We start from the raw sequence: 144179 nt of genomic DNA, 5'->3' as shown, positions 1-144179 counted from the left end.
CAGATATAGAAACTGCACCTAGCATAGGGATGGTGCATCCAATGATGGCGTCTAAGTGGTGTTTCAAGGTCTAAAGATGCTCAAAGTGGGGTCTCTTCCAATGCATGGATGTACACCAGGGAAGGACTTCATTAGCAGCAATAGCATAAAGTCGCAGATAACATTGGGGCAAAAGACGCAGACACAAACACGCAATCAGCCCCCTATCGGTCCTACACTGCTACTAATAGGGTACCATTCACCTGAGATATTGCATTATTTATTGGGATAAGCCAGGAGTCTCACTAAAAGTGGGAAATACATGACTAAAAAAGGCACACCAGGGTAGGATCCCAGGCTAAGGGTGCATGCACACCATGACGTTATCGGCACGATCTGGCGTTTTGGCATGACAAATCGTGTATATTGCCTAGTGTCTACGCACTATTGCGTGCTCCCGCTAGTCGTATGTGACGTCTTCCGGTTGCGTATGCTGCGCGGACAATCAGAAGAAATTGCAAGCGATAAGGCGCCAATCGCACAGTGTGTACAGCCAAATGGACAACCAGGCGATTTGTCTGTCCGATTTGGCCAATGCTGATGTCTTCCTTTAGCCTCTCCCATTTCCTCCCACGGTCATATGATTTAATATATCGTTAGATCGTATGCGATATTGGACAGTGTGTACGCTCAATATCATAAGTTCTGCCCTCAAGGGAAATTGGATATAAAATCGGTCCGATTACAAGTCGTTTAGGTGTGTACCCACCCTAAGTCATCATGAAGTGATATATTAAAATCCTATGCAATCAGGTACATCCCACTACTGCCTAGTAACCTAACCAACAACAAAACAAATTGCAATGTTGCCAGGAGTCCAAAACCTAAATATTCAAAGCCATTAAAAAAAGTTGTTCAAACATTTTCTTTTATAAACCATTTCCACTGTAAATCACTGTCTAAACACATTTCTTTTTTCTCCCTGTGCTCCCACATAATCTAAAATAGAAACAACATGTATGTCCACCCACATAACTCACAACTAAGCTACTGTACTGCGTCCAGGTCATTTTCACTACTTTAACTACACAAAATTGATCAAAGGAATTTTCTCTTTTAATCTTTTACATTAATCAATATAAATAAATTATATACTCTCTAGATAATAGTGTCCTAATTTTGCTTTCATACTGCAGGCTAATAATTCATTTCAGATAGTCTAATGTGACATTTGCTTTTAGATCTTCTTGGTGACAAATGTTCAGTTGTTTTTACATCAAAAGGATATTTTGAAAATAGTTGACCTTCAGAGATTTTTCTATAGTGTTGAAGTTGACAAATGCTTTAATGTTACCCTTCAATATGGTGATAGTGCTCAACCTTTATATAAATGTCTCTATATAACTCTCTCGTACTCAGGGCCTGATTCAGCAAGGATCACAGTTGCTAATACGCACGCAATCGGGAGATTGTTGCGTACTGCGCATGTATATTCATTGCAGTCCGCGTGCACAAACTAGTCATTGCGATCGGGACTGCAATCACATCGCAGAGTGATTGACAGGAAGTTCTGTTTGTGGGTGGTAATGGGGGGTGGTCATAGAAACACAGGCATGACAGTGGATTTCAACGCCGTTGCAGGGGTGTGCACAAATTATCCACTGCGATACCATACACAGCCTAAGGCCTCATGGCGTGCACTGAAGTTAGCAGTTCCTGATTGAGGTCTGACCTGCCTTAACTGTGCGTATGTGTCCGATGTTACTCGTTGTTACTGATTATTTCACTATGTTGCCAAAGTATACGGATGTGAGTAAGGGGAAGTGGGCATCCTTATGTTAGGCTGCGATCGCAATGCGAATGCAATTATTTGCATATCACCACTGATATTAGCAACTACGTTACATGTGTGTTAGCAGAATAGCGATCCATGCTGAATCAGGCTCTCTGTTCATTCCAATTCATCCCAAACAGAAAAAAAATTAAAATGTGAAATGCCTGAGAAAATCACATTGTCAATATAGAGAACCATTTTAGTCTAAATTTCTACATGATGATTTTTTGCTATGATGCTATGATGCTAATCAGTATCCATTTGGTATTTCAGGATTGTACACCTAGTACTTCCTGAAATACCAAATTATTTATGCCCAGAAATGTGACCATTTTAGCATAATCATTGTTTTGAATATGTTTTCCATATGAGGTGAGGCAGAGCAAAGTGTTTCTACTTATTACAATAATGTACCCCAGTGTGCTTTTCTTCATGGTCAGTGTATCATGTTTGAGCTTTAAGTTATAACTATGATCTGAAAGCCAAAACAAGGCATCACTGAACATTCAACTGGACCTGTTCATGTTTGGAGGAGATGGGGACTTTGATGTGAATAGACAAGGTTTGCCAAGCTCCCTCTCACTGCCTCTGAAGGAGAGAGAGCAAAAGACAGTTGAATATATGGTTTATAGGAAGCTATATTATTAAAAGGAAAAGTGAGATTACAGACCCTCCAACATGACCCATTCCATTAGGTACAATATGCTCTGCTCCTGGACTTCCCTCTTAATTTATGATTGCAGCCACCTGTGCTGAAACACCTGTCTCATCAATTACCTAGTTCAACACAGGTGTCTGCAATCATTAATTAGGTGGGAAGTCCAGGAGCAGAGCATTTTGTACCTAATGGAACGGGTCATGTTGGAGGGTAGGAGATTATATTTGTAGTGTCTGTGTATGTGATCATTCATACAAACATACTGTACATGGAGATCAGGAGCTGTGGTCAGCATGCTTTCAACACCTTTACTGAACTGAGAACAAACATACATTTTGCAGCAGCTGTAAAGCAATACGGTGAGATAACACAGTGGTGAGACATGGTACTGCAGGCACCAAACAACAATGTGAATCGATTCCAATATATAACAATTCCCTCCCCATGTAGATAATTTCCTCTCATCCCTGCTTACAAGTCCAGTCTTTGTGGTGCATGTCTTAACCAAGGAGGGTAACAGCGGTCCTCGTGTAGGACCTGTGAACTTGGAGCATTAGTACTTATAGTGTCTGTGGACTCCTCCAGATTGGTGTTCACTCTGACAGTATCATGAGGTTGCGCTACCCCGAACAAGTTATCCGAACAATCCTCTTTATATACAGGTGCAGACATTGACATCAAAGTTTCTGTAACAGATATTTCTCCATCAAACACAGGTAATCCGTTATGCTTATCGTAGTTGATCCAGGTGTCTGTGCCACAGTACAGTCTTACAGCTGATCAAATTGGCAGTTATGGGTAGAGATTAGTGATGAGCGGGTTCGGATTTCTGAAATCCGAACCCCCCCGATCCGAGCCAGGAACCAAGTCCGGCTTCGGTTTTCCCGCCTGACTCGGATCTGAAATTGAGGCAAAACGTCATCACCCCGCTGTCGGATCTCACGGGTTTTGGATTCTATAAAAGGTCACTCCGGCTGTGGACAATGAAGAGGGAGGGTGGGAGTCAGGGCTGGCAGGGCTGTGTTGCACTGCTGTTGTCCATAGGGGCTGTGTCCACTCAGTTCATAGGGGCTGGCTGGGCTGTGTTGTGCTGCTGTTGTCCATCGGGGCTGGCTGGGCTGTGTTGTGCAGTCACTTGTCCATAGGGGCTATGTCCACTCCAAAGTCTATAGGGGCTGGCTGGGCTGTGTTATGCAGTGTCCCATAAAGGCTGTAGTCCTAAAGGGGTGCTGTAGTGTTGTCCAGGGGGTGATCTGTCCATCAGGGGTGCTCCCCCGAAGTGCAAAAAAAACAATAATTTTTTTCTGTTTGTGAATTGTGTGAGCTGTAGCCGCACGTGCATCAACAAAGTAGCGCCAAGCGTGCGCCTGTGTCATAAATCAAGGGCCGGCTGGCTCGTCCGCTAAAGGGTGCTGTAACCCCCAAAGTGCACTCTGTGTTTGTGAATTGTGTGTGCAGTAGCCGCACGTGCATCAGCAAAGTAGCAGCGCCAAGCATGCGCCTGTGTCATAAGTTTGTTAACGGGTAGTGTAACCCCCAAAGTGCACTCCAAAAAAATTAAAAATTCTTCTGTGTTGTGAATTTAGTGCGCTGTAGCCGCACGTGTATCAACAAAGGAGCAGCGCCAAGCGTGCGCCTGTGTCATAAGTCTGTTAAAGGGTGGTGTAACCCCCAAAGTGCACTCCAAAAAAATTAATAATTCTTCTTTTCTATGTTTGTGAATTGTGTGGGCTGTAGCCGCACGTGCATCAACAAAGTAGCAGCTCCAAGCGTACGCCTGTGTAATAAGTAAACGGCTGGCTGATCTCTTAAAGGGTGGTGTAACCCCCAAAGTGCACTCTAAAATAAATAAAAAATTCTTCTTTTTTTGTGTTGTGAATTGTGTGCGCTGTAGCCGCACGTGCAACAACAAAAGAGCAGCACCAAGCATGCGCCTGTGTCATAAGTCTGTTAAAGGGTGGTGTAAACCCCCAAAGTGCACTCCAAACAAATGAAACATTCTTCTTTTCTGTGTTGTGAATTGTGTGGGCTGCAGCTGCATATGCATCAACAAAGTAGCAGCACCAAGCATGCGCCTGTGTCATAAGTAAAGGGCCGGCTGGCTCGTCTCTTAAAGGGTGGTGTAACCCCCAAAGTGCACTCCAAAAAAAATTAAAAATTCTTCTTTTCTGTGTTTGTGTGCGCCTTAGCCGCACGTATATATATCAATAAAACATAAATGGAGGACCAAACTTTGTCCGATAAAATAGGAAAAGATCAAGAACCACTTCCTCCCAGTACTGAAGCTGCTGCCACTAGTCATGACATAGACGATATAATGCCATCAACGTCGTCTGCCAAGGCCAATGCCCAATGTCACAGTAGAGGGCATATAAAATCCCAAATGACAAAGGGCCCAATTCAGACCCGCTCGCAAGCGGGTCGATGGTGGCCCAGTGCACATGCGCAAGCCCTGGAGCGAGCGCAAAAAGCGCTCACTCCAGGACTCACTACGAAAGGGCCGGCTGTCGATGTTGATCGACAGCTCGCCCCGTTTTGTAGGCATGGCCGGGGGGTGGCTTCACAAACGGAGGCGTTCCCAAGCGAATGCCTGCCATTTGTGGGCGGCCCCACTGACATCACCAATGATGTCAGTGAGAGAGCTTCCAGCTCTATTGGAGCCAGAAGGTCTCTGGGGCTTGCGGCCACGAGACCCTACCACAAGGGTCTCGTCGCAAGCCCGATGACCAAGACCATCGCGACCATCATCATGGCTGCAACTAAAAAAACATGCGCCCGCCCTAATTCAGAGCGAGTGCTCTCTGTTTGCGAGCGCCTCTGAATCAGGCCCAAAATTCAGGAAAATTACCTTAAAAAAAAACATTTAAATCATCTGAGGAGAAACGTAAACTTGCCAATATGCCATTTACGACATGGAGTGGCAAAGAATGGCTAAGGTCTTTCCCTATGTTCATGACTAGTGGTTCAGCTTCACATGACAATGGAAGCCCTCCTCCCACTACAAAAATCAAATGAGTTAAGCTGGCAAAAGCACAACACAGAACTGTGCGTTCTAAGAAGATATCACAAATCCCCAAGGAGAGTCCAAGTGTGGTGGCGGTTGCGATGCCTGACCTTCCCAACACTGGACGGGAAGAGGTGGCTCTTTCCACCATTTGCATGCCCTCTGCAAGTGCTGGAAGGAGCACCCACAGTCCACTTGCTGATATTCAAATTGAATATGTCACTGTTGAAGTACAACAGGATGAGGATACTGGTGTAGCTGGCGCTGAGGAGGAAGTTGATGAGGAGGATTCTGATGGTGATGTGGTTTGTTTAAATCAGGCTCCGGGGGAGACAGTTGTTGTCCGTGGGATGAAAAAGCCTATCACGGTCATGCCTGGGCAGAAGACCAAACATTCCACCTCTTTGGTCTGGCAATATTTCTATCCAAATCCGGACAACAACTGTCTTGCCATATGTACCATATGTAAAGGTGAAATAAGTAGGGGTAGGGACGTTAACCACCTAGGAGCATCCTCCCTTATACGTCACCTACAGCGCTTTCATAAAAAGTTACTGTCAAGTTCAGAAACTTTGGCTAAGACCGTAAGCAGTCCAGGGACACCTAAATCCCTTTGTCCTGTTGTATCCAAGTGCCTGCAAACCACACCGTCAACTCCCTCCGCATCAATTTCCTCCTTAGTCAGGATCAGAAGTAGTCCTGCAGGCCATGTCACTGGCATGACTGACTCTCCTATCCGGGATTCCTCCGGAGGATCCTGCATTGCTACTCCGACTGCTGCCACTGCTGCTGTTGCTGCTGGGAGTCGTACATCATCCCAGAGAGGAAGTAGGAACACCACTACTTTTACTACACAATTGACCCTCCAACAGTCCTTAGCGAGGAGGATGAAGTATGACAGCAGTCATCCTGAAGCAAAACGGATAACTGAGGCCTTGACTTCTATGTTGGTGTTAGACGTGCGTCCAGTATTCACCATTAGTGCAGTGGGATTTAGACAATTGATGGAGGTAGTGTGTCCCTGGTAACAAATCCCTAGATTCCACTTCACTAGGCAGACGATACCAAGACAGTACAGAGACGTCAGAAAAAGTGTCCTCAGTGTCCTAAAAAATGCAGCTGTACCCAATGTCGACTTAACCACGGACTTGTGGACAAGTGGAACAGGGCAGACTAACGACTATATGACTGTGACAGCCCACTGGGTAGATGTATCGCCTTACGCAGCAACAACAGCAGCATCACCAGTAGCAGCATCTCAGAAACACCAGCTCGTTCCAAGGCAGGCTCTGCTGTGTATCACCGGTTTCAGTAAGAGGCACACCGCTGACAACCTCTTAGAGAAACTGAGGGAAATCATCGCCCAGTGGCTTACCCCACTTAGACTATCCTGGGGATTTGTGATATCTGAATAAGCCACCAATATTGTGCAGGCATTACATCTGGGCAAATTCCAGCACGTCCCATGTTTTGCTCACACCATAAATTTGGTGGTGCAGAATTTTCTGAAAAACGACAGTAGCGTGCAGGAAACGCTTTGGGTGGGCCGAAAAATTTCTGGCCACTTTTGCCATTCAGCGATTGCATGCCAAAGACTGGAGCATGAGCAAACACTCTTGAACCTGCCCCGCCATCACCTGAAGCAAGAGGTTGTGACAGGGTGGAATTCAACCCTCTATATGCTTCAGAGGATGGAGGAGCAGCAAAAGGCCATTCAAGTCTATACATCCACCTATGACATAGGCAAAGGAGGGGGTATGCTCCTGACTCAAGCACAGTGGAGAATGATTTCCATGTTGTGCAAGGTTCTCCAGCCCTTCCAACTTGCCACGCGTGAAGTCAGTTCAGACACTGCCAGCTTGAGTCAGGTCATTCCCCTCATCAGGCTTTTGCAGAAGCAGCTGGAGAAAGTGAAGGAGGAGCTAAGACGGAGCAATTCCGCTCGGCATGTGGGACTTGTGGATGAAGCCCTTCATTTGCTTTCCCAGGATTCCAGGGTGGTCAATCTGTTGAAATCAGACCACTACATTTTGGCCACCATGCTCGATCCTAGGTTTAAAGCCTATGTGGTGTCTTTCTTTCCGGCCGACACAAACCTGCAGAGGTGCAAAGACCTGCTGGTGAAAACACTGTCAGCTGAAGCAGAACGTGACACGTCAATAGCTCCTTCTTCATTTTCTCCTGCATCTGGGGCTGCCAGGAAACAACTTGGGTATCCTAAGCAACCCGCTGGCGGTGAAGCAGGGCAGGCAGGACCAAGTTTGGACATATGGTCCAGACTGAAGGACCTGGCATCAATTTCTGACAAGACTACTGTCACTGCATATGATACTGTCACCATTGACAGAATGGTGGAGGATTACATCGGTGACAGCATCCAAGTAGGCATGTCAGACAATCCGTACCTGTACTGGCAGGAAAAAGAGACAATTTGGAGGCCCCTGTACAAACTGGCTCTATTTTACCTGAGTTGTCCCCCCTCCAGTGTGCACTCCGAAAGAGTGTTTCGGAGTACAGCCGGGAACCTTGTCAGCGAAAGGCGTAGGAGGTTGCTTCCACAAAATGTGGAGAAGATAATGTTCATAAAAATGAATTATCAATTCTTCCAGGGAAACCAGCCTCCAGAACGTACAGAGGGACCTGTGGTGGTGGATTCCAGCGGGGACGAATTAATACTCTGTGAGGATGAGGATGTACACAACACTGAAGAGGGTGAGGAATCGGTGGATGAGGAGGATGAGGACGACATCTTGCCAGTTTGTTTTTTGGGGGCCAAAACGAACCAATCATTTTAGCCACAGTAGTGTGGCAGACCCTGGCGCTGAAATGATTGGTTTGTTAAAGTGTGCATGTCCTGTTTATACAACATAAAGGTGGGTGAGAGGGCCCAAGGACAATTCCATCTTGCACCTCTTTTTTTTTCTTTGCATTATGTACTGTTTTCAAACTGCCATCCTGTCTGCCACTGCAGTGTCACTCCTAGATGGGCCACGTGTGTGTGCCGCCCACTCGTGTCGCTTAGCATAGTCATCCAGCTACCTCGGTGCAACCTTTTGGACATAAAAACACTATTGTGAGGTGTTCAGAATAGACTGGAAATTAGTGGAAATTAAGGTTATTGAGGTTAATAATAGCGTAGGAGCAGAAAAACCCACAAATTCTGTGATTTTAGCTGTTTTTATGCTTTTTAAAAAAAAAAAAATACAGATGCAAAACCCAGAACCCAAAACACGGAAGGGTGGTTTTGGCAAAACCAATCCAGATCCAAAACACGAAGAAAGATCCAGATCCAAAACAAAACACAAAACACGAAAAGTGGCCGGTGCACACCCCTAGATATAGTCTCGGTATTATCTGCAAATTGTTGATCTTGCAGCCACTTTATGTTTGCACAACCTCTGCAGATGTAAGTAATGCAAAATTCTGCCCCTTGTACAAAGCATTCCAAAATAATAGCCTGCTAAACTCACACTATTGCATCTTATTGTGTATGAAAACTCACCTTTTTCTGCACATTCTTTGCAGCTTGGATCTACTGCTATGCAACTATTAGTTCTAGAGATGTGCACTGACCGCCATGTTTTGGTTTTGGTTTTGGATCTGGATCTCCCCTGGTATTGGATCTGGATGGGTTTTGCCAAAACCTTACCTCCATGTTTTGTTTTTCAGTTTTGGTTTTGGATCTGGATTTTTTTCTTAAAAAAATCATAAAAATAGCTAAAATCACATAAAATTGGCCTTTTTTTCTTCCTACAGTATTATTAACCTCAATAACATTTATTTCTACTTGTTTCCAGTCAATTTTGACCACCTCACAGCTCACAATAATGATTTTTTCATCTAGTTACGGGCCCAAACGGTTGCATCCAGCTAGCTGGCTCAAAACTGAGTAATAAATAGAGTTGAGGACTGTGCAAAGATGAGGATTGAAGAACTAATAATTGGTGCAGCCCCTGGCTGAAGAATTAATAATTGATGCAGCCACTGGCTGAAGAATTGATAATTGGTGCAGCCCCTGGCTGAATTGATACTTGGTGCAGCCACTGGCTGGCTGAAGAATTGATAATTGGTACAGCTCCTGGCTGAAGAATTAATAATTGGTGCAGCCCCTGGCTGGCTGAAGAATTGATAAATGGTGCAGCCCCTGGCTGAAGAATTGATAATTGGTGAAGCCCCTGGCTGAAGAATTGATAATTGGTGCAACCCCTGGCTGAATTGATAATTGGTGCAGCCCCTGGCTGAAGAATTGATAATTGGTGCAACCCCTGGCTGAATTGATACTTGGTGCAGCCACTGGCTGGCTGAAGAATTGATAATTGGTACAGCTCCTGGCTGAAGAATTAATAATTGGTGCAGCCCCTGGCTGGCTGAAGAATTGATAAATGGTGCAGCCCCTGGCTGAAGAATTGATAATTGGTGAAGCCCCTGGCTGAAGAATTGATAATTGGTGCAACCCCTGGCTGAATTGATAATTGGTGAAGCCCCTGGCTGAAGAATTGATAATTGGTGCAACCCCTGGCTGAATTGATAATTGGTGCAGCCCCTGGCTGAAGAATTGATAATTGGTGAAGCCCCTGGCTGAAGAATTGATAATTGGTGCAGCCCCTGGCTGAATTGATAATTGGTGCAGCCCCTGGCTGAAGAATTGATAATTGGTGCAGCCCCTGGCTATCTGAAGAATTAATAATTTGTGCAACCACTGGCTGAAGAATTGATAATTGGTGCAGCCCCTGGCTGAAGAATTGATAATTGGTGCAGCCCCTGGCTGGCTAAAGTATTGATAATTGGTGCAGCCACTGGCTGAAGAATTGATAATTGGTGCAGCCACTGGCTGAATAATTGATAGTTGATAGTTAATTGTTGATGCAGCCTCCGGGTTGAGTAGTAGTGGAATACAGAGCTATGATTAGGAAGGAACCAGTCCTGCAACAGCCTTGAGGCCTGGAACTCTTGGCAAGTTGGTAAGTTGCTGCCATTACAGCCTTGAGGGCTGGTGAGGAGTGACGACAGGTGGACTTTGGACCATGAAGCAGGATGTGGCCTTTGGGCTGTGTAGCAGCCTTATGGGCTGAGAACCCTGAATTTCACTGTTGTGTGACTTGTGCCGTTGGGTTGACACAACAAGCAGCAATTGGTTCAGAGTTTTCTTTAATAAAAAAAATGACAGGGGCATACAGGAGATTGCTGTCTGTGGCAATTCCAATTTCTTTACAAACATAAACCATAACATTAAAAATGTCAGTCAGCAATGCCCAGCACATAATGGAAAGGAAAAAGGTGCAAGATGGAATTGTCCTTGGGCCCTCCAATCCACCCATGTTGTATATGAAACAGGACATTCACAGTTTAACAAACCAATCACTTCAGTGACAGGGACTGCCACTTGTGGCTGAAATGATTGGTTTGTTTGGACTCCCCACAAAACAAGCTGCCAATGCGCAGTGGACATTGGTGGCAATGATCCCATACACAAACTGGCTTTACAATACATTAGATGTCATCATTGTCATTCTCATCCTCATTAGTGTGTGCATCCTACTCTTCTTCACACAATATGAATTCATCCCGCTGAAATCCGCCATTACAGAGTCAGATGCTTCTGTATTTTTTGGACTTAAGTGCTGGTAAGGATTTTCCTCGTGGAATTTATAATTCATTTTGATGAACATCATCTTTTCCACATTTTGGGGAAGTAACCTCCTACGACGATCACTGACAAGGTTCATGGCTGCACTGAAAACTCTTTTAGAGTACACACTGATAGGGGGTGCAACTTAAGTAAAGCAAAGCCAGTTTGTGTAAGGGACTCCAAATTGCCTCTTTTTCCTGCCAGTAGTGAACGGACTGTCTGACATGCCTATTTAGGTGCTATCCCTAAAATAGTCATCCACCATTCTCTGAATGGTGACTGTATCAGACAAAGTCTTGGTAGACATGTCACTCATTGTAGGCAGTTCTTTCAGACCCAACCAGATGTCATTCGGTTTTACTGACTGATCTGCATCAAAACCAGCAGAAACTGAAGGAGGAGATGCTGCCGTGTCACATTCCGCTTGAGTTGACAATTTTTTCACCACCAGCTCTTTGCATCTTTTCAGATTTATGTCCGTCAGAAAGAAAGACACAAGGTATGACTAAAACCTAGGATAAAGTATGGTCGCCAAAATATAGTGATCTGATTTCAAGAGATTGATGACCCTTTGATCCTGTGGAAGGGAATGAAAGGCTTGATCTACAAGTCCCACATACTTAGCAGAATCACTCCATTTCAGCTCCTCCTTCAGTCTCTCCAGCTGCTTTTGCAAAAGTCTGATGAGGGGAATTACCTGACTCAAGCTGGCAGTGTCTGAACTAACTTCACGTGTGGGAAGTTCATAGGGTTTGAGAACCTTGCACAACACGGAAATTATTCTCCACTGTGTTTGACTAAGGTGCATTCCTGCTCCCCTCCCTATGTCATAGGCCGTAGTGTAGCCTTGGATGGCCTTTTTCTGCTCCTCCATCTGCTGGAGCATATAGAGGATAGCATTCCACCTATTTACTACCTCTCGCTTCAGCTGATGGCAGGACAAATTCAACAGTTCTTGCTGGTGCTGCAATCTTCGACACGCAGTTGCTGAATGTCAAATATGTCCATAAATTTTTTGTGTCACCGAGAGCATCTCCTGCACGCTCCAGGAATTTTTATAAAAAATGTTGCACCACCAAATAAATTGTGTGAACAAAACATGGAATGTGATCGAATTCGCCCACATGTAATGCTCACACAATATTGCTGGCATTGTCAGAAATCACAAATCCCGAGGAGAGTCCAAGTGGGGTAAGCCACTGGGCGATGATTTCCCTGAGTTTCTCTAAGAGGTTCTCAGTGATATGCCTCTTACTGAAACTGGTGATACACAGAGTTGCCTGCCTCTGAATGAGCTGGCATTTGTTAGATGCTGCTGCTGCTGTTTGCCCAGTTGGAGGCAATACACCTACCCAGTGGGCTGTCACAGTCATGTAATCTTTAGTTTGCCCTGTCCCTCTTGTCCACATTTTTTTAATGCCCTTGTACAGATTGAGAATTGCTATTCTAGAGAAGTGGAATCTAGAAGGCACATTGTAGTGGGGACACAGGACCTCCATTAACTGGGTAAAACCCACTGCATTAATGGCGGACACTGAATGCACATCTAATAGCTAATAGCTGTTATGATGTCACTAATCACCTGTGCAGCTGGGTATTTGCTGTCATACTTGTTCGCCAATGCAAGGGACTGTGTGATAGTCAATTGTTTTGTTGAACTTCCTGAACTACTAAAAGTAGTCTTCTTCCTGGTCAACTTCTGGGATGAAGATCCACTTATAGCAACAGCAGCAGCAGCAACAGACATAGCACTCAAGGATCTTTCTGAGGAACAATGGATAGGAGAGGAGTCAGTCCTTATGATATTGGATGCAGGACTACTTCCAATCACGACTGAGGATGTCGATGATGATGCAGGTGTTAGTGGTGGATATTGCAGGTGCTTGGATCCAGATAAAAGGGAGCAGCTTGGTGACACTGGACTGATTGTTGTTTGTTTTTTGTCCCCAAAGTTTCTGAACCCTTCTGATTTGATGAATGCGCTGCAAGTGAAGTAACAGGGAGGAAGTTCCAAGATGGTTATGGTCCTTACCTCTACTCACTGTTACTTGGTAATGGTTACAAATGGCTTGGCAAAGGTTGTCCGGATTTGGGTGGAAATAATTCCACACATGAGAAGTGGATTTTTTGGTCCTTTGCCCAGACATGGCAACAATGGGATTTTTCCCACCATGGGCAACAACTGTTGCCTGATTTACAGTTTTTACACAAACATCCTCATCATCATCAACATCCTCATCATCTTTATTGTTATCGCCAACTACATAAATATCCTCCTCGTGCAATTCCACAGAAGAGTCCTCGATTTCTACGCCAGAAGGCACACAAATGGTGGAAGGAGGATCCTCTTCATGTATAGTATTAGGAAGGTCAGGCTCACACATGGCAACCGCGGACACACTTGGACTCTTCTCTGGGATTTCTGATTTTTCCGAGCACACAGTTGGTTCTGGTGTCTTACTCGTCTTAACAATTTACATTTTTTCTGTACCTCTCCTACAAGCAGAGGGGCTTAAATTATCACTAGAACCATCAGTCATGAATAAAGGCCAATGCCTTATCCTTTCCTTGCCACTTGGTGTAGTGAATGGCATATTGCCAATTTTTTGTTTCTCTAAAGCTGACTTAGCTTTCATTTTTTTTTGCTTTAACAGGGTAAAAGTTGATTTTTTTAGCCTGACTTTTTGGCCTGACTTAAGCCCTGGTACATCGGACTTCATAGATGACGTTGACGGCCTTGCATCATCATCATGACTGCTGCCGGCAGCTACAAGACTGGTATGTGGATCCAGTCATGTGACTGTCCTCCATACTCACTAGGCACACAACCACACACAAAAAAAATTGTTGGTTTCATTTTATTTATTGGGCAGCAGCCTTGACAGACAGGAGCACAGCACCCCTGCGCACTTACACTGATGACAGGTGTGGCTAACATGTACACAATTTTTTTTATTATTTTGGGCAGCAGCCCCTCGACAGACAGGAGCACAGTACCCCTGCGCACCTACGCCGATGACAGGTGTGGCTAACACGTACACAATTTTTTTATTATTTTGGGCAGCAGCCCCTCGACAGACAGGAGCACAGCACCCTTGCGCACCTACGCCAATGACAGGTCTGGCTAACACGCACACAATATATATATTTTTTTGGCCAGCAGCCCCTCGACAGACAGGAGCTCAGCACCCCTGCGCACCTACGACAATGACAGGTGTGGCTAACACGCACACAATTTTTGTTATTTTGGGCAGCAGCCCCTGAACAGACAGGAGCACAGCACTCCTGCGCACCTACACCGATGACAGGTGTGGGTAACATGCACACACATTTTTATATTATTATGGGCAGCACCCCTGCGCACCTACGCTGATGACAGTTGTGGCTAACATGCACACAAAAAAAATTGTTGGTTTTATTTTAATTTTGTGGGCCGCAGCCCTTGACAGACAGCAGCACAGCACCCCTGCGCAGCTATGCTAATGACAGGTGTGGCTAACATGCATACAAAAAAAATTGTTGGTTTTATTTTTAGGGAACACTGGGGGTGAACCCCTGAAAGAGGAAGCAGCCCCTTGACAGACAGCAGCACAGCACCCCTACACACCTATGCTGATGACAAACTCAAGTGTGGCTAACACGCACACAGAAAAATATATATATTTTGTTTTCACACTGGGGGTGGGTGAAGACTCAGAGCACCCTTGAAGGACACAGCATCCCCTAAACACAGCACTACAGCCAGCCAGCCCCTATGGACAGGACAACAGTGAGCCCCTATGAACAGGACAACAGCCAGCCCAGCCCCTATATTGAGTAGACAGCCAGCCCCTATGGTCAGCCTCAGTCAGCAACAGATCCCAGCTCCCTCCCTGTGCACGCTCCACAGCCGGAATGAAAAATGGCGGTGATCACGGGACCTTTTGTAGAATCCAAAACCCGTGAGAATCCGACAGCGGGATGATGACGTTTTGCCTCGTTTTCAGATCCGAGCCAGGCGGGAAAACCCGAGCCGACTCGGATCCCCTAAGTTCGGGTGGGTTCGGATCTCTGAGAGCCGAACATGCTCATCTCTAGTTAGAATTGTCAGTTTCTATGTATGTTATATAGAGATGAGCGGGTCCGGATCTCTGAGAACCGGACCCACCCGTACTTCCATATCCAAGGTGAGAACCGAGCTAGGTTCGGGTTTTACATATCAAAACGAGGCAAAACGTCATCCTTCCGCAGTTGGACTCTCGTGTCTTTTGGATTATATAAAGGTCCCCGCGATCGGCACCATTTTCACTCTGGCTGTAGAGAGAGAAGCTACCAGACATAGTCAGTCACTGTCAGTCACTCAGTGTGTGTGTCCAGCCGGGGTCTTGGCCTGAAGGCTGCTGCTGTGTTGTCCATAAAGGGGCTTAGGCTGCAGTATATAAAGGGGGGCTTCCTTCAGTGGGTGCTGCAGCTGCTTTGTCACTTATCCTGTCAATTAACTGTGGTGCTGCTGTGTTTTTGTTCTGTCCATCAGGCTAAAAGCGGTGCTGTGTTGTCCAGAGGGGGTGCTCTGTCAATTAGGGGTGCTCTTCCCCAGTTTAAAAAAAAAGTGTTTTTTTTGTGTATGTGCGTTAGCAACTTAGCTCCGCTATTATTGTATGGTGACACTACCGCAGTTTATCGTCCACGTATTTCTGACTCTGCAAGTGGTCTGTCCACACTCGGCAGGGGTGCTTTGTTATCCATAAAAAAGGGGTGCTGTGTGTCTTGTTCATGAAGGGGCTGCTGCCTCATTCAGGGGTGCTCTTCCCCAGTGTGAAAAAAATAAAAGTGAAATTAGATTATTATTATTAATAATAATAATATCAATATCAATCCACAAAAAAATATATAGATTTTTTTGTGTGTATGCGTTAGCATCTTAGCTGTGCTTATATTGTACGGTGACACTGCCGCCGTTTATTGTCCACGTATTTGTGACTCTGCAGGTGGTCTGTCCGCACTCACCAGGGGTGCTGTCTGTGTTGTTCATCAAGGGGCTGCTGCCTCATTCAGGGGTGCTCTTCCCCATTGTGAAAAAAATAAAAGTGAAATTAAATTAATAATAATAATATCAATATCAATCCACAAAAATAAAAGATTTTTTTGTGTGTGCGTTAGCAACTTAGCTGCGCTATTATTGTACGGTGACAATGCCGCAGTTTATAGTCCACGTATTTGTGAATCTGCAGGTGGGCTCTCCGCACTCGGCAGGGGAACTTTGTTGTCCATCAGAAAGGGGTGCTGTCTGTGTTGTTCATCAAGGGGCTGCTGCCTCATTCAGGGGTGCTCTTCCCCAGTGTGAAAATAATAAAATTGAAATTAAATTAATAATAATATCAATCCACCAAAAAAAAAATTTTTTTTTGTGTGGGTGCATTAGCAACTTAGCTGCGCTATTATTGTATGGCGACACTGCCATAGTTTATTGTCCACATATTTGTGACTCTGCAGGTGGTCTGTCCGCACTCGGCAGTTTGTCCATCAAAAAGGGGTGCTGTCTGTGCTGTTCATCAAGGAGCTGCTGCCTCATTAAGGGGTGCTCTTCCCCAGTGTAAAAAAAATATTGTTCGGTGACACTGTCGGTCAGACTACTGTAAGTTTATTGATATGGAGGACGATCAAATGAGAGGAGAGCAGGAACCACATACCAGTCATGATGACGATGCAAGGCCGTCAACGTCATCTACGAAGGCCGATGCCCAAGGGCTTAAGTCAAAATCAAACAAGCAATGTTTTACATTGTTAAAGAAATATTAAATAAAAGCTAAGTTAGCTGCAGAGAAACAAATTGGCAATATGCCATTTACTACATGAAGTGGCAAGGAAAGGATAAGGCCTTGGCCTTGTTTTATGATTGGTGGATCTGCATCTTATGATGATGTAAGCCCTTCTCCCTGTAGTAGTGTCGAAAAAATTTAAATCACTAAGGCACATGAACCAACTGTGTGCTCAGAAAAGTCACAGATCTCCGAGGAGAGTCCAAGTGTGTTCGCGGTTGCCATGTGTGAGTGTGACCTTTCTAATACTGTACTTGAAGAGGCTCCTCCTTCCACCATTTGTGTGCCCTCTGCAAATGTGGGGATGAGCAGCACAAGTCAACATGCTGACGTAGAAATTGAGGATGCTTCTCTGGAATTGCACAAGGAGGATGAGGAGGATATTTCTGTAGTTGACACTAACAAGGATGATGAAGATGTTGATGATGATGAGGATGTTGTTGCCGAGGATATTGTTTGTGTAAATCAGTCAACAGTTGTTGCCCATGGTAGGAAAAAGGCGAAGCCAACTGCTGTCATGCCGGGGCAAAAGACAAAATAATCCACTTCTCATGTGTAGAAAAAGTTGTCAAGCCATTTGTAATGTTTGCCAAGCAAGAGTGAGTAGAGGTAAGGACCTTAACCATCTAGGAAGCTCGTAGCTGTTACGTCACTTGCAGCGCATTCATCAAATTGAAAAGTGTTTTTCAAACTTAGAAATTTTGGCTAAAAAAAAGTAACAGTCAGTCCAGTGTCACCTAGTTGCTCCCTTCTCACTGTTAGATCCAAGCGCCTGCAATCTCCACCACCAACACCTGCATCATCATCAACATCCTCAATCATGATCGGAAGTAGTCCTGCATCCAATTTCATAAGAATGACTGACTCCTCTCCTATGTGTAATTGCTCAGGAGGATCCTTGAGTGTTGCTGCTGCTGTGAGTGGATCTTCTTTCCAGAAGGGGACCAGGAAGAAGACTACTTTTAGTAGTTTAACAAAACAATTGACTGTCAAACAATCCTTTGCAATGGGGAACAAGTATGACAGCAGACACCCAGTTGCACAGCGGATTACTGACGCCATGACAGCTATGTTGGTATTAGATAAGCGTCCAATATCCACTATTAATGCAGTGGGTTTTAGACAGTTAATTGAGGTCCTGTGTCCCCGCTACCATGTTCCTTCTAGATTCCACTTCACTAGAACAGCAATTCCCAGTGTGTACAAGGTATAAATACCGTATTGTCGTTACCCCTAAATAATCACAAGACGCTATTTAGCATTACCTGTCGCACAATAAATAATTGCTTTCCAGCCCAACTGTGTGTCCAAAGCACAAGAAGTTCTTTTTGCAACAAAAAGTAAGTTACATGCTATGATCTATTACAATTAGCGCAAAGACAATTAAATACAAAATATACAGCTTGATACATACGCATGCGCACCGGTCCCTGTAAACAGTCGTCAATCCAAGAAGAATGGCTACTGACTGGTACCGGGACACAGATTATATACCCTAGCAGATCATGATTACAACAATGTAGACAGACAAACATAATTCAATTGGTTCTTGCACTTGGTCTTTGTAGTACGCTGTAGTTCATAGGACAGTTCACTAGGGGTATGTCCCAATTCTCCACAGTCTCTTGAGATTACATTGTCTTTTTTTAATTGGTTTAAAACACTACATACAGAGTATACATTCTAACCAATAATTTCCTATGATCCATAACCAGCAAAAGCAAGAAGCGACTCCCTCGCTGATAGATTCAGATATCTGGAAATAAACAGTGTGTCAGTATAGTACCAAACATGCCATGTCTACCATGTTGTATACCTTAAATATCATATACATACATTTCACAACATAATTATATGCTACTAAAACCTCTAATATTACATTTAATGTGAAGGAACCTTTTATGAGTGCGTGTATATTTATGATTATATGTAAGTATGCGTTGTGCGTCTACACGCAGCGTAAAAGGTGCACTGTGTGCAGGGGTTGTGTACAGCACAAACATGCGCTGTGTGTGTGTTTATATTTACAATAGCAACTGTGTATATGTGTGCATGCATTGTGGATACACATGCGATCGTTTAAGTGTATGTGTATATATATATATATATATGTGCAAATGTGCATCAGTGTCATGGATTTATATATACATATATTAATATATATATATATATATATATATATATAGCTTTATTCAGTAACTGGTATTATTGATATTACTTCTGTCTGAACTAAGGGCCTAATTCAGACCTGCTCGCGAGCACTGAGCGCTCGCAAGCGGGTCGATGTTGGCCCAGTGCGCATGCGCACGATGGATCCGGCTCCGTCGTGCACATGCGTGAGACCCGGATAGCAATGGGCAAACCTTAGCTATGGGTCTCTCTACAAAGGGGGCATGCTGTCGATGGTGAGTGACAGCACGCCCACCAAAGGGGGCGTGGCTGGCCAGACGGAGGTGTTCCCATGGGAATGCCTACCATCTGGGGCCGGCCCCACTGACATCACAAGTGGTGTCAGTGGGAGTGCTTTCAGCTCTGATAGAGACAAAAGCATTCCAGGGCTTGCGGCAATGAGACCTTACCACAAGGGTCTCGTCGCAAGCCCGATGGTCGCGATGGTCTTGACCATCGCGACCATCTTCCTGGCCGCTCTCTATAGCTGTGGGTGGTCACCCACAGCTGTACAAGCGGCCAGGAGGCCGCTCTACAAATGAAGAAGGGCGGCCCTGATTCAGAGCGAGCGCTCTGTCAGAGCGTCCAGCTCTGAATTAGGGTCTAAGTTCAAAAATGACAGACAATGAAATTGTTCTGATCAGAGATGGCCAGCAGATACTTGATGGCATCACAATGTAATCAAAGGCCTCTCCAGCCTATTTGGAATGTAAATGCTAGTTCCTTTAGGCATACAATGATAGTCAGACTTAAAGACAATGGTTCATTCAAAACTTTTGTCTGTAGCTTACAGTATGTGTGTGTTTTTGAATTACTAGTCACAGACATGTCCACAGGACTTGTCTCACAGCACTGACCAAACCTTGCATTTTTAAATATATATAATGTCTTTAAATACATATGTGTATCCGTGTGCATTTATTATGTAAAGACTTTAACAGTGTGCAGCAACACGGCAGATGTACACAACACTAAATAGCGCCGTACATAATGATATTATACTGATTACGCCAGATGTCGTCGTGCAGACAACGCAAACATGGCGTCTTCAGATATTTTCAAAGATCTGATCTCAGCCAATCATCCAGTTTCGACAAAGGACATTAAAAAAAACATATCCAGTGTCCTCCGAAATTCCGTTGTCCACTTATCTACAGATATATGGACAAGTGGGACAGGGCAAACTAAAGATTATATGACTGTGACAGCCCACTGGGAAGGTGAATTGCCTCCAAAAGTGCAAACAGCAACAGCAGCAGCATCTAACAAATGCCAGCTCATTCAGAGGCAGGCTACTCTGTGTATCACCGGTTTCACTAAGAGGCATGCCGCTGAAAACCTTTTACTTGGACTCTCCTCGGGATTTGGGATTTCTGACAATGCCAGCAATATTGTGCGAGCATTACAACTGGGTTAATTCGAACACGTCCCAAGTTTTGCTCAAACAATTAATTTGGTGGTGCAACATTTTATTAAAAATGACAGGGGTGTGCAGGAGATGCTCTCGGTGGCCCAAAAAATTTCGGGCTATTTTAGACATTCAGCAACTGCGTGTCAAAGTTTGCAGCACCAGCAAATACTGTTGAATTTGCCCTGCCATCAGCTGAAGCAAGAGGTAGTAACTAGGTGGAATTATACCCTCTATATGCTTCAGCAGATGGAGGAGCAACAGAATGCCATTCAAGGCTACACAATGGCCTATGACATAGGGAAAGAAGTGGGAATGCACCTTAGTCAAACACAGTGGAGAACAATTTCTATATTGTGCAAGGTTCTCATACCCTTTGAACTTGCCACATGTGAAGTTTGTTCAGACACTGCCAGCTTGAGTCAGGTCATTCCCTCAATCAGACTTTTGCAAAAGCAGCTGGAGAAACTGAAGGAGGAGCTGAAATGGAGTGATTCTGCTAAGTATGTGGGACTTGTATATCAAGCCTTTCATTCGCTTTGCCAGGATCAAAGGGTTGTCAATCTCTTGAAATCAGATCACTATATTTTGGCAACTATACTTGATCCTAGGTTTAAGTCATACCTTGTGTTTTTCTTTCCGACGGACATAAATCTGAAAAGATGCAAAGAGCTGTTGCTGTCAGCTTAAGCGGCACATGACACGGCAGCATCTGCTTCAGTTTCTGCGGCTGCCAGGAAAAAACTAAATTTTCCTAAGAGACACACTGTTGGTGGTGATGCAGATCAGTCAGCAAAACCTAATGACATCTGGTTGGGTCTGAAAGAACTTCATACAATTAGTGACATGTATACCGTGACTTTGTCTGATATGGTCACCATTCAGAGAATGTTGGATGATTATTTTAGGGATAGCATCCAAATAGGCATGTCAGACAGTCCGTTTCACCACTGGCAGGAAAAAGAGGCAATTTGGAGTCCCTGGCTTTGTTTTACTTAAGTTGCCCACCCTCCAGTGTGTACTCTGAAAGAGTTTTCAGAGCAGCCGGGAACCTTGTCAGTGATCGGTGTAGGAGGTTACTACCCCAAAATGTTGAAATGATGATGTTTATCAAAATGAATTACAAATTCCACGAGGAAGAGCTTTACCAGCAATTAAGTAAAAAAATACAGTGGCGTCTGTAATGGTGGATTCCAGCAGGGACAAATTAATATTGTATAAGGAAGAGGATGTACACACTGATGGGAATGATGATGATGATAATGACAACATCTGATCTTAGCTATGTTGTAAAGCCAGTTTGTCTATGAGATCATTGCCACCAATGTCCACTGCGCATTGGCAGCTTGTTTTGTGGGGGTCCAAACAAACCAATCATTTCAGACACAAGTGGCAGTCCCTGTCGCTGAAGTGATTGGTTTGTTAAACTGTGAATGTCCTGTTTCATATATACAACATAAGGGTGGGTTGGAGGGCCCAAGGACAATTCCATCTTGCACCTCTTTTCTTTGCATTATGTGCAGTTTGGGGCACTGCTGTCTGACATTTTTTATTTTATGGTTTATGAATGGCCAGAAATTGTAATGGTCATAGACAGCATCTCCTGCATGCTCCTTTAATTTTTTTAAAGAAAATTCTGAACCACCAAGTTGATGGTGTGGGCAAATATGAGCAGCAGCACAGATCATCTTCCTGCCAGGATGTGTGCAATAAAGTGCAAATATGTTTAATACAAAAATGTGTTGTGTATATTGGTCACATACATACATATTACATGTTGACAAATAACTTCCAGTAGGCCCAGCAAACATCACAGATGCTGGGAGTTTTAATTCAGCCGGAGAACTACAGGCTGCTTTTCTCTGATGTAAACAGCAAGTCTTGGCCCCATTATGCCTAAAAATCTCCCTGAGTACAAACTAGTAAATGTCTGTTTACAGTATGTACTAGCAGCACCTCCACAAGCAAGGCCACCTCATTTTTATCAGATGTATAAAAAATAAAAAACCTCCTCCAGATCAAAGATGTAGTTTAGGAGCTGAAGAACTTGATCCTAGATTGATCTTCCCTCATAATTTTTATTAAGAATCAAAACATTGAGCACTCTGTGGAGCCCGGTGAGCAGTGCTGGTCAGTTGAAGCTGCACATTCCCCATCACACGAATACCTAATCCCGCCTCGCCGCCATGGCAGATCAACTTTCAGGAGAACAGATTGCTGAATTTAAGGAGGCTTTCTCCTTATTTAACAAGGATGGGGATGGCACCATCACAACTAAAGAACTCGGAACAGTTATGTGATATCTCTGGCAGAACCCCACAGAGGCTGAGCTGCAGGACATGATTAATGAAGTTGATACTGATGGCAATGGCACAATTGATTTCCCTGAATTTTTGACCATGATGACAAGTAAAATGAAAGACATGGATACCAAGGAAGAGATCCGTGAAGCATTCAGAGTGTTCGACAAGGATGGGAACAGCTATATCAGTGCAGCAGAGCTCCGCCATGTAATGACCAACCTATAGGAAAAACTAACAGATGAAGAAGTAGACAAAATGATCTGAGAAGCAGATATAGATGGAGATGGACAGGTGGAATATGAAGAATTCGTACAGATGATGACTGCAAAATGAAGACTTGTTCCTTGTTTCCCCTCTAGAAGAATCAAACTTAATCTTTTATTTACCTCTTGCAAAAATGTTACTTTCCCCATTCTGTTTCTGTATAGCAATACTGAATGTCAAGAAATACCTTCTGTCCACACAAATCTGCATGTAATGGTTGGAGGTCCTGTCCCCAAAAGATGAGTTTAAACATCAGTTCACAGTATATAAATACTTGTACTACCTTTTACCAACAAGGAAGCACTTAGCGGACTCCTTAAGTTCCATTTGCTAATGATACCACACTGCTTGGGCAGGCCAGTTTTACATGCATGTAGCTTGACAATTGAGCAAAGTCATAACTTTGTATTAAAAAAAAGAAAAAACAAATTAAAATGATCTGCCATCTTGGTGGACTCTGTTTAAATTTGTAGTATAAATTGTCATAGCTGGTTTACTCTCAGAAATGGTCTATGCCTCAGGATGGTTTGCAGCAGAACGGTTGAAGGATGAAAGCCCCTAATGCAGGGGTTCCCAAACTTTTTTGAATCACGGTGCCCTAGAGTATCACGGCATCCCTAACCCAAAAGTTTGTTATTAAAAAAATGTTGAAAAAATTTAGTAAAGAAGTAAAGTGAAGAACAGTAATCTGTGCTTACCTGTCATCCTTAGGTTCAGTTATGTGATGGTGAACAGGTCTGTACTTCTGTTTGTCCACATGATTACATTGACCATAAATAATTTGATTTGGTGCTGGACTACCATCCTGAGGCACCCCTACAAGTGTCCCAAGGCACCCCAGGGTGCCACGGTGCACAGTTTGGGAACAACTTCCCTAATGGTTGGTTCTTTTTGTACCTGATGTGCGTCAAGATCCGAGGATTGTCCACTCTAACCGTGGTGTAAAGTTGTGCTATGTGTGAGTGAAACGGATGTCGGGCTATTAACCGTTCACTTTTTAAAAAAAAAGAGAGAATTGTTCACCATGGGGGAGAAACATTGGACTCTAGTATTTTTTTTTAACAAATGTCTGTACCAGACTTGGAGACGGCTGTTTCCTGTATCTGTATAGGACATCAGCACAACCATCAACAAGGCTGTTCAAGAAACTTCATTATGTCCATTCCAAGTTGTAAATGCTAGTTTTTTTCTGTTTTTCTTTTTGTTTTTTCCAATAAAAGACCATTAGCATAAAAATAAAAAAAGAATCAGTACATTAAATTAAATAAATTAAAAACAAATCAATCCTTCTGTCCTTTCCCTGTCTTCAGTCCATAAACATGTAACAACTCCGTCGGGCCTCTGTCCTAGTTAAGGAAAACATTCTTGGTTTTTAAAACTCCTAGGGGTCATATAGTTTATTAAACTGCCATCCTGTCTACCACTGCAATGCCACTCTGTGCCATGTGGAAAGCTGAACTGCCACATGTTAGTGCAGCCCACTGCTGTCGCTTAGCTTAGTCAGCTAGCTAGCTGGATGCAACCTTTTGGCCCTAAACTAGATGAAAAAAAATCAATATTGTGAGCTGTGTGGTAATCAAAATTGACTGGAAACGACTGGAAATAAATGTTATTGAGGTTAATAATACTGTAGGAACAAAAACAGGCCCAAATTATGTGATTTTAGCTGTTTTTATGATTTTTTTTAGAAAAATACACGCAATGGATGGTTTTAGCAAAACCAAATCCAGATCCAAAACACAAGGAGATACAGATCCAAAACCAAAACATGGGGGTCGGTGCACATCTCTAATGTTATACAGAATAGAATTGCATTTATCTTTTATAATAGACACACATTCTGTATTTGAATGTTCAAGGTGAACTTTGAATAAGTTTGTATTTAACAGGAAATATAAACTTCTGTTATTTGTTGTGTACTTTATGTGTATTTCATTGCGCACTACGTGGTTTAACACTATAAGTACATTATAAGTTATGAGCCTGGTTGCAAAAAAATGTTCAATTACAAAATTAACATCAAAATATGCTTGTCTATAAAAGAGTTCTCAAGGCAGATGAATTACTCAGGCGGGGGAGGAAATGGTTAGTCATTTCAAAGGGGACAAATGCTCAGGTAATTAGCTTAGAATATCTGTATCAAGCAGCCATACAGCTACAGGTCTGTGAATATCTAATTAATTTCCTTGTCTGTAACTATAGGATTATCAGCAGGTCTTATTCCTGCCAAGTTACAAGAAAGAGTAACTCAGTGGAAAGACAAAAAAAATGCCATGGTGTGTACATATATATCATACCCTCCAACATTTCTCATACAGAATCCGGTACAGGGGCGTGACAAAGGATAAAGGGGGCGTGACAAAGGATAAAGGGGGCATGACAAAGGATAAAGGGGGCATGTCCACGGGTAGTGTACCTGGGGTCCGGAGGTACAGCGGCGCTGGAGTGATTATGGCAGCATTGGTACAGACTGCAATTGCATTGCAGAGAGCCATGGGGGGAGATGCAGAACCGCCTATCACTCAGCAGCGCTGCGGGAGTCCTGTGTCCCAGCAGCGCTGCAAAAAGAATCAGGAACTCGGTACAAATGGTACAGCCCCTGTTTGCCGGTACAGACCATTAAGAAACGGTACTGTACCGGCTAAAACGGTAGAGTTGGAGGGTATGATATATATATGTAATGAAGACAGCGGCACTCACAGGGCTTCCAGTCAGGTTTAAATCATAGGGTACTCAGTCCTTATTTAGCCGACGTTTCAATCTCTTTTATTATTTTATTAGAGATTTTCCTCAGGGATCAACAGAATACATAAACACAGTACATTTATATAAAGAAGGAAAGATAACTACTCACCCATGTGTAGCGCGATCAGAAGCTGATGCCGGGGGAGGTCATGTCATCAGGCTGCGTCCCACCAACGAGACGTGCAACGTTCTCACACACCGGGTAGCGTCTGATTGCCATATTATATTTCACCGAGGGTTTAATCCCCCCCGGGGAGGGCACCAAGGAAAGGTTTGGCTGTTTATGCGGAGTGCCAGTTGTTGTATCCTGTATATATATATATATATATATATATATATATATACAGTGCTCAAAGTGGGAATTTAGAGGTGGGGGTATGGAGATTGAGTTTCCCCCCCCCTTGGGCCCCTGCTTCCATATCACCCGATTGTATGTCTCACCCCACCCCCACACTTCTCCCTGCCTGCTCCCCTCTCTCACACCCTGCCCTTCTCACTGATCCCCTCTCTTCCCTCACCCCCTAAAATACTGTCTGCCCCTCTCTCTCTATTCCCGCTCTCACATCCTCCCCTCTCTCTACTTCCCTCTTACCTGTGCTGCTGGAATGGAGCTGCCAGGGGCACCGGGTCTTCGTTGCTGCTGCAGTAGTGCGAGCCAATAAGAAGCTGACGCTTGGCAGCTTCTCATTGGCTGGCGTCCGCGAGCCCCATGATTGGCTGGAGGCCGCCAGCCCTGCAATTGGCTGGCGGCCAGTGTGCGCTGCTTACAATGCAGCTGGGACCGGATGGCTGCTTTGTCCTGGCTACATGCCAGCCGCCGATCAAGATGTGTCCCCTGCGGGACACATCTCTACACATTGCCGCCGCTGTTCCAGCGCTGGGATGCCATACTGCATCCCTGCGCTGGTGCATTCTCTTCTGCGGCCTAAATGAAGTGGGGTCGGGAAGTGGTGGTATGTCATACCGCCGTATACTGCCCCACTTCGACCACTGGATATTTATATATATATATATATATATATATATATATATAAAAAGCACATTTCTTCATGTTTTGGTGATATATCATAGAAATGTTATTAAAGTTAAGAGGTTTTGGGGATATATTTACTAACGGCGGTTTGTCAAAGCCAGTTATTGACAGCTTTGACAAATAATTTTAAAACAGCAACAGTAATCTATACTAAATCACGTTTGTTTAGCATTAATTCATGTTGTTGTTGTTTTAAAACATTTTTTTAAATCAGTAAAAGCTGTTGATGAGTTAGTAAATCTACCCCTTGGACTACTTTTGGACATACTATAATTCACACCTAGGGGAAAATTACTGCCCCTCCCCCCCCCAAAATCAACAAAAACACTTGCCTCTGAGAGACCTTCCAGGAGAACATGTTCAAAACTCCTTCATATTATGAAAAATTGTCAGTTCTGTGGCACTCAATCCAGAAGACGTGATGTCCATCTGATTCTGAATTGTCCCAGGCATACATATATGAATTATGTGTTATATTTATGTAATTCTTTCTTATTCATGTTTGGTTTGTTGCTGTATTTGTACTTTTGTATGTCATTTGTTATATTTTTCTATTATTTTCAGTTTTCTTATTTTGGGGCATATACAGTATACCAATATTCATATTTTGCCCAATTAAATATAATTTTTTATTGCCACAAATGGCGTCAATAAGAAATTATGAATTAGTGGATTCTACCAATATCTCTTGCTGGGACAGAGGCTCATATCTCAATGAAAAGTTAGAAAAGTGGTAGCTAATGCTATCACTTGACTGCCGGGTATAGACCTGGCAAATCTAATAAGCATGCGTGGCCAAGAGGTTGCACATGTGACAGTATGGGACGACAGGGACTGATCTGAATAATCCCTCTCCAAAAAGAAATGTAGTACAGTAGCCCATAGGCTGCTATTGGCTAACACCGGAGCACCTGAAGATGCGTTAGGTACTGGGGCCAAGCTCCAGAAACTTATGGATGCTGCTTACATGTTCGAAAACAGGGGTCCACGGCAAATATTTGCAGCAATAAACTCATATATTCTGGGGATACTTAATATCTGCTGTTTTTGCGGGATTTCCTGAAACATTTAATATTTTTATATGGTACATTGTTCAATTATCTGCTCCTTATTATATTAAATCTTAAATTAAATAAGTTTGGTTCTTATTTCTCTAACACCTTTTATGAAGAGAATTATTGCTTGACTGTGCTGCTAAATCTGGGATAGCTTGACTGTATTTACTCTTTGCATGCTTGGGCATGCTCCAATAAGTCTTTGATTGTTGGTGTGTAAATAATTAATTGTTTTGATCAACCAAGAGCATATTATGGGCAAGCATTTATATTTGTGTAACAGTATTGTTAGGTCATATTGCCCTCCTTCAATAATTGATGGCAAATGATAAGTGTGTATGGGTTTGTTGAGAGTGGTGACTCAGCCAATATGTAACCTTTGTGAAAAATGAGGATACAATTGAGCAATTAAACCCTTTTGTCCACATCATAGAGTCAATATCCACTTTATGTCATTTATTTATTTTATTTATTAACAGTTTCTTATATAGCGCTGCACTTTACAGTTGGAAACATTGAACAAAACTGGGTAATAACAGACAGACATATAGGTAGGAAGGCCCTGCTCGCAAGCTTACAATCTATAGGGAAATAGGCATTGATACACAAGGATAGGTGCTATATATTGCATTTTGGTCCAGCCAGAATGCAGAGTTACTTGATGGGTTGCATGATCCAGTCACACAGGAATGTTGGCCAAATGTCAGGAGAATGTGAAAGAAAGACAATGTGTGAGGTTATGTGTGGACTGTGAAAGGGGATGTAATTAGATATGGAAGCTATGAAGGTTATCTGGGCGGTTCTGGAATCTGATAAGCTTGTCTGAAGAGGTGAGTTTACAGGGAACGCTTTAAGGTTTGTAGACTAGAGGAAAGTCTTATTGTGTACGGGAGGGCATTCCACAGAGTGGGTGCAACCCGAAAAAAGTCCTGTAACCGTGAATGGAAGCAAGTATTGTGTGGGGATGAGACGCAGATATTGTGCTGAGCGGAGAGGATGGGTTGGGAGATATTTTGAGATGAGTGAAGAGATGTATGTTGGTGTGGTTTGGTTAATAGCCTTATGTGTAAGTAAAAGTATTTTGTATTGAATACGGTAGAAAACTGGCAACCAATGAAGGGACTGACAGAGCGGAGCAGCAGACGATGAACGTTTGGCAAGGAAGATCAGCCTCGCAGCTGCATTCATAATAGATTGTAATGGCGAGAGCCTGTTATCATACTTAAAAGCCATCAAGAGTGAAGAGTATCTGTATACCGTTTCTTTCAGGTTAAGGCTTTTTTCCATTTAAATAAACAAGACTGTTATCTTTTCCTGAAGGATGGCAGAAGACAGTTAAAATAAAATATTTAATCTTTAATTCTAGATTTTTGATATCTTATCCATTTAATCAGGAGTACTCTATGTTCCGGTGATATATTCTCCAAAACTAATTTGTTCAAGGTCAAATGATTTTTGGCGTGAGCAGAAGATTCAAGTGTTCTATTGCAACCACTTATGAAGCAGCAGCATGGTTTGTTTTAGTATTATGAAGCAATCACCTACATTTTTTTTTTGCAATATATATTTATTGGTTTAAGATGACAAAACAAATAGCACAGACAAAATATAAACAAATGGTACAGCAGTGCTATGTAAAATAAAAATATACACTGAAATATATTTTTCGCAACATATATAGAAATCAAAACATAATATCAGTATTTCACAGTCAGAAAAAATATAACCAAGAGAAAAAAAAAAAATACCACTACATACAAATCAAGCACACCAAAGAAAAAATGAAAAAGACCAGACTGGGGAAGATGGAGTAGGAATGAGGGGGATGGGGGGACCTTGAACCCCAAATATTCAAATCAGAGCTGTAGTATAGTCAGTGGAAGATTTAAACTCGAGCCAAGGGAGCCAAGTGGCACTAAATTCACCATATTTCTCAACTCCAAGACGTAAATCCTCCCTTTCACATAGAGATCTATTTGGGTAAACCATTTCTTAAGTGATGGAGGAGCCACTGATTTCCAGTGAATAGGTATTACAGCTTTTGCTGCACTATTAAGAAATTTGAGGAGAGATTTTTTATACAGTGTTAGCGGCCCAGGATATAGGTTTAGTAGCCAAAAGAAAGGATCTGGGGGAACCTCATGTCCTAAAATTGATGCAGAAAGGGAAATTACTTTCTCCCAGAAGGGCCGTAATGCTCGGCAGTCCCACCATATATGTAGGGGCGAGCCTTCTGCAGAGTTACATCGCCAACAACAATTAGACACAGTAGGGAACATTTTAGCTAATATTTGAGGGCACCTGTATCACTGATCACTTTATAATGAGTTTCAATAACTGAATAGCTGACGGAACTGGCAAAAGAGTTGTCAAAAATATTAAGTCTATCTAGAGGAGAGAAAGAAACCCCCATATCGCTTTCCCAATCATCTAGAAACTTGGGGGGTAAAGAGTATGCATTCTCAATCAACAATCTATAACACAAGGAAAGGGAGTGGGTCGGATGAGGATCTACTAGGCACATATTCTCAAAGGAGGTCAATGGTCTACTGCAAGCCAATTGCACTCTTCCACTTTGAACGAAGGCCCTCATTCAGACCCACTCGCGAGCGGCTGTCCGCTCGCAAGTGGGTCGATGGTCCGCACTGCGCATGCGCACGACGGAGGGAGCTCCGTCGTGCGCATGCGCGAGACCCGACGAGCGAAGGACTTTCCTTCGCTCGGAGTGTCTCATCAAAGGGGGCGTGCTGTCGATGTTGACTGACAGCACGCCCCCTTTGGTGGGCGTGTCGGGGGCGTGCCTGCCAGACAGAGGCGTTCCCAAGGGAACGCCTACCGTCTGAAGCCGGCCCCACTGACATCACTAGTGATGTCAGTGGGAGTGATTTTGGCTCTGATAGAGCCAAAATCACTCCTGGCCTTGCGGTTGAAAAACTCAACCGCAGGCTTTTGCTCGCAGTTTCGATGGTCGCGATGGTCAAGACCATCGCGACCATCATCCTGCACACTCGTATATGCTGTGGGTGGTGACCCACAGCTATAGGATCGTCCAGGAGGGCGCTCCATATTAATGGAGGTGGGCCCTGATTCAGAGCGAGCGCTCTGGTCAGAGCGTCCGGCTCTGAATCAGGGCCAAAATGCTTTAGCTAAAGGTATCGCCAAATTTCTGCTGCCGGCAAGGCTCATTTATTCTGAAGGGAGCCAAAGGGTATGACCCTACCAGATTCCACCAGCTGACCGACCCGGGAGACTCTATCCATTTGTGAAACATATGTCCAGAGGTATCTGGAGGAAAGTCAGGATTATCAAACAATGGGGTCAGGGGTGTAAAAAGAGAATATATCCATGAACATCTCCTCAGTCTATTCCATCGAACCAGGGTAGGGCCTATTGTGGGATGGGACAGACCAGGAATTTTGGACCTCCATGGATATGTAGAGAGGACTTTAGAAACCGAACGGCTTTCCAACTGAACCCACTGTATAGCATCCCCAGCCCTCGTCCAGTCCATTATGCGACCAAGCATGATTGCATCATAGTAAGTGGGGTAGTGCGGAAGTTGAAGCCCCCCCATTGTCTTACGTCTAAATAATATAGCATGTTTAAAATGGGGTTTTGCGGCCACCCCAAACAAAGTCCCTCACTATATTGTGCAACTCCTGGAACCAGTGTTTAGGTATATTTATGGGCAAAGACTGAAGTAAGTACAAGACCCTAGGGAGAACATTCATTTTAACCAAACTAACCCGTCCCAACCAGGAGAGAGTTTTATTTGTCCAGGTCTTTAACTCTAATCGCAAGGTCTGGAGCAATGAACTAAAATTGTGGTCAAATAACTTGGAGAGTTCTCTATCTAGGGAGACTCCGAGATATTTGAGGCTAGACGTGTGCCAAGAAAATGCAAATGCATGCTTCAGCGAGGCAATGGAGTGAGAGTGAGCTGTTAGGTTCACTGCTACAGAAAGGTCATCCGCGAATATAGCTAATATGTATTCATTCTCCTTAACCCTAATACCCATCAGGTTGAGATTAATCCTAATAGCACGTGCCAGAGCCTCCATGCAGAGCACAAAGATAAGAGGGGATAGAGGACAGCCCTGTCTAGTGCCATTTCTAATCCCCACCGTATCAGATAAAACCCCGTTAACCCTAATCCAAGCCGAAGGGAGGTGATAAAGCGACATTGGCCCTGATTCAGAACCGGACGCTCTGACAGAGCGCTCGCTCTGAATCAGGGCCGTCCCTCTGAATTTTTAGAGCGGCCTCCTGGCCGCTCGTATAGCTGTGGGTGACCACCCACAGCTATACCGAGCGGCCAGGAAGATGGTCGCGATTATCAAGACCATCGCGACCATCGGGCTTGCGACGAGACCCTTGTGGTAGGGTCTTGTCTGCCGCAAGCCTTGGAGTGCTTTCGGCTCTATCAGAGCCGAGAGCACTCCTACTGACATCACTTGTGATGTCAGTGGGGCCGGCCCCAGACGATAGGTGTTCCCATGGGAATGCCTCTGTCTGGCCAGCCACGCCCCCGGCACGGACACCAAAGGGGGCGTGCTGTCACTCACCATTGACAGCACGCCCCCTTTGTAGCGAGACCCATAGTGACGGCTTGCCCGCCGCTATCCGGGTCTCGCGCATGCGCACGACGGAGCCGACTCCATCATGCGCCTGCGCACTGGGCTAACATCGACCTGCTTGCGAGCGCTCATCACTCGCGTGCGGGTCTGAATTAGGCCCATTATTCAATGTAGACATTCAGGACCCAGATCCATGTGTGTCAGGACTCCCTGCATAAACAACCACTCAACCCTAGCAAATGCCTTTTTGGCATCAGTGGAGAGGAGGATAACTGGAGCTGAGCCACCTGTGGCCAAATGTATCAGATCTATAACTTTAGTGGTATTGTCCCGAGCCTCCCTCTCCGGGACAAAGCCCACCTGATCTGAATGTATAAGATCCGGAAGCAAAAGTTTAAGTCGATTGGCAAGGAGTTTAGCAAATAGTTTAATATCTACATTGAGCAATAATATAGGGCGATAGCTCGAACACTGGGCTGGATCCTTACCCACCTTAGGTATAATGGTGATGTGTGCCTCAAGGGCTTAAGGCGAGAAAAATTGGCCATCTGCAATAGCGTTAAAGGCCAGGAACATTTTGGGGAGCAATAATTTCTGGAACGACTTATAGTATACAACAGAGAAACCATCTGGGCCTGGGCTTTTCCCGGATGGAGTCATCTTAAGGGCCCCCTCCAACTTGGACAGGGAAAAGGGGGATTCCAACCAGATCCTATTTACATCTGTGATATTTGGGAACTGTACGTTGTGAAGATATTGGGCTACCAACCCTCGAAAAGTGCAAATCTCATCCGGGGACTTAGGGTCACCCAAGTTATATAGCTTAGTATAGTATGATTGAAAGCGGATGTGATATCACGAGAGAGTGTGCGAGTCCCACCCGAGGGAGCATTAATAGATTGGATAAATAGACAGGCTCTTTGTGCTCTGAGGGCTCTAGCTAAGTACTTGCCCGGCTTATTACCCCACTGAAAAAAACGACTTCTACATAAGCGAAAATGACGCCTTACTGAATCAAAAAGAGGTTTATTCAAGGCTACCCTGGTAGCTGTCAAGTCAGAGAGAAGCTGGGAAGAGGGATGTCTCTTATGAGACGTCTCTAAGGAGTTGAGCTTCTGCAAAAGAGCCACTTTCTGTTCCGTTTTTTCCTTCATCAGCATTGACGCCTATTGGATCAATTTACCTCTGAGGACACATTTGTGAGCCTCCCAGACCGTAACGCTGGAGACCTCCGGAGTTTAATTAATTGAAATATATTCCTATAAAGCCAACTCCAGTTGAGTCTTGCAATGAGGGTCAGCTAGAATTTGTTAGTTCCAGCGCCATAAGCACTGCTTAACAAAATGGTATGAGGTCAACAGTGTCACGGAGATAGGGGAATGGTCAGACCATGTAGTGAGCCCAATGTCAGAATGCTGAAGAAGGTGAAGTAACCTATGCAGTAAAAACAATTAATCAATTCTAGAATTTACATTATGTGGCTGTGAATAAAACGTATAGTCCCTATCACCGGGATGTTGGAGCTTCCAGGAATCTATCAGCTGGTGTTCATGCAGGGTACGTCTTACCTGCCTATGTCTCTCGGTGGAGTGTCTAATGGAGGGTCTTGAGATATCAAGCTCAGGTTGAACCAGTTCAGATCCCCACCAATGACAGGAATACCAGACACCAGAGGGTCTATCTGGTCAAGAATCTGAGCAAGAAACACTGGCTGGTTCTGATTGGGTACATAAACATTAATAAAAGAGTACAACTGGCCATACAGAAAGCATCTAACCATCTGCACTCTACCCTCTATCAGCACAGTATGTGAAAAATCTTGGAAAGGGAGTGTCTTTGAGAAAAGCATGGCCACGCCCAATGATTTAGAACTACTATTGGTACTAAGAAAGACAGTGGGATAATTACGATCTGAAAATCGAGGGGCTGAACCTGATTTAAAATGTGTTTCCTGAACAAATGCCACCCCTGCTTTAGCTGCATAAAAGTCTCGGAGAGCCCTAGAACGTTTCTCTGGAATATTGAGTCCCTTTGCATTGATAGAGACTATTTTAATAAGTCACCCATTTGTTTTATTATTCCCTTTTGTTAATTTAACTTAATCCTAAACCTAGGAATAAACACACTGACACATGTATGGAATTAAAAGAGGTCACAGCCAGAATTTATTGATCAAATTGAAATTTTAGAATAGGTGGCAAGAAGAAAGCAGTGCTCCAAGGCCACAGCCCGATGGATACCAATACTAAATAATAGGGGCGGATCCCCGCCCTGCGCAGACTGACCTGGGGCAGTACCATCCTCCCCTAATTGGCACAGCATTGGCCCCTCCCTTGGAACAAAGACCATGTCCCCCCTTTAGGCGGTGACAAACTGGCCGCTCTCAAAGGAAAGATGCTACCACAGGCACTCCTGCACTAATAATAGGCCGCCCATGAGCACTGCTTCCCGCCAGGCTGCACCTCTACCTGTTGGGAGAAATCACAGACAAAAGCACTATCCAACAAAATAAGAATGATAGAAACCAGCTTACACGGGTGGGTGGGTGGGTGGGGTTGAATAAACTGGAAAGAGGAAGATGGCTCCCTTCCCCAGACTATTTATATGGGACCTCTAAGCCCTCCCAGAAATCCTACCATAGGCTTATACTCCTCAAATGACCAATAACTAACCGCACCCCCCTCCAGCTTTTAACCCTTAACTTACCTAACAAAATTACATATCAAACAGGGTGCTTATCTATCCTCAAACTTATTCAAGTATTCGGATGCATTAAGTCACCCATTTGTTTTATTATTCCCTTTTGTTAATTTAACTTAATCCTAAACCTAGGAATAAACACACTGACACATGTATGGAATTAAAAGAGGTCACAGCCAGAATTTATTGATCAAATTGAAATTTTAGAATAGGTGGCAAGAAGAAAGCAGTGCTCCAAGGCCACAGCCCGATGGATACCAATACTAAATAATAGGGGCGGATCCCCGCCCTGCGCAGACTGACCTGGGGCAGTACCATCCTCCCCTAATTGGCACAGCATTGGCCCCTCCCTTGGAACAAAGACCATGTCCCCCCTTTAGGCGGTGACAAACTGGCCGCTCTCAAAGGAAAGATGCTACCACAGGCACTCCTGCGCTAATAATAGGCCGCCCGTGAGCACTGCTTCCCGCCAAAGCCCGGTTCGCAGAACCAGGCCCGCCACCAAACTGTGACCTTCCTAAAAATAAAGGGAAACTGCAGAGGTCACTGATCAACCACACTAGCCCCGCGCCCAGGAGTTTAGCCCCATTGGGTCTATGAAAGCTCTCCGCCCTGTAACGTAAAAAACTTGGGTATTGCATGACGCGTACGCCAACGCTAAATGACAAGTGTGCAATGACCATATCCGCTCAGTACCCATGCATGCGCCCAAATCATTCCCTCCCAAGTGGGGCCCCAAACGTCTCGTCTGCTGCCCATAGGGCATCTAGCAGGCGCTTCCAATGCATTTCTCGTAATCCTAACAATTGCAACTTACCCACTCACAACAAAAAATTGGACCTGCAAATCCAAGGGGTGCTGGCTAGCCCAGTAAAAAATAGGAATTTACCCACACCCGACAATTAGCATTCCCGGACAAACCTGTCCGAGAGTTCACGTAGACATAAATTGGCATTTATACAGACAGATATTGGAATTTAATACAGACAGAAATTGGTATGTAATAATAACAACAACAATTTAACCCCAAGGAAAGGGAAACAAAATAGTTGGGTGACCCATCTGAAGATGAAAAACAGCAAAACCTCTTTGAGGGCAAAAGCTGAAAATCCTTTCAGAATCCCTAGCGGCAGTAGGCATAAGGCCCCTAGGTTTCCCAACAAACTCGCAAGGAGCGCAACTACCTAGTGCAACTTATCCTCCTTTAAATACGACCTCACCACCCTAACTGTTTTTAATAAGTCGACTGAAACACCTGCCCCCGCTGCGCAAGCTGCTGCCCCTAACTAAATTAATGAGTCCTGCAAAGCTCCGTAGCTATACCTAAAGCAATAAGATAATTCTGAAATACCCTCGTAAACTGCCACCTGGACAAAGGGGGTTAGATTAGCAAGGATAAACCAGTGTCCGCCACCTGGAGGGCGAACATTATTAAAGCACCCTGCCTGAGCAACTGGACAAAATCACGAGATATGCAAGCGCCTGAATAGAAATGCAACGCCCCTTGGCCAGCTAATCTGTCTTAAACCTATGTAATTAGCATAAGATCAATACCTGCTTAATAACCACCTTATTAAACCTTAAACCTGCTAGCGCATAAAGCTTATTAGCAGCAACTAGCTTGCCCATGCTTAGTATAATGTAATTGGCCAGATCCGCCCACGGTGTGCCTGGAAAAATTTAGAGATACTTGATAATGCTGAAGACAAACTGCCTTGGAATGACCCCTTTCGTGGCATGCCCCAGACAAACTCTGCTATATAATCATCAATCGACCTACCTCACCCGCTCTTGGAAGCTAAGACCCTGCCCATCGTACCAAACCGCCGTGTAGGTCTTTAATGTACTAGGCGTCAATGACTTCAGTGTGAGGTCCTTGATGCCAGCCCAATGAAATGCCGGGCATGGAAAGGGAAGGTTAAACCATTTAAACAGGAGGCACGATAAAATGAACCCGTCCCACTGAAAAAGATTTTAGGCGTCCGCCATACCGTTTGCAGCGCCTGAAACCTGCCATGCCCTAAATTCAATATTCCTTACCCACTTAGCAGTGTAAAATACATCAACAACCGTAAGGCCGGATCTAAGTCCGTCCCTAATTAGCACCGACCTACACCACGCTTAAGTTATCCAAAAGGGAATTCGCCTATTGCAAATCTTGCTCTCCTACAGCTACCTACCATTGGGAACACTCTCTAAAAGAAGGATGTTCATGTTTAGGCCCTGAAACCCATAAGTAACCGGCCCGGGCTCCATGCACCACACCCTTACAAAATGCACCAAAACTTAAGGAACCGGACACATCTGTAAACAGTTGAAGTTCGAATTGGCTATAGATGATGGAGGCCATATCTTTACGCCATTGAATTCGCACATAAACAACCAACCAAAAATGCAGAACCTCACTCAGCTCCAAAGAGATGCAGAATGAGGTTATGAGGCTTCCTAACCCCCGCTGAGGTTCCTCCTAGCCATCTGCTGAAAAAAAAACAACTCCTAGGTATGACTCTAAACGCGAAACTGAGGGGACTCAATAGCGATTGCAATTACATTAACTAAACCTTCTTTACCGAAATGAACGCTTCTAGCAACTCCCCCGAAATGCCACGCCCTCTCCATAGACAAGTGGCATAACCCTATCAAGGTATCGGTTTCTACATCCAAGTAATATATGCGCATAAGTAGACCTTACTAACGACGAACAAGGCCGGCAAGCAAAAAAGTAACTAAACCCTCGAAAAGTACACGAAATGAAACAGCCCATCGACAGACATCAGTCTACGTAATAGAGCTCTACTACTTTAATTCCCACATATCTAAAGGACTCGGGGTGAATGGGCAACAGCCGTAAAGCGGATTCTATATCCACCTTAGCTAGTAGAGCCCTGCCCCCGAAACCTTGTACTATCTCAGGGCGTTTTTTTTTTTTTTTTTTTTTTATAAACAGATTGGCAAACGACACGACAATCTGATGGGCATCATGCGTGGGAGCCCAACCCTTCTATCTGGGCAAGAGAGATGCTGTATCAACCCAAATCTACTCGGTTCCCTCTACGGTGCCGCCTTAAAGGCGGTGCACCTAAACTTTCAGAAAAGGGGGGGATGCAAAAAGGTGGCCACACATGCGCCCTAACCTGGCTTCCGCCTCCACCGTACACCTAACGACTTCCAGATGGACATGCACTGATTTCAGAATCCTCCCAGAAAACCCAGATATCGCCCATGTCAAAGGTAAACACCAACCCACGCCAAAACCTTGCCCCCCCAAAAAAAGGCTGCTTCCTCCCCAAGGGGATAACGACCCAACCAACTCCTCAAAACCCCCAAATTACTCAGCAACGGCGCTTCATTGAACACCTCTGCGATGCTCGTTGCCCTATTCTCCTCAACCTGTTCCTACGCCGCAGACCCCCTGCACATCTTGGCTGGGTGACCACTCCCGCAGAGCATGCAGATATGCCAATATCCACAGCCTGCCCCTCATGATGCTGCGTGTTATTACACGCGCAGCACGGCACGCAACTGATGCCCGCAGATCCAGGGCGGATCAGAAAAGGCTGCTTCAGACCAGCCGAGGAATCAGCAGTCGCGTTAGGCAGTTGATTGACTGCAAGCCAAACCTCGACGTCCTTGAAACCGAATTAAAACACTGCCACCCCCTCCTGCTGTGTCCTAAATGCGTCGTATTACCGCCAAGCAGTACCTTTAGCTGACTAGTTTAAGCCGTGTACCATGTGCATGTATTTTAGCACATTCATAATACTCCCCAGGCCTGGATTCAAGGGGCGTGCCGCAAAAACATATATACGCGCCACCAAATTCTGGTAAGAACGACATGTCGCCTCCGCAACTACCCCAGCTGACTAAGTCCGATCCAAAGACCTACTTGCGTAATCCGCAACCGCAAACATATGCACAAATTTACTCTTCTTGATCTGCTCCCTAAATTTAGAACTTAAACCCTTAAGGATAGCCATATTCGCGCAGTGAACCTAATCTCCCGATGCATCCGGCACCTTAGTTGCCGACACTGTGTTAGACCTCTTATGGCTCCCCCGCTTTGCCTTAATTTTTATTTATTTATTTATTTGTTTTTATTTATTTATTTTTATTTATTTATTTTTTGCGCAAAGTAACGCCTGAGATTGCGCGGCCTATCAGATGAACTGGAAGAATCGCTAGAATCAGTGGAAGATAAATGTGCGCTGCGAAATGTAGAAAAACCATGCTCACCAGAAATTGCCGCCGAAGGACCAGACATTTCCTCCTGAGCGTTCGGCAACTGTCCCTCGCTGCGTGGTGCGCCCACCATGATTTGACTCGCTGATACCACTGCATCATCCATCTGCTGGACCTCGATAACGCGACTGGAAAGATCAGAAACTCCTACCTGGGGGCTTGAAACAGTAACTGGTGAATTGGACCGCACAGCAACTGTGCCTGCGGAATGGGGGGCAATGGGTGGCAGTCGGGGGCATGGGCAGATTGCGGGGAAGGCAGGGGGGACAGAAGGGGGGGTTGCAGCATATGTGTAGTTTGGGAATATGCAGGTGTGGGGGCATGAGGCAGGGAAAAGGGGTGAAAAAACCTGATAGGAAGGTGCAAAAACCTTGTAAAAGGGGGTTAGGGTCTGGAGTTGCAGCAGGGGGGGGCTGATGGTACACGGAAGGGGCAGGATGGTAAGGGGCAGTATATTTCAAGGGGATTCTGCGTGTAGTGTGGTGGTGTATAAATATGGGGACCTGTCCTACTGCTGAGCCAGAAACGGGGCGAAGGGGTATAACTCCCGCCCCTGGGAGCTGGCCAACAACAGGGGAAAGATTGCTGGGTGGGGCACCTGGGGCCTTGGAAAACCCTGTTACTAAAGAACAGCGGGGAGTGCTGGGGGGGGCCCTGCTCCTGCAGCAAAGGGGGCGGACGAAGGGGGGAACAGGACCAAGCAGGGCTCCCTGCGTAGGCCGAAAATATATAAAATGGCCGCCGTGACCCTGTGGCTGGGGCCAACCGCCGGCGCAGGGAGCGGGCTGGCCGTGATCTGCGGTGCTGGGATGGGGGGCTGTGGCCACCTGAGCTACTCGCGGCCTATGATCTGGGCCATGTGCGGGAGCGCAGACAGGCGCGTGGTCGCGGCCTATAGCAGGGCGCGCCCCGCTAAGAGGAAGCCACTGTGGTGAGAGGCGGCGGGGGGGGAGGGCGTTGGCTGAACGGCGGGGCCTGGGAGTAACTGAGGGGGATACTGGAAGGGGACGAGGGGGCCGCAGGGCGAGAGGCCTGGGAGCTTCCATAAGGCGGCGGGCGGGTGGGGGGGCTGCTGAACAGCTGGGCATGGCTGAGAAGATACTGGCAGGGGACAGGGGATGGATGAACACAAAAGCAGGGGAGGGAGGAGGAAAAAATAGATAAACAATAAAAGAAAAACTGACAGGAGCTAGAGAGGGTGTAAGAAAAGGGTAGATAAATGAGGTGTAAAATGCAGATGGGCAAGGGAAAGACAGGCAGATTAAATATAATATATAAATGACACTTAGCCAGCCTGGTTGAATAAACTGGAAAGAGGAAGATGGCTCCCTTCCCCAGACTATTTATATGGGACCTCTAAGCCCTCCCAGAAATCCTACCATAGGCTTATACTCCTCAAATGACCAATAACTAACCGCACCCCCCTCCAGCTTTTAACCCTTAACTTACCTAACAAAATTACATATCAAACAGGGTGCTTATCTATCCTCAAACTTATTCAAGTATTCGGATGCATTAGTCTGCATTCGCACATTAGCCACCATCATAAAAAACAGAAGGCACTAGGTGAACAAGGTATGGGAAAGACACAAAAGGAAATTACAAGGGAGAAAAAACACAGACAATATACAACACACAATGTATAGAAATAAACAATTATACAATGCAATGAACTAAGAATGCAATTTATAATGGAAACAGCACTTACTGAAAGCTGGAACACAAACATGTCCAGGGCCCCAGGGGGGCGCCGCAAACAAAAAGAAAAGATCAAACAGATACATAGACAAGTATTTTATAACCGCCACTTGGCAGCTCAGGCGTGGAAGACACGACCGAGACCAAGATAGAGTTGGCGGCGAGGGGGTCACCGGGGGTCAGTGACCACAGCCTCCATGAACAATAAACTAAACTGGTAAATAGTGAGTACACTCAAGTATACACAACCTAATAAAATATACAATAACTAAACAGGTCATCTATGGTAAGTAGATCTAAGGTAAAACAGGCCAATAACCTTACACAGCCGGAACATCGTTAGAGAAGTGTAGCATGTCGCTTTCGACAACATACATAGCCTGGTAGTGTGTTACATCAGTCAGAAAATAAACAAACCACAGAACATTAAACTGAGCAAGAATTAACGGATTATCATCTCAAAGGAAAAAGAGCATTCTTGTGAGACAATAGAAGAATGAAGCGAAGCCACCCTGACCTGAGTAAGAATGTAGTATTCATTACTCTCTAGAAAAAAGGTAAATCTATGAGCTTGCCTGGAGGAGATCAATCACGTTTGAGCAAGGGACCTGAGAACACTGAGGCCCTGGGAGGTTTTGGGTTTCAGTGCACCCTCTGCCAATCATTATTGGAGTGGAATGTAGTAGAGGCTCCTGCCAGTCCGGTAGGGCAATCAAAGGCAGACCCAATTGTGAACAGAAGGAAGCCAGGTCAGCTGAGTCCTTGAAGGTGTGCATCTTGCTGTTGTGAGAGACTTGGAGGATAAAAGGAAAGCCCCACCTATATTTGATCCTCAACTTGCAAAGTTCTGTAGTTAAAGGCTGAAGAGCTCTGCATGTAAAGTCGACCAGGATAGGTCCTGGAAGATCTGGATACGCTGATCATCCACATTGATAACATCTTTCTGACGTACTGTGTGAAGAATGTTCTCCTTCTGGGAGAAATAGTGGAGGCGGCAAATTATATCTCTTGGGCGGTCTGAGGGGGCACCTCTAGGCCTCAAGGCATGATGACCCCTATCAAATTCAATTTGAGAATCAGGGTCTACACCTAGGAGCTTGTTGAAGACTTTGGTGAGGAAGTCAATAATACCCTGAGGTGGAATATCCTCCGAAACTCCCCTGATCCGTAGGTTATTCCATCTTCCACGGTTGTCCAAATCGTCCAGACGATCATGTCGTTGTTGAAAGTCAGCAGCTTGACGGAGGACAACCGCATGGAGGGCGTTGTGGGCAGCAGCAGAGTCTGAAGTAAACTCCTCCAGGGAGACCAGTCTAGTGCCTAGCTGGGACACCTCTGATTGGATAGAGGCAATCTCTGATCGGACAGTGTCACAAAGTCGGCTTTCCAACTGCTCAAAGTCTTGTTTCGTGTGCATGGAGCGGAGCATATTCAGGATCTGAGAAATCCCCCGATTCTGCAACAGGGACATGATCAGAAAACTGTTCCTCCATCCGAGATGGGGAGTCAGAAGCCTGAGATAAACCCGGTGTGGAGGGAGCTGATGTGTCTACTGCAGTAGCCGATCCCTGCGGAAGGAGAAAATGACACAAAATAGAGGATGATGGGTTATCCATGTGATGAGTAGAGAGGCTGTCTTTGGGATTTTCTCCCATTTTTTGGGAGCTCTGCTTGCCTTTTACCATGGAGCAAATATAAGTAAGATACTAGATAACAGTAAAGCAGCATGTAGGAGTAAAATTAGGTATCCGTGAGAAGATGCGTATGTAGAATGTAAAGCCACCAGGGACACCGTCGCCACCTTCCCCCTAAAAAGCAGCTAGGTCGGCATCAATGAGCGTAACGGAGTGATCTCCAGCATTGGGTGTGGATAGTACAAACAGAGAAACTAGGCATCATTAGGGCGTGAAGATCGGTGTGTGGGATCAAAGGCAGGCCAAGATGGCAAATATCTGAGAGTTCTGTGAGATGTCCGGAACAATCGCAGTAGCCAACCACCAGGTGGAGCACCAATCACTCAAAATGATAAAGGACAGTCACCAAAAAGAAGTCAGTCATGGAATATCCCAAAAACGTGCAAAGAAGTAAAACAAGGAGGACTTACTTTCCTGCTGTAATGGCAAGCTGACAAGCTGTAATGGGGAAGTCTCCTGCTTTAGTTCAAGTCCCAGCACCTTAGTCTTGAAGGGTTATATTGGATGACCACAGTGCTGAATATCACAGTGCTGAGCCACTTTAGTGACTATACAAGGTTTCTGAAGGGAGCCTGGGGAATGGTGCGATGACTCCAGGGAGACACACTGCCTGTCTCTTCACATGTGCAGGCAAGATGGCTTGGGTGTGCACCCGCAGGTCCAGGATCCTCTACAGCTGGGGCTGTCTGCACCACCAAGCGGAAGCTCCTGAAGAAGGCAGCTGCGGGAGTATTCTGCCCTCCGTTCTCCCCTCAAGAAGTGTGCAGCGGCGGGTATGGAGGGATCTCGGCGGCGGGAGGGAGAGGCGCTGCTAGTAGAGGCCGCGGCTTCCCCACGGAGGTAGGCCCCGACTGGCAGGCCGGCGCCGGAGGTTGCAGAGGGCAGCCGAGAGTAGCCCCAGGGTCAGGCAAGGTTGCGGGAGGCAGGTAAGCTGTGGGGAGGGTGGGAATCTCCCTAAAATCGCTGGTATGGGACCCGTAGCAGCATGAGCCCAGGCATCGCACGTCCGACTTAATCACCGGCCAAGCCACGCCCTTCGCAATCACCTACATTTGTCTTCCACAATATGTTTTCTGTTTGGTCAATCTGTTCTTTATTCAATTAAGGTAAAAATGATTTTACATTGTTTGTGTTTGCTTTTTGTTTTCCTCTGTTAGTAGCTGAGTTAGCTACAAATATATTATTAGTTTATTCTGACAGTAAATGAGCAGGAAAAGAATAAGTGATTTCAATACATACAGGAATATTTATTTGCTGGCAATACAGTGGCAGGCTTGCCCTGATAGGTGAAACATGTACAATCATTCCTTTTGTTTATCCTGACAGAGGATGGCCAGGACAAGAGAAAATAAATTCCCTACTTTTCCTGTGCCTTTTTTCCTGTCCATTCCATGTCAGACGTGCCCCGAAATTATTATTTCACAACAAGTTGGTGGGGAAATTAACTTTTAAAAATGTTGTTATGCAGTGGCAGAAGACACACTCATTCTTTTTCTGGTGACACTGTATCAATTTATACCTGAGTAAATTTATACAATTTATACCTTTCAACAGTTGTAGGGTCTGATTCAGTGACATACATAAGAAGGTGCTAAAATATGCTAATGCCTTCTAAAGCATGCCCGAGCATTGGGGCCCACTGCTGCCTTCTCACATGCGTCCGATGACGTACAACAGCGTAAACATCGGTACCATCAATGCACAGCAGGCAGTCACGCAGAATGTAAGTGAAGTCTGACCAGCCACAAAATACAGCAGCTCTTCTAACACACAGAGAGGTCTCATGCTGCACAGGAGATTGCAATGGCTAATATATGCACGCCCACAAAACAGCATTTAAACAGACAGACACACCAGCGTTTTTATAACTACCACCAACCCCCCGTTACCTCCCCCAAACGCTGAATACCTGTCACTCAGTTGACAAGTGGGTTCTCTGTGCATTCTTAATCGTAATGCAAGCGTTCACGCATGCGCATTAGCAAACAGACACTTGATCTGCTTAAAAATCGCCACTGCATCCGTCTCTGAATCAGGGCCTGATTCAGACTCGCGAGCGAGCACTGCGCGCTCGCAAGTGGGTCGATGGTGGCCCAGTGCTCATACGCACACGGCTCCGTCGTGCGCATGTGCGAGACCCGGATAGCGACGGGCAAGCCGTCACTCCGGGTCTCGCACGAAAGGGGGCGTGCTGTCGATGTTGAGTGACATCACGCCCCCTTTGGTGGGTGGGCTGGGGGCGTGGCTGCCCAGACAGAGGCGTTCCCATGGGAACGCCTACCGTCTAGGGCCGGCCCCACTGACATCACAAGTGATGTCAGTGGGAGTGCTTTCGGCTCTGGTAGAGCCGAAAGCACTGTAGGGCTTGCGGCAACGAGACCCTACCACAAGGGTCTCATCGCAAGCCCGATGGTCTTGACCATCGCGACCATCTTCCTGGCCGCTCGCTATAGCTGTGGGCGGTCACGCACAGCTATGCGAGCGGCCAAGAGGCCGCTCTAAAAAAACAGAAGGCCGGCCCTGATTTAGAGCGAGCGCTCTGTCAGAGCGTCAGGCTCTGAATCAGGCCCTCAGGCCCTTAGTGTACACTTACAAAGGCCTAACCTATTAAAGCATTACAGTGGGAGACACATATAGAAACCGTTGTAATTCCTTCACCGCTCACCTGATTCGGATGTAATTACCCTCAAATTAAATCTGAAAGTCTGCAGTTAAAGCACATCTTGTGTGTTTCATTTCAAAGCCATTGTGGTGGTGAATAGAGGCCAAAATATGAAAATTCTGTCAATGTCCCAATATTTATGCACCTGACTGTATATATATATATATATATATATATATATATATATTTATAGAAAATGTTTATGCTGCATTTATATTTATTGTCTTGTTTTCACTCACTGGTCTCTCAACGAATGTGAGACTATCAAGTGATCACTCATGTTCTGCAATTACGTCTTGATTGGATACAATATGTTCCCTATTTAAGAGAGGGACTTCAGTGTGGGAATTCAGCTTGAAAAAGTCCCAGGACCAGGACGAAACGCGTTGCCGCCCATCTCCACACTAGCTGCTACCTGCTGTACCTCACTGCTCACTGCAAGCCATTTCAGCCTCCGTTACTCCCCGTCCTCCGTCTTCGTGCGAGGCAATTGACAGAGCTGCGGCCGCGCTCAGTACCTGCCATTCTGGACATTTCCAGCCCTTTCCCCAGCTCTCATCATCTGCCAGCTTTCTATCCACCTCAGCCGGACAGTGAGCTGCTGCACCGGAGCATCCTGAGAAGCCTGAGTTCTTCACGCTGGTTAGTACTCACACGGCCCTCTCACTCCCCTCTGTGGCGCCCGACGGGGCGAGATACAGCCACATCCACAAAGGGTTGTTGTGACATCTACTATACCTCACGCTACTCCTATATTTGGATCAGCTAGATGGATACAAGTTACTCAATACAGTGATTACATTGTTGCCATCTACTAAGTACTTTTTTTTCCATTGATGCTGAGTACTTGCGAACTGTGACTTTTAAGTATACAGATACACAGACTGTTTGGCTCTCTAGTTACAGCTTGATCTGTTTCATTCAGCAATTAAGCAGCCCATTTTGTTCAACTTCATTTCACTATTGTCTGATATTTGCTTTTACTCTTGATTTTTTAGTGTCATTGTTTCATTATTTCTATATGTCTTTCATGTCTTTTTATTTAGTGTTTGACTATTAATTTATCCATTATTAATTATTTTTAATCCTCATGCTTTTCACTGTATGGTTTGATTGACCAGCGCGTTTTTTCTTTTCTCCTTTATACATTTTAAGCCACAGTAGAACAGCTAATAAATGTTATGCCACAGTAGACCCCCTTTTACACATTATGCCATGGCAGAGCCTCTTATACATGTTACACCAAAGTAGAGCTCCTTATACATGTTACACCACATTAAAGCCGCTTACATACATTACGCCACAGTTGTGCCCCTTATATACATTACGCCACTCAGTAGAGCCCTTTATATACCTTACACCACAGTAGAGCTGCTTATACATGTTATGCCACAGTAGAGCCCCTTGTATGCATTATGCTATGGTAGAACCCCTTAAACACATATACCATGGCAGCAGTGGCGGAACTCCCGGAGACAATGGAGTCATTTGCCCGTGGACGCCAGCCCTGAAGGGGGCACCCGGCTTCATTGTCATCCGGCCACTGCTGAAGAGGAGCTGCTTGGAGATGGAGCGCCGCTGATTGGCGCTCCACCTCCGGTGGCTTAACTACGGAGGATGCAAGGGGTGCTGTAGCACCCCCTGCATCCTCCATTTGCCGTGCGCATGACGTCACTACCATAGTTCAGAGGAGCAGGCGCTGGGGATGGATGGCAGCAGCACTGGAGCGGGGTTGAAGGTAAGTTTTTATTTTTGTATATATGTGTGTGTGTGCGCCTACAGGGGGGCACTACAGGGGGCACAATACTGGGGGCACTACACGGGGCTTAATACTGGGGGCATTACTGGGGGCACTACAGGGGGCTTAATACTGGGGTCATTACAGGGGGCACAATACTGGGGGAACTACAGGGGGCTTAATACTGGGGGCACAATACTGGGGGCACTACAGGGGGCTTAATACTGGGGCATTAAAGGGGGCACAATACTGTGGGCACTACAGGGGGCTTAAAATTGGGAGAATTACTGGGGGCACTACAGGGCTGGGGGCATTATAGGGGACTTCCTACTGGGGGCACTACAGGGGGCTTAATACTGGGGGCATTACAGGGGGCTTACTACTGAGGGCACTACAGGGGGCTTAATACTGGATGCATTACAGGGGACTTACTTCTGGGGGCACTACAGGGGGCTTACTACTGGGGGCATTGCAGGGGGCTTACTACTAGGGGCTCTACAGGGGGCTTAATACAGGAGGCTTACTACTGGGGGCACTACAGGGGCCTTACTACTGATGGCATCATATGGGGGCACTACAGGGGGCATTGCATTACAGGGGCCTTACTACTGGGGGCACTACAGGGGCCTTACTACTGGGGGCATCATATGGGGCACTACAGGGGCCTTACTATTGGGAGCACTACAGGGGCCTTACTACTGGGGGCACTGCATAGGGGGACGACTACTGGAAGTACTGCATAGGGGAAACACTACTGGAGGCACTGCATAGGGGGACCATTACTGGGGGGTACTATATAGGCGGGAACTGCATAGGGGGACTTCTGCTGAGGGCACTGCATAGGGGGACTTCTACTGAGGGCACTGCATAGGGGGACCACTACTGGGGGCATTGTATAAAAGGGACTGCATAGTGGGGGGCGGAAGCTGGGGGGTGGCAAATTCTAATTTGGGGGGGCACCAAAATTTATCTTACCTCCGGGCACCTGGGATGAAGTTACGCCACTGCATGGCAGAGTCCGTCTACCTCAATCCTCCTTCTCATCATTCCTCCCCCCCCCCTTTTCAGGAGCAGCAATGCTGCTAACCTTTGTTATTGTGAAGTTGTGCCCAGCAGCAGCCATGGAAAGGATTCTGACTGTGGCACTGTGCCAGAGTCTACTGTGCATGTGAATGTCCTCAGGAACATGGTGACTTCTTCACTGTGCTTGCACTACGCCATTTTCCTGGTGATTTCTGCAGCACAGATGTGGGACTCTGGAGAGGTAAGTATAAAATATAATAATTCTCCCCAGGCTGTTTTTTTTGCGGGCGCACCTCCCATCAAGAAACAGCCTACTGCCCGGCACTCCCCCCCCTACTCCCCAATGCGCCACATCCCCTGTCGTCCAGTCACCCCCAACGTGTCCTTGTTGCCATGGACACGGATGCCAATGTGACGCCGAGCTGCGTCGACATCACGTGTTCATCCCATCGAAGGCTCCCAGTTCGTCTGGCATCTGTGTCCGCCGGCAATAAGGACACATTAGGGTTATTCCACATTAATTCAACCAGGTGTGTCCACCACCCATCTTAGATTTAAAAAAAAAAAAGTAGAGAGGATGTCAAAATAACTATTTCTGCCAAATATCTCGACTGCCTGACCATTAGTTTCCGAAATATGAATATATTTCAATTTATTCAACTATTTACTAACCACGGCATATTTATTCCAGTTTATTTTAAGTATCACAGGTGTTTATTAAGGAATCACCACGAAATTTGGACCCCTAAGGTAACTTTTCCTCCCAAATCCAAAAATCTAAACCAGATTACTTTATCTGCCTTATGTTTCGAGTTAGGGCAAAAATGCGAGCTTTTGGAACAGTGGGCCTGATTCAGAGCCGCTCGTAAGCGGCCGCTCGTTCACTCCGAGCGATGTTCGCACATCTGCGCATGCGTATGGGTTTTAGTACGCATGCGCGAACCAGTCATTGCGGTCAGAAATCGTGTGCTCGCAAAATTGCGAATGCCTGCTAATTTGAGTGACAGGATGAGGCGTTTGTGGGTGGTAACAGGGGAAGGTGCTTGAAAACGGGGAGTGGAGATCCAAACGCAGGCGTGCCAAAAGGACAAAACGGGCATTTTAAGGGTGTGCATAATTAACAAAGCAGCGTCATCGACCACGTCACTTGGTTGTTTCTTAGCCTGAACTGTTCGCATGATTGCGGTAGGAAAATCCAACCCCAAGCACTGCGAGCAGTTCAGACGCCTTTCGATGTACTCGATTAATCTAATAAATAGCGGAGATGACGTATGATGCGAGCGGCCAGGGGGCGTTTTTTACAAAAAAACGTCCGCATGTTTTGTTCGCTCGTTCAGACATAGAGGCGTCAACAGACCGCAAAGAGCGAACGGTCAATTTAAATAGCCAGCCCCTTTTTCTGGACGAGCGAGCGCAAATAGCGTCCGGCTCTGAATCAGGCCCAGAATTAAAAACACTCGGTTAAATCAACATTAGGGGCCAAATGTAATAGGTAGTCAGTTTTGGTAACAGTACAAACTCGCACTTTGTCGCACTTTTAAAATGTTTGAGTTTGTACTGCAACTTGCATATGTAATAGCCTGCAAACTTTTCAGCTTGAGGCTCCTACATATGCGAGTTTAGGACTATGTAAACTGACACCTTTTAATGCATTAAAAGGTGCGAGCTTTAGAGAAGCCATTACTGATCAGTGAGATCCATGATGGCTTCTGTCTGTATTTTTAATTAAAAAGGTGTGCAATTTACCAAAACAGACACCCTATTACATTTGGCCCTAGATATCCCAATTTTTTTAGGTGCTTAACAAAGGTTTACATAACTACCACAAAAAATTAGCATGGTACTCAGGGCCTGATTCAGATCCGGTCGCAAGCGCCGTGCGCTCGCAACTGGGACGATGGTGGGCCAGTGCGCATGCGCACGATGAAGCCAGCTCCGTCGTGCACATGCGAGAGACCCGGATAGCGTTGGGCACTCCGTCGCTCCGGGTCTCGCAACAAAGGGGGCGAGCTGTCGATGTTGAGTGACAGCTCGCCCCCTTTGGTGGGCGGGCCGGGAGAGTGGCTGCCGAAACAGAGGCATTCCCATGTGAATGCCTCCGTTTGGGGGCGGCCCCACTGACATCACGAGTGATGTCAGCGGGAGAGATTTCGGCTCTGTTAGAGCCGAAATCTCTCTGGGGCTTGCGGCAACGAGACCCTACCACAAGGGTCTTGTCACAAGCCCGATGGTCGCGATGGTCTTGACCATCGCGACCATCTTCCTAGCCGCTCGCTATAGCTGTGGGTGGTCACCCACAGCTATGCGAGCGGCCAGGAGGCCATTCTAAAAAAGAAAAAATAGCCCGGCCCTGATTCAGAGCGAGCGCTCTGTCAGAGCGTCCGGCTCTGAATCAGGCCTCTGTTATATAGTGGAGAAAAAAAATAATGAAGTTGATGTTCAATTACATAATTTACACAAGAAACCATGCTGTTAAATATCATATAAAAATAACTATAAAACTGATTGGAAGGGGATTCCCTTTTCAAACCGAAACTTTTCAGAAAAAGAGAGAGACCGACAGAAATATAGTCAATCTTGGCAGTGCACATTTAGTAGTCTTTTAAATACTGCAGTGCGTCCAGACCAACCAAAGTAAATTATTTGTAATGCTGCTGCTGATGGTCCCGGGTGACAGGATGCGGCACTTTGGGATTGGGGGGGGGAGGGGAGTGCCGGGCAGTAGGTTGTATGGTGATGCAGCGCATTGGGGCAGGGGAGAGTGCCGGGTGGTGCAGCTCGGGCACATAACAGTGCAGGGTGGTGTGAGGCTGGAGGGCAGAGATCCCACCCCCTCTATAAAAGCAAGGGCATGCTGTTTGGGCGGGAACAGTCGCCTGAACACATTAAAGAGAGTAGTCCTGCATCCACTATCTGTGTGTAGGGCCTGAAAAAAAATCTGTGGGGACAGTATTAGGGAGCCTGCAAGTGAGGACAACATCTGGGAGCCTGCAAGTGGGGACAGTATCTGGTAGCTGTATAAAAATACATTCTGTGGTGCCAGCAAAGGGGGACAGTATCCGTGGAGCCTGCAAGTGGAGTCACTGTATATGGGAGTTGTAAAAAAAAAAAAATGTTGTGGTGCCAGCAAGTGGGGACAGGATCTGGGAGCTGTATAAAATAATCTATTCTGTGGTGCTAGCAAGTGGGGACAGTATCTGTGGAGACAGGGCCGTAACTAGGGTATTGCGACCAGTGCCATGGCACAGGGCACCTCAGGGCAGGGGGTGCTGTTTGGGCCTGTCAATTTTCCTGTTTATTTTCATTCTCACTTGTAGCTTCCTCTTCTTTTATCCCCAGCATCTCCGGGCCTCCCCTATCTCTTCCGTGGCCCTTCCCCGTGAGGCTATGGCCCTTTTTCAGGTGCACTATGTTATGTCCCTATTTCAAAATGGGGGGGGCACCAAAAAGTCTAGTTACGACTCTGTGTGGAGACACTGTAAAAAAAAAAAATGATGTGGTGCCAGCAAGTGGGGACAGTATCTGGTATAGCTGTATAGTAAAAAAAAAAGCAAGTGGGGACAGTATCTGTGGAGCCTGCAAGTAGGTTAGTACTCTAAAACGAATTAAAACCTGTTTAAGGAATCGCATGAAGCAGAGGGTCTGATTCAGAGGCCCTCGCAAAAAGCGAGCACTCGCTCTGAATCAGGGCGGGCACAGGTTTTTTTAGTTGCGGCCTCTTGGCCGCTCGCATAGCTGTGGGTTACCACCCACAGCTGTTGCGAGCGACTATGATGATGGTCGCGATGGTCAAGACCATCAGGCTTGCGACGAGACCCTTGTGGTAGGGTCTCGTGGCCGCAAGCCCCAGAGAGCTTCTGGCTCAAATAGAGCTGGAAGCTTTCTCACTGACTTTCACTGGTGATGTCAGTGGGGCCGCCCACAAACGGCAGGCGTTCGCATGGGAACGCCTCCGTTTGTGAAGCCACCGCCACGCCTACAAAATGGGAAGAGCTGTCGATCAACATCGACAACCGCCCCTTTTGTAGTGAGTCCCAGAGCGAGCGCTTTTTGCACACGCTGCACGTGCGCACTGGGCCACCATCGACCCGATTGCGAGCGGGTCTGAATCAGGCTCAGAGCACACTAAATAACCTGATGCTGATTTCACTAGTGGGACCAGATAAAAAACTGCAGATGACTGGACCTTTAAGAAGAAGAGGAGGATTAATATATAAAATGTTATCTTAAGTTTAAATCATAATAAGGTCAGGATTTAAAACATTTTATATTTGCGTAGTCCCGCAACTGGCTACTTCTTGATGCCACCCAGCTGGAAAAAGTTTGTGGGGAGAACACTGATATGGGTGCATGGTGTGCGGTGCACTTCACACCCTGCACTCATTATGGATATGCCAGAGGACAATGGTGATTATGGACCCACACTACACCCAATACCAAAAGATGACACCCCCCTATGGCAATACCTACCCAACCCTGTGACACTTCCCCCTCCTCTCCCACATCCTGCAAAGCGCAGTGGAGCATGGGTAAGGGGGAACAGATCATCGGTTCTATTTATGCACTTGCAGAGATCAGCCTAACAGTGGTCAGGGGGGGAACTACGTTCCCCTCCTCACACTTTAGTTTCCGGAACATGCGCCCCAGGGTATCGTTTCTGAGGCACGATTTCGGCAGTGATGTCAGCCACAGAGCAGCAGGAGGAAATCCGTTCTGCACACGTGCAGAATGGATTTCCTTATTGATAGCCGGAGGACGGACGTGGACAGCATGGTTGCATCCCATGTGACCGTGCCAGGTAAGTGTTAAATAACCATACATTGCCTCCAAACAGGCATAGCCAAGTACATCAAAAGCCACAGCCATACATTATCTATTCATGTAATTAAAGTTTAGAATTAGTATGCTCCGAACACCTGACTGAAAGAGAACTTAGGGCCTGATTCAGAGTTGTACGCCAATGCTGCCGTTGCTGTGTCTGTGTATGCAGTGGATGTGCGAAAATATGTAAATGTCGCAGCCGCTGAGGAATGTGTTGAAATGCCCATCTGCGGTTTTGCAAATCCAAGCATCTGCGTACAAAGATGCAGCATTATCACTAGGTTATTGAGGTTATGAGTACCCCTATGGTGGCTGCGTGTACTGAGATGCTGAAACCACTTTCACTGCCTGAGTTCTTAGCCACCATTACCTCCCACAAACGCTCCCTGACTGTCAAGAAGACTGCGAGTAAATCGTCCCTGCGAGTGATTTACGGCAATGTACCTTGACGCATGCGTAGATAGCTGATAATTGCTCAACTGTGAAAACAATGGCATAGCACACATCTCTGAATTAGGCCCTTAGGGCCTAATTCAGACCCGCTCGCGAGCACTGAGCGCTCGCAAGCGGGTCGATGGTGCCCTAATGCGCATGCGCATGACGGAGGGAGCTCCGTCGTGCGCATGCGCGAGACCCGCATAGCGACAGCCAAGCTGTCGCTATGGGTCTCGCACCAAAGGGGGCGTGCGGTCGATGGTGACTGACAGCACGCCCCCTTTGGTGGGGGTGCCGAGGGCGTTGCTGCCCAGACGGAGGCGTTCTCATGGGAACGCCTTCCATCTGGAGCCGGCCCCACTGACATCACTAGTGATATCAGTGGGAGTGCTTTTGGCTCTGATAGAGCCAAAAGCACTCCTGGGCTTGCGGCAGCGAGACCCTACCGCAGGGTCTCGTCGCAAGCCCGAAGGTCGCGATGGTCTTGACCATCGCGACCATCTTTTTGGCCGCTCGCATAAGCTGTGGGTGGTCACCCACAGCTATGCGAGCGGCCAGGAGGCCGCTCCATTTTTAGGTAGGAGGGCCCTGATTCAGAGCGAGCGCTCTGGTCAGAGCGTCCGGCTCTGAATCAGGCCCTTAGTTCAGTAAATTGTTTCTCCACACTTTGCAAGGCAGGAGTTACAAAAAAGTCCTAGTAAGTTTATCCTGGAGGATATCATATCATAAAGCACATTTGCCCTAATTGAACTGGTTTTATTTACAGACAAGAGGAACGGCCATGGGGACATCTTTCGCCCCCAGTTACGCAAATTTGTTTGTAGCGTACTGGGAAGACGAGAAAATTTGGAAAAACAATATATACTGAAAACATTTAATTCGATGGTATAGGTATATAGATGACCTCTTTTTTATCTGGATGGGAAAGGAGGAAGAATTACAAGAGTTCATTGCCTACATTAATAAGAACACATTAAATCTTGAATTCACTACTACCTACAGTAAAGAGATGGTCATATATCTCGACCTGGAAATTTTTATAAAAGACAACAACATTCAAACTAGATGCCATACTAAAAAAGTGAATGGAAACAATATGCTACATTATAGCAGTAATCATCACCGTAATTGGATCCACAATATTCCTGGCGGCCAATTACGTAAGATTAGACGAAACTGTACTGAAGAAAACATCTTTTTAGAACAAAGTGAAATATTGAAAGAAAAATTTATACAGAAGGGATATAAAGAAACTTTCTTACAAAAAGAAATAATGAAAGTATCTAAACTGAATCGGAATGAATTGATTCAATATAAACCAAAATCAAATGATGTCGAAACAAATAAATTCACTACTAGTTTCATTACCCAATTTAGTACAGATCACAAAAAAGTTGAACAGATTTTAGAAAAATACTGGCACATTCTTCTATTAGATAAAGATCTCAATACACAAATTCCTCCTAAACCTAAAATAATCTACAGACGAGCAAAAAATCTTAAACAGGAACTAACCAATAGTTATATTACAGTGGCAGAACAAGAACAAAGAACTACCAAAACACCAGGTTTTCATTTTTGTTTACAATGCAAGGGGTGCAAAAACCAAAAAGCAGATACAAGACCAATTACCAAATTAATTTCAAACCAAGACAAGAAAGAGTACAGAATCAAAAATCAATTGACGTGTAACACAGAAGGTATGATTTATCTTTTAGAATGCCCATGTGGGTATCAATATGGAGGGCAAACTAAAAGACAACTAAAAATTCGAGTTTCCGAACATATATATAATATAAAAAAAAGATTAAAAACTCATAGTGTGTCTCAACATTTTCTGGAGAAACATAATCAAGATCCATCTGGCCTGAAATTTATTGGCATACAAAAAATTGCCCCCCATTGGAGAGGAGGCAATATAGTAGACATACTAAAAAGAAATGAAACCAAATGGATTTATTCATTAAAAACTTTACAGCCATTGGGACTTAATGTAGATATTGAGCTTAATGTATTTTTATAGAAATATCCCCCCTTCTTCACTTTTATCTTTTAGCTATATGTTGTATGTTCGTCTTCAATGTTGTCCTATTTTTTTATTATATTATTTTTTATTTATTATTTTTTGTGAAACCACATGTTTTAATATTGGCCCATGAGCTTACCGCTCTATTCGGCCATTTTTATGATGACCACTTCCGTTTTTTTTATTGGTTAATAAAGTTTTCCCTATAAAAGGAAGTAACCAGAGAGAAGGAAACTATCCTTGAAAAAGTACCTAGGCAGGTACGAAACGCGTTGGACCCCTGAGATAGTGTGGAGGAAGAACAGTGGAGCATTACTGGACTACAACTTGACGATCTTCCTGACTTGTTGATGTCATCCTGTGCCGTTGCTCACAACCACCGCTACCCCACTTACATTTCGTGCAGCTTCCTGTGCAGTGCAGGCAATTCAACACGCTGCCAGCACTAGAAGCCACAGATTAAGGTAGGGACAGCTAGGTCGCATTGGATTTAACATACCACTGCACGCTTGCTTGGACCTGCCATCAATTTTTCCTAAAAGAGCTTAAACATATGGTTTCAGTGTTTTATGTTTGTTCATTTGTTTGTTTGTCCATATAATTTATTTTTTTTTTTATTGTTTCATTTTTTTTGTTTTCCCTGATCTAGTTTTAACAAGCGCTCGTTTTCCCTTTCCATGGTTCATAAATGTATTAGGAGCTTCATCTGGCATTAAAAGATAGATGAAGAGCATCCGATAATTCATATAAAATTTATTTGTATATTCATATGTAAACTTGATCTGCAATGACTTCAATCAAACGTTTATGGTAATTGTTGATCAGTTCTGTACATCGGCTTGGAGAAATTTAGCCCCATTGCTCTTTACAGAACTGTTTAAAATCATGAATGTTGGAGATTTTGTGCATGAACATCCCGCTTTAGGTCCTGCCATAAAATTTTTAATGGATTAAGGTCTGGAGGAGTCGGCCATTCAAAAATGTCTTCTGTTCACAGACTGACTTGTTTGTTTAGTGTAATTGTATTGTGGTAAGAAACTCTTTCTATTGAGCCTCAGGCCCTGATTCAGAGCCGGACGCTCTGACAGAGCGCTCGCTCTGAATCAGGGCCGTCCCTCCTCCTTTTTGGAGCGGCCTCCTGGCCGCTCGCATAGTTGTGGGTAGTCACCGACAGCTATGCGAGCGGCCAGGAGGCCACCCACAGCTATAGCGAGCGGCCAAAATGAAGGTCGCGATGGTCAAGACCATCGCGCTTGCGACTAAACCCTTGCGGTAGGGTCTCGCTGCCGCAAGCCCTGGAGTGCTTTTGGCTCTATCAGAGCCAAAAGCACTCCCACTGACATCACTAGTGATGTAAGTGGGGCCGGACCCAGACGGTAGGCGTTCCCATGGGAATGCCTCCGTCTGGGCAATCACGCCCTGGCACGTCCACCAAATGGGGCGTGCTGTCAATCACCATCGACAGCACGCCCCCTTTGGTGCGAGACCCATAACGACGGCTTGGCCGTCGTTATTCGGGTCTCGCGCATGCGCACGACGGAGCCGCCTCCGTCGTGCGTATGCGCACTTGGGCAACGTCGACCCGCTTGCGAGCGCTCAGTGCTCGCAAGCGGGTCTGAATCAGGCCCTCAGTTCACAAGCAAAAACATGGGCATTCTCCTGTAAAATTTGCTGTTACAATCCAGAATTCGTAGGTCCATCAATTACGGTAAGCCATCCTAGTCCCGTGGCAGCAAAACAGCTCCAAATCATGATCTTGCCAGCACCATGTTTTACGGTTGAGATGAGGTTCTTATGTTAGAATGCAGTGTGTGGTTTCTCAAAACATAACATTTCTCATTTAATACAGAAAATACTATTTTAGACTCATTTATCCAAAGAAAATTCTTACAAGTGGTCTTTAAATGGGCAGCAATGTTTTTCTGAGAGCAGTAGCTTCCTTCCTTGCTATATTCCCATGCACACTATATTTATTCGGTGTTTTACTGATTCATGAACACTGACATTAGCCAGTAAGAGAGGTCTGCAGATCCTTTGACATTATCCTGGGTTCATTGTGACATTCAGAAAATGATATGCCTTGCTACTGAAGTGACTTTTTTTTGGACTACTGATCCTGGGGAAAGTAACAATGGTGTTGTACATGATCTGCCTGACAGTAGTAGATTGGTGAAGGCCAAGATTATTTTGTAACCTTTTACAGCCTGAAGAGCGTCAACAGCTTTTATGAGGTCTTCGGAAGTATTATTTAATGCAGGCATGGCATGCGTACGCAAACCTGTGTGGTGTAGACTACACTTTCATACAGTGTGAAAGGTTTTTTTTTGTTTGTTTTTTAAAGGTCAGGGCTACCAGAACTAAATCTGATTGTCATCTCATTGATTGATACTAATTACCCTGAATGTACTGATAATCCTAGAATTTCACATACCTTGCAGATAAACAAATTTAGTATTGGATCGTAATGAGTTCTATAACTAAGGCAGAGGTTCCTTAAAACGCGGTCCTCAAGGCTCCCCAACAGTTCAGGTGTTATAGGTCCCATCCGTCTGCTATGGATTGCCGTGATCCTGCGATGCTGCAACCCGGCATCGCGGGATCGCAAAAATCCAACATGTTGGATTTTGACGATTTGACGATCGTAATCCAAAAATGATCGCGATCTTCAAATCGCCGACATTTAACATGGCAAATGTCTGCGATCCGGCGACGGATCGCAGAACATCGATTGTGGGAGGTCGGCGGTTCCACCCGGAAACGCTGGCATTTCCCATCGCATCGCGACTAATAGTCGCAGATGTATGGCCTCTCTTAAGCTGGCCACACACTAGACCAACTTTCATCCAACTAGTTGATTGGTTGGAATGAAAATCTGGTAAGGAAATGGGAGCAAATGATGATCAGCAATTTGCTCCTAAATTCCAGAAAACAGATGAAAATGGTCGTCAGACAAGATTGTTAAATGTTTGATCTAAACAATTTGTTCAAACAACAGTTTTTGTCTACTTTCCGGCGTTTGGGAGCAAATTGCTGATTGTCCTTTGCTTTCATACCTTACCAGGTTTTCATTCCAACCAATCAACTAGTTGGCTGGTTGGATGTAAGTTGGTCTAGTGTGTGGCCATCTTTAGAGGTATCCATGGCTGAGCACAGGTGACTTAGTTAGTAACTCAGTCAATTTGAATTAACCACCTGTGCTCAACCATGGATATCTCTAAAACCTGAACTGTTGGGGTGCCTTGAGGACTGAGTTTGGGAACCTCTGGACTAATGGGGCCCATCCATCAGCGATGGACTGGCGCGATCCCACGATGCTGCAACCCGGCATTGCAGGAATCCAACATGTTGGATTTTCCCGATTTGACGATCGCGATCAAAAAATGATCATGATCGTCAGATCGGGGACATTTAACATGTAATATTTCAGCGATCCTGCGACGGGTCACTGACCATCGATGTTGGCCAGCTGGCGTTTCCACCCAGCAGATCAGCATTTCCGATCGCGTCGCAGGATCGCGGAAATACCGGTCAGATGTATGGGCAAATTAAGGTGTAGATCTGGACACATTTAAAGTGATATTTAAACAGATATTTCAAAGGGTTTAAAATCTTTCTACCACCACTGTACACATGTAGGTTAAACAGTCATTTCATATTGTACATGTCTCCATCTTTTAATAATAAATTAACATTTTAGGTATAGTTTTAAAAGTATAATTTGTATGTTTAGTATATTTTTTCCATTTTTCCTATTATAAATAAATCGAAAATAATGATTTTTAATACTAATGCTTTTTCAAAATTTTAATAATTTAATAATTATTTGTGATTGAACAGAAACTATCTTAATTTGATTTTTTATTTTACATTTGAACAATCGACTTTAAATGATAAGTTTTGAAGCCTTTATTTAATAATAGCTGTATTTCAAAAATGGTAAAGTGGCAATTTGAATGATTGATGTTAAACGAAGTACAAAAGTGATTTGTCCAAATCACACATTCAAACATTAATGAAAACTGATTAAAATATAGATATCGGGCAAATCTTTTACATTATCTAACATTAAATGTAAATGTTTTCTGAAGAAAAAAGAACTGTTGGTGGGAATGTCCAAACTAAACTGTTTTTACACTGCTGTTAAAAACCTCATATTTACGATCACTGAAATCGATTTCCCATTTCTCCCTAAGGGGCCCGTTTTTCAATAATCGCATTTGCAATGCGATCTGGATGCGATACTAGCACCCATGATCACACTGCACTATGCGATCATAGCGCTGGGATGTATTAAAGAGTTCTTGCAAAGACAGGGACTCTGAAAGCAGCCCGTCCGTGCGATGTGCTCAGAGTGAAGAGACCGCATATGTGGTCTGCTCCTGCGCATGCATGGCGGCCGTTGCCTTAAATTTTTGTGATGTGTACCCCATAGGCTACAGCAGCACTACGCCATCTTAAGATGGCATAAGACGCGGGGACCAAACTCAGCTTGGTAAATCTGACAGCATCACATCACCCACAGAAACCTATAGGGGCTGCTGCTGTTGGAAATGAAGGGACTCTGCTATGAGCACTCCATAATACTTCTGGGGATACTAAATATTTGCAGGTGTTGCTGGTGTTTTCCGGGAGTATACTGCAAATTTTGAATAAAAATTGCCTCCTAAAATGTTTTTGCTCCCATTACTATTTGTACTGCAACCCATCACAAGACTGGCATTCGAATGCAAATCTCCCTATTTGCCCTCCTACCAAGCAGTCCATACAAGAATGTTTTCAACTGTTAGGTCTCAGCATTGGGCGACACAAGATATATTCTCAGCTCCAGTTGCAGGGAACGTCGGCCAGGAGGATCTTGGTTTGGTGATGGGTTCTTGGGGAGCATTGTATGCTTGGACAGTCCCAAGACACAGGGCAAGTGGATTCTATGGTTTATGATGGTCACACATCTGCCTAAAGGATTTTTGCTGCACATCATTGCCTCTGATATGAAAAAAAATGCCTGCCACTTCCAGAGAATTTAATGTCCTGAGTGTAGGCTAGTATTCTACTCGTCTTGTGTAGTTAAGACTTGTAGGTCTCCAATAGGGGTACCATCTCTAGCTCTGCTGGCAGGTTGGTTACATCCTGCACTCCAGGGAATAAATTTACTCTAGATAAATACAGGAATGGCCTTGTTCAATCTTGTGACTTGCTGCATCTAAACAAAGCTGGTCTGTGTTATAGTACACTATGGGCCTGATTCAGACCCACTCGCGAGCGGCTGTCCGCTCGCGCAAGTGGGTCGATGTTGTGCACTGCGCATGCGCACGACGGCGGGAGCTCCATCGTGCGCATGCGCCAGACGCGACGAGCGAAGGACTTTCCTTCGCTCGTTGTGTCTGATCAAAGGGGGCGTGCTGTCGATGTTGATTGACAGCACGCCCCCTTTGGTGGGCGTGCCTCCCTGACGGGGGCGTTCCCAAAGGAACGCCTACCCTCAGAAGCCGGCCCACTGACATCACTAGTGATGTCAGTGGGAGTGATTTTGGCTCTGATAGAGCCAAAATCACTCCGGGCCTTGCGGTTGAAAACCTCAACCGCAGGCTCCGGCTCGCAGTTTCGATGGTCGCGATGGTCAAGACCATCGTGGCCATCAAACTGCACGCTCGTATAGGCTGTGGGTGGTGACCCACAGCTATACGAGCGTCCAGGAGGACGCTCCATAGTTATGGAGGACGGCCCTCATTCAGAGCGTGCGCTCTGCTCAGAGCATACGGCTCTGAATGAGGGCCTATGTACACAAAAGTGATTGGACACTGACAGCAAATAGATCAAAGAGATTTTATTGACGTCAGTACTTTGTAGGTTCACACCGTGCAGTGATTACTGCAGACACCCTTCTTGGCAAACTGTCCACAAGATCCTGGACAACAGCAGGTGGTAGGTTTTGCCATTCCGCCTTAAGTACAGTGACCAACTGAGACACTGAAGGTCGAGTTGGCCTAGAACGCACCCGTCGCTCCAATTTGTCCCAGAGGTTCTCAGTGGTGTTAAGATCTGGACTCTGAGCTGGCCAGTCCATCCGGGTTACCAAATTTTCTGTATACCTGTCCAGCGTCGCCCTGGATACATGACAGGTGGCATTGTCATCCTGATAAAAACATTTGTTGTTTTCTGTAGAAGTGCATGGGCCTCCCTACCAAGTGTTCCTGTCTAAACATTAGTGGCCATTTGGAACTCGTGTGCAATGGTATGCATTTCGCTTGTGTGGGGGTGCCCAATCACTTTTGTCTTCATAGTGTACAAAAGAGTATCACTACAATAACCAATCCACAAATCACTGGTGTGTAATTTTCTTTCATCAGGAATGAGGGGTCCGAGTTTTACATATACCTTTCTGCTTTTCAGGTGAAAATTTCAGTTTTTTACAGATTGTCAGTAAACTTGTGGACTGTTTTCAGCCCTGAAGAGAGTTGGTGTAAAATGAAAAACAGTACATCTTGTGGAACATGAACTTATATAATTACATATGGACATAAATCCATCAGCTTTTCCAATCAGAAACAGCTTGCTGTGGTGTCCCCCAAAACAGCCAGATAGACTAGTCATTAGACATACCATACAGACGGCACTCACAGACCTGCCAAAGCAATGAAGAAAGAAAACACTCCTTGCCCTAAGGCAATGGCAACGTATCAGTTTATGAACATACTGTCGTCATGGTTACAATTCGTACAAAAGAATCTATGCCTAGCCCGCCTCTATGTGATGATAGCACTGATCCGTCTGTGCAGGAGCCACCTCAAAAAATTCATTCGAGACCTCTCTCCGCCCAGCTAGAGATGATGAGGCACAGCAGCTGGGGACAGTGCAGAGTACACACACATACAAGTCAAGTACATAGTCCTACTGCAATAAACATCGGTGACGTCACCGGCCTGACAACAGGGAGGCGCCCTAACGTGACGTAACTTCCGTCAGGACCGGCCGAGGTGTCCGCGCCAGCTGAACGCCGGGATGGTGAATAACTGGAGCCCCGAATACGGCGTTGATGGGGAGACCGAGAGCCCTCCTCGGTGAGCAATGAGGGCTGGTCTTGTGTAGGTCAGGGAGAGGGATGTCAGCCAGGGGGTGACAGGGGGTGTGCGCTGTCATCGTGTGTGTCAGGCGTAGGGGGGCGTATTAGACGGACTGCTGTTGTGCCAGGGGTATGTCGCTACCAGTGACCCTGTCCTGTGGTCACAACCTTGTATACAGCGAATACACTTACCCCGGTCTCGTATATATACTATATAGCTCCTACATATTTGTTATGTAGCCTGAAAATGCTAATGTTTCCCGCAATAACGCCTGGGACGTGTAATTGCGTTGCCAGCTGGAGATCTCACATCTATCAGACCTCACTGTGTATAGTATGCAGTTGTGTACATGTGTATATACAGCTAGTACGTCATAGGATTTATGTGCTGCTGTCATGCAGTAAGACGGGTTTGGGTTAGTGAGACTAGTGCTGGCAGATTAGTGAGGCAGGTGCTCATCTAAAGTAGCTCAGTCCAAAAATGTGTCACCCTGACACTTTCACACCATTAGCAGCGCTGCTGCATTCCCTACCCGCATAGATAGGACGCTTATATACACTTTGGGCTCTAGTAATCGGCGCTTCCATCTGAGCTTTGCCATTTTTACTGTTCCTTATTACATGATGGGAGGATTACTTGGGCCCTAGTTATACCGCAGAGCAAAAACCTGCAACTGCGACGTTTCCCTATTAATTTAGAAAATCCACATTAAGGCGATGCAGTTCTAAATGAGAGTTGATGCAGATTTTAGTTTGCAGCCACTTAGGCCCGAATTCAATTAGCGGTGATAAGTCTGAATCCGCAGAAAAGTATCGCGGGCGATGTCATTTCGCCAGGCGGAAACTTTTCGCCCTATTCAATTGCAAAGGCTTTCCGCGAACGCGGAAAGTCGATGCAATGTAATAGGCGGAAAAGATTCGCCTATGAAAGCAGGTGGAAAAAAAGTGCAGAATTGGGGTTTAGGGGTGCACACTTTGGAAAACCGCTGGAGAACGGTCTGCCATATACCAGGCTTTAATTCATATTCTATGTTTTGATACCAGTTTTGTAATTTCGAATAGTTATTTGAATGGATTTGTGGGTACACAGTTTCTGTATGTGGGTAATTGAATAGCAGACGTTGCCTAGTCTTCTGTTTCGGTTGGGTAAAGAAGCTGTAATAAGTTTTTTTTTTTTATTTTTTTTTTTATTCTGGAACACATGGTCAACTAGAGCAATGCTGAAGGTGCATACACACACACAGATTTTTTGAACGATTATCGTTAACGATGTCGTTCAATCGTTGAAAAAATCGTTCACTTTCTGAGTGAAAACGATGAACGATTATCGTTCATGTGCGTTCACGTATGTAGTTCAGTCAGACTGGCCAACTCAACGATTTACATTAAGTTAATATGCAAAAATCATTTGTAGTTCAAAAAAATCGTTCATTACACTTTAAAAAAATCTGACAGAAAATCATTGGTAACAAAATTGTTGTGTGTGTATGCAGCTTTAGTAATTCAATTGGTCCATTACTTCATTGTATCTGCATTGTAGTGTTCCTTTTATCTACATTATGTAGACAAAAGTGATTGGAAAGCAAGCAAAATGCATACCATTGCACACGAGTTCCAAATGGCCACTAATGAGGCAGTTTCGACAAGAACACTTTGTAGGGAGGCCCATGCACTTGAAGTTCTATGGCAACAACAAATGTTTTTATAAGGATGACAATGCCACCTGTCATGTTTCCAGGACAACGCTGGACTGGTATACAGAATATTCGATAATCCGGATGGACTGGCCAGCTCAGAGTCCAGATCTCAACCCTTTTGACAACCTCTGGGACAAATTAAATCGACGTGTGTGTGTGTGTTCTAGGCCGACTCGGCCTTCTTCAGTGTCACTTTATTTGAGGCGGAATGGCAAGACATACCGCCTGCTGTTGTCCAGGAACTTGTGGATCATTTGCAAAGAAGGGTGTCTGCAATAATCACTGCAGTGTGGACCTACAAAGTACTGTAGTCAATAAAATCTTGTTGATCTATTTGCTGTCAGTGTCCAAGCACTTTTGTCTACATAGCATATGTTAAAAGGCTGTTTTGTTAGCTTTCATGCTAACCACATCAGTTGATTGATTAGAAATATCTGTAATTACATACAATTTTGAACCAATTGGTGCAAACCTGGTGGATGCATATGTGTCCCTTGTATTACCTTTAGTGCTTAGAGCAGTGTTGGCTAACCTTGACACTCCAGCTGTTGTGGAACTATATATCCCAGCATGCCCTGCCACAGTTTTAGCATGCCCTAATAGCAAAACTGTAGCAGTGCATGCTGGGTTATGTAGTTCCATAACAGCTGGAGTGTCAAGGTTAGCCAACACTGGCTTAGAGGATACTTTATTAATATTTGACATTTCCACAGCAAGATGGCAGCTGTCACTATCAGTCACGCTTTAACCATTTTCCTTAGTTGTATAAATGTCACAATTTGCTGTGCCATACCGTGCGCTGTTTTTTTTAAACAACATGGTAAATGCTGTGGCTGAGCACTCCCCTGCTTGCATTGATTGATCTCTGCTTTTACAATCCGTGGTCCATAATTTGGGCCATGCACCATCCTCATAGTCCTGCATCCACTTTTGGGGTCAATCCAATTAGGAGCGAGTTTGTTTCATGAAACTGATATATCACATGAATGCGCGGAACTGATAAATTCAAGATACAACTTGCTGTAGTCACAGGCTGTGCTACTTTTCCACAAAATGTAACTTGGAAGAAGTGCATGAAAATGAGGGGGAAAGCACCCTGGACCCCAAAGAAAGTGACAACCCAAATAGCAGGACCATATAGGAGGCTGTTGGTGGCCATAAGGAAATTATTGGAGTTTTTTAAAAGGTGTCAAATGCATGAATTTTGCACTTTTTATTCAGTGTTTATATACAAGCTTGTATAACTTGCATCTGCAAGTTCAAAACCCCTCTCCCTGCAATACAACACTTCCACATACTCCTCCTATATCAATTAACCCATTATTGAGCTTTTTAGAGAAATTCACCTGAAAACCGACATGTCTTTATTGGCCAGATTATGCTATTTAAATCCATCCAAGTGCTTGATTATTCATCAAGGGGGTGTACCAGAGGTTCTGCACTGTGGGCCTGATTCAGAGTAGTATGCAAACTTGATGGTTTGCATACTACTCTGTTAGAATATCGGTGCATGTGCAGGATCTGTACTTCTATTGCTAGAGAGTACTTCTAAAGCTGCAGTCTGATTGACAGGCAGCGGCCATTTGGTGACGGGGAGTGGGTGGGGTGTCCTCCATATCGGAAAACGAGGGAGTGTTGTCCTAATCTTCTGGGAGTGCCACGGCCAAGGTCTGCTTCTCCTGATGCAGACTTCTTGGCCTCGGCTACAGAGTTACCAGGAGTAATCCAAGTAACAGGGTTCTCGCAAAAGATCCAATGCTGCTTCTTAGAAATGAATTTGTTCTTATAGCAACTGCATTGCTTGTGTAAATAGTTTCCTATTTAATTATCCAGACCACTGTGGGTAATTTGGTAACTTCAGTGTTACAAACTGAACTTGATACAATAATAAAATCAACCTGTGCATGCATTTCCTGGTTGGCAGTGAAAATTAGCCAATTGAGATCAAATGTCAAATCAAAGTGCAACATATGACCAGGATCACCAGCTTCATTTATTTATACTTATCACTTTTTCTGTTTAAAATACTGCTTGTCTTAGCTTCATTTAGGTAATTGTTAATTAGACAGTGTTTGGTGTGTGTGAATATGTTTATTACCTTGGTTGAAGTGCATTTAGAATATTTTCCAACAGCAGCTTATCTACAAAATGCATCCTCTTACATGTATATGGTGAGAGTTAGTTTCAGGCTCCTCTAACCAGCTGGAGAATTCAAGTACTTTTTTTTTTTTTTTTTTAGAAAGGAGAAAGCTTTGTACCTGCCACAGCAGTTTGTTACACAGCATATATTACAAAAAACAAACCATGGTTGGAAACATGAGTCGTCATATATGAAGCCGCCAGAGAGAGTTTATATAGCATGAGAGCAGTGGTAGTGTATGCTGGCATATTGGAGAAGTGGAGATGAGTATGTATTTAGAGAAAATATAGAAAATCACACTTTTTCCTGCATTGTGATAGTTCTGGGACTTGTGTATACAAAGTAATTTGATTTCAGTTTGCTCTCATAGGAAATCAATTTTTGCTTTGTTCTTTTTCAGTTAGCACTCCAGAATGAAGGAACAGTGGTCGATAGCTGTACACTTGAGACCACGCCTTGCACTTCTATATAACAGGTTTCACTTATACTAGGAAAAGTACATAATGTAATGTCAGAAATCCTATAAGCCACATTCGCCACTTTGATTTTATTGCAATAGACCACTTCACCATGTGCCTCTAAAACAGTTTCCAAGCAAATCTACTAAATGTTCTTCTTCCCAGAGAAGCTATTGTGCAAATACATTTCTTTGCATTTTCAATTTGTGATAATTGTGGGCCATCTTCTTGATCTCTCTGTATAACAGGTCATAAAAAATCCCCTTAGTTCTGTATGGGGATGACGATTTGGGGCTTTTTAGCATTAGCTAAGGATCTTCTGATCCCTCCCCTGCGTCTTTTGATGAAAATGATGTATGCATGCATATACAGTAACAAATTCCTTTAAGTATAATGATTGCTATCACTATACTTTGTCTCTTTGCCGGGACAGCATGTTATTGGATGCTCTGTCTGCCAAACAAAGTTTTCATAAATTGCCCCAAAATAACCTCTTGAATTAAAATGAATAAATATATCCCCTGGTGAGTACATTTCAGTATCTCTACCCTCCAATTTTTGTGTTTGAAAACTCTAAAAAAAAATGTTTTATTACTTCCAAAAAATATGGGTTAAAGACCTCTATTATTGCATAGAATTGTGGAAAATTGTAGATTTGTAGTAGTAATTTACTACTGATGTAGGGACTGTGGCTTCCACTCACAGCCCTAAATACGCTGGAAGATAAGTAAGCACTCTGTATGAAAATTAGCTTGCAGTGCAATGAAACTATAGTCTTTTTTTTGGTTAGAAATGCTTTGTGAACAAAGTGTACTGTGCTAAATGTCGGACTCTTTGGAACATGGTCAACATTGGTATATTGCAAATGACTAGTTATTTAAAGTGTGTATTTGGGAAAGAAATACTAAACGTGATCACTTACAGTTCGAATAATACTAATAGACCCAAGAACAGCACAGTACAATCTTGCCAATAGTATAAAATCTTAAATGATCCCAACACACCCTACATCAAAGGCGCATCTGTGTCATTGACGTAATCCCCCAGTAGGACAAGCTTTTTCTTCTATTAATTGTACTTTGGGGTATGACGTGATAATTCCTTCCCCACAGAGATTATTTATGACAAATACTTTTAAAATACTTTCTTAGTCTATTAAACACCCTTTTAGGCTGATAGGACAAAAAAATGATGTAAGTGAAAGGACCAATGCTTGCGCAGTTTGACAATGTATCGCTTTGTGTCAATTTTGATGTCTACAGAGTTTGAGATCTACAGGAACACACTTTAAGTATACAGTATGGTACATTGTTCAGCATGAAGGCTTTTAAATGCACTGATGACTGTGCCTTTAACAGCCTGTTAATGTGAGGAAAGCTGTTTTGTTTGAATACAATTTTTTTTTTAAACCTTGTTCAAGCTCCCTGTTCTGTTAGCATTTACTGTATCAAAAGCATTATGATGGTGGTAATTACACATGTAATTCGTATGTTGAGTATTTCTCATTCATTTTTTTTTTTTTTGAAGATTGAGTGTTTATCCTTATATAGGTTATCTCATTGTAATGCCAATTAATAGTGTTTAGGCCAGTGATTTTCAATCTTTTTGAAAACTGGGCACATCGACCAAAGTTGGAAAATTGCCAAGGCACACCATTTGTCCCACATGGCGAAAAACGCACACATTGGTCTCCACGGGGAAAAAAAACCGCATACATTGGCCTCCACATAAAATAAAACACATTGGCCCCCATTGAAAAAAAAACAATCACACTATCCCCCACGGAAGTTAAAATAATACACATGGTCCCCACATAAAAACACAATTACACTGCCCCCTCCCCCCCCAGAAACCAAAATAAAACACATTGGCCCACAAATGAAAAAATATAACACTATCCCCCTCAGAAAGCAAAATAATATACATTTCCCCCACATAAAACACAATTACACTGGCCCCCACAGACAGCAATATTGACTCCCTATCTGAAGCTCCTTGTCCTTTGTTGGCATCTAGATGCCCTTTTACTGGGCAGATCTTGACATCTCTCAGCCGCGTTTGGTACAAGCTTGCCGCAGCCTGTCACATTCACTGCTCATCAGCAGTGAGCAGTACTGGGCGGGCTGGACAGCGATGTGACGTGCGTATGATGTCACACCGCCGCATCTCCATTGGTACGACCCGGGCAGCAGTTGAGTCACGCAGAAGAGCTCAGCGCTGCCCGGACACAAAGTTAAAAGTTAAGCTGCAGGGGGCATCTTCGGGCGGCACACTTAGGAACCGCTCGCAGCACACTAGTTGAAAATCACTGGTTTAGGCAATTTTTATTAATGGTTGTGGCTGTGCTATTACATCTTAGCACCTTGGTTTTCTGCGATTACATTAAACTAAGTGGAAAAAAAATAAGCGTAAGAATGGCATTATTGTTTTTTAATTATGTAAGCGACAAGGCTTTCACAGTAAGAGGACTCTCTGGCGCTAGAAGGATACAAACTAAAAACGTGTCTGACACAGAACTGTAACCCCATGCATTCCCTTACTTATCCGTCTAGGGAGTGAGTGTATGGCGGCTATGTATTATTATTCTTCACATCCAAGGACAGGGGCTCTCATAGGAGTCAGTACATGTGATGTGTAAACGTAAAGCGAGTGCAAATGTGGCTATTTTACTTCTGGGTTTGGGACTCTGCTGCACTACTGCACATGCGTCAGACTTCGCATGTGCGAGCAGACCATTGTGTAAATGTTCCAAAGTATACTGTAGCCCATAGGCTACAATGGCTAACACAGATGGCATTAGCCAGGGCCCGACAAATCCCGGGGGCCAGGTCGCCATGGCTACCAGATTTTGCTGCCTGGCTACTAGATTTTTCAGTGAGGGAGGAAGCAGATCCTCAACAGCTCCGGCGGAGGTTCCTGCCTATAGTATTGTGGTGGTCATATCATGCACAGGAGTGCATGTGCTGAATGTCGCCTGCGGTGACTGCTGTGCCTCTGTCTGTCCCGGCCTGCACGGATGACTCCTCCATCCTGGCCTGCTCTGATCCCTGCTGTCTGTCCCAGTCTACGCTGATCCTACTGTACGTCCTGGTTGTCTACTGTCTCCTATCTCCGGCTGCATAGAGCTCTCCGGTAGTAGGGTCTATGGTGTGACCACAAGGGGAAGAGGGTTTTGTTGTACTTTCTGGTACCATTTATGTGAAATGTCCGTTATTACTGGGGGGTGGAGCAGTGGAGCTGGACAGAGCAGTGAGGGGGCCTCCATTTTACTGTATTCACTGTACCAATTTGTGGACTAGTGTAGTGTGTATAACAGTTGCATAACACACAGAGCTGTACTCCTCACTCACTCCTGTAATTTTTTTGGGGGGACGGTGGTCTGGCTCCTACACTTTCATCCTGGCTCCTAGATTTTCAAAAAATTTGTCAAGCCCTGGCATTAGCTACCAGGGCTAAGTTTCAGAAGTAAATTAGGCATGGCTTTCTCACTGTGAGTTTTGTGCACAGACAAGTCATATTACATGTAGGATTATGGAGGCATTAAACATGCATTTAAGGGGCAACTCTAAAGCATAAATTATGATAGGACCCAGAAATGGTCTGGTGGGACCCCAAAAGTGAGGGGTCCCTGGAACACACATTTTTTTTTCGCTCTGCGCGATCACTGGACTACATAAAGCCATTAAGTATTAAGTTCCACTTAATACTGCAGTATACATAGATTTAAAAATACATTGGCCCTCATTCAGAGGCGGTCGCAAGAAGCGATCACTCTCTCTGAATGAGGACGGCCACTTTTTTTTTTTTTTTTTAGTGCGGCCTCCTGGTCGCTAGCTAAGCTGTGGGTTGCCACCTACAGCTTGGCGACCGACTAGGGTGATGGTCGTGATGGTCAAGACCATTGGAGCTTGCGACGAGACCCTAAAGTTTGGTCTCAGCAACCTCAAGCCCCAGGGAGCTTCCTGCTCTGATTGTTCAGGAAGCTCCACATAGACTCCCCACATAGACACATAGACTCCCCCCTGACATCCCTACTGATGTCAGTGCACCCGCCCACAAAACGGCAAGCGTTCCATCAGGAACGCCTCCTTTTGTGTAGCCACCCCCCCGCCCCGCCTACAAAGCGGGCCGAGCTGTCGATCAACAGCCGGCCCTATTGTAGTGAGCTCCGGAGTGAGCGTGCAGCGCTTGCGTCTGGGTCTGACCCGAGGTCCTCTGTCTTTATTAACTACCATGTATTATGGCTACACGTTACAATCTTATCAATTGTTAACGAATTTGCTTTGACTATCCCATACAATACAATTATATGTCCATTTTGATTAAGTTGGGTACACACTACACGATCTCTTTTAACGATTTAGCCGATTCCGACACATCGGACGACATTGTTAAAAAATGCGTAGTGTATATGCACTACATATTGTAGTGCGCGGTCCCGTGGTGTCGTCACTCTCATCACCTGACCTTATGTGCAGCATGTAAGATCAGATAATGCGGCACGCAAACCCATGCAGCGCTATGCGCGGGGGGCGGCATTTCGGGCGGTCAGGCACCGGATCGCTAAGTTTGTACGGACAGCCCAATATGTCGGCAGCCAGGCTGTGTTGCATCGCTGGGTACACTCATCCTTTACTGTGTACATTGCTTGAACCCGATTGTTTTAATTGAAAACACTTAAAATAAAAAAATATTCTTATACCACTTTCAGACTTAAAATCCTGGCTTAACCCACTTTGGACCCGGGACACAGAGCACGGATTGAAGCCAGGGTACCCCTTTCACGCAAAGGGGGGACCCAGGTTACACCTGTCCCGGGGTCTTGCAGTGACCTGGGTCTTTCGGTGTTCAGTGGGTTCTTGAAGATTTCATCTTCAAGCACCACTGTCCCTGGCCTATCGGTTTGTTTTGGGCATGACCTGTGTTTATCAAGACCCGGTTCACACTGGAGCCGGGTCGTAGACCCGGGTTGCAAGTCCCGGGAAAAACCCTGCTAGCGAGCAGGGTCGCGGACACAGAGCTGTCAACCCGGGTTGCACCTTTCAGACTTACGCCATACCTGGGTTGATGCGCGTTCGTCCGCAAAAACCCGGGTTTTAGGCTCAATTCTGAAAGGGGTATTAGTAATATCTGGAAATACAAACATAATAACACTACAAAATAACGATGCAAAACTCTTAATTTTAAAGTGAGTGAATCTAATTTGAGTGTGTGCTATAATTTCCGATAATACCAATATCTCCTACTACTGCCCTACACAAGTGCCGAAATGGTCTTTGCTCTGTGACCGTAACCTTTCTAATGTGTTTTTGAAGCAATAACACAATTTTTGACTTATGATTGAATAAAATCTGATTGCAAAAAACAGGTAATGGACATTAGGATGGAAACGCCAATATAAAGGAGCATATTTATCAAAAGAAATATGTGGGATATCCCCCGAAAACAGACTTTTTGTGGGATAGCCACAAATTTCAAACATTCTCAATATATATCGAATGTGGTCCTATATTTCTAAGTTAAAAGCAACCCCCATATGTTTCTGTGGGGGATGCTAAATTGCAAGATTTAGCAAGTCATTTTCTGGAGCTTGGCCCTGGTTGCTACTGCCACCTCCAGATGGCATTAGCCCATAGTAGGCTACTTCAGTGGGGGTTTTTTTCTGATCCCTTCTGCCGGCTCATACTGACACATGCTCGACATTGGTCCATTAGGCTGGCTGAACTCCTGTCTCGGCAATAGAAATATGATCAATTAGAATGTACATGATTTCTCATCTTTACCCCATTAAAAATGTGCATTGTGTATAATAAGCCTCAAGTCACTTAATAGGGTATTGGGTCATGCTCGGTGGTGGCAGAGCAGCAGATCCTTTTTGTTTACAGGAGCCACATTTCCAGAACTGGAGCAGGCGGGCGGCGAGTGCAGCCATATCCCTCCCCTCCCGCCCGTGGCTGCTGTTATCTCCGCCCGACACTGGCCTGGCCTGAGATCCCGGGCACGGACCCGCCACTCTTCATTGTGATGCTGCAGTGCCTTCGTGTGCAGTGAGTGGCTGCTGGAGGAGTAATCATATCTACCCCCACTCCCCTCCACCCCTACAGAACATCATGTGTGTATGCACTAGGCTGGTGAAATGTTTACTCTATGTGCCGGACCTAGAAAGGGGCACTTCTGTGCGCGGCAAAAAAGGGGGTCTGGCCACGAGAAGGCGGGGTATGACCCTATGTTATGGGGAAAACTGGTAACCACGCACATTGTGCTGCAGTTACTGTTTCTCCCTATGTAATTAATGTGTTCCTGTATCTTTAAGATGGTTTGCCGATGTGCTAGTAAATGTATGCATGGTCAGTGGTACTGACCATTCCGACAGTTGCAGTTGTCATTGCATGACCACAGCACTATCCCTGGCTGCCTGAATAAGTGCTTACAATAATCAATAGTTGTTGTTTTTTGTTTTGTTTTTTTTAAACGGCCTGGGGACGGCTGGGAATTTCTGATCAGCGCATGTGCAGGTTCACTGCAAGCGCTAGTAAGAAGCCGAAAGAGAGGGGGAGTGATTCCCCAGAGAGGTAAATTGTCACACTCCCTCTTCGGCAAACCTGGTGATAGGGGTAGGGTATGATATCCCGGCTGTCGGGATGCCGCTGTTCAGAATACCAACAGCGGCATTCGACGGCCAGAATACCGACACCCAATGGAACGGGAGATTAGTTTTTTTTTTTTTTTTTTCCCCTTACCCTAAACCTCCCACCCCAGTGCTTAAAACTAACCCCTCCCCCCCCTTCCTAGTGCCTAAACCTAACCATCTCCTCCCTGCACCCTAATCCTCCCTCCAATGCCTGAACCTAACCCCAATACCTAACGCAACCCTCCCCGTGCAGCCCGATACTTGCCATTTGGGATTCTGACGGTCGGGATACTGGTGCAGGGATCCTGACCTGTCGGGATTTCGTTGCCGGTATTTAGACTGTTGGCATCCCGCACGCTGGGATGCTGACTACATCCCGGTGATAGTGCATGGGGCTGGTGTCTGGACCTGTTTCACTGCGATAATGGGCAAAGCAGGTCCAGACATTTACTGCTTGTTAGCCACCCGGTAATACATCTCCCCCATGATGAAGTGTGTGTCGTCTAGCTATATCGCCTTCCTCCACTGCTTGGCAGTCCGTTGCTTGTGCTCATTGCACTAGAGAACTTGTCCATTCCAACCATACTGATATACTACCCTGTGAAAATCTCAGTGGTCTGTTTTCAATTAAACTTATTGCTTGCTCTGCACATTTCAGTTTACAGGCAGTTGATCTGTGGTTATTCTCCAGCTTTGCCTTGAACTTAAGATGAATGCACAGATATCAGATCTAGGAGTATTTGCTTTTACCCCCTGTTGCCGTTTCCATGCTGACATCACCATTGCTTGTGAAATATTATTAAATTGAGCTGCCTAGGTCATTTAAGCTCCTGATAAACATTCCCCAACATTTATCCTTGCCTGGTGTGCTCTATTTTCCCAGGTTTTATTTTTTGTCCACTACCTGTATGTTTATGTGACTATATAAAAATCATTCAGTTTTGCAATCTTAGGGGGTTTTCTGTGCGCCTATTCTTATTGTGCGCCTGACAGAGCAATTCTTTTGTTGCTCCGATCATGCCAAATTACCGTGTGTGCCAACATTTCTGCACGCACCCTGCTGAGGTGACATGCAGAAATATGCGAGAGTTTGAGTGCCCAAACGCCACTTTTTGCATTGTGCCCATTAGTTTAGACATGTTAAGCAGCTTTGCGTGCCAAATGCGATAATTAATGGGCATCCAATAGAATTGACTATCCATCGGGCGCTAATTATCGCTACCCCCAAAAAGCAATTGAATTGCCTCGTTAGGCTCTCCAGACTGATTCTATGGGGCTGATTCAGTTCACAGTAATGCATGACTGCATACATCACTTGCCATTGTAGTAGAGCAGCATCACACCTTTTTACTTTTGAATCCTTGTTCGAGGCAAAATAAATGCTGATGCGGTCGCGTTGGTCTGCTGGTCCCGCGGAACATTGCTCATATTGAATCGGCCTGTAAGTGAGGGCACTTTTCTTTATATACTTCAGAATTGTAATAGTGGAGCTGCTTTTCTATGATTACTTATTTTAGTGTAATATATAAACAGGCAAATTAAATTGTCTGTTTGGACCATACAGTGCTAGTCATAAGGCTGTTTATTCCTGGGTTAAAGTCAATATTTAAGGATGTGAGAATGGATTTTACATAAAATGAGTCAGTGAGCAGCTTCTGAGTGATTTTCTATTCTTATGGTGCATACACACGGTCAGATTTTTCCTTCAGATCTGAACGATAACGATTTAAAAATCGTTCAGTCTGAAGGAAAATCTGACATATCTGACATGCCTGAACGATGGACGATGAACGATGCGCGTTCCCGTTTGTCAGATAACGATATCTGACACTTGATGTGTTTGCAGTCAGACTTGGACGATTCCATTCATTTTAATGCAGTCAAAAATCGTTCAAAACTTTGGTAAAATTGTTCAAATCGTTCAATTGTTCATCTGACAAATCTGACCGTATGTATGCTCCATTACCCACAATTGTTTTTGCATTAATGGGAAGATAATTACTCTCTTCTATGCTTATTTCCTGACTTACTGTAGTTCCACTTTTAAAGGGATTCTCTGTGTTACCTGAAGCCAAGAGCCAGCTAAATCTGTCCATAGATCTGCGGGATTGGGATTGGATAGGTTTTAAGTTTTATTTATATAGCACCAGCATATTCCACTGTGCTTTACAATTGGGATGAATTGTTCCGAATTTTTATTGCATCTTTCCTCCCAAAAGTGCCAATTTTGTGGTAAATGCCTCAATTTGGGGACTTTAATGGAACTAGTTTTACAGGAATTTTCTAGAGAGTAGGTGAGGCTTGTATGCATTGTTGTGGTTTGGTGGACTTCCTTTGTCCCAATTTTGTTTGAAGATTTTAATTTAAATTTTTTTTTTTTTTTTGAGAATTGATTATTCTTAAAATAGATATCCCTTTTTTTTAACCGTCCTACTTTATTTTCTGTGTTCATAGTAGGATAAAAAAATTGGTAAAGAAGTTATTTGCTTTGTAGCTTCAGAATACGTGACCAGATGGCTTTTGCCTGAGAGAGTGCACGTGACACTAAGGGGGGAATTCAGTTGTTTTTTTGGGTGTCTTAAGTAATGGGCGTCAGTCAGAGCAATTCAGTGGTATTTCTGATAGACGTCCATTAGCCATGGCAGACACACTTTTTTCTCGCAGTCTCCTGAGGTGCGAGAAAAAATGAGTGTGAAGTCCCTAGTTTGGGCGCCCAAACCAGGAGTTTAGTTGCTTTGCGCTGCAAATTCCAGTGCTTCTGGTAAATACTAATTGGCATCTATCGGAGTAACAATTGAATTGCTTTGATAGACGCCCATTAGTTAAGACTCTCCCAAAAAAAATTTAATTTCCCCCTAAGGGCCTTATTCAGAGTTGGGAATAGAGTAAGAAAGAGCAAGTAACTGTTGCTTTTGGTAAAACCAGTATTCACTCTTGGTCCGACGCCGGGCATTGACAAAGGAAAAGAGGGCATGTTTTTAAGATTCGTCCCCTTTTTGCCACTCTTGGGGGCTGCCCCCAAGCGCTGCCGTCAGTGGGTGGGGACAGCACCCGCAGGCTGTTTCAGCGGGGCACCATCCCGGAGGGCAGGGTGCTTTTTGCCCTTTAGAAATAGGGCATGGCATGGGGCCCCGCAAAAGCAGCCTAGAGGGAACGCTATAAAACCATGCTGCACTGCAGGTGATATTTAGATTTGGGAGGGAGGTGTCCAAACTGACATCTAATTGCCGTGTAAAAATAAAGCTGTCCAGCATTTGTGGGCTACATGCAAAAGCAGCAAGTATTTACCAAACATGCAAAAAAAATGTATGTATTTGCACCCCTTGCATTTCAACATGGCTTGTGCAGGTCCAGAGTTGCTTGCTCTATCTTACTCTTTTTTTCCCAAATATAAATCGAGCCCTAAATTCAGAATTTGCCATGTATGTTTAATATTGTTCCTTGTTCATTAGATCGCGGGAGGGCAAGGTGCTGGCAGGGAGAGAGTGCGCGCCCCCAATTCGTCACACTTGGGGATGTGCCCAGCACTTACGGAGGTGCTGGGTTTCCTCCAAGTTCTCCCCTCACGGTGAATAGATGCCGTATGCATTTGCACGGCATCTATTCATCTGGCGAAGATCTGTCACCGCAGCTTTTGCCACCCGCAGGACACTGTGGCCCGCAGGTGGGGAAGGCACAGGACAGTCTGTTTTAGTGGGGTGCCACTAAAAGAGCAGGGCGTATTTTGCCCCTTTTAAAATCTGGCTTGGTTTGGCTGTTAAAACAGCCTAGCGGGAACAATAATACGTCAGAATAATTCTGGTATGTGCACCCTTTCACACAGTAGAGGGCTTGTTCAATAAGACTATGGTAATAGCACTTGGGATCTGTATGTAGTAGCATTCCTGGGGAGATGAATATACTGCCTGATGCAGATGAGGGGCTGAAGCACTATGCTATGTAAACACATGATTCCCATATAATGTCTACTCTTGTAGAACAGAACTCTGCCCTCCTTTTGGAGACATTTTTTGAAAAACTGCATGTATGATTTTGTATTGGCAGTAACGATACTGGATTAGAACCTCTATATACCCCTACCTATACCTTCTAATAATCCTACCTATAAACCTCTAAGGATGACGCTAATTTGCGTACTCAGTCATACATGAAATAGAGACTCCAGACTTAGAGCATGTGGTTCCAAAGCACAAAGTATTATTCAAGTAAAAGTACAGTCAGTTACACGCTATTGATCCAGACACAATTCGGCGCAAAGGAATTATACAGACCCAAGTACAGTATACATACGCAGCGCTTCCGGACCAGATGTTAGGCATGAGCAAGAAACCCCTCGTCTATCAGCATTCAGCACGAAGACTAAAAACCCAGCGTTTGAGCACACATATTTATACCCCCCAGGAATAGACAAAACAATAGAGACGTTTGTTGCTGATGTCATTGGTTCCCAAGGGGGATACATCTGTTACAGAGCGTTTAACAGGCTGATTCAAAAACATTATGCCTCTGAGGAAACGGCCCTGTTGATTGGCTGAGAAACGCATCAGATGTTCCCTACCAGGAAGTGCAACATGGAGACAGGAGACGCTGGGCATCCATTGAATACGAGTACACGTTGACTCACAGTGTTAGCTCAGTGGAAAGCGGACAAGCGGACCTCTGGACTAGTGAGACAGAAGACGTCGTCTGCGTCATCACGCTTCGACCAGCTGACTCTGAGGGACCGCGAGCGAGGACGGCTGGACACCCGCAGTGTAGCCATGCCTATCTAGGCGGCCATGGCTCCCACAATAGCCCTGCTGGTGAACGGATCATTTGTGAGCGGCTGTTTCTGACTCTGGCGCCGTCCGGAATTTCCAACATCACCCTTCCAGGGACAGCAGCAAGGTACCCCAATTGAGAGATTTCATTGGTGAAGTACTATATATTAGCTGACCGGGACGCCGGTATCAGCTGATTTAAGACATCTTTTGCCTCAATAGTATAATTGTTTTAAGCACCTGTGAGTCTGTGGATTGATCCTATGCATCAATAGAGGTGTCTTAATACTATATTCTGAGACTATTCTGAGGTCACCATTTTCCGCTGTCTGCTACTCTGAACTGCTATATGTTACTAATATCTTATCCATACTAACCCACTGCCGGGGTCTGCTATCATATTCACTGATTACTAACACTTGTGCCAATTATGGAAATTTGCCCATGATTTTAACCTGTCTCATTTTGCGACCTTAACAATTTTCCACTGGAAGCATGCTATACATTTCCATTTCTATATCAACAATTTTTTAATTGTATTGCTGCTTGGTCCTATTTAATATTTATCTGTGTGCACACTAGATTCTTTATTGTAGACTCCATTGAGCACAATGTCTATCCTGTAGGAGATTTTGTTGTTGTTGCCTTCAAATCATTGTATTTATTAATCGAATTTATGTATTTGTTTTAACTATTTCTATTAAACATATAATTGTATTATTGCCGCAGCGCTTTCCCTTTTTCTTTGTTTATGATTCAAATAGACCCAACCTAGCCTCTAACAACTGGGGGTATCTGGATTCCCGCCACATGCAACATCCTAACAGTTGGTCATATTATGTACATTTTGTTGCTTGAAGTCTCTGCGGTCCATAAGTTGAGAATGCATGATGCGATCTCCATAGCGATAATACCGGGATTCTGTTGAAAGAGTACGCATCAGTACAAAATCAAACACAGCTTACTTAGCATGTATAAAACCTTAATTACCAAATAATCTTTATTTCACAGCATTTATACTAAGTGAACAAACTTAAATCTTATACCTTAAAGCTTATGGAACCTTGTATGTGAATATGTAATGTGTGAGTATACGGGGTTTGATATAAAGACGCTAGTTAACTGGGGACAGATGCGTGCGCATTTAGCTACTAAGCAGCGTTTTCATATAGGATCTTATGCATTCGCTAATATGCGACTAGTTAACAGCGCAATTGTGCGTATTAATGTGTATATGAGAAATGATGAAAGATGCAATCGCATGTTGCTTATAGTAATATCGCCATATGTACTTGTGAGTTTATCTAAAATGGCGCTTGGGCGGCCATTCGCAAAATGGTGTCTTGCGATCTCATTTCCAAGATGGCATCTTGCGGCCAGTCACAAGATGACGTTGCCGCTATTCAATTTTAAACTGATCTTGTCTCAGCCAATTATCCAGCTTTGACATCAGCAATGGAAGCCTTTTATTTAATATTTTTATATTTAATGCGCATTTTATTTTACTTAATATAAGTAACACCAGTAAAACTTCCATAATGTTTCTTAATGCATCGTAGTCTGACTATATGTTGACTAATGTTGAGAATGTGGCCAAATGCTAGAGCAGGATTTCGATTGTGGATTTCTGCTTTGTTTTTCAATGGAACATAGGTTTGTCACTTATATGCATACTCTTCAAGAGCATCTTGTAGTACAGTATGTATGCTAAATAGCCAACATTATGTATATATACTCCCTGATCTGGAGAAGCCTATACTTCACACAGCCCTGTCATAAGGAGCCATTATAAGTGCTTATGAGATGATAGCATTTACTGTATCAAAGTTCTTCATATTTGAAGCTGTTTTTATGACCTAGACAGAGGATTCCGGGCATCTGTAATGTCCCCCTATTATCACCATTGTTATGATTTTATGAATGTGAAAATAGTGTATTTTACCTATGTGTTGTAATCTGTTGCCTCATAAAGTGTCATCTTTATGGGGCTGGTTGTAAAGGGCCGTGTACTCATTACCCCAATTTTTTTAGAAGTAAAAAGTCAAATACTTGAACAAGCCATCATTTGTGTATAATTTTCAGTATTGGAGATAGATTGGTCCTAGCTCATTCTCCATGTCCTTCTTTTTATCAGGTTAATTGAGGATTGCCTCTCCCCTTTGCCAAGCTCTCTATCTAAGAAGACCTCTTCCAGTAAACGCAAGCAGTACTATATAAATCGTGCTATCCGCAATTCGGACCTCACTCCAAGAGCCAAAGGACGCAAGAGTCTACGTCGGCTGGAAAACAGTGAGAAAAGAAGTTGGGAGGGGTTACTCCCAGAGCAGATCACTTCTGTGGAGTCTCCTACCTCTAGCCGCTGCCTGGCAATGATGGCAGGATAATATAACCTAAATAATGGTTTTTAACCTGCAGTCGAGTGTCTAAGTCTAAGCAGAAGAGGTAGCATTAATTTGAAAATAAGCAGTCACTTTATTGAAGAGGACCAAATTCTCGTACTTTCGTCAATAAAAACTGAATCTTAAAGATGTATGCTGTGTACAAATTGCACCAAGAAATATATTCTCAGTCTGTTACTACTAGAGAAGCGAGGCATACTGTACATGTTAAGAGAATTCTTATTTCCCCATTCAGTTTGCATCCTGCAGGAGCTTCTCCAGTCTGCCTCATAGGAGCAGTCATGTGATTTTACGTTCTGCTTTTTTTTCCCCTGTTGTAGATCGCTATCTGATGAGTTTGCTGGAGAGGGATGAGTGTGTGTCTGAGGAGGGTGAGGCCTATCTATGTGCTTCTCCCAGCATTTTTACCGAAGCCTGTAATAATGAGACATACATTGAGGTAAGATATTGGGGGCACGTGGCATTTTTTGTGCGAAGAGGATTGTTTCTCTATGGTATGTTAGCTATTTGTGTATTTCTTAATCTCTAATAATGGTCTAAAGTGTGCAATCAGCTTGGCTCTCTGTGGCCTACATATTCCATAGTAAAGTACCATTCATAGGCAAACGCAGAGGGGGGGGGTCTCCGGTTGCCTAGAAACCCCCCTCCCTAGCCCACACCATGATGACCACAATAGAAATAGCATATAATACTAAAGGTGCATGTTTTTAAGATCTCCCCAGTGTCACAAATGAAATAATCAGCACAACCTATTGATCTTTTCAAATGTGTGAGCCAGTAATAAATACACTTGTGCACCAACTAGGAGATATGGAAAACATACACTGTTAGGGGTGCACTGATATAGACCAACTAGAGGGTCAATTATTAATACTGTATAATAATACATTTAATGCATAAGGAGACCAATCTGCACATATATGTCCAGGGCAGTGCTAGGTTCTTCTGCTGCTCCCCCAGACTCCCGGACTTGCTCCCATGCTCTGGAATGGTGCCCACATCTAAAATAAAAACCTTCAGCTCAGGCAGGATGACCCTACTGATGCATATAATAGCTTACTGTGATCGCTGGTCCTGTATATGTCAAAATTATTACATACACTATACTTTGTATAATGTATATTATAGCTGGTTAAGTGCTAATTATGCCTTCTTGATGGACTGTCCACACTTGCTCTAAAATCAGGCATTTTGAAACCCCCCTCTAGAAATCCTTTGTTTGCCACTGCCATTCCATACCAAAACTATTAGTTTCACCAACTCCACATTTTGTTACTTGCATTAAAGGAAGATGTTATTTAATTAGAAAAATAGTTCCTCTATCATATTTTGAATAGTTGCTACTGCTAATTCATGCCAGCTAAATGATCACAAGCGCATGTGTAGGTAATAATGAAACAACCTTAGTATATGTCATAGTTTTTATTTCCTTTTAATTAGGATGATATTTACAACATATCTAAATGTCCAGTATCCATTTTTTACAGTAGTGTACTTTGAGCCTATGAAATGCTAACCAGGAAGTTTAGAAAGTACTGAGTGACACCTTCATGAGCCACTGAAAAATTATTCTAAAAATATGGAAATGTAAAACATATTTTTTTAAATACTATTTATTGAACAGATCACATAATACATAGACCAAAACAGATAGAAATTCAAAGTACAAAGTGAATACACACCGCAAATGCCAGGCCATATCTAACAATAGCTCCGGATTGAACCAACTGTAGGTATAACAGAGTGAGGAAAGACACTAGCTTATAACGGCGTGGCAAACCCTTAAAAAAGAGGGGGGGGGGGGGAAAGAAAACCAGTTAGAGAGACCGAACCAATGGGGTAAAACCTCTAACTGGGAGCTACAGAAAAAGAATTGATACAGACAGTTTTGAGAGTCCAAGCAAGGATTCCAGATGATTTGGGCGAGTTGTTTTTATTGTTGGATTTTCATAATAAAGTGACACTTTTTTACCATAATCATAGTCAGATCAAAAGAAATACAAGAGTAAGATATACAAATATCCCGTACAGTACAAAAGGAATATATTGGAAACTGGATCAATATCCCATATCTATATAAATTCCTTGCATCCATGAAAAATATAAATCTAGTATTTCCATAAAACCATGAGTTGGGAATGGCAATGAATAAGGAGAGGGGAATAGAAACCGGAAATGGGGGGGGGGGGAGTCAAAATCCTCTTTTCAAATATAATACATTTGAACAGAATGAAAATAATCAATATATTCTCAAAAATCCAAATCTATTTAGGTGTAATTCTAATCAAAATTATTTCAAGGTGATTCCAATAAATTTTAATGGAGAAACCAGTCGGTGGACTCAATTATTAGCGAGCGGGTCTGAATGAGCTCCTTAGTCCACATAAAGCGCTATGTTGTGTTCTGAGGAACCAGTTCTCACTCCAGAAATATCTGCATTGCAGCGGATCCTCGCAACCAAGGGCTCCATTACGAAGTCAAAAATTAAGGGTGAAAGTGGACAACCCTCTCTGGTACTGTTGGCAATTCTGAAGCTAGAGGAGATGACATTGACAGAGACCCTTGCTGCTAAGGAGTGATATAGTGCCAAGATCACATCGTAGAATTTACCAGAGAAGCTCATCTTTTGGAGTACTTTAAATGCAAAGTCCCATGAAATGCGGTCAAATGCTTTCTCAGCGTCCAGTGCTAAAATGAGCAAGTGGATTTTCGGTCTATGAATAGAATAGATTAGATCAGTGGTTCCCAAACACTTTTGAATCATGGTGCCCTAGAGTATCAGCATGGTTTTCACGGCACCCCAAAGTTTAAGATTATTGAGAAAGTCAGAAAAAATGAAGTAAAGTGTAGTAAATTGTGCTGACCTGTCATCCTTCGGTTTAATTATGTGGTGGTGGAAGGGTTTGTACTTCTGTTTGCCCACATCTTTACATTACATTGACCATAAATAATTTGATTTGGTGCTGGACCACCAACTTGAGGCACCCCTGCAAGTGTCCCGAGGCACCCCAGGGTGCCACGGCGCACAGTTTGGGAACCACTGGATTAGATCGATAGACCTTCTAATGTTGTCTGATGCTTGCCGACTAAGTTTGAATCCTCCTGTTCAGGGTGAACTAACTGGGGGAGAAGAGGGCTAGGCAAGTAGCTAAGATTTTAGTGTGGATTTTAACAATAAGATTGGCCTTTAGTTAAGTCTCTGTCAGGCTTAGGAATTACCATATCAGTCTGGGTAGAGGCAGGAGCGAAGGAAGCACCCTCCAAGATATCGTTACATAAAGAGGTAAGGTGTGGTGCTAATTCCTTCTTAAATAGTTTATAGTATTGGACTGTAAACCCGCCAGGGCCTAGGGCAGCGGAGGATTTATTTAATAGCAGCAATTGTCTCCTCAACCTAGATGGTCTCGTTTAATGCAGATAATTGGGACTCCAAGATACATGGTAGGGGGTTAGTGGACAGGTTAGAACGTACTTCTTGTATTTCTTGTATAACATTGTTTATTAGATTGCAAAGATGCACAAAAAATAACACTAGTAAACAATTTGAAACTTTTTTTTGACAATATAGACGAAATAAGGTGTTCACTAAATCCTACATGCTGCACATGAATTTGGCAGTAAAAAGTTCGTAATACATTGTTATTATGTTCTTGTTTTTCTTCCTTTTTTTTTTTTTCTTTCCAAAAATGTCAATCTTACCAATATAAGTTAACTAAATTGCTTAAAGCAGGGATAATACTGGAAAAGCAGTCCCATACATATACATATGTATCCACATATGTCTATCCTTCATGCGCTACACAATGCGAGTTCCGTGTGACTTGGTAGCACTGAGTGAGTGTTTATTCATGCAGCTTTTTCACCACAAATGCGTCTTATTCGCAAAGCAATGTGAATAAGACGCATAAGTAACTTATGCTGATTAAAATATGTGGCATGTCTATATTCTATGTGCGTCTGTCTGCATGCGAATGTTACGTTAGTGTCAGCAGATGTGACACTAACGTATCATGCAGATCTAACCGCAGTCACATCAGACTGATTCTTATTGGTTGAGGCTGACCTTCACTCGGCCGTTGCTATTTCAACAGCCGTTATTCTTGCCGTCAGCAACTCCATGATGCATTTGAGATAGCCTGCCCACAGAGCATGCTACTGGACAGTGTCTCTGTATCGCTCGAATGTGCGTCTTAGTCGCAATGCAATGGTCCCAAACCCATTCACGAAACTGCAATGATTAATTTGATATGCAACACTTGTGTATCTGTGTGCGACTGAGTCTGAATCTCTATATGAAGCAGACTGGAATTTGGCGTGAAAGAAAAACGTGGCCACTGTATTGTAGCCCTTCATATGCAGATTCGGACTCAGTCGGACATAGATGTACAAGTATAACATATCGGATTAATAACTGCAGTCTCATGAAGTGGCTTCGTCACATCGCGACTATACACGCATTTGAGCAAAAAAAATGCAACTCTGCTGTGTTTTGCTCAATTATCCCATAAGCACAAAAAACAACAATACTTAGTAAGACCTCTGTGCAGTCCAAATAAACAAAACAATCCTTTTTCAAACGGCACAGAATTGCCAGCAAAATATATTATAGTTAATAGCCTTTAACAAGATTGACATGGCAATGTAAGTTTCTTCCATAGCTACCAAATGAGACAATGGTTCCAACGGTTTGGAGTTCCCATTATGTAATAACTTGGCTTTTAAACTCTGTTTAGAAGAATTGATGAATAATCTCCATTCTTCAGGGTTATGCTTAAACCCTAGTTCATTCATCAGTCCATTTACATCTTTGCAGCTGCATTCAGCAGCATGGCCCCCGCTGACTATATTGCCCGTGATGTCGCACGGGAGCACGCATCGTCATCGACATATCAGGTACACACTGGTTGATGTGGACGATATGTCGTTCCGTCCAACGAATCGGACGACATATCGTCCAGTGTGTACCCTGCTTTAGTGACTGGTTCTTGCCAGACTATTGAAACGGCAAAAGCCATACTATTCTTGGTCCCCTTCATCCATTTAATCAGACTTGGATGGCATGTTATACAGCACATATGTGTTGCCCAACCGTTATCTTGATCACCCACACGACAGCTGAAATAGACATAACAAGCTTGCATTAGCTTCTGCATGATTGACCAACATTGTGACTTCACTGTAAATTGTCCACAAATATAGCTTAAACTATTTGGCGCATTAATTTATGAGATGCCTTTACTCCGTTTTAAAATATTTCACAAAACAAACCCCACACTTAAACTAGACAAACTGCCGCAGCAGATTATGAACCAAAACTTTTTGCTTACAGGTGTGTCCACATACAGTACCTCTTACTACTTTTCTTGTTAAACAGTCCATCTAGTCGCACATGCTGTGGCATGACTCTGTGTAGCACCAAAAATCTTTTCGTGCGACCTTTTACCTTCAAATGCGTCTTTTTTGCAAAGCGATGTGAATAGAATGCACAAACCGCAATACTTATTGTTTGCAATCTGTATCCCTCCACATGTAAACCGGAAAGATAGTATCCATCTTTTTTTAATAAATTGAACATTGAAAGGCACATAGTTGGGTTCATGAAGGCAACATACATTTCTAAGCACTGTTTTATTTTAAAGATCTTTTTGCTTGTACCTTAAAAAAAAAAAAAAAGAGATGTGATGGAAAATGTTTAGTGTCATATTCTGGTAAAGCCCATAAGTTAACAGAAAATTACAGTTTTCATCGATGTTGCAGAAATCTTGTTGACCCGTGTAATTAGTAACAGTACAGCATCGAATAGTAAAATATCAAAGATGATAGGGAACAGAAGTTTTAATTAAAGCAAGTGTATCTTGAGACATGATCAAAGAAGAGTACCCAATTAATTTGTCACAAAATAAACTAACTTTTGCTAAGCTAAGAGATACCGGTAAAACCAAATAGTACATGTATAAATATTGAACCGTTTTTCATGAGATGTCAGATATTAATGGCATAGACTTCTAAGGTGCAGTAGTGCTCCTTGGCATCAGGCAGTGGAGTAAACAGGGACTTGGAAGGTAGACAAAATTCGATAGAGAAGTTAATGGTAGTGGGGACCCAGCTAGTGAGAGCCTGAAAAGGATAAAACTGAGGCAAGTGTATGACTATGGCTCAGAGTTTAGTAGTAGTGAGGGTGTACTATACTGATTGAGTGGTATAGATAGGAGAAGGTAAGCTCTAGTAGAAAGGTGGGGTTTTCAGAGTATTTAAATAACTAATATTTGTAGGTGGTGGTCAGAAGCAGATCTAAAGCCATGTATCCACTAGCCGATAAAATGAATGATAACCATATCGTTATCATTCAATCGTTCATTATATTGGCCAGTGGATATGCCGTCAACGACCAGCGATGCGCGCTCCCACTGGTCGTTGACGATGTCACTCATCACCCATACTTGCAGGGCAACCTGACAATATTGTCAGGTTCTGCAAGTACGGGGATCAGGGAGGGTGATGTCACTGAACGAAATATCCCTCAGTGTGGGTGCTCAATATCGTTAATGACATTGAGCACACCACTGCCGGGGACACACTACACCAGGGATGGGGAACCTCAGGCCCGGGGGCCTTATAAGGCCCCTTGAATCATTTGGTCTGGCCCTCAGAGCTTTTTTCTGCTAGCCTCATCTGGCTATCAGGGTGCCTAGAATGGCACCCTGCAGCCAGAATCTATGCAGCAGTGCCGCTTGGAGCGTCCTTGGGATGCTTCAGATGGCCAGAACGCTGCCCTTACAGCTCCCCGGAGCATCTTCAGGATGCTCCAGGCATTGCTGTAATCACCGGTGATTGTAACTCCACCCCCATGAGACATCACATGGAGGGGGCGTGACCTGCACCGGGTCCGCAAATAATGTTATGTATATCAAAATGGCCCTCGGCAGAAAAAAGGTTCCCCACCCCTGCACTACACGATATCACTCATGAAGCAATATCGTGTACTGGATATTCGGCTTTAGGTTATGAAGTAAAGTGTTTTGAGATGAGGCTTTGGTTGTATTATAGGATAGTGAATAATTTGGTTTGGATTATAGCGCACATGGGGTTGTAACGTTGGATTTGCCGAGTGGTCTGGAGGATGTGGAAAGGCAAGAGTATATCGGACTCACTTTGCTACAGCATTTAGGATGAATTGAATCATCAGGGAGGCACGCAAAGTCATGCAGCCATGAACAAAGTGACAAAGGTTTTGATTTGGGCAAACCGCCATCTTCCAGCAATCTCAGCAATATTCATACCGGGAGTCCTCAATTGGGAAGCAGACTTACTGAGTCGTCAGGACATACACGACGTAGAGTGGTCTCTCCACCCGGGAGTGTTTCAGCACTTGGTGAACAAATGAGGTCTACCAGAGAGAGACCTCATAGCATCACGTCATTACCACAAGGTCCCCAGGTACAGGTCCAGTCCAGAGACCCATCAGCAGCTGGACGCACTGGTAGTAAGACGGCACTTGAAGCTGGTGTATCTCTTTCCTCCAATTTTCCTCCTCCCAAGAGTCCCCAGGAAATTTAAGCAGGAAGGCGGAACAGTAATACTATCAAATATAGAAAGGGGACCTAGGCGCTTGAGGAGTGAATTACACACCCTGATATACCACAGCTGAATGGGGTAGTCGGTCCCAAAATACAGAAAAGCATCAAATGAGAATAGCAGCCGGTAAACAGGGGGTGAGTACAATACAATAAGGTTCGTTGTCTTAAAAAAAATATATATATTTTTATTGTATAAAAAGACTATATAAATCTATTGACACTTACCCCTAGTAACACAGCATTATAGGCAGTATAGCATGAAATTAACATGTTGTCCTATGACCTGCACGGACAGAGTCCTCAGAATAATTTAGGTGGATGTATGTCCAATAAAGTTCGGTTATAATTTATACTTGCCGACCATATGAAGAAGTGGAAGGAATTTTTTCCTAAGTTGCAGGTGGTATGCGCTGTCAGCCGAGGTTGCCTATGATGAGAATAAGCGGTCTGAAACACGGTGTCATGATAGAAGGCTCTAACCTGTTGAAAGGGAGCCTGGATCTCCGTCTGGAAGCTGTTAACAGCGGCTGTGTTCCAAGCTGTGTTAAAATATGAATCTCCGCATAGCAACTGTTCTCAATGGTAGCCGGGAGATTAAGGTACTATATCGTTGTTCTCCTTGTAGCGGATATGGAGCACTTTTGGTTTGGTGCAAATAAGTTTGTAAACTTCATACAGGTCAGCTCAACCTAGGGAAGGGAGCCGGTATTAACCTGTGTGGCTAGGCTGGCAGTATTCTCCGATTATGATGTTAATCAAGAAGCGGACCACAGCAGGTGTTGTGGTGGTACCGGTGAATCAATGTGTCCTTGTGTTGTAGCAGGTAGCTGGGACAATCACGGTTCTTGGCAGAGAAGTCACCTACGCGTTTCAACGCTAATCCGGCGTCTTTGTCAAGGTAACAGGAACAGTAATACTAGTTGCTTCGGCATGGCCCAGATGTCATTGGTTCACCGACATACAGAATCTGTCCATAGACTGTCCATATCCTCTTCCTCTATGGCAGGATCTGTTAACGCATTGTCCCTGTCTGCATCCGGACTTGCCTCGTCTGGCTTTGACGGCGTGGCTCTTGAATATTCCATCTTAAGAGCTAAAGGTTTCTCCAGCTATGTGCCTCAAACAATGCTTAGGGCATGAAAGCCTGCCTCTGCCCGCATCTATTATAGGGTTTGGCATTCTTTTAGTCAATGGTGTTCCCACAGGAAGTATGATCCTAAGGTGTTAAGTGTTTCCTGGGTACTGGCTTTTCTCCAGGCTGGTTTAAACCTTGGTCTTCACCTGGCCACTTTGAGTGTGCAGGTTTCTGCATTGTCCGCCTTGTTCCAGAAAAGATTGCTTCAATACCAGATGTTAGAATTAATTATTTATTTTTTTTCAGGGAGTTCTGCGAGTTCAGCCTCCCTTTGTTCCACCGGTAGCACCGTTGGGATCTGTCTTTGGTTCTTAAGGGGCTACAAGCTCCCCCATTTGAACCTCTGGACTCTGTAGACATGAAATGGTTGACAGCGAAGACACTTTTTCTCCTGGCTATCTCTTCTGCATGCAGAGTCTCTGATTTGGCAGCGCTCTCTTGTCTCTCCCCATTTTTTATTTTTCACCAGGATAGAGTTGTTCTTGGTACAAGGGAGGGTTACCTTCCTAAGGTAGTGTCCCTTTTTCATGTAAATTATGAAATTACAGTTCCAGCTTTTCAGGCTCCAGACCTCTCTGTAGGCGAAGCCTCCCTGGATGTAGTTCGTGCTCTCCGTATCTATGTGGAGCATACAAACTCTGTTAGAAAATTAGATGCTCTTTTTGTATTATATGGTTTTCACAAACGAGGGTGGTCGGCTAACAAGCAGACCCTGGCTCGATGGTTACGTATGACTCTCAGGTGTACACACAGTCTGATCTCCCTGTCCCAGACTTTTCTTAGGTTCAGCGCTTTTGATATTTTTTCCTCTCAGGATGTTTCCTTTGGGTGACGAGTCCTCCTTTCTGCTCAGGAGCGCCCCCCACCCTTAGGGGAACTGCTTTAGGACATCCCCATGGCATCCCTGTGTATCCCTATGGCCCTGAAGAGAAAATAAGAGTTATGGTAGACTTACCATTGACAGCTCTTTTTCTTCGAGGTCCACAGGGCACCCACCCTGATGCACCTGGCTGCATTTGTTATTTTTTCTTTCGGTCACGGATTCCCTCATCTTGTGTGAGATTGCTTCTGGTGTATGATTGATCTTCCTTTTCCTCTTTCCTTCTCCTGCCTTGAGGCTTGTTTACAAAACTGAAGGGCTGGGGGCGGAGTATATATGGAGGAGGACCTGAGGCATCCTGGGAGCAGAAAGCTTTAACTGTTTTGTGCTTGGATCTCTCCAACCACATTACCCCATGGTATCCCTGTGGACCCTATGGACCTCGAAGAAGTTATCAATAGTAAATCTACCATAACTTATTTTTTCTTATTTTTAATGCCTGAAGTTTGTTGCATGAGAAAGTAAAGTACTGTAGTTTGCCAAACAGGACAGAAGTAATGTAGGATTTAAACTATAAAATTGTATTTAGGTTATTTTATTTGCTTCAATAATCAAACCAGTATCATGCCCATCTACCTAGAAGCACAGCTATCCCTGTATCTATAACCTTTTTAGCCAATCTCCATTCTCGTCATCTGTATAGTAATACTGATACAAGACAGCTTAAGATAGCTATGCACAGTTCTATCCAGTTGCCGGCTATAACTGTCACATGTGGCTTTACAGATATATTGGGCCAAAAGTAATAGGGTGAGAGTTTAGCAGCAAACTCTCACATTGGTCGTGTTTTATCTTCAAAATGGGTAAACATCTGGATGAGAGTTTAAATTGTGTTTGAGAATAAAAACCTGCATGTTCTTGGACTCATTTACATTGTCCAGCCCTTTTACATTTGGCTCATTAAATCTGACTGCATCATTAGGTCACACAATCAGTCAATGCGTGTTGAAATGTGGCCATTATGGCCAACTACAATTACTATCTGTTCTACTAATTTTGGACCTTTGCTTGCTGTAAATTGCAGACAGTTTGGTCTCATATGGCCCATCGGGCTGTCAAACTTAAATCATATGTGAGGACTTTTAATCAAGCTGAAGTCTGGTAATGAACAAACTAGTTACATATGTAATTGTGACTTCATTTTTAATATTTTTCCCAGTTCTGTATCTATCTTAATGTGTTTAGCCCCTTCAACACATACTTCTTATCCATTTGCTACCATTTCAGCACTTGAGTTGAATTTTGCGCTATTTTCTTAAATGGTTTTCAGTGTCTGATCTGTATGAAACTATTTTGTAAGCTGCAACAATATTCCCTGTTTGTCCTTTCTCCTGCTGGTTTGCAGAGTGTTCCAGGAGACATTTCAGATGCGTTTGATGTTGCTGTAAAGATTCTAAAACCTCACGTCTTGCATTGTACCACGAGCACTTATCTCTTGATGTGTATTTCTACCCATCATAGAGTTCTTCAAATGTTCTTTTTATTCTTTCAGCTCTATTGGAGTACATATGTAATATCCTGCTACAAATTGATTTTGATCTTGAGATAATCTTTTATTTTTCAGATATGGAATGATTTTATGAATCGTACCGGAGAAGAACAGGAGAAAGTGCTTCTTTATCTGGAGCAAGAAATGAGGGGACCCCGAGAGAGGGGTAATAAGGGCAAAGATAAGAGGACAGGTACCTGAGTGCATTTATTGTCTTATAGTACAATACAACTGGCAGGCATTGTCTATCCCTGTGTTGTGCCACTTTGTTAGTTGCTTCTTTTGCTTTTGAGTGTTATTTGTTTGTTTTTTATACCCCATTGAGTTAAAGAACCTCTAAACCTAAAACAGAAGTGATGTCCCAATGTTCACATATGTGTATATTTGTAGTGGCCTTGACGAAACTTGTGCTCTTTGGCATTTTATTACATTTGGTCTGTAGCTGAGTGCCGGCTATTCTTTTATTAGCCATTTTCTGCAAAATGTTTGCTTTTGCAAATTCTTTGTACGGCAGATGTCTATGTAGCATATTTCAGAGCTACACAGTAATTTAAATGCAACATGAACAGCATGGTCCATTGGAGAAGGAGCACACAAAGGGGGGAATTCAGTTAGCCGTGATAAGCCACATTTTCGCAAAACAAAATGGTTATCGTGTGAAATTATACTTGTCGCGCTACCTTATTAGCCGCGGTTTTCGCGGGTGCAAATTTTGACCTGCATTTTGTGCGAATTAGTTTTAATTACCTCCTGAGCAGGTGAAATGTTGGGGAAAATCCCTATTTCAAGGTAATGTCGGGATTTGGTTCAGAACAACCAGGACACCCTCCTTAATGACTAATTAGGCAAAAATACTTTTTTAATTGGCTTAATGTGGCCAGTAATGACCTGTCATTTTTGGGTTAAAACGTGCAAAATGCAGGAAATTGGGTCAATTGATGTGGGACAGGTATATGGGGGTACTAAATGAATGGGACAGGTGTTTTTAAGATTGCAGATGGGTGTCAGAGGCGTATTTTGAACATTTTTAAAAGTGACGTTTAAATGATACAAATATATACTTATAGGCATTTTTATGCACTCCAAATTTAAAAAGAACATTTATTTTTCCAAAAAACACTTGCTTTTTATCATTATTTGACTGATTTAGAAATATGCATTTAACAGGCATATTGACACAATTTAAGAACCCCAAATACCTTTATTAGGAACACTAGTACACTCCTATATTTTTATCCTAGATCACTTTAACTTTTTTTGAGGTACAGGCAGATTTTTATTTTTTTCCCATTTGCACCTATTCTTACTGCAGGAAAAACCAGGAAGAGTATTCTTGCGAATGCCGCATTGCGACTTTTGGAATTAAATTGCGCAAAAACAGGTGTGCGCATAGAAGCGATGAGCAGAATTCGCAATGCAAAAACTTTGCTCGCGTAAAATGACTGCATTATCGCGGCTAATTGCAATTTCAAAATGTATGCATCTACCTAAAACCTCCTCTGAGTTACAAACCCTTGCAGTCATCATAAACTATTTTCAGTGGTCAGTTACATGTGCCTAGCTTCTCACTCCCCTCATAAGCACACGTGCCTATTTTTTTTTATTAACAACTAGATCACCGCTAATAATTTTTTTGACAGCACTAGGGGGTCATCTCAGTTTAGAAATAAGTCAAATTGAGTAATAGTGTGACTCTAGCCATACTGGTTATGTGTGTGTGTTTATGTGTGTATATATATATATATATATATATATATATATATATATATATATATATATATATATAGATGATCCCCATCAGTATATTTTAGAAGGGTTTATTTCAGATACAATAACAAAGGAACAATTAAGGAAACAGAACAAGTAAAATCATTCATTAGAAACTATGCTTATCTCATGCAAAGATAGCCCAGTCCTTGCAGGTAACCAAGTCCACACTTGGAGAGGCTTGGGTCAGTGGGCCCAACACGTTTTGTCATAAATGACTTCCTCAGGGGTGTCTTTAAGATAGATAGATATGTGTGTGTGTGTATATAGATGTAGATAGATAATATAATATACATACACACGTGTGTCTCTCTCAGCAACAGTGCCGGCACTCAGATTTAAATATTCAGACACGACAATACTCCAACTGGTCAGTTGGAGTATTGTCTTCTCTGAACATTTTAACCCCTGAGTGTCGCCACTGCTGCTAATATACTACTAGCACTAGTTTTGGAGGGAAACTGGATGAAATGATCTTCAAGTACACAGAAAAAAATGCAGGTATATGGTACTCAATCTATAGATGTGTGTGTATTTATATATACTGTATATGTGTGTGTGTGCAATTTGAAATCCTATTGCATTCACTCTCCATTTTTATATCCCTTAGAGAATCCCGCTTACACCCCTGAGGAGTGTTACAAGAGGATCAGTCGCAGCCTGCGTTGCACTCTTAAGAGACGCCAGATTCCAATGGTTAAGCACTGTTCCTTTCCTCACTTTCTATATATACAGATATGGGTAGCTCTGAACCACATGCATGATGTAATTCTAGCTATGGAAGCTTCCCACTCATTTTGAAAAGGGCTAGTATTCATATGCATTATATCAATTGGATTGGTGAGATGTGTGTGTTTACAGGCTGATAAATAAAAGGGCCATCGGAGAGCAACTGGTTGAAGAGGTGGGCATGTAGTAATGGAGAGGGAATGAGTGTGGATACCTGGTTACTGAAGATAATGATCTGAGGGTGTACTGAAAAAGTGACAGGATTTGGAACAAGGAAATATCTTGTCAAAAGTTCTTATCTTTTGAAGTAGTTGGCTGAGAAGGAGGAAAGAGAAGGATGTGCAGTTTGGCACAGAAGTGAATTGAAAGTGATTAAAGAAGCTTTGAGGCTTAGAAGGGTTGAATGAAATTATAGTGGATGAAGTCTTCTTTCTGTCATTTTGTAAAGCTTTACTCAGCAATGCTTTAGCATTTTTGCTGGTGGTTGGGCTGTTAGATGTGCCATGGTTGAAGCTAGGAGATTGTGGTGGATGGATATGTATTAAAACCTGAAGTGAATGTTTACTTGTAGAAACAGGCAGCCTATTAGTTAGAGGAGAGAGAGAGTAGTTTTCTTAGTGAAAGTGAGAAGTGCATCAGGTCCAGAGTATGGGATGTAGTTTGGAAGCCGACGGTCTAAATGCCGACCGCCGGCTTCCAGACTTTCTAATCCCGGCATGGTACTAATGAAAGGCGTCAAGTTTGGACGCCAGAAGGCCGGCGCCCGGCATACCGAACGACGATAAGCTGAGCGCGGGCAGCCGTGGGATGGGGGGGTTTCGGGGGACGGAGGGTTAGGTTCCCGGGGGCGACTTAGGGGTAGGCATCCCCCCCAGGAGGGTTAGGCTAGGGGAAGGGGGGTTAGGCACCCCCGGGGGGAGGTTAGGGTTAGGCTGCGGTGAAGGGGGGGTTAGGTTTAGGCACTTAGGGGTGTCTAACCCTAATCCAACCTCTAAGGGAGAGTTAGGAGGGGGGGAATTAGGTTAGCGATACTTACCTAAGGGACGATCAGGATTTTCACCCTTGCCAGGCTGCCGCTGTTGGGATTTGAACCGCCGGCCCTGCGTCCGGCGGTAATACCTACTACACCCCAGAGTATTTAGGGGTTGCTCTGTGCTTGTGGATGTAAGGCAAGGGGGGAGCGCAAAGTGAGACTGATGGAACAGAGCAGAAGTGGGTGAAGATCATTACAAGATGATTTGTGGCAACAGAGGCTGAAGTGGTAATGTGAATGCTGAAATTGCCGAAGTATAGGAATGTAATCAGCAAGACACAAAAGTTGTCAATCAATTTGAAAACTCGACCTAGGGATGATAAATTACTGCAATAGTGTGGATTTCAAAGGAGGAGAAGGAATGGCAGCAGGGGCATTACTCTGAAGTTGCAGTATGGAGAGACTGATTCCTCCACCTTTTCTGTGTCCAAGATGCTGTATCAGAGGAGGTAAGCCAGATTTCTGTAATGGCAGGGAGGTTTAGGTATTTGGAAAATAATGGTCACACAGATCTGGAATTGGCAGAGCCGGCCCTAGCCAATTTGATGCCCTAGGCAAGATTTTGGCTGGTGCCCCTAGCAGATGATCCCACCGCTAATCTTATACTTGGTACACACTAGACGATATTTTGAATGATTTGGGCAAATCCGACACATCGAAGCAACAAATCGTGTAGTGTGTACCCACTATCATGATCCAATGCGCACTCCCGCCGGTCATCTGTCGCATGCTCAGAACTTTTGTACATGCAGAATAGCCCCCGCTATCCCCCCACCGTCGCTGCCAGCATCGGCAAGATATTATATAAACAGGTAGGAACTGCCCAGTTACTCACTCAGCACCAAGGAAGCAGCTCCTCTCAGACTCAGTGGCCAGGATTTACGAAGCAGCGGCTTCTGTAAGCCACTGAGTTCTAGCAGCTTGCTGTTGAATATTTAAAACGGCACTCGGCGTCAGTGTAAAGCACGCCGGGTATTACACTGACTCCGGGTGCCATTTTAAATATTCACCTGAAACCCGCCGCTTCGTATATCCTGGCTAGTGAGTCAGATGATCCATTTAGGCAACACAGCACACTTCTGACACTGCCCCAGTGCCCATCAGCATCTCTTTCTGAGTCAGAATCACTCAGTCAGATCAAGCAGGCAGCAGCACGGCCAGCAACCCTCTCTGCCCAGTGCCCGCTGCGCCTCTCTCCCAGTTAATTTAGAGATTGAGACTCAGTCGTTTCTGGTGGTCTCATGTCTGACTGCCTCTTCTGACTTCAGCCAAGCTGGACTGGAAGTCGCCAGGACCGTTCTGGGCTGTGCTGCAGACAGTGCCAGCAGAAATTGTAGGGCCCGGGACTGAGAATATAGGCAGGGCCCCTGGGCCCCTCTCCTCCTGCTACATCTCATTAATCATGACTTACCTTATCGCCTTGAAGAATGCTCCTTTCTTCTGGCTTCTTCTCCAGGTCTGGCTGACTCTGCTCCTCACGTGCCGCAGCTCCTCTGACTTCTTCCTGCCAGCCACGTGCCAACTCCAAAGGAAATATAAAAAATTATTGAATAAGAGCAGGGGCAAACCATGGATTTTCTGGGGGGAGGGGTTTTTTATTTATATATTTATAAATATAATGTGTCCTGAAAGAGCGGCACTCCTTGTTTTAACAAGTACTCAATCAAAGGGTCCCAGACCACTCAGTAAGTTCAACGTTCCAAATTTTATACAAATTTTTCATCAGGAACCTGGGTATGAAATCCCGGCTGTCGGGATGCCGCTGGCCGTAATATTGACAGCGGCATCCCGACAGTAGGAATACTGACACCCATAGGGCGCTATAGTAAGTAGTTTTCTAACCTCTACCCTAAACCTAACCCACCCTCCGCGATGTCTAAACCTAACCTCCCCCTCACCACACCCTAAACCTAACCCTCCTTCCCCGGTGCCTAACCCTGCTAGCTAACGCTACCCTCCCCCTGCACCCCGATCCTCACCTTCAGGATGCCGACGGTCTGGATACTGGTGCCGGGATCCCGATCTGTCTGGATTTCGGCGACTGTATTAAGACCATCGGCATCACGCACTCCGGGATGCCGACTACATCCCACATTAACACATACATACAGACAAAAACATATACACACTACACATACTGTATATACACACTAACATACACATATATACACACACTAGCAGATACATACACACTAACACATGCATCATGCATACACATATATAGACTAGCACATACACACCAACACATATATACATACACACTAACACATATATACACATGCTAAAACACATACATACTTATCACTTACACTGAAGCAACAGCAGCTTGGTAATGTGGTCGGGCACCTTGCATCATCAGGCTCCGCCCCCTCGATGACGCGATTTGTGGGCAAACATGGGCGGGGTTTGTCACATTGGCTCCGCCCCCATTGCGATACTGAAGAGGGGAATTTAATCGGTCCATCGGCGGGCTGGCAGGCGGTAGCAAGGCCGCCTTCTCCTCCTGATGCTTGGATCTAGATTGGGGCTGTGGCGGCTAATGAAGGCGCAGCCGTAAGTTGTCACTCACTGCTCCGCAAAGGGGAGGCCGTGGCTGAGCATGCACAGCATGCCCTCCCGCGGCTATTGTAGTCGTACTTGTCTCTTGTAGTCAGAATGAGCGTCTATGCTGAAGCTCATTCTGACCGGTCACCTGTCCACTGTGATGCCTGATCGGAGCTGAGCTCCGATCATGGTAGCGGCGGGGAACTGCAGAGCCGAGGGATGCCCCAAAGGCATTCAAGATGCTCTAGTCATTTGCTTAGTTCTGGGAATTGGGGAGAGCAGGTAGTGAAGATGTGTGGATAAGGTTGTTAGGATTGGAAGGTAGTAAAATGTTTTGATGTGGAACAAACAGTGTGAACAGATAGGAAGGATTACCAAAGCCCCAGAGTTGGATGTGATTAGACAAGGAGCAGGACGGGAGTGACTTTTGTGCTTCTGTAGGTCGATAAGGGTGGTGGATGCGCACAGTAGTGAGAAGGGAAATGGTGAAGGAGAAATAATGTGGAAGGGCAAAATAGGATGCTGGAGAGTGAAAAGAAGTTTGGAAATGGTATGAAAGTGCCTATCTGAAAGAGAGATTGTGAATTGTGTAGTAGCTTGGTGAATTGAGAAGAGTATAGTGGCACAGTTGGTAGCTTTGCTGCCTCTCAGCACTGGCGTCATGGGTTCAATTCCAACCAGGGCCCTATCTGTCGAGTTTGTATGTTCTTCCCATGTTTGCATTTACTTTGTGTACTCAGATGTCCTCTCATAATTCTAAAACATACTGGTAGATTTTGAACAAAAAAATAACGTATGTATGTACATGGGATAGGGAGAATGGATTGTACACTCTACTGTGACAGGGACTGATGTGATTAATAAATGTAAGTCCAAATACTATAAACAAAGGGGTCTTTAAACGAAGCGCTCCTTACTGCAGGTGTAATTTGGCACCTGCACCTATCAGCCAGGTGCTCTTAATTAGATGAAGAAAAATGGTGTTTGAACACTGTGTCAAAAGTTAAAACAGCGCTGTATCTTTTTAGTTTGTTCTCAGAGGCAAAATCCCAGCTTCAATGCAACTTCTATATTAATCTTTAAAAAAACGAATATCAGTTCCAAGAAAAGACTTCACAAGAAGCTTGAAAATAGAATCCAAAAGGGTAGTTGTTCCATATAAGACAATATTTTAATATCCAAACTTCACAAATAAAAAACAAAAAGAAAAAATTATTTCTCTCTCACAACTCTTAAAAAAGATCACAATGTCTTTCAGGCAGAAAAAAAGTTTTTCTATATCTTTCCACGATGTATGCAACAATTCAAGGTAGGCTTACCGTCCCTGCAGGGACCTCACGCACATGGCACAAAGACTACTCCATCCCGAGGGTATGTAAGGATAAAGGAAATCCTATAGATCCTGTGAAAAAATCCAGGATGGTATTTCCTAATGCGATGGATGTATTCCGAGCTCGGCTCTCACCCGAGTCCGTCACCGCTCCCTTAGACACCTTCTCATGGGTCCTCGTGACTCTCACTCACGGCTATGCGCGGCTTTCACCCACAGATGTTGGTCTATGTACACCCGATATAGTGCGGCTCCTGGATGTTCCGGCTGACAGGAAGGAAAAAGGAATAGAAAATATTCAGAAAGGAGATGGTCTGTCAGTAAAAGAAATAAAGAAAGAGGAAATGGTAAGAGCTTTGAGAAAATAGAGAGCTTAGAATTTCCCCTGATAACTGGAGAGAGAATGAATATGGAAATGACCAAAGACCTTTTCAGTCAGACTTTAGGATGTACAATAGATTTAATGCATTAGAAAATTATTATCATGATGGAACAAAACATAAGATGCCTTTTTTAGGGGAAAGATATCACAAGCCCTACCAGAAAAGAGGATGGAGGGAATATTAATTTCAGGACGAGTAAGAAAAAGAGGAAAAAGGGGGGGAGGTCCCAGAAAAAGGGAAAAATATCTGGAGAAAACAGGTAAAGGCTAAAAAGAAAGGATGAAAAAGGTGAGCAATATGGGCAGTACAGAATCTAAGATTTATAACCTCAGTTTTTATGAATTAACGGAAGTAGAAAGGAAGCTATTAAGTAGAGGTTTGAAATTTGCTCCAACCAATAAAATTAAATCTTTACACGTTTTTATTGATACACAAAAGTTTTTACGAAAGTTATCTTTGAAAAGATTTTTCCATAAAGATAAAAAAGAGATGAATGATTCTATTAATGAAAAGGAGAGGAGAAATTTCCACAAGATCTCCATTTTTAATCCCGTAAACAGCAGAGGAAACTTTGTTGAAACACATGGGAGATTAGTCACAGAGGATCTAGAGAGATTATGTGACAATACAAAGAAGAATAAACGACAAAATAAATTTGTCCAACATCCCGAAAATAGAAAGAGATGCTATGAAAAGATTGAAGGATAAAAAAGAACTCTCAATTAAAACAGCGGATAAGGGGGGAGGAGTAGTTGTTTTAGATACACCTTGTATGAGGAAAAAATTTATGATCTGCTGGCAGATACAGATACATATATTTGTTTAAAAAAGAATCCTATTGAAAACATCAAGAAAAATTTATATGATCTGATAGACAAATACACATTGAAAGGAGTATTGTCAGAAAAGGAAAAACATTTCTTGAAAACCTAACATCCAGTTTTGCCTGTGATTTATGGACTTCCAAAAATTCATAAAAATGTTAAAGACCCTTCTTTACGCCCGATTGTAGCATGTATAGGTTCAGCCACAGCTAATTTATCCAAATTTATAAATTTCTTTCTGCAGCCCATAGCATGTAAAGGGAGGGCATATCTTAGAGACACAACCGATGCCATAAATAAGTTAGAAGCTATAGAATGGAAACAAAGTGACTTATTAATAACAGCCGATGTATCGGCACTGTACACCATTATAAAACATGAAGTGGGGCTTAATGCAGTAGAAAAAGTTTTGGATATAGAAACAAAAGCTTTTATTTTGGAAGGGATAACATTTATTTTGGTTAATAACCACTTTACCTTTAAAGATGTACATTATGTCCAGCGGTCCGGAACTGCGATTGGGACGAAATTCACCCCCAGCTTCGTGAACATCTTCAAGGGCATGTGGGAGAAGGCCCATGTATGGCAGGAGCTGGGGGCTGGCCTAGTCACATACCATCGATATATAGATATCATTATGATATGGAGAGGTGGTATCGATGCTTTTTCTATTTTCCAAGAGAGTCTTGACAGTAACAATTTGAGTCGTGGTGACTTATACCATTAATGAATCATATGTTAATTTTTAAGATTTAACTGTGTACATTGAGGAGTTGAAGATATATACAAAAAACTTTTTCAAGCCCACTGATAGTAATTCTTTCATTCATATAAATAGTAGTCACCATCCTAGCTGGCTGAGGGGTGTTCCCAATAGTCAGTTTTGTAGAATAAAGCGCAATTGTACTAATGAGGACATGTATAAAGAACAGGTCCAATCTTTGGCAATGCAGTTTTTAGACAAGGGATATAAAAAGGAGAATATTAATAAGACTCTCCAGAATATTGATAATACTAGAAGGGAAGATCTTTTAGTGAAAAAACAGAAGAGAGTCAGGAAAACGATTTTTCCATATCCTTTGTCACTACGTTTAACAAAGATTATAAAAAGTTGGTAATGGTTTTAAATAAACATTGGCACATTTTAAAAGCTGATCCAATTTAAAAAAATTAGTTACCAGAAAAACCTGTTATATACAAGCGAGCTCCAAACCTAAAAAATGTGTTAGTAAGAAACGCAATGTCACCATCTAGAAGAATAGGTACAAGAATAACCTCCAAAAGGATTTTTTCGATGTGGCATGTGCATAGGATGTAGAAGTGTGGAAAGCAATGAAGGCAATAAAATAACTACCGGTAGTTTTTCTTCATGTGTCACTAATAAGTTTTATATAATCAATTTCTACCTTGTAATAGCAGCAACATTGTGTATATTATACAATGTAGTTGTAATAAACAATATGTGGGCAGATCAAGTCGCCCTTTTAAAACAAGAATGTCTGAGCATTTGAGAAATGTCCGCAAAGGATTGGAAACACATCATATGTCATTGCACTTTAAATATATGTATAGCTTCTCCACTGACAGTATAGTAAGTTTCAAAGTTATTGAAAGTATTGAACAAAAGATACGACAGGGAGATTTAGGAGCTATGTTGGCAAAGGCCGAGATGAAGTGGATTCATGAATTAAGAACTTTAAAACCGAGAGGTCTCAATGGTGATTTTGAGACCAAATTGTTTTTTTTAGCTCCATGTGACAACCTATATACTACATGTATGCATATTTTAAAATAGTATGTACTCTTTTGTTATAACACATTTTGTATTTGAAGATTAATGGTATGTGATATATATATATTTGGACGGATTTTTTAAATAGGGGCCATTATAGATCCAACTATGCATGTGATATAATTGTTTAAAAGTATATTCATATATGCCTTTTTTATATTTATTTTAAGGTGAGTATATTGCTTTTACTTTTCCCCTGAATGTGTATATATTTTATAAGGTATCGGGAATATGGATCCTGAATCTGCAGGGATCATAAAAGGAAGGGGCGGTTTCAGGTCAGCTATGCCTTGAAAAGGACCCATGGAGGGTTGAAACACGTTGGAAGCTGACTTGGAATAGAGCGCATATCATTTATATACATTCCATGTATATCATCTTGTATGCTTTAATAGAGAGGTGAAAGCGGGCAGGTGAGAGCTGTAAGCCGGAACATTCAGGAGCAACACTATATCGGGTGTACATAGACCAACATCTGCGGGTGAGAGCAGCACATAGCCGTGAGTGAGAGTCACGAGGACCCATGAGACGGTGTCTAAGGGAGCGGTGACGGACTCGGGTGAGAGCCGAGCTCGGAATACATCCATCGCATTAGGAAATACCATCCTGGATTTTTTTCACAGGATCCTTTATCCTTACATACCCTCGGGATGGAGTAGTCTTTTTGCCATGTGCGTGAGGTCCCTGCAGGGACGGTAAGCCTACCTTGAATTGTTGCATACATCGTGGAAAGATATAGAAAAACTTTTTTTCTGCCTGAAAGACATTGTGATCTTTTTTAAGAGTTGTGAGAGAGAAATAATTTTTTCTTTTTGTTTTTTATTTGTGAAGTTTGGATATTAAAATATTGTCTTATATGGAACAACTACCCTTTTGGATTCTATTTTCAAGCTTCTTGTGAAGTCTTTTCTTGGAACTGATATTCGTTTTTTAAAGATTAATATAGAAGTTGCGTTGGGCAGCACAGATGGTGTTATGGTTAGCGTTACTACCTCACAGCACTGAGGTCGTTGGTTCGATACCCACTACGGCCCTAACGTGTGGAGTTTGTGTATTCTCCCTGTGCTTGCGTGGGTTTCCTCTTGGTGCTCCGGTTTCCTCCCACACTCCAAAAATACATTGGTAGGTTAATTGGCTTCTAACAAAAATTACCCCCAGTGTGTATGTGTGTGAGCATATGGTATGGAATATAGATTGTAAGCTCCACTGGGGCAGGGACGGATGTGAATGGCCGAATATTCTCTGTAAAGCGCTGCGGAATGTGTGTGCGCTATATAAATAACGTAATAATAATAATTGAAGCTGGGATTTTTGCCTCTGAGAACAAACTAAAAAGATACAGCGCTGTTTTTACTTTTGACAGTGTTCAAACACCATTTTTTTTCAAATAATGTGAGATGATGTGGATTAGCTAGGGTAGGTAATGAGAGAGAGAGAGTGTGATGGGGGGGAACAATTGATCCAAGTTGTGCTAGACAACGGAGGCTCCTTAGCTGCTTCCCAAGTAGAGTAATCTAATAGGCAGCCCTCTGCTGCTTAGACATACGATCCAAGATGATTGAAGCTGGCCCTGCATCCAAATTGATTTTCAATAGCTCTAGTTAATTAAGTCCTACCAACAGGGATTCTACAGATTAATTGGGTACTAATCTATTACATGTTCTGCCAACTAGTGCTTCAGATGATTATTTCTTCTGTTCAGGGCCTGCTTAAGTTCTGTGTAACAGTATATATTATTGTTACCCTTGTACAATGCTACGGAATAGATTTATGCTATGTAAAATGAACAATAGTGATGATCCGTTTTAGAATAGTTTGCCAAAGTATGTATAGATGGCTTTCATTTAAAAAAATGGTGCGGTTTACATGCGGAAGGTCCAAGGTTACTGTCAGCAGCTTAGTGCATTTTTACCGTGCCGGTATTCTAACTTTAAGCATGCCATTTTCTAAGCATCATTTTTACACTGCCGGGTTAGTGCTGCTGCCATTCTGTGGACTATGTAGTCACTGTCGACAAAGTGACCATTGACTACTTAACAGCATCCCAGTGGTGCTACTGTTAAGTTAACATACTGTCTTTCTGTAACAGGGTACATACTGTCTTTCTGTAACAGGGTACCCTGGAGTGCTTGGAAGAGGAGATGATGTCTTTTTTCTCAGTCAGCCCTGAGTCTGTGTACATTGCAATGATGGAAAACAGGTACTGCATCTGTTTCTGACATTCTTCATATGTCCACACTGTTAACTGTCTGTGTGCAATAAGGAAGGGATAATGCTGTAACTCCTGTCAGACAAACATCCCCTGTGTGTGTGTGTGTGTGTATATATATGTACTGTGTGTGTGTGTAATATATATATATATATATATATATATATATAATGGATAAGTTGTTGTGTTTTATTAAAGTCCAAAATTATGAATGGATCCAAACAAGCGCTGCTGCATCGAATCGCGACTTCACCAAAACCGTAACCAATTATTCTTGGAGGAAGATGAAAGTAGCTCACATTGTAGAATCAAATCAATTTTTATATAAATAAATGCATAAAATCACGTACATTTCAGTTAAAACAACAGCGTGTAACATCACCGGATAATTACCGAATCTCGTCACTGCTGGAACTGTTATGGGTCAATACCGAGTCCTTAGACGGAGAATCATCTGCTTATAGCCGACTCTCTCATGTACATCCAGACACACCATAAACCAAAGCTCCTGCCTTGGTGATATCTCACCTAGAGTAAGTGATGAATACAGCAAGTGTCCAACTGGTGCCGCCCCAAACATGTTTCGTCACTCAGGACTTCGTCAGTGGGTGTGTTATATATATATATATATAATATATATATATATATATATATATATATAATTAGTCAGGTGCATAAATAGTGGGACATTGACAGAATTTTCATATTTTGGCCTCTAGTCACCACCACAATGGCTTTGAAATGAAACAAACAAGATGTGCTTTAACTGCAGACTTTCAGATTTAATTTGAGGGTAATTACATCCAAATCAGGTGAACGGTGAAGGAATTACAACGGTTTCTATATGTGCCTCCCACTTTTTAAGGGGCCAAAAGTAATGGGACAAACTAAACAATCCTAAATCTAACTTTCACTTTTTAATACTTTGTTGCAAATCCTTTGCAGGCAATTACAGCCTGAAGTGTGGAACACATAGACATCACCAGACGCTGGGTTTCATCCCTGGTGATGCTCTGCCAGGTCTCTACTGCAAATGTCTTCAGTTCCTGCTTGTTCTTGGGGCATTTTCCCTTCAGTTTTGTCTTCATCAAGTGAAATGCATGCTCAATCAGATTCAGGTCAGGGGATTGACTTGCCCATTGCATAACATCCCACTTTTTAGCCTTAAAAAACTCTTTTGGTTGCTTTTGCAGTATGCTTCGGGTCATTGTCCATCTGCACTGTGAAGCGCCGTCCAATGAGTTCTGAAGCATTTGACTGAATATGAGCATATAATATTGCCCGAAACACTTCAGAATTCATTCTGCTGCTTTTGTCAGCAGTCACATCATCAATAAATACAAGGGAACCAGTTCCATTGGTAGCCATACATGCCCACGCCATGACACTACCACCACCATGCTTCACTGATGAGGTGGTATGTTTTGGATCATGAGCAGTTCCTTTCCTTCTCCATACTCTTCTCTTCCCATCACTCTGGTACAAGTTGATCTTTGTCTCATCTGTCCATAGGATGTTGTTCCAGAACTGTAATGGCTTTTTTAGATGTTGTTTGGCAAACTCTAATCTGGTCTTCCTGTTTTTGTGGCTCACCAATGGTTTACATCACCCTCTATATTCACTCTTGTGAAGTCTTCTCTTGATTGTTGACTTTGACACACATACACCTACCTCCTGGAGAGTGTTCTTGATTTGGCCAACTGTTGTGAAGGGGTTTTTCTTCACCAGGGAAATAATTCTTCTGTCATCCACCACAGTTGTTTTCCATGGTGTTCCTGGTCTTTTGGTGTTGCTGAGCTCTCCGGAGCGTTCTTTCTTCTTAAGAATGTTCCAAACAGTTGATTTGGCCACACCTAATGTTTTTGCTATCTCTCTGATGGGTTTGTTTTGATTTTTCAGCCTAATGATGGCTTGCTTCACTGATAGTGACAGCTCTTTGGATCTCTTATTGAGAGTCGACAGCAACTGATTCCAAATGCAAATGTCACACCTAGAATCAACTCCAGACCTTTTACCTGCTTAATTGATAATGAAATAACGAGGGAATAGCCCACACCTGTCCATGAAATAGCTTTTGAGTTGATAGTCCCATTACTTTTGGCCCCTTAAAAAGTGGGAGTCACATATAGAAACCGTTGTAATTCCTACACCGTTCACCTGATTTGGATGTAAGTACCCTCAAATTAAATCTGAAAGTCTGCAGTTAAAGCACATCTTGTTTGTTTCATTTCAAAGCCATTGTGGTGGTGAATAGAGGCCAAAATATGAAAATTCTGTCAATGTCCCAATATTTATGCACCTGACTGTATATATAAAACACAAACATACATATGCACCAATCAGCCTGAATATTAAAACCACCTGCCTCATGCGACCAAAATATGCCATGATGCTGCAGAGCTGGACTCCACAAGACCTCTCAGGTATCAGACACCAAGACGTTAGTAGCAGATCCTTTAAGTCCTGTATTTTGCGAGATGGGGCCTCCCTGACTGGGGTTTATTTTTCTAGCACATCCCACAGATGCTCGATTGGATTCAGATCTGTGGAATTTGGAGGCCAAGTCAACACCTAGAACTCTTTGTCATGTTCTTTAAACCATTCCTGAACAATTTTGCAGTGTGACAGGGTGCTGCCATCAGGGAATAGCAGTGCTAAGAAGGGGTGTCCTTGGTCTGCAACAATGTTTAGGAAGATTGTACATGTAAGTAACATCCATATGAATGCCAGGACCCAAGGTTTCCCAGCAGAACATTGCCCACAGCATCACACTGCCTCTGCCGGCTTCCTTTGTCTCACAGTGCATCCTGCCCCAGGTAAACACTCGCATCCCTGATCGTCCACATGATGTAATAGAAAACATGATTCATCACACCAGGCCACCTTCCATTGCTCCATAGGCCAGTCCTGATGCTCACATGCCCATTGTAGGCAATTTTGGCAGTGGACAGGGGTCAGCATGGGCATTCTGATTGGTCTGCAGCTACGCAGCAAGTTGCAATGTACTGTGTGTTCTGGCACCTTATCATAGCCAACATTAAACTTTTTCAGCAGTTTGTGCATATCCAATAGATATGCCCCTTTAGGAACTCCATACAGAAATAGAACTAATCATTTTTTATACAACACACCGAATTTTGCAAATGGAAACAGGATAGAAAAAGAGAAATATGTAAGGAGTCCCAATTTTACAAGAAAAAGAAAACCAGACGTTCCAAGAGAGGAGGAAAGGGGAAATAAGGTCATGAAATTAAACCGCAAGTAAACACAGGTATATTTAACATATCCAATTATAACCTAACTGTAGATTGATTAAAATTGTTACAAAAGGGTTTATAGTTTGCTCCTACTAAAAAGCCGAATGGTTTTTCTGTATTTTTGGACACTAATGGGTATATTAGAAACCTCACACTAAAGAGACATTTTTTTTTTTAATTTTAAACAAGGTCCCCAATGTAATATTAAAAGTGAAATTAATGAAACAGGTTTAAAAAATAAATCTACATTTTATCCAATTGAATCTCGGGGATATTATGTTGAAACATTTCCTGAGTTGATTAAGAATGACCTTGATAAATTATGTATGAAAAAGGACAAAAAGAGGAATGCAATAGAACGATTAGAGAATAATCATAGCATTGTTATTAAGAGTGCAGATAAGGGGGGTGGCCTGGTAATATTAAATAGAAAGGATTATGAGGAAGAAATATGGAGAACACTTGAGGATATAGAAACATGAAAAATTATTGAATGACCCTACTGAAAATATTTTGAGTAAAATTAGTATTTTATTGAAAGCGGGTTATGATAAACATTGTATATCAAAAGGAGAATATGATTATTTGTTAGTGAAATGTCCACGAATACCGACGTTTTATACATTACCAAAAATCCGCAAAAGGATGGATAAACCTCCCGGTCGCCCAATAGTATCGGGCATAAGAATCAGCAACCTCTCATATGTCTGAATTCATTGATTTTTATTTAAAGAGATGTGTGTAAGCTTAACTCCTACATTAAGGATTCCACTCAGGTTTTAGCTGAAAAAATGATGTGGTCAGATGAATATTATTGGTGCTCTATAGATATAGAGTCCCTGTATACCGCATAAAAAGGAAGCAATCACTACTTTTTTGGAAGGGAACCTAGAAGTAAGCGAGGAGAAAAGAGTTTATTTTAGAATGTATTACAATTATTTTAGAAAATAATTATTTTAGATATCTGAAACAATTTGTTCCAAAAAAAGGGGTGTGGCCGTGGGGACACATTTCGTACCAAACTTTGCAAATTTATATTTGGGGGTATGGGAGATGGAATTTGTAGAAGGACCTAAGAACCTGTTTTTTGAGAATATTATAATATTTTAACTTTTTCTAGATTATGTATTAACAGTATGGAAGGGTACAGGAGAGTTTTTTCATAAATTCATGTCCTATTTGAGTCAAAATTGTTTTAATTTAAACGTTACCCATAATATACAAAATGAAAAAAAATTAATTTCTGGATATTGTTCTTGATAGTTCTGGTTGGAGTCCAGGTGATATCAATACCTATACACACATAAAAAGGTGGATAGTAATAATTTATATATATTTTGATAGTTGTCATTTATTTAATTGGAAAAAGAACATTCCTTACTCCCAGTTTGTTAGATTGAGAAGAATTTGTAGACAAGAAAGCAAGTATAGGTTGAGTCTCCCATATCCAAATATTTCGAAATACGGAATATTTTTAGCATGACTGAGAAAGTGAAACCTTTGCTTTCTGATGGTTCAATGTACACAAACTTTGTTTAAAGCACAAAATTATTAAAATACAGTATAAAATAACCTTCAGGCTGTGTATAAGGTGTATATGAAACAAATCAATTTCATGTATGTACACACTTTTTTTTTTTTATGCACAAAATTATTAAAAATATTGTATGAAATAACCTTCAGGCTGTGTGTATAAGGTTTATATAACACATAAATGCATTCTGTGTTTAGATTTGGGTTCTATTCCCAAGACATTATAATATGCAAATATTCCAAAATACGGAATATTCCGATATCCAAAATACCTCTGGTCCCAAGCATTTTGGATATGGGAGACTCAACCTGTATTGTGAACAAGCAGAGATTTATAGTAGGAGGTTTGAAGAAAAACATTATCCTATAGAAATAATAGATGCTAGTGTAGAGAGAACAAGGAATAGGGATAGGACAGAATTATTAGACTATAAAAAACGTAATAGGTGTGAAATTGATATGTACATTACTTTTATTACAGTATTTAATAGTTATGAAAGAGAAATTAGATCAATTTTGAACAAACACTGGAAAATTTTATTATTAGATCCAATTTTGGGTAATAAAATTCCCCCCAAACCACAGATTATTTTTAGACGGGCCCCTACCCTTGAAAAACGATTAGCACCTATGTTACCAATGTAAATGTGGTAAAAAGTACATTGGGAAAACTAAGCACCAATTGAAGCTTAGAATATTGGAACACATGAGAAGTATTATTAATAAAAACATCAATCATAGTGTTCCTAGACATTTCTATAGCTGTCAAAACTCTTACCTAGAAGGCTTTTCTTTTGAAGGAATAGAGTTGGTTACACTAGATGAGAGGGGAGACGATTTTTAGAAAAAATTATCACATGGGAGACGTATAGGATATATATGTTAAACACCCTTGCCCCAATAGGCTTAAATGAAAGTTATGATATTGTTTCCTATTTATAAACTGGTTGTGTCTGTAGGAGTACTGGAGATTGAGGCGAAATGAAGTCAGTATTGTTGTTGAGAATTTCTCCTTTGCCGACTGACCTAATTAATCTTCTCTGTACTCTTGTTTTGTATGTCCTGACCTCAGGTTCTTTTTTGGGACATGTGATAGATATATTCTATCCACAAGTGTCAATTATCTTAAAATATAAGGGTATAAAGTAGTTATTTAAATTAATATAAATATATATATAATACAATGGTAATTCTCTTTATTAGACAAAACGATGTATGTAGTTAGTTTCTTAGTACAGTTATTTGTGATATAATCGTATTAATTCTCCTATATATTGTTTCAAGAAGCGCATGTATATTGAAACAGTCACCTTTTCTGACATTCATGCAGTGTTTAAAAAGAAAAGTATGATTATAACGTGTGTAATGAGTTTGCAATGTTGTATTTGTTTTTAAAAAAAATTTTGTGACATTACTGCTAATTAGTTTTTAACATTATTTGTTTTAAAATGTTGTGTAACATTACTATTATATGAGATTATTGTAGCAATTGTTTGTAATTAAGTGCACATTTGTCGCAGATGTGTATAACTAATTTGAATTAGTGCTGCTATATAAGGTTAGATCAGCAGAGCTAGGACACACCCACTGACGAAGTCCTGAGTGACGAAACTTGTTTGGGGCGGCACCAGTTGGACACTTGCTGTATTCATCACTTACTCTAGGTGAGATATCACCAAGGCAGGAGCTTTGGTTTATGGTGTGTCTGGATGTACATGAGAGAGTCGGCTATAAGCAGATGATTCTCCGTCTTAAGGACTCGGTATTGACGCATAACAGTTCCAGCAGTGACGAGATTCGGTGATTATCCGGTGATGTTACACGCTGTTGTTTTAACTGAGATGTACGTGATTTTATGCATTTATTTATATAAAGATTGATTTGATTCTACAATGTATGTGCTCCTTTCATCTTCATAGCAAAAAAAAAAAAAGAGATAGAGAGATCTATATTTATATATATATATATATATATATATATATATATATATATATATATATATTATAATATAATTTTTTTTTTTTTTTTAGTGTGTGTATATATATAGATATGGGGCACATTCATTTACCTGCGGATAAATCTCCGGGTTTAATGTCAGGAGCTGTTCAATTAGTAGTCAATTTCCCCGTAGCGCACGTTAACATATACATTCTGTGTTAAGTACTGGAATCCTATGGGTTTCCCGAAGCGCATTTAATGTGGATTTTAAACCCTATGGCTAGTTGAAACTGCCCCATAGAGATATATAGTGATATCTTTAAACTGATGTGTTGGAAGCTTGAAAAATGGGCAACATTAGGATCTGAGCGACTTTGACAAGGGCCAAATTTTGATGGCTAGATTACTGGGTCAGAGCATCTCCAAAATGGCAGGTCTTTTGGGGTGCTCCCAGTACCTACCAAAAGTGGTCCAAGGAAGGACAACCGACAACGGGATCATGGGCACCCAAGGCTCATTTTATGCACATGGGGTACGAAGGCCAGCCTGTTCGGTCCGATCCCACAGAAGAGATACTGTAGCACAGACGAAGGCCAGCCTATTCGGTCCGATCCCACAGAAGAGATACTGTAGCACAGACCGCTGAAAAAGTTTAATGTTGGCTATGATAAGGTGCCAGAACACACAGTACATTGCAACTTGCCCATGCTGACCGCTGTCCACTGCCGAAATTGCCTACAATGGGCATGTGAGCATCAGGACTGGACTATGGAGCAATGGAAGAAGGTGGCCTGGTCTGATGAATCACATTTACTATTAAATCATGTGGACGGTCAGTGATGCGTGTGTTGTTTACCTGGGGAGGAGATGGCACCAGGATGCACTGTGAGACGAAGTAAGCTGGCGGAGGCAGTGTGATACTCTGGGCAATGTTCTGCTGGAAAACCTTGGGTCCTGGCCTTCATGTGGATGTTACTTGCATGTACAATCTTCCTAAACATTGTTGCAGACCAAGCACACCCCTTCTTGGCACTGCTATTCCCTGATGGCAGCGCCCTGTCACACTGCAAAAATTGTTCAGGAATGGTTTAAAGAACATGACAAAGAGCTCTAGGTGTTGACTTTGCCTCCAAATTCCCCAGATCTGAATCCAATCGAGCATCTGTGGGATGTGCTGGAAAAATAAGCCCCAGTTACGGAGGGCCCATCTCGCAAAATACAGGACTTAAAGGATCTGCTACTAACGTCTTGGTGTCTGATACCTGAGAGGTCTTGTGGAGTCCAGCTCTGCAGCATCGTGGCATATTTTGGTTGCATGAGGGGGACCTACACAATATTAGGCAGGTGGTTTTAATATTCAGGCTGACTGCATATGTATATGTTATATATATATATATATATATATATATATATATATATTATTATACATATATATTATACACACACGTGTCCTCGCTCGTCTTTGCTCTAGTCGTCGGAGTGCCTGGTCCTGTGAGACTGCTAGCCCTGGGTGCCAATTATTTTGATATGAGACACTTGTGTATCTATGTGCACCTGAGTCTCTCACTCAGCATACAAAGTACTATGATGTGGCGGCTGCAGCTTTTTTCCACTCCAAGTTCCGTTTACAGACTCTGTTGCACACAGATATACAAGTGTCGCATACCAAATTAATTCACACTGTCTCCTGGTGCGTCCTAGTCACATAACATTGCAACTTTGAAGCATGTTCAGTAAAAAAAGTTGGCCGATGTTAGCAGAGTTGCAAGAGATAGGATAGATCTATCTATCTACAGTATCTATCTATGTGTGTGTAAAGAGGGATGACACTCCGGGACTTGTATATGCAAAAATCAAATGTCTTGACAAAGGTGCTTGTAGGCACTGAAACATCAACCAACAGTCAGTCACATAGTAACCAGCGATACTCTTACGACTTTGATTGTTGTTTTGACAAAAGTGCATGTAAACACCGAAACGTCGACCATTTGTTTTTTTTTTATATGACCATTGGAATAGAATACCCGGAGAGCCATCACTCTTTACTGATGTATACGTGGAGCAGATATTAGCTCCTCTTGGACCTGGACAACTGGGCAGGAATTACATACAATCTCTCTCAACTAGTGCTGTGTGTGTGTGTATGTGTGTATATATATATATATATATATATATATATGTGTGTATATATATGTATGTATGTGTGTGTATATATATATATAATTATAATTGTCTAGTAATATTAATTACATTACATGTATATAATTTATCACTGTGTATATGTGTAAGCTTAATGTTTTTTTCTTTTTGCCGTTATTTTAAAAATATATAATTTTGATGTGTTTTTATATAAACTGTTCAAACACACATGGTAGTGCTGCTGTGCAATACACACTTATTGTTTCTCATCTGGTTCTCTCGCAGTTACCAGCGCCTCCTGTTGCACGCTGTGTGCCAGTACATGGATCTGGCCTCTGCCAGTAAGAACTTTGGGATTTGTTTTGGGATGGCGGTGTGGGATATTTGTGGAAATGGAAACAAATTTACATCTACTTGGGGGTAGTAATTTCAAATATATTGACATTTTTTTTTCCATTACAGTAGCCGATATGTTAATACTAGGGGTGCAAAAGTCCCTCTGCTAGCTCTTTTCTTCTTTCTCCAGCATAGACCAATTTGAGCACACACCTACCTGTACCACAGGGACTATAAGGCATAAGAGTAAGCTTTTGAAACAATTCACTTTGCTTTAATTTTCAGTCATGAGAGCAAAGTGTTCAGGTGATGATCATATGAATTTATTTTCTTTGCAAATTTTAAACAGACTTTATAAACCTGATGTAGAACATAAATGCATACTCCTATCACAACTGATTGTAAACAACCTTCAGATGCAGAATCAAAGTGTACTGGATGTGGAGGAGGGAGAAGGAGCTAACAGAGGCACGTGTATTTTGCTGGCTTGTTAAGAACAAATAAATCCTATTCGTGTCCACCCCTGCTGTGTGTGTATATAGGTTTTGCTTTATTTAAAAATGCAAGACTTCAGTAGTTAAAGGCCTAACCACTAAAAAATATTAATGCCACAGCCAGGGGAGCCCTATCACCGGGCCCCTCAGCCGCAGCATTAACCATTACCGCTAGTCAGCCCAGGCCGGGATCCCTGGTGGGCTGGGGACCCCCTCTCCAGGGCACCCCAGGCCTAGGCTGATAGCACAGGGCTATCCCCGGCACCACTGGGGCAGTGGGTACCGGGTTGATAGGGTAGTGTAGTGTAGTGCATTTGATAAAAGTAAAAATATTTTCTTTTGCTGTGGAACTACAGATCCTAGCAAGCCTCCCCCGCATGCTGGTACTTGGAGAACCACAAGTACCAGCATGTGGGGCATTACAGGCCCACTGGTACCTGTAGTTCCACAGCAAAAGCAATATTAAAATAAACACAGGACACACACATCATACAAAGTATACGTTTATTAAACATATATGCACACACACATGTACATACCATTTTTTTTTTTTTGTTTACCGCAGCAACACAGACTGATCTCTCTGATCCCGTCCGTGCTCTGTGTCAATGACACAGATGCATGTAGCATGGATCTCCCTGGTCCATGCTACATGCATCTCTATTGTGCATGATGTGCACAAACACTGTACGAATGTTTGAAATATTGTACACAATAGTCGAAATCTTACTGCAGGTTCAGTTGATCTGCGATGCTTATACACGACGCCGGGGACGCGCATCGTAATCGTACTGGAATATGCCACTTTTTACACTATGGTCGTTACAAATGATCGAAAACTGGCAAATTGTGTAAAAAATTGCACCGTGTATGGGCACCTTTTACAGTGACCTGAATTTTAAAGATAAATATATCGCAGTAAACAAACCTAGTTTTTCAAAGTACTCTTTATAATGTAATTCTTCAATTCCCTTATTAATAAGATTGCCCAAAACTGCCTCCATTTTTAAGATGTGGTATGACTAGTAACTTATACAGTTGTAATACTGTCTACATCATGTGCATTTATGCCCTTTTTAATGTGCAAGTAGCATAGTTATTACCACAGCACTACATTTTAGTTATATTATATTGAATTGCATTTTGACTTTTTTTTTTAAATAGCAACTTACTATCCTGGGGTGTGCAGATGACACTAAGCTATATTGGTTTATTAAAAAAATATGGACACCTTGCTTTTATAATTAACTAATCATATCATATCCTCCTTTTCATCTTACTTCTCTTTTAGGTTCTAACTCTCATGGCAAACGTCAGATGCGTGTGGTGAACAGGAACAGCGATTTCTGCCCTCCGGAATTGCTCCTCTCCTCTTACCTCCAGATGCGGTGCTGACCCTTCATGAGACTTCACATGTTGGATGAATCCCTGCATTAAGGGGTAGATTTGCTAAAGCTTCTTAAACAGACAAGTGGTGATGTTGCCCATAGCAACCAATCAGATTATAGCTACCAATTCTTATTGCATTCTAGAAAATGATACACAGATTCTGATTGGATGCTACGGGCAACACCACTTGTCTGGTTTAGAAGCTTTAGTAAATATACCCCTAAATCTCTCATATCTGCCAACTCCCTGGTCTGTGGCGCTGCACATTGTCTTATTGCTCTACTGTGATCTGTTTTAGTCTTTTTTCTGAGTACTTTAAGGTTAATTAAGTTTATGCATTGTCCACACTAGGGTTGACCTGTTCTATGCCAGTTGCAGGGTCCTGACAGAGATTGTATTTCTCCCATCACGCTATTATTTTTAATCTGGTAGCGCACACATGATCAATAATGTTTTGTAGAGTGATACATGGCAGATGAGCCAAATTAAGAGTGTTATGTATAATTGTACATATATGTGTTTGTATAGCTGGCTACACAAGAAGGCCAAAAATGTATTAAAGCCAAAATATGTAATGAGGCTGAGGCAGTCAGGATCAGTGAGATTTTACAGTTGCCTGGTATGTTTTCAGAGGTTGTGTATTTTCAGAGTACACATCCCCTACACTTAGATGGGTGTCTACTTTTGGACAATACCTTTTCAAAAAGAAAAAATAAATTTTCTCCTCTCTGTTGGGGGCCATCCTGTTATAGGAGGCCTTGAGCTGATGTGCTGTAGCTACCATCCTCACCCTAAAGATACATTTAAGCGATAAGGAATTGTCCATTTTTAATGCTCTCTAGTTATTATGGTTCTCTATGTGCAAGATGAATGTTGTGACTCTTGAGCACAAGGAAAATTTGGTGCTATTCTATAAGAAGTGAACTGGGGCAACAATGTTATGTATGCCCTTTTAACCTTACCATATTGTGGTAGCTTAGACCATACTTCATATGTTATCATAGTGTCTTATTTTACATATTTACAGGGTATAAAATTGCAAACATAAGGATTGTCACTGTGCTATCAGGTTGTTTGAATCACTATATTATGACATTGGCATTTTAGTTCCTGTGTCGTGTGGGTTTATGGTACTTATGACTGAAATACAGATTGCATGTAAACAGCTGTTGTGCTCATTCATTTGTACATGTGAGTACATTTTGTTGAGTGAGAACTAGTGTACAATGTCACCTCTTCTGTAATAAAAGGATACCTTACAGTTGGGAGTTTCATGTGCCTTGTATTTGTTATTTTTATGATGCATATATACTTCATATCAGAGTTGGAAAACATCCACTCTTTTCCGTGGGTATGCAGTTGGGAAGCCGGCGGACCTAATCCCGACAGCCGGCTTCCCGACTGCTTAATCCCGGCAAGGGTTAAATGACAGGCGTCTAAATCTAGACGCCTGGCATTTTACCAACGCGGGGAGACCGGCGCCCGGCATCCCGATCGAAGTGATGCCGAGCGCTGACAGCCACTGGGGGGGGGGGGGGGGGTTAGGTTTAGGGCTCCCAGGGGGGCTTAGGGTTAGGCACCCCCTCAGATAGTTAGGGTTAGACTAGGGGAAGGGAGGGTTAGGGTTAGGAACCCCCCCGGGAGGTTAGGGTTAGGCTAGGGGGCGGGAGGGTTAGGGTTAGGAACCCCCGGCGGGGACTTAGGGTTAGGCACCCCCCCCCCGGGGGACTTAGGTTTAGGCGGCGGGGAAGGGGGTTAGGTTTAGGCACCCCTAAGGGGAGGGTTAGGGGGTAGAATAGGGTTAGTGAATACTTAGCTGGGGACGATTGGGATTTTCATCCTTGTCGGGCTGCCGTTGTCGGGATTTGAACCGCCGGCCAGAGGACCGGTGGTAAATCATACCGATTCCTTTCTGTGAAATCCAAAAAGCTGATTTTGGGTGCATGTCAATAAGCATTAACCTTCTTGAAGAAGCATAGACTGGAAAGCTACCGTGAGTTAGCCATGTGATCAGCCCAAGAGGTTCATATAGGGATCAGTGCTCGCTTTATTCCGTTCTGTTTAAGCTTTATTCTCATGTTTTGAGACAAAGGATTAAATTCAACAAATAACGATCAAAGTGCAAATGTATTAATCATCAATAGGCCGATCAATTAACCAGTATACTTGAGGTGTTCTGAATTGCTCTGTATGATGTGTATATGTATGCTTTCACATTAATAATGATCTAGTAATCTTGTTGCTGTATGCTTCAGATGTAAAAATCTCACCTACATAACAATGGCAGAACCATCTTTCCATTACAAATGCATAACATTGTAAGTTAAAAGATTTGCATAAAAATATAGAATACACAGCCAGGTATTGGTATGAGTATTAGGAAAATACTTTTCCTGATAATTAGTTTGAAGCACTCCATGGCAGCCCTAACCTTGGGCAGCTCAGTAGTCACAGGAACAGTTTACATTCCTCCCCTCCCCTCCATAAGTGTTCCACCTCCTTCCACATCTGGTTTTTGAATCACTTCCCAAGCTGCCTCTGAAAAGATATACTAACTGATATATGTGATAGAAATATTGGGGCTGTAATGGAGTGCATCAAAGAATGGAAAAATGAAGAGAGAAATAAAATCTGCTTATTTCCTCTTCAGACACAGTAGCAGCTATGATATACCCAATACCCAAGGTATAAAATATTAACAATTGCTTGCTCAACACCAGTATATACTGTACCGTTGCACCTTACAATTGGGAACAAAACAATAATAGGATTAAAAAAACAAGACTTTGTAATAAAAGACAGAGTGGTACAGTAAGAGGGCTCTGCTTACAAGCATAAAATCTATAGGGAAAAAGGCATTGATACAAGGGTAAGTGCAACCTGGCTGATCAATATGCAATATGTAACACAGGTTCTTGATGAGACACTGGAATGTTGGCCTGGAGTCAGTGGGATATGTGAGCTTAGAATACATGTACATTTTATATCAATCTAAAAGTTCTTTCCCACACATGCGCTTTAAAATGCTCTGTAGCTGACTTTAGCAATCGCAGAAAAAGAACTTTCTTCCAAATACAATTTAAAAAGCAAAAGATTGCCAATGTGTAGCGCTGAGTATGGTTGCTGATTTTCTCAACAAGGATTCACATTATTTCTCCTTTAAGGGACACTTTTGCTTGATCCTAATGCAACAATAAACAATTCCTTCTGTTAATTTTTTTTATAGTCTCTATAGCAGTCATTCCCAACCTCGGTCCTCAAGGCATACTAACAGTCCTGGTTTTAGTGATATCCAGGCTTCAGCACAGATGGTTAAATCAAATTAACTGGGATATTAATTAAGTCATCTGTGCTCAAGTATGGCTATCCTTAAAACCAGGACTGTGCCTTGAGGACCGTGGTTGGGAACCCCTGCTCTATAGGAACTATTGTGGCTGAATCCATGGCCAATCCTTTTATTCTAATAATATCTCCAGCAAAAAAAATGGAAAAAGGCCATGAACATTTATTATTCACCTTCAGTAGATTTATTTTTTCTTGTTGTCCAAAATATAAAGCATACCTGCACATTATCTCCACAATATTAAGAAGTAAATTCAGCTGTTACTTAAAGTAACACACGCTGTTTCCTTTATTTCATAAAAAAAAGTGCATAACCGCACTGAAGAAATATGCAGACTTTAGATCAAGAAGTACAGCTGTCCATCACAGTAAGTGTGTGTAAGTTTGTTTACCGATCTTTGGAAGGGGATGTAGTTAGGATACCGGCGGGCGCTATCCCGTCCGCCGATATCCCAACAGCCACATCCCGTCATGGGACTAAAGGTAGGTGTCGAAATCCCGACCCCTATCATTAGCCCCACTACTAAGTCACGACACCCAGCTTGCCGAACTAAGCCAAGTCTGGTGTCTTAGCGTGTAGCCGCAGGGGGGTTAGCGTTAGGGACCCCTGTGGAAACTTAGGGTTAGGCACTCCCTGGGAGGGGTAGGTTTAGGGTAGGGAAAGGGGGGTTAAGGGTAGACACCCCTGGGAGGGTGCGGGGTTAGGTTTAGGCACTAATGGGGAGGGGGTTAGGCACCCCTAAGGAAGGGTTGGGGGGGGGGGGGAGAGGGTTGGGTTAGAGTACTTGCATCATGTTGTCGGAATTCCGACATGTCGGGCTCCCGCTGTCAGTATATGATCAGTCGGCTAAACAGCCGCCGGCTTTACATACAGATTCCCTTTGGAAGTACTTATTTAGCGTATGATGTGAAACCGACAAGTGTGTTAGAAGCCAGAGACTTTGGTTCCTTCAGCTGCTACTTCCCTCCGCTGTCTGATAGGTGTACTTAGGTATACTTGAGCCCACACAAAGATGACGACAACCTTCATCTGCTGCCGCTGACACGTTTCAACCTTTATGGATCTTTATCAAGGCACACAGTGTGCAGAGGTTCCCAAACTTAAGTCATTAGAGTCCAGGTTTTAAGGATTGGATGGGTGGCAGTGTATTGGAGAGAGTGATGTGATATGGGTGGCAGGGTATTGCGGAGAATGATGTGATATGAGTACCAGTGTATTGGGGAGAGTGATGTGATATGGGTGGCAGGGTATTGGGGAGAGTGATGTGATATGGGTGGCAGTGTATTGGAGAGAGTGATGTGATATGGGTGGCAGGGTATTGGGGAGAGTGATGTGATATGGGTGGCAGTGTACTTGGTAGAGAGTGTTGTGATATAGGATGCAGTGTACTGGGGAGAGAGTGATGTGATATAGGATGCAGTGTATTGGGGAGAGCGAATGATGTGATATGAGGGGAAGATGTATTGAGATCAATGAGTGAAAAGAGGGGCTGTGTATTGAGGACAGTGAGTAGAAGGGGCAGTGTATTGGAGACTGAAAAAAGGTGGGCTGCATATCTGGACAGTGAGAAATGGGGGATTTTTTTTGCTCTATCCGAAGAAGAATCCCCAATCATCAATGGCCGCTGATCAGCCGAAATGGGAATCGTGGCCGTAAATGTACGGCTAGCTTATGCGATGTGTACAAGATTTAGAGTGAAGTCTTGTACTATGAATGGTTCAGATAAATAATCTTAACCGCTCTCAACGTCATCTTATAGGGCTCATTTTTGGTCAGGGCTTCTCCTTTGTCAATGTGTACATGTGTGTTTATTTAATCTTTGTGCAGTACATAGTAGGGCTGGCCATCGATAGTTGCCAATCGATGGTTAACTGTTGATGGCTGATGGTTTTGCCATCGATGGCAGAGAGCCAGTGGTTTGGATGGGTGGTAGCCTATGGTTATTTTTTTTCTTGACGGGATAGAACTTAGCCCCACCCCTGTTTTTCATTGGCTCGCCGTACACCCAGCAGCAGTGGCAATCGAGTGGCGCAAACAATCAGTGGTTCACCATAAATGGTAATTACTGATGGACCCATCGATAGCCATCCCTAGTACATAGAGCCCTTTACAAAATGTTGCTTTTGGCCCACAATGTCCCAGTCTCACCCCCTGAGTAATCTTTATTGTCTTTCTGCAGGTGTCATTGTCATTTTATCTGAGTCTATGTAGCTCCCTAACCCTACTCAGCTTACAGTGCTCTCTTGGGCAAGTCCACTATGAAGTTCCCAGCTTCTGTCCACTACTATTACCTGTGCTAGTTTGATAGGGGACTGCAGGACATTGCAGTGCTATTTCAGACTTCAAACTGAGGCTCGCTTCTATCGCAGCAAATCCCATTTCCATTATGGACTAGTATTTCCCCTTCCTTCCCAAGCAAAATGCCCCAAACACCTGCTGCTTAGCAACACCCCTTGGCCTTACCTTTCAACCATCACACTTTCATCAGGACAGTCCCGTAGGACTGATTTCTGAGAGACAGAGATATTTCACTGCTACACAAAAATTGTGTTTTTATAGAACCATAGAATTTGATAACAGATAAGAACCACTTGGCCCATCTAGTTTGCCCCATTTTTAAACATAGTGTTACCTCAACCCTTATTGATCCTTACTTCTGAAGAATATCCTTATGTCTATCCCATGCATGTTTAAATTGCTCTACTGTCTTAGCCTCTACCACCTCTGATGGGAGGCTATTCCACTTGTCCACTACCCTTTTTGTGAAGTAATTTTCCCTCAAATTTCCCTTGAACCTACCAGTTTTAGAACATTTCTTCTTGTTCTAATATTTCTCTTTCTTTGAAGAATCTCTCCTTCCTTTACCTTGTTAAAAATTCTTTATATATTTGAATGTTTCTATCATGTTCCCCCTTTCCCTTCTCTGCTCCAAACTATACATATTAAGATCTTTTAGTCTTTCCTGGTTCGACTTGTGGTGTAGACCTTGCACCATTTTAGTTGCCCTTCTTTGTACAGTCTCTAATGTATTAATATCCTTCTGGAGATATGGCCTCCAGAACTGAAAACAGTTTTCGAGATGAGGATGTACCAATGACCAATACAGTTATCTTGATGCGGTCATGCTTCCAGGCCAGCTTACCGCTGTCACCCCCACATCCAAATTTACATTCGCCCAATTTTAAGAGGTATGTCTCATCATACAGGAAAAGAGACTATAGATGTTAATTAGGGTTTCAATTAGCACGGGACACCAGGATCCACTGATTTGTGGGTAAGTAGTACTGTGGAAAAACGATAAGAGGTAAGAAACTTTGGAGCTCATAAAGAGTTGTAGCTTTTTTTTCCTGCAAATTGCTTTTTTTTTTTTTTTTTATGTATATGTGCCATAAACATCTTATGCGTCCTTGGCCTTGCCAACTGAAACACATTGTGCACCTTCATATCCTTACACATAATGCAAAATGATGTTGGTCTCCTGTTTCTGATGAGCTGTGTGCATCTCAATCACTCCCACTTACTAATACAATAATATGGCTGCTGCAACCTATTTCTATTAATAAAGTGATATTTGCTAACAGTTTGCAGCAGTAAAGCATATTTACTTTGAATCTTTAAAAAGGGAATGTGATGTATCGGGCTGGTATCGGTGGAGCATGTGCAGACACACACTGTATTTTTTGTGGAAAATACAGTGAAAAGTATGAAGTGGATTTGCAGGGACAGAGCTTTATCGCAAGCTCTGTCCCTGCATGAGATTTCTTACATCCTTGTGATGTATTCAGATATTGAATTACGATATTGGGTGAATTTATCATAGCCAATCCGTACCTGAGATGCGGATTGTGATAAATATATCCCAAAGATAGTAGGGGGTCTGTGTGTGGTCCCCCCTGCTCTCTGTGAACAGTAACATTGTGCACTGTACCTGCTATAGATTTGCCAATGCAATAGATGTATGCATGGTTTTGAACTTAATACCTTGTTATTAACAACACTGTTCAGCCAAAGCTTGTGTATATGGCCAGCTCTGCAAATAAAAGCAAAATTAATCTTTTACTCGGATGAATATTCCATTTAATTATGCATGAGCATATTCACCTTTATTCCATGAGTTTTTTTCACCTCTCCGTGTGAGAACCATCAGTGGTGTAACTATAATGGGTGCAGGGTGTGTCTTGTTCTCCTTGACCCAGAGGCCCATGTACACCACACACCCTGCGCCAGAAATATACCCCGCAGTGTGTTGCCCCACCCCCCCATAGCCCTGTGATTTATGCAGGCCCTGCATGGGATACAGGTGTGTGTGTGTGTGTATAAAATTACAGGTAAATCAGTTATTGTAATTACACTACTGCATGTAAAACACAAGGCTGCATTGGAAGTTAAGCGCAAAATATGGAACGCTTCACGAATTTGCGTGTCATCCTTGCGCAGGGGCCATGCTAATCTTCTCTGTATCGTTCCAATTTTAGTATATGTGCTGCCGAAGCGAGCACAAAGTAACCTCTGACGTCATCTGTATTTATACTGCCAAAATTCAAATCGATTACATTTAAAGTTATTACATAACTTGCTTATATCCATTACGTATTCATTCTCCACTACTACTGAAGTATCATCATATTCGTGTTATACGCAGAAATTTGATCAGAATTTCATTATGTATTTAACTATCTCATATGAGCGAGTGATCTACCACATGGGATGCTGGGAGCTACGAGCATGCAAATATTTCTGAGGTAATCGCAAGGCGACAATGCAGAGTCGCATGATGAGCCCGCCTCCTCAGAGAGAAGCAGCACTAGGGAAGGAAATAGCAGCAACCCTGGGGGAAGCACCGGTGTGTAATGTGTATGTGTGTTACATGTCCCCACCATCGTTACATGATGTTACCTCTCCTGCATGTATGGCTGCCATTGTTCTGTGTCCCACTGTCCGATGTTGAAAAGCTCCGTCTGTGTGCGTCTCCCGGCTCCCTTGTCTGTGTTCCCCCTGACTGCACCGGTGACCGCTCTCCCACTCTCTTGTCTTCCAGCTGCACGGTACTAGGGCTGTAGCGGGGCGGCCGCCGCCATGGACGTGGCGTACATTTGCGAGTGGGACAGGAGACCACGGACCAGCCACTGTCCCTCCATCCCGCTGGTGTGTGCTTGGTCCTGCCGCAACCTGATCGCCTTCACCACAGACCAGCGCAATGAGGAGGAGAAAGGTAACAAGGCAGCAGCAGCCATTCCCCCACCTGTCCCAGCGTCTTATTCACACAGATCTCTCTGATTGTGTCATGTTGGAGCGCTGATGTCACATGGAAATCCACCTCGAGTGAGGGGCAGCCTGGCCTCACAGGGCTTGGGGCATCTAACATCAACCCTTGGGGCATCAAGTCAGATGGCAAAGTGGCCAAGGGCCAGTGTTCCGTGTGTGCTTATTGTGGGCTGTACTCCTAAAAATGTGTTAAAACTTCTGCTAACTGCAGTTTCCTGAGGTTTACGGTTTACTGCAATACATATGTATCCCCGTATGTGTTAAAGGTCAGCAGCAGATCCCGCTGCACAGCAGGATTCTGTGGGGCTGCATGGTGCCTATAAGCAACAAGTTCCAAAAAACATAACTATCCAGAGTTTGAGCCTGATCAGCAATACCATCTGTAGCTACCAGCTTTGTACATGTGGACACTCCAGTTTTTGACCCCAAAAATGTTTTTGTCTAGCTCCATCAGGTTAGCTTGGGAGCATATTGTTGAGGGGAAGATCTGGCTGTAGAGTGTGATGTGCTTTGCTGCATCTGTTTTGCTTTACATTGAAGTTTCATGCTGTGGATAATGACCTTGTGGTGATAGTGTTAGGCGTCGGGCAATCATAGGACCCGATTCTGATGTCTGCGACTTTATGCAAATGCTGCTACAATGCACTTCCCTGGTGTAAAGCTGTGGGTCCGAATGCATAAGGACAGAGATGTTCACTTTTCGGTTACACCATCGAAACTTGCACTGTTGAACAATTCTGTGTCTCTGCATGCAACCACTATTCGCGACACTCCCATAAGAAAAGACGTTGCCGCGCATCCGCTAGATCAATTTCTTGTCACCACCCCTAGGATTGCCCAATACATTTTCAGCACATTTCTGAGAAACCTGTCTCCTGTGCACCTCTATTGCAACTCTGCCCGCTATCTGGACGTGGTGCGACTTAGACACATGCACAGAAGAAAAACAATCGCTCCACTGTTGACATCGCCTCTGCATCCGTGTCAGGCCCATATTGTCTAGCTTTGTAGCTAAAAAGCATAATCAGGTGTCAGCAGATCATAGGAGGGCCTGTCTGTGGCTAAACCCGGGCTATTTGGGCACCAGAACAATTATTGAATATTGCCCTATCTAAAGTGACATGCGATAGGGAGCATCAGCGTATACTAAAACAATTGAATTGCCCCCATAGAGTGTATGTTGTTGTGTGTTTATGCATTGCGATTTGTGTATATATTAAGGATTGTTACACTCAAAGCTAGAAGATAGAACTGTAGCAAGTGACAGATACAATGTTAAGGTGGGTGAAACACATTAACTACAGTTGCAGATGGGAAAGCTGTAAGCTTATTCTGCAATCTATCTCCAGATGCATAGATTGTTTTGCAGGCTGACAGAGGTGTACCAGGTGCAGTAAGCAGCCTTCAAAGAGTCTGTACAGCTGGAAATCCTAAGTGTCTTCCGTTTCACTTTCTACAATTTTGCGTGTGTGTAGGGAGGTGGGGTGTGTCAGTGATGTGCTACTGATCAGATTATATTGGAAAGGTATATTCAGCACTTAAGAGGCATGGAGGAGGGGGGGTGTCTGGCATTATCCAGTCTTTTGTGGGGGCTGGTGGGAATGTGGAGGTGATCTGGTTGGGACTTAAGGTATATGTGGGTGATCTGATAATATAGATTTATTATTTATTAACAGTTTCTTCTATAGCACAGCATATTCTGTTGTGGTTTACAATTGGTAACAACATAAACAAAACTGTGTGTAATAACAGAAACAGAAGTAAGAGGGCTCTGTTCGCAAGTTTACTATCTATAGATGGGTCTGAAGGGCTTTTAAGGTGCATATAAGGGGATTTTGTCCAATACCATACCTGGAATGGGATTGTATTGCTGGCAGCGGCTGGCCGAAGGGAGGAAATCCCGACAGCGGAGGTAAGTACAGCTAAACCACCCCTCTGTCCCGTCCCCCCCAACCCTCCTTTAGGGGTGCTTAACCTTAACCTCCCCCCGTTAGTGCCTAAACCTAGCCCTCCCGGGGGGGCGGGTGCCTAACCCTAAGTCCCTACGAGGGGACTACGAGGACGGGCGCCCGTACTTGCCTCATTCGGGCCCGTGTCGTTCTGCTTTCCGGCGTCGGGATTGTGACCACTACATCCCCCATAACTGATGATGGAAGCTAGAAATAGTGAATTGGGGAACAAAAATTCTTTACATGATGAGTCCTTGAGACTCACAATTCTAAATGAATGACAAGAATTAATTGATGTAAAACATCACTTTCCTTAGATTATGTAGATCTTCTTAAGATAAATTCATATGCATGAAATTACATAGACATAATATCATAGTGCAAAACTGTAAATATAGAGGTGCTTCCTCATACAATGTCCACTTCAGGTAGAAATATACCATACATAAAATATGGGACAAGAAAGCACTATAAGTTCCCAGTAGCATTATTAAAACAATAAATATGCGGGTCTAGGGGGAAATGCTGACATAGGAACGATTCGCTGATTGCCTGAGAGCGTCCAGTGTGTGTTTAATAAAGGGTTAACTCAGTCGCTGTCCATGTCATGTTGTTTTTAATATTTTCTTCACAGTGGGACTACAGGCGCCAGCGGGCCCAGAATGTTCAGGGATGCTGGTATGCCAGGGCAGGCTTACTGGGATCTGTAGTCCCACTGAAAAGAACAATATTTTCTATATATTACACAATTACCCCTGTATCCAACGCCCCCAGGGATGCAGGTAAGAGCCCTGGGCTTTCACTCATGGCTGGTTGATGCTCATGATGGAGAACCTCATTTTATTTTTGGGGTCCCGACTTTCCAAGGATTTCCCTGCTTGGGCTGACCAGCTTGTGGCGGGTTTTACATAATGGCAAGGGAACACCACACACTGTCTTCCTAGTATAGTGTAAGTCCACCGGCAGGTCTCCATGTCTGTGTTGTCTGGGGCTGGTTATGCTTTTGGGGAGACTCCACGCAATTTTATTTAATAAAAATTGACACTTTATTTACACTTTAACACAACACATATCACATTGATCTGTGCAGTGCTTTGGACAAACCCACTGCTCACAGGCAGATCTATTTATTTCTACTATTCTGATGCGACTCTGGTTAGATTTTGATTGTTTGACAACCTGATTCTTAGTAAATCCGTGATTTCTAGTCTTGTCTATGTAAACCATACAATGTTTGTTCCGATGTTCTAATGCCATCTATTGCTGACTAAAGTAATGTTTGACATGCAATTTCAATGTAAGTTTGCCTTTAGTAAATTTCTGACTTGTCAAATCGGGGGGATATTGCAGAAAGAAAAAACAAATTGACCTTTAGTAAATTTACCCCCAGGACTTGTATCATGTAGAGTCCTTACATCATCTATATATAGACACACAGAGGAAAGAATAGGATTGTATTTTTGTCTGGTGCACTATAGAAAATATTATAAAATATAACTTTAATTGAATTTAAAATTACATGCCTATCCAGTGCAATATTAAAAGTAATAAATCATACATGTAGTAATTATGTGATAAGTGAAAAAAGAAGCGATTAAAATAAATCGGTATATTACTGAAGTGTGCACACTCACAGGATAATGTATTCACCTTGTCCCTAACCCTGTATTTGCATACAATCATATATATATTACTGCTGTCCCAGTCATTGGCTGTGCTGACCATACAGTATCAGTGTAACAAATGGAATTCCTGCTAATTCACAATCAGAATGCTGAAATGTAACAATAGTTTAAGGGAAGGTACTGCTGGTCGGATTTTGCAGCTGCTTTATTAACATTAATTATGGTCTGTTTTTGCTTGAAGTAATCATATATATTTTGTAGGAAGTAGTCTGTAATTTTATGTTCACTTGTGCAAGTGAACATTCCACAGTAGTAATAATCTACAATTTGCATTTTAAAATGCAGGAAAATTAGCCATATTAGTTTAGTCACGGCACTCTTTATAAGGGCAAGAACTGAAATCAGGTGTTCCGGTTTAGTTGCTTCTCTGTGAGCAAATCCTTTATTTATAAATTTATAGTATGCAATTGTGTGTGGTATTTTAAATTGATATGTAATACTTCTGCTACTTAATTTTTTTATTTTTGCAAGATCTTACCCACATGATCCACATCCTGGACACTGAACATCCTTGGGATGTCTATTCCATCAATTCTGGCCACCAGGAAGTCATCACTAGCTTGGAGTGGGACCAGTCTGGTAAGTGATAGCAAGCAGTTGAACCTTTTGTATCTAAGTGATTGTAGGGTTACACAAATAACAAAATAGCCTAAATAAACCCATGTTATGCTTAAACATTTAAAGAAAAATAAATAGAAGGAATTTCCCATTCTTATTGTGTCCTAGGCTCCCGTCTGCTCTCAGCAGATGCAGATGGCCAGATCAAGTGTTGGGGCATGACTGACCACCTAGCGAACAGCTGGCAAAGCCTAGTCGGCAGTGAAGTGGATGGTGATCCCATTGTGGCTCTCTCATGGCTTCACAATGGAGTGAAATTGGCACTCCACGTGGAGAAGGTGAGCAGCAAACTTTCTTATTATGGCTTTTTCTTCAATGGGATTAAATTCTCTTTTTAATACCATAATATTTATAATTTTCTTGGCCTGTTGTTTCATATTCAGTCTTCCACTGCCCAATGAGTAACACAAACTTACTTTCCTTGTCTCTGTTGTTCTGCAGTCTGGCGTTTCCAGTTTTGGAGAAAAGTTTTCTCGTGTAAAGTTCTCTCCTTCCCTCACCTTGTTTGGGGGAAAGCCTATGGAAGGTTGGATTGCTGTTACGGTCAGCGGACTGGTGACTGTGTCTTTGTTGAAGCCCAATGGGCAAGTGCTAACAGCTACGGAGAGTCTGTGTCGACTACGTTGCAGGGTGGCACTGGCTGACATTGCTTTTACAGGCGGTGGGAACATTGTTGTGGCCACATGTGACGGTAGCAGCACGTCCCCAGTACAGTTCTATAAAGTTTGTGTGTCTGTTGTGAATGAAAAATGCAAAATTGACACAGAGATCTTACCTTCACTCTTCATGCGCTGCACCACAGACCCTGCCCGGAAGGACAAATTTCCTGCTGTTACACACCTCAAATTCCTCGCACGAGACATGTCTGAGCAGGTAATGGGAAAGGGATTGTACAATATATAAGTAGTGGGAGCTACCCTGAATTATCATTTCACTTTATTGTAATAATTAACAATTTTGTGTCGAAATATAAAATGGCACTACCTGTTTCTATATGCTGACCATGGTTTTGTTATGCTATCTTGAGTAACGTCAATGTTTTCTCATCCACAGTGTAGCCACATTGTGCCTTTTACAACATTAAATGGGAGTATGTGTTTTATGATCATTATTTTCTTTCTCTTCTGCGCGCGCAGTAGTAGATTATTATCTTTCTTTAAGAATCAGAATACTCCTGACCTTAACATGGGGCTAACTGAAAAGTAGAGGGGGAGCGAGGGGCAGTAGAGTCCCCACCACTACACAAGTAAGGCAACCATTTTGTGGATTATAGGAATGCAATACAGTGTTTGTGCCAATGATAAATAGAAGAGCTATTCACAATGTAGGTGTCCCATTTGCATGTATTGTGTTCATTCTAGCACCCTGCACCTGTCACAACCCGTGCAGTTCCTCTTTCCTGCCTGGGGTGTTTCCCTCTGCTCTGGTGCTTCTAGCACACTCTGGTCTGTATCTCCGCAGTTTGATGCATCAACGGAGTGTGCTAGAAGCACCAGAGCAGAGAGACCCCCCCAGGCAGGAAAGAGAACTGCACGGGTTGTGACAGGTGCAGGGTGCTAGGGGTATACTTACGAAGGTGCAGGTTTTTAGAAGTGAAGATATTGCCCATAGAAACCAATCAGATTCTACTTAACATTTATATAGTGCCTTAGAGAAGATAATAGCTAAAATCTGGTTGCTATGGGTAAATATACCCGCTAGAATGAACACCATACATGCAAATGGGACAACTATATTGTGAATAGCTCTTCTTTTCATCATTGGCACAAACACTGTCTTGCATTCCTATAATCCACAAAATGGTTGCACTTGAATCAATAGAAAAGCTAGAATGTCTGTAAATTTAGTTTTTTGTTTTATAACCTTTTCTATTCTCTAAATATTTTTGTGGCATGTACAGTTATATTAACCGAACACAGTGGTTAATGTGTTCTATTTTGGTTAGGTTCTCCTCTGTGCCTCTAATCAGTGTTCCAGTGTGGCAGAATGTTGGTCCCTGCGGAAGGAGGGTCTTCCCCTTAATAACATCTTCCAACAGCTGTCCCCTGGAGGTAGGTGCCTGTACCATTTACCTGCTGTAGTGTTAGCACACAATGCAAATGTGTTTTTTCTATACTGCCTAAACCAGTGGTTCCCAAATTGTGCGCCGCGGGACACTTGCAGGGGTGCCTCAGGTTGGTGGTCCAGCACCAAATCAAATTATTTATGACCAATGTAATATAAAATATGTGGACAAACAGAAGCGCAAACCTGTCCCCATCATATAACTGGATGACAGGTAAGCACAATTTACTTCACTTTACTACACTTTACTACATTTTTTTTCTGAATTTCTCAATAACAAAAACTTTTTGCTTAGGGTGCTGTGAAAACTTTCCTTATGCACTAGGGCGCCGCGATTTAAAAAAGTTTGGGAACCACTGGTCTAAACTATTCCTTTGTTGTCTTATGTCCCTGATCCCCACACTGCTCACCTCTCTATTACAGTAAGTGATAAGCAGCCAATGATACTGAAGTGGCGTATATTGTCAGCTACCAATGAATTGGAGCGTGTGTCTGCCGTGGCACTGCCCAAACTGCCAATTTCACTCACCAACACAGACATCAAAGTTGCAAATGATACAAAGTTCTGTCCTGGTCTAGGTACGTTATTTCTTGTATCGTTTTCATCATGCTTCAAATGGTTTATATAGAATAATAATCAATCAAGTAGGAGAACTCTGTCCTGTAATAATCTGACCTTGCTCCCATTTTCCAGGTCTCGCTCTGGCATTCCATGATGGTAATGTACACATTGTACACAGATTATCTCTGCAGACAATGGCGGTCTTATTTGGCTCCTCCATGCGGCCCTCTGAAGAGCCCAGTTTGAAACGTCAACGCTCACCTACCCCTTGTGTTCACTTCAAGGCTTTGCAGATGTCCTGGACCTCGCTGGCATTAGTTGGATTGGATACTCAGGGCAAGGTCAGTGGGAAAAAAATGAGAAGTAAAAAAGAAAAAAAAAAAACCTTTTTAGCACTATGGGATCTATTTACTAAGCAGTGTTAGGAGAAGTGAAGAGTGACAAGTGATAAGGTGCCAGCCAATCAGCTCCTAACTGCCATCTCACAGGCTGTGTTTGAAAAATGACAGTTGGGGGCTGGCACCTTATCACTTGTCACTTTTCACTTCTCCTAACACTGCTTAGTAAATAGACCCCTATATGTTGGAAGTACCCAGTCATGTGAAAGGGATACTTTAGTGTTTTATACCAACTGAGTTATGTTCTGCACAGTCTCAGCCTCACCTAACTGGTAACTGTAATAAGACTTCCTCTTGGTGGTTCTGCAAACAAAGAGAATAGTATAATGTATAAAAAAATCAGCACAGATGTATATCCAGTCTTAGTGCTGTAAGCAATGCATTATTTTTAAACCTATTGTGATGTTGGATATACAGAAAATATTGACTTCCTAGTACAAAAGTCACTTCCCTCTTTGAACTATCAGCCCATGTGGAGCCAGGAGGATGTAGTCTCCTTTCCCTGAAACTGAGTGTATGGGTGGTGGAATTTCTTCAGATAGACCGCTTCATGCTTCAGGTGCCTCTTTCTTCTTGTTTCACCACTTCATCAGGCACATGATAGCAGATGCAGCAAAAAAAATGTTTGTATATTTTAAAACCTAGTTTAAATAAGGCAACGCTTTATATAGTGATTGGCTGTACAATATACCAGATAGCTAAGTATACCTTTTGTGTTATTAACGAATGAAGAAAATGTCCTGGACATGGAGGGAGATACTCCGTTAAGACCCCCACTCCACTAGTACTGACTTACGAATACCTTTGGGCATTTGCAGTACATTGAGGTAAAACATGTACCAATCAGTGTTCCCATTATATTAACTGTTTCTTTGGATACTACGCTAGGATCTATGCTATTGCTTTTTCTGTTCCAAGGTATGTTGTGCAATTGATTCTTTTAAATACCAGAGGCAGCAGCCTCGTGCAGAATGCATCAGATTATTCATTTTCCCTGGCCATTCAATTATTTGTACTACTGTTATTTAGATAGCCGTATTGACGTTAGTATAGTGGATATTACTTTCCACTATACATTCTGACCTACTCTTACACTAAACCTTTATTTTCATCTATGTAGGCAATTCAGTTAGCAATAATGTCTAAGAGGTATCTGTATTCTGACCGTTTCTCAGGCACTTTATGTCCAGGATGATCTGCAATGCTGCTGTACCATACTACTTGGGGATGAGCGCAGCTGACCAATGAGACCGCTCATCTCTGAGGATCGTATATGGGCCTATGCATATTTTCTCTCCCGAAAGCAATGCTTGTCAAAATTGTAGAATGCTCTATTCTGATTATCTGTATTTTTAAAACTCCGTTTCTTATTAAGATTTACAGCGGCATGTGTTTTTGTTAATATTTGTACATTAAAGTCAGTGACTAGATTTTATTGGATCAAAATTGCATCAGCACGAGCATATTAAGCAAAATTCTTAGAGGCACAGGAACCAAATTGTGTCGTGCCCATTCACAGGGAACCTGGGGCTATCACTGATAGCACAGGACCGCTAATGACATTGCATGCTCCATAAGAGCGTAAGATTCATGTACATCAGTTGGCATGCCTAGATTGGTTAAGGCATAATCTTATATATTAAATTACTTGATCTGTTTGTTTCTGTCTAGTTATGCATTCAGACACCCCTGCTCCAATTGGGATGAAACCAATGCAAGGTGGTCTAGTTGGGTCCTGGCCAGGTTTTAGAGCGGATAGGGTCCCGGTCGGCCCTCCCGTTGGTGTAGACTGGGCAAAACTTTGACCCGGGAAGCCTGTACTGGGCCTTCCACTGGATGGATTTGGATGATAACTTCACAGTTTGTCTGGGATGCCTAACTTAATAACTTGAAGATTTAAACTCTGGCAACATCGGAGTACTTCGCCTAGTTCCACATATGTTACTTTTAGTACAGATTTAAAACAAATAAATGTAAAAAAAAGTAAAATGTACTTGCCTTGCTGCAACTGTTCTCATATTAAGACTGCTCTCTAGTTTTCATAATGACTGTTTCCTCTTCTAGAGTTAGTGGCTGATGCAGACAACCATGACAAGTGATTGGTCGTGTAAAAGAAAATATAGACCTATTTATCAGTGCATAAATATAGTCTGTTTGTATGACTAGTAATAAGTTATTCATGAAGAAACCAACTGATGATGAGAGAGATTGGGGTGGGTTAACAGTTTCCAAAACAGGGAAATCCATCGGGGGTTCCTTAATTTTGGCTTAATATTTATTTTGATTTTAAAGTACAATATAAGAAAATTGCTGACACCATGAAAATAATTATCCTGTGCATGTATAAGGAAAGCCGCAAAGCTTGACCTGTAGGGGGCAATAGGGGACTGCTGTTTGAAGAGAGTCTGCGTTTGGTTAACCCTTTAAGTGTCCAGAACCATTCTTTCTGTCAGCAGTAAGGGGGACACAATGCTAGCCCATGTTGCACCACTAGGAGACAAGATGCTGGTGATAAAATGGGTCCCTCCACTCTCCTGTAACCACTGCTTACCATCTGTTTTGTTATGAGGAGGCGACCTTTAGTGCCGTGGTCGCAAATCAGTCCCAGGCATTAGTTACATGCCGCCACCCAGCCTCCAGTGTCCTGTAGTCCAGAAATAACAAACTAATGAAGTGGGAGTGCCTGTTTGTATGCAAAATGGCATGTGGTGGGGTTGTTCAGCAGAAACCACTGGGGGTAGGGGACCCATCAGGCCTTATTGTCCTATAACTAAAACTTATGCTTCACAAGACCGACTTGGAAAGCCCTGAACACATCCTCCTTTTTATCTCAGAGCCTACGTGGGTCATGTCATAAATTAAGTCTGTCTTTCCACAGTGATGATATAAAGATACAATAAATGTTTTCCTTCTGAAAATATTGATTCATGCCTTTGTTCCCTGCCTTTAACAGCTCAGCATGCTCAGAGTCTCCCCATCAATGGGTCATGCCCTTGATATGACCACTTCTCTTCGTCACCTTCTCTTCTTACTGGAGTACTGCATGGTGACAGGGTATGACTGGTGGGACATCCTGCTACATGTGCAGCCAAACATGGTGCACAATCTAGTAGAGAAGCTGCATGAGGAGTACACAAAACAGAATGCAGCATTACAGCAGGTGAGGCATGGTACCACTTGTTGCTCACCAAGGGCCGTATTCAATGATAAGTGAAAAGCTGTTTTCCACGAAAAAGTATCTCCAATTGCGTATTTTTGCTAGGTTGGAACTTATCTCTGTATTCAATTCCAGCCGCTTTACACCTGCGCGGAAAGTCAATGCAATGTAATAGGCGAAAAAGATTTGCCTCTGAACAGCAGGAGAAAAGAAGTGCAACATCTTTTATTTAGGGTTGCAAAGCTGGGGGAAACTACTCAGAACCCTTTTGGACAGACCCCCAAAGGACAACTGTGTCAAAAAATCCCAGGAAGAAACTTAAGAACACCCCAAAAAAGTATTTTCATTTTGGGGGTGAAAAAGCACAAAGTGGGGGGACCACTTCAAAAACTAGCGAAATAAGGTTCTGGGGGTGCTCTAAGAAGGGGCAAAGTGTTTTTGGGATTGCAGGTGCTTGTACAGCATGCAGGAGGAAATTCACTTTTACTAAAACTTCACTTTACAGACATTGAAATATGCTAGCACTCATTTTCAAGTACCCCAAATTTGCCAGGACTACTTATTTTCACCCAAAAATACAGCTAAATGCCATTTATCACCACTTGTGCAATGACTCTAATTAGAGGCTATTTGAACCAACCTAAATTCCCCAAAAGGTTTTATTAGGACTCTTCGGGCACTTCTACATTGATCCCCATTGTTACTGCATCTTTTTGGGGGGTTCAGGCTGATTTTCCCCTATTCTGAAACCATTTTCCGCCTGTTCTGACTTCGCGGTTTGCCGTTTTCGTGGCTTTTGCAATTGAATAAGGCGAATAGCGGGGACGCGCACGATTAGTTTATCGCATCCAAAAGACGCAATGTAGGCGAAAAGTCCGGCAGGCGAAACTTTTATCGCGGACGTGAAACCAATTGAATACAGTCCCAAGTAGTTAATAGATATGTAAAACTATGAATAACTTATACTTACAGAAGGACATATAACCAAAATAAATTAGATCATTAATTTTTCTTCCAGGTCCTTTCTACCCGGATCTTAGCCATGAAGGCATCACTTTGTAAGCTATCTCCTAGTACAGTTACTCGGGTCTGTGACTACCATGCCAAACTCTTTCTCATCTCCATTAGCTGCACCCTAAAGTCCCTGCTTCGCCCACACATTCTCAACACCCCTGACAAAAGTCCAGGCGACCGGCTAACGGAGATCTGCAATAAGTTCCCTGATGCTGGTAAGGGACTATCTGAAAATCTTAAGGTGAAAGTATTGCTGCATGTCTGTTTTTATTGTAATGTACTGTATGTGTGGGTTGGTTGGCATGTAAATCAATCTCTCTGTATTTAGATATAGACAAGGTTATGATTAACTTGAAGACAGAGGAGTTTGTTCTAGACATGCCAACCCTTCAGTCATTGCAGCAGCTCATTCAGTGGATTGGTGACTTCGTACTGTATCTGCTGGCAAGTCTTCCCAATCAGGTAACCGACTGTCATCAAGAAGCCCCCTCAGTCTGCTGCTGTTATGTTGCTGTTTTGCCTTATGCAGAAATACTTGCACTAAGATTCACAGATCTGTATGAGATATGGCTGTGGAATAAACTGTTTTTTTTGTGGGATAATTATAATTTTCTATGAAGAAGAAATCTTAAGGGATTCATTAGGCAAGTATAAACCGCTTTCAAAATGTAAACATCTATTCTTTTACATTTTGTATGTGAATATTTTCTTTAAAGTTGGATTTGTACACCTGATCCAGTCCTTTGAATGTCCAGTGTAACTCTTCTACAAAGCATCCACTATCTTTTCAACAGGGATCCTCATTTCGACCAGGGCACAGTTTTTTACGTGATGGGGCGTCACTGGGCACACTGCGTGAAATGATGGTGATGATCCGAATTTGGGGTCTTTTGAAACCCAGCTGCCTCCCAGTGTACACAGCCACGTCCGATACACAGGACAGCATGTCCCTACTTTTCCGTCTACTAACTCGCCTCTGGATGTGCTGTAAGGATCCTTTGCTATGGAGACATAATTATGCTGCTTTTAGTTTGTTGAATTTGTTAATCGATTTACTACTAAAAAAGGCTCTTGCTCATTTTAAAAGCAACACAGCTGATGTTACTAACATACAGTAGAATTCATATATTTAATTTACACTGTTGTGTTGAGAAAATACCCTATGGTAAGAGAAGATAATGTAATTCGCAATCCCCCTTTATAACACTATCTGCTGAAATTAAAAATGAACTTAGGGGCCAGCTTGCACATGTTTAGACTAAGGACATTGCCTTTTGCTACAGCTTCAGTAAGAGACCAAATTATGTCTTATTCCACTTCACCCTTGTGCAGAAAACCTGTGGAGCTTTTTTTTTTTTTTTTGTATGTGTTCTTTTAGGGGGTTTTTAATTATATTTTGTTTATTATTCTGTTTTAAGGTTTTGGCCTGTTTAAGTCACATTTTATTGCTTTTGACCAGGACACTTTGGCATTATTTTCCATACCTGCATTCCCAGTGTACATACAGGAGTTTATTTAATGGTTACAGACATGCTGCATTATTTGAAGTACAAGTATGTCAGCGCATATGTACACCTATCTTTGAGAGCTAATTCTTGGCTTGGAAATGCTAGTTTGTTTTGTTTTTTTAAGGATAATCTGGCCTGAGTATTACGTATTGTCTATTATATACCCTTTGCATTACTTTTATTTTGTCTGCTCAGGAAAGGTAATATTGCCGTTTTTACTCCTATAGATAATGCAGTCGAACAAGGGTATCAGTGCAAACTTGGCTGTGTCCAAATGTTACAAAGAAACATAGCATTTGACAGCAGATAAGAACCACTTGGCCCATCTAGTCTGCCCCTTTTCATTTATCCTTTTGGCAACTATTTGCTCCTTACGTCTCTCAAGGATATTTTTATGCCTATCCCAAGCGTGTTTAAATTGTTCCACCGTTTTAGCTCCAACCATCTCTGATTGGAGGCTATTCCACTTATCCACTACCCTTTCTGTGAAGTAATTTATCCTCAAACTTCCTCTGAGTCTACCTCCCTCCAGTTTCAGTGCATGTCCTTGTGTTCTTGTTCATCTCTTCCTTTGAAGAATGCTTCCCTCCTGTCCCTTGTTAAAATCATTCATGTATTTGAAAGTTTCGATCATGTCCCCCCTTACCCTTCTCTGTTCCAAACTATACATATTAAGATATTTTAGTCTTTCTGGGTAAGTTCTGTGTTGTAGGCCATGCACCATTTTAGTTGCCCTTCTTTGTACCGTCTAATGTGTCTACATCCTTCTGGAGATTTGGCACCCAGAACTGAACACCGTATTCTAGATGAGGCCGTACCAAGGACCTATACAGTGGCATTATCACTTTTTTTCCTGCTACTGATTCCTCTCCCTAAGCAACCAAGCATCTGACTTGCCTTCCTCACTGCTTTGGTGCATTGCTTGCCTGCCTTCAAGTCATCTGAAATGATGACTCCTAAATTCCCTTCCTCCTCTGTATTTTCCAATATAGAGTCCTTGATGCTATATTTAGCCTTTAGGTTATTGATACCCAAGTGCATTTTTTGACTTTAAACTGTAGTTGCCATGTTCTTGCCCATTCCTCTAGTCTACCCAGATCCTCAGTCAGTCATTTGTTTTACCCCTCCTGGTGTGTCTACCCTGTTGCATACTTTTGTGTCATCTGGAAATAGACATACTTTCCCTTCAATACCATTTGCAATATCACCAACATAGTGTAATATTTACTAGAGCAGCCTGTCTAGTTTCCAAATTATTTATTAACTTTACTATCATTTGCCACAGAGGGAGCAGTTCTACAGCACAAAACAGTTTTTTAACATTTTACTGTTTTTTAATTGAATGAATTTAAGATTTTACACCATGTATGTAATCTACTTGCTGCACAGGCCGTGATGAAAATCATCCTTGTGATCCAGATGAGACATTGATAGATGAGTGCTGCCTGCTTCCTAGTCAGCTTCTCATCCCTAACATGGACTGGCTGCCACTTGGCAACGGACTGATTAGTCGACTGCAGAGCAAGCTGCCTTTGCGTCTACATTTCAACAGACCCCCTGGTGCTCCCAGCCATGCTTCTGTACAGTATGAGGCTTATACAAGGTAATTTCAGACTTTGCCAAATAATTACTAAACCCTGTGTACATATAATACCAAGATGCATACGAACACGTTTTCATATCTGACAGTACTCGTTTCCATCTCATCCAGATCACCCAGCCAGCCAAAAATTGATCATCTTAGAAGACTCCATTTGGGCACCTTCCCCACTGAGCCCTGCAAATCCTGCACACGGTGAGTACCGAAGTGATAGTATTTTTAGAAACTGGACATTCGTAGATCATACTTTTGGCATGACTACATCATTTGGGTATCTTGCCTCATGCAGCGGTTTCTATATTCTTGATAGCCATAAGATTTCCATAAGTCTTAAACTGTACAAAAGTAATACAGCTTAGATCAGGAAAAAAATTAGCAGACTGCTATATAGTTATAGACTCTGATAATAGGTAGAGGTAATGGATGGCTCAGTATAAGCTTAGAGTCGACAGTGAGCATATTCCTCGTTCTATTAACTAATTCAGTGGATCCATATGGTGATAGTAACACAGTTTGTGTTACCTAGTGTGTGATATTAAAGATATTTGGGTCTTTTTCCTAGAACAGTCTTAGGGTCTGATTCAGACCCACTCGCGAGCGGCTGTCCGCTCGCAAGTGGGTCGATGGTCTGCACTGAGCATGCGCACGACGGAGGGAGCTCCGTCGTGCGCATGCGCCAGAGGCGACGAGCGAAGGACTTTCCTTCGCTTGTTGTGTCTGATCAAAGGGGGCGTGCTGTCGATGTTGATTGACAGCACGCCCCCTTTGGTGGGCGTGCCTCCCAGATGGGGGCGTTCCCAAGGGAACGCCTACCGTCAGAAGCCGGCTCACTGACATCACTAGTGATGTCGGTGGGAGTGATTTTGGCTCTGATAGAGCCAAAATCACTCCGGGCCTTGCGGTTGAAAACCTCAACCGCAGGCTCCGGCTCGCAGTGTCGATGGTCAAGACCATCGCGGCCATCAAACTGCACGCTCGTATAGGCTGTGGGTGGTGACCCACAGCTATACGAGCGTCCAGGAGGACGCTCCATTTTTATGGAGGGCGGCCCTCATTCAGAGCGTGCGCTCTGCTCAGAGCGTACGGCTCTGAATGAGGGCCTTAGTTAGGAATTTAGACCAGATAAAGCACCAATCCCAACAATTGGAAGCAGCTGGCCAGAGGATTCTATTTTGTTTTATGAAGAATCAACTATGGCACTATTTTGTACACACTCTTGTGGTGTAATATTTCTGAATTAAAGCTAAAATTTCTTCTGTTAAGCCTCTGAAATCTCTCTAAATTTTTTTGTTAGAATCTGACAATGATTTATTGCCTTCTATTACAGTGGTATATAATAATGAGCATATATTCTAAAACCATAGTTAATAAATCTTCAAGTGAAAACTAGAGCTTATGTCATTAGCTTTGTCACTTTATATTATAAGTACAGATTTGGTAGCCTTTTCATTTCTCTTTTGGCACCTCTTGCACCCAGAGGTCCCACAAAACATCCTCTCCTGCACCCACTGTCCACCCCAGCTCTAGCAGGCCAGCGGTCCCCCAAAAATGCACCTCCTGTGCTCTCCCACCTCCCCGCAACTCCAACATACAGTGACAGCGATAACGTCATAGAAACTTGGCAGAAAATAAGCTTCCATTTAGCACGGTCAGTCTTTTCTTAACAATTTTCATGTTTTAGAAAAAAAAATTACCAGAACTTCCTAAAACCTCATAACTGATGAAACCATAATTATACTTATATGCTGTATAATTATTATTATTATTACCAGTTATTTATATAGCGCACACATATTCCGCAGCGCTTTATCAGCCTATAATCAAAAGATCAAAGCACAGATGAACTAGCATTACCTGCTTACATGGTTTCAAAGGCCTGGAATTGTTTTGTGGTAGTACATTTCATGCTCTGATAGCAAGGTCATTTACTACTATTTGCCGTTGTGCTGGGAAAGCCAAGGATTTGAGCATGAGGATATCTTCATCCAAATCTATCTCTGTAATCCTATGCAAGATGCTGTCAAAGTTTTAATACTTGAAACTACAATAATATCAAATGTAATGGAGGGACACGGATAGGAGAGAATAGCTTTTTATATGCAGTACAGTATTTCCCTTTAGGAGTATGGTGCTGGATTCCTGCTGTCAGTAGTTGAACACAAGTTATTTAGTATTGTTATAATTGGACACTTGCTATTTTAAACCAATCTCTTGTTTATGTCTCCAGGTGTGGTTGTGTAACAATGCTGAAGTCCCCAAATAAGGCAACTGCTGTGAAACAGTGGGAGCAGAGGTGGATCAAAACCTGCCTGTGTGGCGGACTATGGCGAAAGATGCCCCACACTTACTCCTGATCATCCACATGTTTTCTTCATAGGAGAACAGCTATGACTGTCCAGATGACCCCGGAGTGTGAGCCTGCCCCTGCTCCCATCCTTTTTACTGGCCATGACCTGAACAATACTAATAGAACTTTAAATAACTGTTCATTCAAAAGCTGCATCTCAGTCCATCTTTCATCACACTTTGCACCCAGAGATGATGTATAGTGTGCAAGGCCAGTTGTAAATATGTCCTTCCTATTAATAATAAAATTTTACTCAATGCTGGTAAAGAGGGACACAGACCAATTTATTAATAGACGTATGTTAGGAAATATACTCTGCTGGCAATAAGCAAGAAAGGGTATATTGGGAAACAAATGTAGAAACCGTTTTGAGTTATGTTGAAAATTCTTAGTCACAGACCTTTCCTGTGGCCTCAGCACTGTTTCTTGCACTGTACAGTACCTGGAGCGACACACTGGAAACAAGTGCGATCAGCACCGAAGGAATCGCTTGTGTGCAGACACTGAGCAGGTCCAGTTTATAACCTGGTCTCTACAGCACGTCACAATTGAAGTGGCCTATGTGATGGCCCCAGTAGGAAACTAGGATTCCTACATATTACAAAAACATAGGTGTGCTTTCACTGACCATCTAATATCTCATTTGGTTAAACGCCTGGTGCCATCCTCTATTTTCACTGTGTCTTGAAAAGAATATGAAACTCCCAGAGCTTACTTGTGTAACTAACCAGTCCTGAAGTACAACTCCTCTTATTTACCAGACTAGGGTTACAATATTATGTAAGGAAAACAAAGTGCCCCCTGTAATTCTTCTTGTAAACTTGGCATTTTATTGGTTTCCTTCTTACTTGCACTCTCATCTGGAGAAACCTCAGAGGGTATATACAACCAATCCGATGTCTTTTATGTTTGTATGTATAGGGTCACAAGCGCCTAAAGTGGGGAGTCTGAAAACACTTAGAAGGAAGAGAAAAGCAGACTCTTTGTTGGAGGCACTCTTAAAGTAGTATGAATAAATTAAAACTTAACTTTTATTTTATAAGATTTTAGAATATAAGGGGAAGAGGTTATTTTTCAACCTCCAGGGCCTGATTCACTACGGAACGCAACTGTGAATGCAATAGCGGTTACGCATGCAGTCAAACTGCGATAGTTTGCTAATCCACTGCGATCACAATGCCGCTGCTGCACTACACAAGGACGCCCACTTTGCCTTACACACATGCGCAGTCCCGATCGCAATGGCCAGGTTGCACACTGCAATGCATGTACAGCACGCAACAATCGTTTGATTGCATATTCACGACTGCGTTCCTTGCTGAATCAGGCCCTAGGTCACCAGTGATTCCTCAGGTTTGCTGTCTAGCAGGAAAATTTCCAGTTTCAGGCTTTGCCATTTGGCTGCCCACGGCTCCTCATGTATTCACGAAAGTCATGGCAGCTCATCTTTGGAGCAGGGGAATACGAATTCTTCCTGGACGACCTACTTCTCTTGGCCCAGTCTCCGGAGGTCCTCAGAACACATTCATGTCACGATGGACTTTCTCCAGACCCACAGATGGGTCATCAATTGGAAAAAATCCTCTCTGACTCCGTCTCAGGAGATGTTGCATTTGGGAGCCCGGCTTAACTCCAGGGTTCAGTGGGTGTTCCTCCCTGCAAACATTTGGACTTACAAGCTAAGATTTGCTTGTGTCTGCGTTACTGCTGAGTGTCTGTATACCCTTGCATGCAGATTCTGGGCTGTGTGGTCTCCACCTTCGACATGGTGGAGTATGCCCAGTTTCATTCCCGGCCTCTCCAGTTGGAAATTCTGGAACAGGTCTTATTTGCAGCTCAAGTCTCAAGCGATTGTCCTCTCTCAGGATGCGTGTCATTCAATGTTGTAACTCCAGGGGTCCCATCTGGTCATGGGACGCCCCTTCTGGATTCAGGACTGGGTCGTCCTTGCCATCACCACAAGTCTTCACGGGTGGGAGATGGTGACCTGTCATCAGATTTTTCAGTGTCAGTGGTCTGCTCCAGAGAACCAGTTACCGATCAACGTTCTGGAGTTCCGAGCAGTTTATAGAGCGGTCTCCTCCAGCGTCGTCCGGTACAGGTACAGTCCGACAACGCGACAGCTGTCGCCTACATAAACCATCAGGGTCGCAGTCGTGGCACCAAGACACAAGTCTGAACTTGCCAGTTGCACGATTAGTGCAAGAAAGGTTCAACTGCAGTACTTCATATTTTTTTTACTCCTGTTCCCAAAGGCATCCCAAAATGAAACTTATACCAAAGAGAGATTGTATTTAAGTGTATAACATACTTTTATGTACAAAAAAATTAAACACTGTTTTTAGATATTCAAGGGCAAAGTTCACATCATGTGACCTTGAAATGTAAAAGTCAATATTTAAATATGAAACTATTTTTTATGAACACTATGGCCCCTTAGCTTCAAAACAAGACCAGCTTGAAAGTTCTACCACAATTAGAAGCAAAGTTATAATTAATTTTAGTTGACCTTGCAAGAAAATAATTTGACATATTTTGTCATGTTTGCAACCCTCTTGCATGAACACAGTGTGAGGGCTAAAATTTTATATATGAAAGTTTCTTCGTCATCTGTTATCCTACCAAATTTCATGAAAATCTGAGACTGTCGGGTTGGCCCTGTGATAATTTGGCATGGAATGACCTTAAGAGGTTATCTGGATGCGGTGGGTAGGCCCATAACCTTGGCCAGGATTATGCTAAAACCTCTATTTATTGCAAAATTTATTCTATATAATTAGTAATGTTAGAGTTGTGCGCTTGCTACTTCAGGTCATCTCTTTATAACACATCTTTCCTTTTTTGCACTTTTAGCACCTCTATATTGTTTGTTATATATGTATTTTTTTCACATCTTTTTTTCAACTTCTAATCTATGCAGCAGTAGCTGCTCCCATCTAACAGTTTTTTACACTTCACCTTTCTCATTAGAGTGATGCCCTGGGGTGGCTCAGCTGAGCAGGTTTGGGGGTGTCCTGTGCTCTGGATTTTAACCCCAGTATGTTAGGGACCTACCCTAAGAGGTTACCTGGACGCGGTGGGTAGGCTCATAACTTTGGCCAGGTTTATGCTAAAACCTCTATTTTTGCAAAATATATTATGTATAATTAGTAATGTTGGAGTTGTGCGCTGGTAACTTTTTTTCTTTTTGAGCCATCGGAGTATGACAAACAAATGGGGCCAAACTCTTGGTACTTTGGGGTCAGATCATAGTA

General features: G+C 43.1%; 2 protein-coding genes, 1 non-coding gene and 1 pseudogene across 4 annotated transcripts; 3 read left to right on the top strand and 1 right to left on the bottom strand.

Moving 5' to 3' along the window:
- Positions 1–22665: 22665 nt before the first annotated feature.
- Positions 22666–23138, top strand: LOC148537756 (calmodulin pseudogene; annotated as a pseudogene).
- A 39258-nt stretch (positions 23139–62396) lies between these two features.
- Positions 62397–116679, top strand: R3HDM4 (R3H domain containing 4). 2 transcript variants are annotated; one of them, XM_088460344.1, is made up of 8 exons: positions 62397–62550; positions 80373–80527; positions 80958–81076; positions 91794–91911; positions 94096–94181; positions 104235–104320; positions 113482–113537; positions 115318–116679. In XM_088460344.1, the coding sequence occupies exons 1-8, from the start codon at positions 62492–62494 to the stop codon at positions 115419–115421; spliced, it is 783 nt and encodes a 260-aa protein (XP_088316470.1). In that variant the 5' UTR covers positions 62397–62491; the 3' UTR covers positions 115422–116679. The 2 variants fall into 2 exon arrangements, with proteins under 2 accessions (XP_088316470.1, XP_088316471.1); XM_088460345.1 differs by lacking the exon at positions 113482–113537 and having other exon boundaries at positions 62398–62550; positions 115318–115406.
- Positions 116680–123150: 6471 nt separating this feature from the next.
- Positions 123151–123257, bottom strand: LOC148537754 (U6 spliceosomal RNA). Its single transcript, XR_015873436.1, has one exon. It is a non-coding gene; the product is annotated as a U6 spliceosomal RNA (small nuclear RNA).
- Positions 123258–123492: 235 nt separating this feature from the next.
- Positions 123493–141192, top strand: MED16 (mediator complex subunit 16). The gene is made up of 15 exons (XM_088460343.1): positions 123493–123601; positions 123797–123970; positions 128129–128236; positions 128384–128553; positions 128717–129148; positions 130221–130326; positions 130763–130918; positions 131034–131242; positions 134253–134459; positions 135475–135685; positions 135799–135932; positions 136265–136457; positions 138368–138581; positions 138690–138773; positions 140806–141192. Exons 2-15 carry the CDS (start codon positions 123835–123837, stop codon positions 140930–140932), a joined length of 2487 nt encoding a protein of 828 aa, XP_088316469.1. The 5' UTR covers positions 123493–123601; positions 123797–123834; the 3' UTR covers positions 140933–141192.
- Positions 141193–144179: the final 2987 nt, after the last annotated feature.

The sequence above is a fragment of the Taudactylus pleione genome, unplaced genomic scaffold (genome assembly GCF_031769625.1).
Source record: "Taudactylus pleione unplaced genomic scaffold, aTauple2 ptg000044l, whole genome shotgun sequence".
Classification (NCBI taxonomy): Eukaryota; Metazoa; Chordata; class Amphibia; order Anura; family Myobatrachidae; genus Taudactylus; species Taudactylus pleione.
This window is presented reverse-complemented; position numbering and strand designations above follow the sequence as displayed.

Coding starts and splice junctions, on each gene's coding strand:
- R3HDM4 (XM_088460344.1), top strand. CDS start 62,492: ATGGTGAATAACTGGAGCCCCGAATACGGCGTTGATGGGGAGACCGAG. Junction 94,182..104,234: donor AGAGACGCCAGATTCCAATG/GTTAAGCACTGT, acceptor TTTCTGTAACAG/GGTACCCTGGAGTGCTTGGA. Junction 104,321..113,481: donor ATTGCAATGATGGAAAACAG/GTACTGCATCTG, acceptor GTTCTCTCGCAG/TTACCAGCGCCTCCTGTTGC.
- MED16 (XM_088460343.1), top strand. CDS start 123,835: ATGGACGTGGCGTACATTTGCGAGTGGGACAGGAGACCACGGACCAGC. Junction 129,149..130,220: donor CACGAGACATGTCTGAGCAG/GTAATGGGAAAG, acceptor TATTTTGGTTAG/GTTCTCCTCTGTGCCTCTAA. Junction 131,243..134,252: donor GATTGGATACTCAGGGCAAG/GTCAGTGGGAAA, acceptor TGCCTTTAACAG/CTCAGCATGCTCAGAGTCTC.